General features: G+C 36.0%; 8 protein-coding genes and 2 long non-coding RNA genes across 10 annotated transcripts; 4 read left to right on the top strand and 6 right to left on the bottom strand.

Annotated features, from left to right (window-relative positions):
* The first annotated feature begins 8277 nt into the window (after positions 1-8277).
* LOC130739372 (zinc-finger homeodomain protein 9) lies at positions 8278-9778 on the top strand. Its single transcript, XM_057591644.1, has one exon. The coding sequence runs from the start codon at positions 8544-8546 to the stop codon at positions 9489-9491; it is 948 nt and encodes a 315-aa protein (XP_057447627.1). The 5' UTR covers positions 8278-8543; the 3' UTR covers positions 9492-9778.
* Positions 9779-16044: 6266 nt separating this feature from the next.
* On the bottom strand, positions 16045-16928 carry LOC130735650 (uncharacterized). Its single transcript, XR_009018530.1, has 2 exons — positions 16335-16928; positions 16045-16237 (listed from the first exon to the last, which is right to left on the bottom strand). It is a non-coding gene; the product is annotated as an uncharacterized LOC130735650 (long non-coding RNA).
* A 9220-nt stretch (positions 16929-26148) lies between these two features.
* LOC130739371 (mini zinc finger protein 2-like) lies at positions 26149-26796 on the bottom strand. The gene has a single exon (XM_057591643.1). It carries the CDS (start codon positions 26673-26675, stop codon positions 26424-26426), a length of 252 nt encoding a protein of 83 aa, XP_057447626.1. The 5' UTR covers positions 26676-26796; the 3' UTR covers positions 26149-26423.
* Positions 26797-56677: 29881 nt separating this feature from the next.
* Positions 56678-58584, bottom strand: LOC130739370 (transcription factor MYB30-like). The gene is made up of 3 exons (XM_057591642.1): positions 58167-58584; positions 57780-57909; positions 56678-57548 (listed from the first exon to the last, which is right to left on the bottom strand). The coding sequence occupies exons 1-3, from the start codon at positions 58297-58299 to the stop codon at positions 56873-56875; spliced, it is 939 nt and encodes a 312-aa protein (XP_057447625.1). The 5' UTR covers positions 58300-58584; the 3' UTR covers positions 56678-56872.
* Positions 58585-72827: 14243 nt separating this feature from the next.
* LOC130739369 (putative NAC domain-containing protein 94) lies at positions 72828-75919 on the bottom strand. The gene is made up of 4 exons (XM_057591640.1): positions 75615-75919; positions 75178-75429; positions 74441-74745; positions 72828-73816 (listed from the first exon to the last, which is right to left on the bottom strand). Exons 2-4 carry the CDS (start codon positions 75365-75367, stop codon positions 73190-73192), a joined length of 1122 nt encoding a protein of 373 aa, XP_057447623.1. The 5' UTR covers positions 75368-75429; positions 75615-75919; the 3' UTR covers positions 72828-73189.
* Positions 75920-79766: 3847 nt separating this feature from the next.
* On the bottom strand, positions 79767-84488 carry LOC130739368 (protease Do-like 8, chloroplastic). The gene is made up of 13 exons (XM_057591639.1): positions 84113-84488; positions 83797-83924; positions 83387-83469; positions 83187-83285; positions 82943-83009; positions 82439-82514; positions 82286-82352; positions 81330-81547; positions 81126-81193; positions 80741-80820; positions 80512-80598; positions 80303-80410; positions 79767-80091 (listed from the first exon to the last, which is right to left on the bottom strand). Exons 1-13 carry the CDS (start codon positions 84283-84285, stop codon positions 79963-79965), a joined length of 1383 nt encoding a protein of 460 aa, XP_057447622.1. The 5' UTR covers positions 84286-84488; the 3' UTR covers positions 79767-79962.
* Positions 84489-86113: 1625 nt separating this feature from the next.
* Positions 86114-93971, top strand: LOC130739367 (DExH-box ATP-dependent RNA helicase DExH18, mitochondrial). The gene is made up of 4 exons (XM_057591638.1): positions 86114-88784; positions 88932-88997; positions 92143-92226; positions 93340-93971. Exons 1-2 carry the CDS (start codon positions 86326-86328, stop codon positions 88972-88974), a joined length of 2502 nt encoding a protein of 833 aa, XP_057447621.1. The 5' UTR covers positions 86114-86325; the 3' UTR covers positions 88975-88997; positions 92143-92226; positions 93340-93971.
* A 4517-nt stretch (positions 93972-98488) lies between these two features.
* Positions 98489-99373, top strand: LOC130735649 (uncharacterized). Its single transcript, XR_009018529.1, has 2 exons — positions 98489-99082; positions 99180-99373. It is a non-coding gene; the product is annotated as an uncharacterized LOC130735649 (long non-coding RNA).
* Positions 99374-108027: 8654 nt separating this feature from the next.
* LOC130739365 (uncharacterized) lies at positions 108028-108721 on the top strand. Its single transcript, XM_057591637.1, has one exon. The coding sequence runs from the start codon at positions 108115-108117 to the stop codon at positions 108514-108516; it is 402 nt and encodes a 133-aa protein (XP_057447620.1). The 5' UTR covers positions 108028-108114; the 3' UTR covers positions 108517-108721.
* A 17980-nt stretch (positions 108722-126701) lies between these two features.
* LOC130737002 (uncharacterized) lies at positions 126702-130330 on the bottom strand. The gene is made up of 6 exons (XM_057588774.1): positions 130180-130330; positions 129750-129846; positions 129534-129655; positions 128134-128195; positions 126982-127120; positions 126702-126883 (listed from the first exon to the last, which is right to left on the bottom strand). The coding sequence occupies exons 1-6, from the start codon at positions 130328-130330 to the stop codon at positions 126702-126704; spliced, it is 753 nt and encodes a 250-aa protein (XP_057444757.1).
* Between the last annotated feature and the right edge of the window lie 13849 nt (positions 130331-144179).

Here is a 144179-nt window from a genome sequence, read left to right as displayed (position 1 = left end):
GGTGTTCACAATTAATAAGAGAGTATTACAGATACAAGTAACTTGATATTTGTTGGTCATATTTAAGAGCTTAATTAGCATTGGAACGTGAAGGTTTCCTTGGGATCTTTTACCTAATTCACTAGATAAGTGTATATGACGTTTTGTTTATGTTAGTCACATTTTTTAAGTTGTTGATGATATTTACAATTTAAATAGATAATGTTCTTTAAAAAAATATTGTTAGGGATCTATTTATATTATTTACCCAGGGCCTCCAAAATGTCGGGACCGGCCTACAATCAGCATATCAAAGCCAGCAGGACCAGGTCGGGGTGGAGAATTGTGAGATTTTCAAAAATCTTTGGAAGATACCGGCACCGTCAAATATTCTGGCCTTTGCGTGGAAAGCTATCCTTAATAAAATCCAAACAAGGGAGAATTTGAGGAAAAGAAATATCATTCAAGGTGGTCAGGCCAGCCTTTGCGCGATGTGTTCAGAGGAGGAGGAAAGCACAAACCATCTTCTGTTTTCATGCAAAAGCGCTTGGAGAATCTGGATGAAATGCTACTGCTGGTTGGGAACACAAGTGGCTTTGCCCAGAGATTGTAAAAGTCATTTTAACCAGCATTTTATTGAGGGGAGGAGTAGTAAGAAGTTGGGATAATGGCGGCTGGTGTGGTGCGCGTGCATTTGGTCTTTGTGGTTGTCAAGGAACGAGCTTATATTTAAGATGATTGGTATCAATGAGGAGAAAATATTTGATGCAGTCAAATTCAGATCATGGAAATGGTTAAGAGGTAAAGCAAAGGGGTTCTCTTACTCCTACTATGAGTGGCACACAAACCCAATGATTTGCCTAGAAGGAATGCCATAGCAAGTAGGGTGCAAGTCTGATTCTGGAAGCATATAAAGTAAGGTTCTATTCTGTCCTGGGGTATGTGAGAGATACACAAATTCATTTACATATGCACTGTGAAGATAAGGAACTAACGGATTTGGTTGCTTAGTCTTTAGTTTGATGCATGTACACTGTGTGGGGTTACAAGCAATGGATATGCTCATTCGGTGGTGGGTTATTGGATGCGCAAAGATGGGACTCTACCAATAGTCCCCTGCTTAATATTTCATCCTTTCTCTCTGTGTTGTGTTGCTGTATTCCCTGCTACTATTTTCTGTTTTTATCCCCTTTCTTGTCTCTTTTCTTTCTTTTCTGGCTGGTGCTGTTGTGTTCTTCGGCACTAGGTTCGTTGGTTTATTTGTATTGTTTCGGGTTGGGGCACCCCTTGTGCTCACAATTAATATTATTTGGCTTTAAAAAAAAAACAAAATACAAACGTTTTTCCTTTCACCTTACCTTCATTCCTTTTCTCCTTCTAGGGATGGCAATGGGTCTTGTACCCATTGGGTACCCGCTTAAATTACCCACAATGGGTAGGGTAAAAACCCGTAAGATGGGTATGGGTAATTACCCGCAAAAATTACTGGGTACGGGTGTGGGTATGGGTACTATAGTACCCAACCCGCCCCATACCCACACACACTTTATTAATCATTTTTATTATATGTATACACACTTAAAAGTATATATATCAACAAACTTAGTTAAAGTTTCAAACTTTCTAACTTACTGTAACAAAAAAAAAAACTTTCTAATATACTTTTTTAAAAATGAATGATTTTACTTATTAAATACTGGAATAGTCTTTTGTACTTTTAATTTATGCTCTATATTTTATAATAGTAGTTATATTATTTTATGTTAGAGAACGGAAATTGCATTTCCGTTAACTAAATTGCGGGTAATGGGTATGAGTACATGCATATAGGTACCCAGAGGGTACAGGGACGAGCATTCAAATTGCTACCCACGCGGGTATGGGGACGGGTACGGGTATATTTTGAAAACGCGGGTACAGAGATGGGTACTATAGTACCCTATCCAGACCCTACCCATTGCCATCCCGACTCCTTCTCTCCGCCGTTTCTCTAGGTTTCAAATTTGTTTAAAACATTCTACAGAAACTAATAAAAGCTGTGTTTACTGCTGTTCCGTGTCTGCCTCTGATTCCCAGCGCCTCCTCGACACCCTCCCTCGTCCTTCCACCGTTGTCTGGAACACCGTCATCATCGGCTTCATCTGCAACCAGATGCCCCTCGACGCCCTCCTCCTCTAAGCCCATGTGAGAGCCGCCACTTCCCCCACCTACTTCGATTCCTACAGAGAACCCCCAACATATGCCTCGCGGATTTGATTTAGAAAGAAATTATCTGATTTCGTTTGTGATATTCTAGGATTCAGAACTGATATGCTATTCATCCCCATGAACAACCTGAATATAAGGTAACCTTTTCTTTGGTTTGTTTACATCGTTATGAAAGTGATTTTGTTTTCTATGTTCGATGAAGCCTAAATCGGAGAGATTTGGGGGTTTCGTCTTAGAGTGGAGGTTTACTTCTCTCCTCCTTAATTTCTGCTCAAACGATTTTGAATTTTTTCTGTGTTCTCAACGCTCAATTTTGTAGGGATGGCTTGAAGATGGAGTTGGGGGTGGCGGAAGGATACTGCATGATTTGAAGGGCTAGGACATGGAAGGTAAATATATTTATTCGTATCATGTGGTATGGCTCACGGGCTACTACTTACAAGCTATTGACATTTGATTTGCATTATGAAATGTTTAGTGTTCATGTCTTCTCAATCCCCTGAATGTGTGATTGGTATTATCTCCTCAATTCCCTTTTTTCACTGTGGCCATTTCAACAGAGACAAAAAGAGGAAAAATAGAGATCTTTTGTGGTCGATGGGTTTCTTTGGAGCTCCTTCAGGCACATGATCCTGTGCCGTTTAGGTGTGTATTTGATCTCTGGTGGTGTTGTGCTATTAATTTAGAAAGAAATTATCTGATTTTTGTGATATGCTAGGATTCAGAACTGATGGAGAAGATGGCTGAGGTTTGGCACCGGAAATAGTTCCTTATTTATTTTTTGGTAAAATAAACTGATTCTGCAGGCTACCTTCTGTCTTCACACTGCGACATCTTCTCCCCTTTCCTCTGAAGCTCACCGGTCATGTTCTATTATGTTCCAAATGTAAGCACTTTCACCACTTTTTTATTTGCTTTTCCGTTAAAGGAGTGGTTTTTTCTTCTTCTTTTTTCAGTTTCGAATCTACTCTTTTGGTTACACACATGGGGGGAGTCTCACTTTTTTTATTAACATTTGGTATCAGGTCGCCCTTTGGATGCTGCCAGATTCGGGATTTAGTAACAGCTAAGGTTCTTCATCCCTCCCCAAGAGTGTATTGTGTGGGGATTGAACCCGAGAGCTCTTCCCACACACTCAACATGTATTGCCAACTGAACTACCCCTTTTGAGTTCTTTTTATCACTTGTAGCTTAAGAAATCACCTTGAAATAAAAAAATTAATAGGTAATCATATTCTGAAAATGTGTCTGCAATTGAGGAGCCAATCCCTAGCTAATAAATAATAGAGAATAGTGAGAAAGAATGGTTTAAAAAAAAGGCTCAAATATTTTTTTAAATAGATTATTCTCGCATTTTTAATTCGGATGGGGTGAAGACTAAATAAATATTTCCTCAAATATATAGCAGCATCTAAAGGATTGAACTTTCGGTTGAGGAGGTTGAGGAGGTCAAACAATCAATTTTAACAAAACATGTGTGTTTATTTAAGAACAAATTTATAGCTATAGGTGTTTGCTAGCTGTCATAAATTTTATCGTAATTTATAGACATGGCAATCTCCTCCCTTTACCTGATTTTAGTGTGGTGGAGACCACCCCTAGTTTAGGGCTCCTTTTCTTGAAGGATTCCCTTAGTGTAGCTTAGTTTTCGTGTTTTATTTTTATAATTTTTCCATGTATATATAAAAAAAATTGTGTGCTTTTCTGCGCGCATTTTGCTTTATGTATTTGTATTAGGCTTTGATTTTGTTTCTTTTGAAGTATGTTGGGCTTTGTTGGTTTATAGGTATTCTTATAAGTTTGACTTTACGTACTATTTTTTTTTTCACAACAATTGAGCGAATCCTAAGCCCAAAAAGAGACAGTAAAAGTTTATAAACCCTTTCAACCAATCAAAAGGAAAACTTAAAGGGAGTAAAAACCCTATGGCAGAGCACCAGAGCCATTTCTATTCTGTGTTACTCTTACCAAATATTTGTCTGACCTTCTTTTAGGAGGAATTGGAAGAAATAAAAATCAAACTGAAGAGAGAAAAATGGAATCGTTGTCTAGCTTTTATTTAAATCTAATCATTCTAATTTTAGTTTCACTGTGCATTGTGATTTTGAGTTTTTGTTTTTGCACATGGTTAAAATCATCCCTTTTACTGTTCTCACAATGACATTAATGACATTAATTACTTAGAAAAACACACTCTTTAAAAAGTTTAAGCAGCTAGATATATATAGAAAGAAAATTTTTTGTAAGTTTAAGAAACTAATGTTAGTACTACCTCCCTCCATTCCTGATCTTTTGTGGTTTTAAGTTTTGGTCTAAATTCTAAAAATTTTGTTCTTTTACAAACTCAATGTATTTTTTCTCAATTTATTCCATGCATTTATATCATCATTTAATACTATATCTCTCACTTACCACCTCTTATTTTCATCAATCAAAATCATAACAAGTTTCTTAACCAATAACTATCATTCTCTCTTCACTCTAACTCAACATTAAATAGAAGTGTTTATGTCAACAAATATATCAATGATTGCACTCTTAAACAATATGCATAACCTTAAACAACAAAAAATCAGAAATGAAGGGAGTAATAAACTAGGATCTTCTCTTGATTTAAATCTTAGACTCATCTTCAACTTTCATCTCATTCAATCATTATGTCTCATAATTCCTCACTTGAACTAACACTTGTTAACAAAATATGTTTCAACGTACATATGAACGAAATAAGTACTCCATCTGTTCATCCTGATCTTTTGTTGTTTTAACTTTTGGTCTATATTTCAAAACTTTTGTTGTTTTACAAACCCAATGCATTTTTTCTCAATTTATTCCATGTATACCCTTATTTAATATTATAGCTCTCACCTATCACCTCTTATTTTCACCAATCAAAATCATAACAAGTTTTTTAACCAATAACTATCATTCTCTTTCTTCACTTTAACTCAACATTAAATAGGAGTGTCTATATCAACAAATATATCAATAATTACACTCTTAAACAATATGCATAATCTTAAAAAAAAAATCAGGAGCGGAGGGAGTAGTAGAATGAATATACTTTTACTATAGATGGAAAAATAAATTTCGTAGGTTGTGTTGTGCATTATGGTGAGTTTCAATGCAAAGCATTGATTACACGTTATCCAATGGTTAAGCCTGATCTACTCCATGATTGGTCTGCTAATGTCATCACAAGAGTACAAAAATTCCTTCTTAATGTTAAAAAATTCTAAGATTAACAAAAAGAAAGAAAAAAAACTTTAATCTATGCGTTATGTGACCACCATGCATGTTGAAAACTTTTTACCACTTCGTTTTTTTCTTTCAACTCTGAGTCTGACTCATTTACCTCCGTACCAGTCCACGCTCCAAACTCAGTGCCTTCTTTAAACTACACCGTAACGCGCCCCATTTTCCACTTGCATCTATTTTCTTTAATTAAAATATTTATTGATACAATTAAATAATTCATTTTATTAAACAAATTTGACTTTCATCCTCGATAGTAGCACCCAATAAACACACAGGATTACGCACACGTGTCGACACCTGGCTCTAGTTTAACACGTGTTGGGTGATTTAGGACATTTATTGTGTCCTTAATTATGATTACTGGTTGACACAACACAAGCGAGCTGTTTTATCACGTAGTTCCAGAACTGTAAAATTCCTGAACTAGCGGGGCCATTTTTGTCCAAATACTGAGGTATAGAAGATAACGTAGCCCCACCTAATCTTTTACAGATACGGTGTTTTGATTTGATAAAAATGAAAACGAATTTATGTTCTCTATTATACTATTTTGATTTAACTCTATCTGAGCCGCTAATTTTGTAAGATTTAATATTCATACATCGACAGTGTGACTTTTAATTTTTATTGTCATATTAAAAATTAAAATTAAAATGTAATTTAAATAAAAATAATATAATCATTTAATTAGTCTATGTGACATACAATAATTGAATATAAATCTAAAGAAACTCTCTACACAAACGGTGCACATCCATTAAACTTACTTTTTAAAGCCAATTAAGTATTTTACTTTTAAAATAAAAGCTATTTTCTCAATTTTTATATTCATAAGATCATTAAATCCTAATTTTATTTTCAAAATCGGAAAGTGTTGGCACGACATGGACGGTACGTGTAAAGACACTCCGACAATCAAATCAGTATTAGATAGGTAAAAGAGAAACTCAAAGTCATAAAAGAGTAATGAGATGACAAAATAATTAATTATTATGTTTAGAATTATCAAACCCGTATTTATTGACGGGATTAAGTCGACTTGTTTATAAGACAATTGTAAGCCTGGCTACAAGCAACTATCATTTCGAAAGTCTTAGATAATGTATTCATAAAAAACTTAAATACTAGAGTATTATCTTTACCACACGTATAAATACATATTTAACTGTTTATTTACATAAATATTACTCATTTTGTTAATTCATTATTCTTGTATAACTTTAATCTTCTTTCTTTTTACTCTCATATTGACCTAAGTATAACATGCATTTATAAGTACCTTTCTGCGGTGTTCACATCACATCATTGTGCCAGAGAACAAATCCAAGATCATGCACCATCGTAGAAGGTCTACAACATTCACTAGCTCACATTTTGAATCATCTTGTGTCATGACAATATCAACTTGAACATTATACTGCCCATTTCCATAAATATTTAAAATGTCACATATATTTATTACATGTGAAAAAAGAGAGTTAGACACAACTTTAATATTTGAGAGTACATGAGAGTTTTTAGGGATAAAAGTTACTCATTATGTTCCAAAATATAAGTTGCTTTGTCATTTGTATTATGTTGTAAAATATAAGTTTTGTAAACACTTATTTAATTTTACTATATATCTTACCTACAATTTTCAATTTTCACCCATCATAACTATTATTGTGCATTTAACTAATGATTACATGTCTCTCTTCTTAATATAACTCAATTTTAAATATGAGTATTTCAATCAAAATATTTCTCAAATGATAAATTTTGTATACTCGTGTTAACTTTTACTCCTTTCGTTCTTATATAACTGAAACTTTAATGTTGTTGCACAAGTATTAAGAAATAACAATTAATGTTCTTGTTTTATTAAAATTACAATGTAACTTCCTATTATACCCTTATCTCACTTATTAATTCAAACTTTACAAGTTTCCAACCAACAATAAATGAATGATACAATTGGTAAAATATAATTAATACTCTTAAATTTTGTAAAGTGATAGATAATTAGGAACAAAATTCAGCTAGAAATAGTGTCACTTATTTTGGAATGGATGAAGTATTTTTTTTTTTTGTAATTAATAGTAGAAACCAAAATCACAAAACAGGGAAGGAATGGACAAAATTACAATTAAATGTTGTGTGTAATTCTTACCGTGTCCTGGTGGATGCACACCGTTTCAAATTGGACGGTGTCCGGAAATTCTCTGGTACCGACAGACACACTACTTTTTAAATTTTCAGAGGAAAGGTTCCTTACACTTCCTCCTTCTTTTGGCAGAAATTACGCAACCTGCCACCACCCTTTTTATTGAAGAGAGAGAACATCCTGAGGACAGAAACGGAAAATGCATATCACTATGTTTTTAAATTAAATATACATCCAGTAACCAAAGGGCAGTTTAGGAAAAAGAAAAAATAAATGAGGGTTGATGTTGAATTGCATTTACATTTCCATTTGCACTGCCTCTTCAAAAATAAGCCACAATGATTTATGTCCCTTTTGCCAGCTTGACAATCAAATTAACATAACATGGGTTACAGTGTGTGGGCTCAGAATTTCGCGGCCACTCTCACTCACTCCATGCTGCGAATCAACACGGTTTTCTTCCACTCATCATCATTACCACCAAATACCAATCCTCTTCTTAATTAAACCATCACCATAATTAATAACAATTCATTAAGAACTAGTAATAAATTTGAGTGAGGGGTACATTTATTACTCCTATCTAACCCCCAAGCAAGGTCAATAACTTAACCATAGATTAGACACAACCAGGGTTAAAACAACAAGTGGTTAAGAAGGGACAACCACATAACAAGGATTTTTATTATCAACAGTCCTCACTACTCACCATCAAACATCACCCCCTTCCTCCTCTTCCTCTTCCCCCTCCTTATGTAAGCTCTTTTTTCCTTCCTTTCAATTCCTTTCTCTTCTTATTCCTACCTTTTATACACCTAATAATAATTCCCTCAATTTTCCCTAGAAAGAAGAAAAAGTGTTATGTTATGTTATGAGAAGCAGCAAAACAAGCAGAAGAAACAGAATTCAATTAAAGGCTAAGGATTTGTGTTGTTAGATATATGTTAGAGAGATGGAGGTATTAACAACCGCCACAAACAACATCACTAGCACTGCGAAATCGCCAGAACCCGAAACAGAAACACCGACCCGGATCCAACAACCCGGAAACGTAAACGCAACCGCAAAGCCGTTATCATTCTCCAACGGCGTTCTCAAGCGCCACCACCCTCCGGCGCCACATGCAAACCACTCTCCGGTGACGGTGACCTACAAGGAATGCTTGAAGAATCACGTCGCCAGCTTGGGTGGCCACGCGCTTGACGGCTGCGGCGAGTTCATGCCATCCCCCACCGCCACCGCCGATGACCCGAGCTCAATCAAGTGCGCCGCCTGCGGCTGCCACCGCAACTTCCACCGCCGGGAACCCGAAGAGCCGCCGATTACCGCCGCGCATCATGTTTTCGAGTACCAGCCGCACCACCGCCACCACCCTCCACCTCCGGTTCCGTTCAACCGGAGCCCCAATTCGGCGTCTCCGCCGCCGATCTCGTCCTACCCATCCGCCCCGCACATGCTACTTGCCTTATCCGGGGCGGGGCTCCCCGTCCCGCCGGAGAACACCGCCGCGCCGACGCAGACCCCTGGCTCCGATTCCCGGAAGCGGTTCAGGACGAAATTCACGCCGGGGCAGAAGGAGAAGATGCTGGAGTTTGCGGAGAGGGTTGGGTGGAAGATGCAGAAGAGGGATGAAGATTTGGTCATGGAGTTCTGCAATGAGGTCGGTGTTGACAGAGGGGTTCTCAAGGTCTGGATGCACAACAACAAGAACACGTTCGGGAAACGGGATCATGCTGCTGCTAACGGCGGCGCTGGCGGCGGAGATGACGACGGAGCTGGTGGTGGTGAACGCGCAATCAACGGTAACGGTAACGGCAGTGCTGCTTCACAGGATCCGAATCAGTATGAGAATGATAGCGGGACTAACGGTGCTACTAATGGGTCTTCTTCTTCTTCTTAATCTTAATTTAAACAAAATTAAACAAAAAATGAGAGAGAGGAATAATGATAATAATTATGTTTAGATAGAGTAATTAAGAGCTGGTTACCAGTTAATTATTAGTTGTTTTTCTTAATTTTAATTGTTTAGTTTTTGTTAATTAATGATCATGGTGGTGGTGGTGTTGGTCATCATCACCTTCTTAGCATGGGAGAGAATTTGAAATTTTTTCAGGGTTCTTAAACTTCCTATGCTCCTTTTGCTGCTGCTTAATTATAATAATTAATTAAACTCTTGTTATTCAGAAATTGATTAGTGTTAGTAGTTTATCTCTAATCTCTACTACTCCAACTTCAACTTCAATTCTTGTAGTATGTTTATTGAATTATTGCTTGTTAATTTATTTGTTTAATTTCTCCTTGCTCAATTATGGTGTTTGGAATTGGATTTGCATGATGATGGCAAACTCTGTTCAGAAATGGAATAATTAATTATATTATTTTTTTCTTCATATCTTATGTCCGAGAGATAGAGGCAGAAAGTGCTGCTGCTAAGATTTAGAAGGAATTATTAATTATTAACTAGTAAAGGCGGTTTGTGAATCAACAGTGTTATTCTATTCATATGGCCCTGTGCTTCTATCTAGACACTATTTTAAGAAGAAAATCAAGAAAAGAAGCATATGCAAATCAAGTTCTAATTAGGGATTGGATGTGCTTTATTTAATTGGTAATCAAAGAATGTTGCGTGGATAAAGGAGGAAAATGATGTCCTTGAAGGGTGATGATGTGGTTAGTATATATGATTCCAAAAGCAACCCTATTATTGTTTTAATACTCTTTCTAATCAAGCATGTAGTTGCATCCTGCAAATATGCTTCTTTGTTTGTTTTCTTTATCTTTTTTAGCTTCAATTTGAACAATGAGATGCTAGTTTCCTTATCATTATCTTATAGCCGTGGTCCTGTGGAATCTTAATCCTACTTTTTCAAGATAATCTCCTTTAATAGTAATACATAATCTAACTAGCTATATTAGTATATATTTTATATAATAATCCAACCGCAAGTGTTCTTGGAAATGTTCTTATGCTCTTTCCTTTTAAGGCAAGTAGATCTCTTTCTTATTTATTTAATTAAAAGTGTAAATATTCAATAACAAAGATGATGATGATGATAAAAGTCATGGAGGTTAGTGAGAGAGAGAGGATGAGGGACATAGAGATGTGTCTTCCACACTTTGAGTTATGGGTGTGTTTTGTTTTAGGCCACTTTCCTTTTTGTTTAATTTAATTTTTTGGGTCCACTCAATGGGTTTGGTTATGGTTTCTGGTGATTGATGAAGTCACTAATCTTGTTTTGGTAGGAGGAGGTATGGGGCCCATTGGTGCTCCTAACTACTCAGGCATGGGCTGTCCTTGGCCCTTAATTGCCCCTTGAAATGAGGGATTTTTCTGTGCAGGTGATGAGGATTTGGTCCTTAAAAACAGGGATATTTTGTGAAATAATGGTCTCAATTCCCCACTTAATGCAATAGTAATCCACTATAGAAATTTGGTCATTTTCCCCAACTTCTTTGATTCCATGTTCATTGTACAACAGGACATGTGTTTGAAATTTGAATGATCTCTTTATTAATTTCTACTCCTTCCGGTCCTATTTATAAGCAACAAAAAAAAAATTCACATAGTTTAAGAAATGTAGTTAAAGTAGATAAAATGCATTAAATTTGTCTTAAATCAAAATAAACTTCCAAAATTACCCTTTGCTATTAGTGTTGGAAAGTGGGAAAGAGAGAGAATAATTAATGAAACACATTTTACAAGTTAGAATTAATAAGGGCATCATTGGAAAAAATTAATTAATATAGCTCAAACTTTCATTTGGTTCTTATAAAAAGGATCAAGGTTTTTCTTCTCTTTCATGCTTATAAATATGACCGGAGGGAGTATTTACTTTATAAAAAAGTGTTGCTTGGAGAATGCTTCTGTTATATGTTGACAGTGGACCCTTGAATTTTGACTCAGTTTTCCTCATAAGGTGCATCAACATGAACCTAGTTAGTGGGTTTCCTTAACTTCGTAACTAATTATATTGGTTTATTTGGATCATTTGATGGATAAAAAAGGGAGAAAAACATAATAAAGGATATTGGTCTCTAGAATTGAAGTTTCCCCCCCTAGTATTCAAAAAACCACATTGAGTTCTAACTAATTTTAAATCTGATGGATTCATTTCAACACTTTTTTTTTCATTCCCAAGTCTTAAATTTAGGAGAAATTAAACTCATTATGACTATAAAAAATAATTGCTGATAACATATTTATGTGTTTGTGTTATACCATAACATATTGTTTTTAGTGCGTAGAAAAGTTAAATTTCGCATTCAACTATTTTGTTGAGTTGAATGCAATGGTTACTCAAGTATTCTTTCTTTTTCATATTTATGGTAAAAAGAACAAATTTATTTTTTTTAATGAAAACATATATATATATATATAGACTTATCAATAAAAATGATAGTTGGATTTAAAATTCAGAGTGTGTTTGCACTATATCATAACAGATGTTTTTAGTGCGCATAAATGTTAAATTTGGCATTCCCAAGAAGAAAATGTGGAAGCATGTGAGAGGCCAATTTTTTTGTCGAGTTGAATGCGTTACTAAGTATTATTATTTTTCATATTTTTGTGAAATGAAAAAAGATAAAAAAGAAAGAAGATTGTTAGTGAAAACTTATATAGATTTGTCAATAAAAATGATAGCTGGATTCAAAATTTAAAATGTATTTGAGTTATATCATATCAGACAAATAAGTGCGAAGAAAAGCCAAATTTGGCATTCCCAAGGGAGAAATTGGGGAAGCTTATGAGGAACAATTTTTTTTGGTTTTGCTAATGCAACAAATACTCGAACACTCTCTCAAACCCTGCTTCAAGTCTGTCTAATAGTTATTCATCTGTTTAAAAATTTTTGTTGTTTAAGCTTTAAGGTCATGAGCATAAAGTATGATTCATTTATTAATATAAAATTTGACTGAAATATCATTATTTATACTTTCCTATAAAATGTATTTTCTTCAATTTTCCACAACTACCCTACATTAATGCTCACTAATAAGTAGATAAATAAGAATAACACTTGATCAAGATAAAATATGATAGGTAAGACGAAATTTATTAAATGAGAGTGTAAAAGGAAGATTATTTTAACGGGTAAAGGGAAGGTTGGATTAAACTGTGTTGACTTTCTAAATAACAAATATTTTGAAAAAGAATAAAAATTCTAAAACAATAAGCATTTTAAAAAGCATGTAATGTTTAGTTATATTTTGTTGGCAGGGTATATCTACTAGTGACATTAATGACCAAAAATCCTAATCACGGGCACTAAGCGGTAAATAAATGACCCTAAAATTTGCTTTATTTAGGAGATGATTAAACCTCTATTCTCATACGTAAGGGGCGAGGTTAGCAATCATCACGTCCACATCTCATGGTTTTGAATGGTTATACTCCCTCCGGTCCTATTTATAAGCAACAAAAAAAAAATTCACATAGTTTAAAAAATGTAGTTAAACTAGGTAAAATGCATTAAATATGTCTTGAATCAAAATAAACTTCCAAAATTACCCTTTGTTATTAATGTTGGAAAGTGAGAAAGAGAGAGAATAATTAATGAGACACATTTTACAAGTTAGAATTAATAAGGGCATCATTGGAAAAAAATAATTAATATAGCTCAAACTTTCATTTGGTTCTTATAAAAAGGACCAAGATTTTTCTTCTCTTTCATGCTTATAAATAGGACCGGAGGGAGTATAAATTTCTCATTTATAAACCTCCTTTTCTTTTCTTTATTATTTGGGGTTGTTTTCTCAAAGCATTTTTTAATTGGTTGGCCAGGATTAGTTAAAAAAAAATTGATACAATTGATGTTCATCTGAGAATGAGATTACATAGATCTCTTCATATTCAGTGGTTGTGCGTGGCTTTATATGGATTTGCTAGTGCGGTGGAGCTACATGGTCACAGTGCGGATTGTACTTGCAAAAAATACTTTAATGCTCAAGTAATTGAGAGTCAAGAGAGAATCTTAAAATTTTAAAAAAGCTTAGAGTTATGTGAAATGAATAATATGTTGTGTAAATGAACAACTACGTTCACTTGTATTTATAGTCTCACTACTCTCACATGTGTAAATGAACAACTACGTTGAATATTTGACGTATATTTGTTATTTTATTATGTTCTACTTACATTAATATAAAATTTAACCTTTATTAGTACATGAGTATTGAAGATTTACTTCATGTATAGAAAAGGGGATAAATTTCTAAGATACTATGATTAGAAATAAAAACCAATATGTTCAGATTGATTTTTCACCCTACACATACCTCAGTAATAATAAAAATAAAACTCTACACTTATTGTGTGTAAATATGTTTATTACCTAAATTTTTTCCGTAACACCAATGATAAGGTTGGTAGTACAGAAAGATTCTTTCACTATCTCCTGTCGTTTTCCACTGTAATCTTAGCATTTTCATGTGTCTCAATAAAACAATTAACATTCTCTAGGAATTTAATGCTGAAAGGCTGTCATTTCAACCCCATTTAGTACTACTATCTGACGTGTATATAATTTCCCGTTTGACAATTTTTTTTACACAAAAGGCTTGGTAAAAAATATCGAACTTGTTATTCATAAAAAACAAATTTGTCAATGTCCAAATTCTACATATAGAAACATCCTTATCATTCGATAAATTCTCTCTTTAGCAAAATATTCATCACTTTTGATTTGGTGATTAAGAAGATAATGGATATGTGGTTCAATGCACTTATCTTAATCATGCATTGTTGCTTAATTTAACGTCCTAATTAGTGACATAGTGTTGTTAGGTATCTTTCTGTCCCTACCTAAAAATTACACTAGGGTGAGATGATGTGACCCTTAAATTCCATGATTAGTTAGCTAGATTAAATTCTCTTTTCTTTTTTCCTTTCTGTCTTCTAAACCATATAAGTTATCATAGTAATTTATTTATGGGCGGCATGGATGTAATTTCCAATTTCAGTGGTTCTTCTGTAATCTGTGGAATGATAGAACCCTTTTCTAGTGCGGTTGTATTCAAACGTGCGTGCACGTTATATATATTATCACACATGCCAAAACAGTGTTCCTTTGAAGTCTGGAACATGTGCACTTGTGGCTAGTTATACTTGCGTGGTTAGGCACGGATTTGAGATCCTTAAAAATCACATCAAATCACATTTTTTATTTTGTTAGCTCATATTTAATTTTAAATATAATAATATTTAAAATAAAAAATGGAAGGACGTGATTGAATAACTGTGTAAAATTAATATTTTTTACACGGTCAATGCATAGAAATTAATTTCATTAACTAAATGTGTTATTTGCATATTTAAAATTAATATTAATTTAATCATATTAGAAATTTTTTTCACATTTTGATAATATAAGAAGAGCAATTTTGATAATATAAGAAGAGCAATGATTTCTTCAAGATATTTATATTTTGCATTATATGTATGGAGATATTAAAATTAAGTTATCATTGAAAATGGTTTTAAGTGTTGATTTAGCCGAATCTAAAATTTCATACTTCAATTGATGTAAATTTATAAAAATGACCACCGGACGTATGTACCGATTCTAATTAGCGTTATACAATTGACACTATGTATGGCACGAAAAATAAAAAAACTTTCATCAACTAGTCTGATGCTAATATTAGCTATATCAATGCAAAGCTGATAATGAGATACACAATTTTCTCACAATTTATTTACCCTTTAATTAGTCGTTCTTAAATAAACCAAACAATGCCAAATTGCTCTACTTACTATCTACTCCATTTCCTATTGTGCCCAACCTTTTTCCTGCAATTTATAGTTGCACTAATTTAAGTGAAAAGAATCAACAATGGTCAGAAAAAAACTAAAAGGTCTTAAAAAGACCAACACGACATTTTTTATTTAATTTGATACGAGAGGTGGCAGCTGTCATACTAGTAGTGGTATCTGCACTAACCAACCGCAGCAGTGAAAAACACAAAAATTGCATAGATGTTTATGGTATAAAGTTGGCCTGTAATTGAAATATTACAGTGTCAGCATATTGGTTACATTGAAGATAAATGTAAAATCAATTTCACCAAGATGAGTTTCTGTGTAAGGGTAGAATGTCTATTTGGGTGCTCACATGAGAAAACATGCTCTAGAGCAATGCAAGTTTAGCAATTTAGGAAGTTACAAGGGTCAACTCCAAGTTGAGCACACAAACAAAACAAGGAATCTTAGAGCAACTCCAACGCTGGTTTCTTAGACCAGTTGGAGTTGCTAAGGAACCGTTTCTTATTTTTTGCAGCATTGGAGCTGATCTATGTGGCAGTTTTAGTTTCTTAACTACAGTGCAGAGTTCCTTGTGCAAGGAACTCTGCTTTTTGGTTCCTTAACATTAAAAAGTAATATTTTCTCTCACTTGCTTCAACTGAATCCAGAGGGAAACGAAACAGAATGAAGGAAATCAACACAGTGCTTGCTCTTAAACCAGAATTCCAGAAATTTTATTCAACAATAAAATAAATACAAAATTATAATGAAATGTTTTAGAAGAAAGAAGATGTACAAATTTATTTACAACAGAAGATAAATTTTTTTACATAGAAAAAAAATAAAAAAACACAGAAGCTGAAAGGGAAGAACAGGAGCTCCGATCCGGTCGTTTTTGCTCCGATCTGGAAGGGAAATGAGAGAAGTTCAATAGAAGAGTACAGGATCTGACGAAAATCAACAAAATCAAGAGAAGTACAATAGAAGAGTACAAGATCTTACCTCAAATCGGCTTGCATGTGGGGGCAGATTGAGGCTCTATGGTGGCAGTGGTGGTTGTTTGGTGGCCGGTGGTGACTGCATGTGGTTGTTTGGTGGCGGTGGTGGTTGTTTGGTGGCCGGATTTCGTGAATGGAGAGGGAAGGGTTTTGGGGTTTCATGGAGAAGGGAGGGGGAAGGGTTTTAGGATTTCTTTGAAGAGAGGAAGGGAGGGGAAATGGTTGTTTGGCGGCGGTGTGAGGGAGAGAGATCGAAGAAGAAGCTGAGGGAGATCAGAGGATGAAGAAATCAGTTTTAGGTGAGGGAGAAGAGAGGAAAAAGAAGAGAGGAAGGAGAAGAAGTGGACGGCTAGGGTTAGGAAGGGATGAATGAGGGGAGAGAGTGGAAAAGTTGTTTATATAGTGGGTGACCGGCTGGAACCGGTTTAGACCAGTTGGAACCGGTTTTCTGCCCGTTTGGGCTTGGTTTGACCGGCCTGGCCGGTTTTTTTTTCTCTTTGGACTCTTTTTTTTTTTAAATCATCTTTGGAGCCCAATTTTTTTTTTAAACTTTCAGCCCAAACATTAATTCTTAATTAATTAAAGAAATTAAAAGGAAATAATTAAATTTAATTATAGTATTGATTTAATTTTAAATTTTAAATCTAAATTGGGTGAAAATAAATATTATAAATTAATGTTGTATGGTGGGACACGGGTGGGACCCTTCAAATAGTAATTTAAGAAACCATGGGTTGGAGCAAAATCTGGTTCAGTTCCTTAGGAGTTCCTTAAGTCTGATGTGGCAGTACGGGCCCACAGGAATAGTGTAGAATAGTGCTGAATAGTGTGTTAAGAAACCAAATAAGGAATTGTGGGTTGGAGTTGCTCTTAGACTAGTGTCTAGTGTCTTGATTGAACCGAACGTACATATCATTTTTTAAAAAGCACATCAACTCCCAGCCACGCATCGAATGCATTTGAAAGTTGGTACTGGTAAATTCCATCCTCTGTAATAGATAGATAATATTCCCCCAAATGAAATATGCTGAGATTGTGTTATGGAGAAATGTACTATAGATATCTTTTTATATATAATCAATTAATATTCTGAATTTTGGGTTTGATAGGTTGATGACACCATATAATTCCCCTCTTCATATGGGAACTGATTATTAAAATGAAAAGCTCTGCTGGCTGCCGTTAGCTAATTCACCCTAAAGAATCAATCTAGATATAGCTAAATATTTGCAATGTACTTATTTTCCTCTTGTTCCAATCCTACAAAATTGATTGTGAAATTATGTTAAAAAGAAATAATATAAAACTATTCAAGTGACTTTTACTCAATATGTGAAGTTTTTGAGATAATTGATTGCGTAGCATGGAATTAAAACTTCTATGGCCAAGCGGTTCATAATTTGATCATTGCCACCCCCAATATCTAATCTAATAAAAAGTAGAATTTAAGCACATTATAGTGAGTCCGTGCATCATCTACTCTTCAAGCCCAAGTGAGCTCTTACTTGAGAGGGTGTGTTAGTGTTAAAATATAATATAAAATCATTCATGTAGAATTACCCAACAACTTAACCTTTTGAGGTAATTGGTTGTTTGACATGATTTTTATTTTTATTTTTATAGGTAAATGTTGTTGTTAGTAAATTAGTACAAATTATCCTTCCTCAGAGTTCGAACCCAGACTCTTCACCTACAATTACCCTTAGCTCAACCATGTGAGCTACCTACCCCACCCGGTTGTTTGACATGACATCAGAGTCTCTATGAGGTCTAGAGTTCGATCATTGTGGCCGCCAATTCTTTAAATAAAGCTTAAATTTAAACACATAATAAGTAGGCCGGTACATTTATCTACTCTTCAAGCTCAAATGTACATTTATCTACTTTTCAACCTCAAATGACAACTTTACAATTCATGTGTCTAATTTGAATCTTTAGCTGTTATTTCCTCTTGTTTCAATCATACACAATTGATCCTGAAATAACACTGTAACATTAATCCATATGTACTGGGTTCAAAATACCTATTGGGCTCTCACGTTATGAGGCTTATATGAGTCTTGGGTTGGGAGTCATGTTAATTACGCAAGCTAATATAAGTCCACCCTTGTGGTGATTACCCATCTAACTCAAATCAGAATTTAGAATTGACAAAAAAAAAAAATCAGAATGTAGCAGTTCACAAAAAAAATTCTGAATTTTGCTGATTCACTATTTTAAAACCGGACCGATAAATGAACTGTTAAATATTCTGGTTTGGTTCAATGGTTTAATTATGTATTAACTGTGGTTGAACCTAATAATTAAATATATATTTTAAATATTCTATAACATGTAAAATAATTTATTAGCATAAAGTGTTAAGAAATTATGTCATATTAAATTTCAAATTGATATAAAATCATCAGAAATGTATATTAGAAAATGAATAATGAAAGGAGAAAAGTAAGAATTCATGTATGTGGCCTGTGGGGGATATTTTCACTATTTATTAGGCAGTTGTTTAAATGAAATATTTTTTTATTAAATTTAAAATAAAAATATCAGTATTTTTTAGTTTTTTTTTAAACATGATTGAACCAAACTGATTAAGGTCAATTAAAAAGCACATATTTTAATCAGTTGTGATCCTGTTTAACTAGTTTTCAAATGTTCTGAAATGTACATTTTTTTTTATCTAATTGACCAATCACTTATCCGATTTCCTGGTTATCCGATTGGACTGGTTCAATCACTTAACTCTATATTTTTTCAGAATAAATTACTAATACTGACATACCTTTTTCATGAAATTGATTTCAATTTTAGAACGTGTTTCTACATATATGAGTAGCTCCTGAATAATATAATTATGAGAAAAAATTAAATTGAGCTAAAGATGCAGTGTAGTCTAATTTTTCTAAGGTGCCGTCCCATCTGATGGATATCATGATGGCCTTCTACTAGCTAGGCTGAGCAGAACTCGGTTTGCAATTGAACATGCCCCATGTGCCATTATTTAAGAGAATTTGGCAAGTTTCCTAAAAATAACCAAAACAGTTTTCGCAGGGAACTTTTCAAAAAGGAAAAATTCGCAGAATTGGTATATTAATCTCAACCTTTAGGACATAAAAGTCTGTATGACCTATGTTGCTACCCATTTTCATTGGATTCCCAGTGTCCCTCACCAATCAGTAGTCTGCTTCGTGTCATTATGAGGCCTTTACAAGAGAATTGCACTAATGTCTAGTGGCTTGAATTCTCTTTAATCTCATCTATGAGGTTGGGTACTTAAATTATGTAGCTAAAACGACATGGGGTCATTTTCGTGAAAGCTCCTACAACTACAACAACTAAATGGCTACAGTTGGTACTAATGTTTAACTTCTAATAGTAAAATCTGTAATAAAAAATTTACTAACTTTTGCTAGATGAGATGTTGTCACACGAAAATGCTTTCATGTTCTTGAGGGTTAGATCAAATTATAAAAGTTATGAGACATAAAAATTAATCATGGAAAGAATGAATAGTGAAAAAGTCAGAGACTAATCCAGTTATCACATAAGCGCTTAACATATTTTACGAATGTCAAAGACTATTTTCATACATTTTAATAATGTTGAAGATTTTTTTCTATAATATTTTTTACAACCAAATTTTACAAGAACTAAAAGTATATATATAACTCAAAAATAAAACTCTACTGTGGGATTAACTCTTATAAGAAGTGTTTGTAAAAAAAAAAAACTCTGATAAGAAGTGCTTGAAAAATAAAGCTTATCAAAGAGTGTTAACTTTCAAGTATATTCCAAATAAATTTTAGTAGGGACTCAATATCCATTTTCATTAAGATCAACTACTACTAATTCATGTCTTTTAACTATTTAACTTAAACTCAATTTTTTTTTTAATCGACCAAATTTCTCCTTCAGAGATTTGATCCTAGATCTTACCAACAACGCTATTCTTCATTGCCCTAATTTATATACCATGTCCAAGGACATAAAAAGGATTGAAAAAGAAAAAAAAAACATTAAAAGAAGCAATACTTAGCTTGAACAAAGCAAACAAATGGTAAAGGACCACACAATTTACAGCATAAAGATCATGGCACTTCTATTTCGGTGGTCCATTATATATATACCTATTTCGAGCAATCTCCATCTTCATCCTTCAACAATATCGGGTTTATCAGCGCGTGTTTTCACCTCACAAAACGCTTGGTTAGGCTCTCTACTAAAATGATGCTCACTCTTGAACTTATATATTTGAGGTAGTGATTGGCATAATTATCTACTAGTTAATTATACATCACACATCAACGGAATGAAGAAAAAACTGTCTTATTTTTATTGGGGTCTATATCCGTATATTCATAAAAAATGTATGGTATATAACTATTAATTAATAAATGATTATACTATTGATTGGTCTCTAAGTAACTTGTATTACAAGTAGAAGACACCTACCCAGGTCTTTAAGTATGTGAACAAAAATTAAATTGTATGCATAATAAAAATCAGATCAGTTTTTTTCTTTAATAAACAAGCATAGTAGATTTTTGTCAACACATAAAAAGTACAGTATATTGGGCCTCGATAAACTCTAAATGGGTCTTTTTGTAAGAAATCTTTTTGTGTACAGTTTTTATAAGTAATCTTTTTTAACATAAGAAAAATATATGACGATTCGTTTTTATACACACCTAGCTAGTTTGACTCTGCTCACTAATGCTCGTTTTTTTTATAATCTCAGTTTTTTTAACACATTCAAAATTTCTTTCTATTTTTATTCTCTAAGTAGATTATTTTAAGTCGTGCATATACTACAATTGACTTAAACTAAAAAAATATTATTTTGAGAACAAGTCACTTAGAGCATCTTCAATCCTAGTTCTTAGCACTATTTATGTGGGCCCGTATTACCACATGTGCTTAAACAACTCTTTGCAGATTTTGCTTCAACCATGAGTTCTTAGAGCATCTACATGCATCATACTAAAATATCTACACTTCATTTTTTACAATTCCCTATAATGCCACATCATCTACATCACTTTACTAACTTTTTACTTCAACCCAACAACTCTTAAAGAATTTCTATAGTGGATCCCACCATCAACATCACATTTGTATATTTTATTATTTATTTTCATTATAATCTAATTATATTAATTGTAAGTGCTTGTAATAAATACAAGCTCACTTTTCAAGTCTAGTGTAGAGTATATATTCCCACATACTCATCTTAGAGCATCTACATTCATCATACTCACTAAAATATCTACACTTCATATTTGACAATTCCCCGTAATGCCACATCATCTACACTACTTTACTAAATTTTTACTCCAACCCAACAACTCTTAAAAGTTTCTATAGTGAATCTCATCATTAACATCACATTTGTATATTTTATTATTTATATACAATTATATTAATTGTAAGTGCTTGTAATAAATACAAGCTCACTTTTCAAGTCTAGTGTAGAGTATCTATTCTCACATACTCATATTTGCCATGTTGGAATTGAATATGTTCTCCAATGGTAATAGATACTCATATGAGTATGTATTTAACATTAGATACTACCATTGGAGATGCTCTTAGCCATGTTGGAATTGAATATGTACTCCAATGGTAATAGATACTCATATGAGTATGTATTTAACATTAAATACTACCATTGGAGATGCTCTTAGTTCTAAGTTCTTAGCACTATTCATTCGGTCCCACAATACCATTATATTAATATTTTTTATTTCCATATAATTTTGATTTAAATTTAAATGCTAATTCAATACTTAAATTAAATGAATGAGTGAGAAAAAATTAATTTTTTATGCTAAGAACTCAAAAAGTAAAACTTCTTATATAAGCATCTCCAATGCTATAGTTCTTATTTCTTAGTTCTTAGCACTATTCATGTGGGCATGTATTGCCACATGTGTTTTAGCAACTCTCAAGCAATTTTGCTCCAACCATGAGTTCTTAGTTCCTAGTTCTTACTACTATTCATTTGGTCTCACCAACCACATTATTTATCCTTTTTATTTTCATAAAGTAATAAAACAAAACTCATAAAGTAATAAAGTAATTTGGATGAGAGAGAAATAATTAATATTTTAAGCTAAGAACTCAAAAAACAAAACTCCTTATATAAGAATTGAGTTCTTATTTTTAAGAACTAAGGAGTACATGTAAGCACCTCCAATGGTAAAGTTATTAGTTTTTAGTTCTTAACTCCAAAATAAGAACTAAGAACCTTGCATTAGAGATGTTCTAAGAACCTAATTCTTATTTTTAAGAACTAAGAACTCAACGTCATCCCCTCCAGTGGTTAAGAACTCAGTTCTTAGTTCTTAACTAAAAAATAAGAACTAAGAACCTTGAATGGGTTCACCTAGATCTAACATTTACAATATTGTTGACAAGAAAAAAAAAACATTTACAATATTAGCTAATTTGTTGGTAAACCGTAAATGTATATTGTATTTAAGTTTGAGTAGGGTTTGAGCGGTTTGAAATCATGATAAAAGAACATAGTTATACCCAAAGTCAAGTTGGATCACATGTTATTCTATAAACATTTAACAAAAAGTAAGAATTCTATCTTGATTGTATATGTGGATGATATTATATTGACAAGTGATGATAATTTTGAGCTCAAATTGAAAAACTTGCGAACCCGACACTAATTTTGAACTTGTATCTAATTTTTATTCTAGTAATTAACATTTGACTAAGGTTGGCTTAACTGATCACAAAATTTGTATTGGCTTGCTGAAACTAATATATTTGTGCAACCTGGTTAGACAAGTCCACCACGATACCGATGTTCAATCTTGTTTAGTTAGCATCAGCTTTACACCATTAGTATGAGCTTTTAGCCAATACTAGTGAGTAAAGGCGGAACTAAATACATGACAAGGACTATCGCACTTGCCATCCAAAATGTTTACTATCATTATAGGTAAAATAGGTAACGGTAGTTGGTTCGTCTCCTCTCTTAAAAAGAAAAACCTCCAACTAATTGAATTATATGTCTCACATATCAACTAAAAATATTAATAGCCTATAAAGTAAGCATGGTAGTACCATACTAAGATAAGTTGTAATGCAAATACCAATTAAGAATAGAAGTTAGAAGCTAGTGACGAGAACTTTTGTAAGCCCTTTTATTTTCTAGGTCCATCCCGGAAAATGGTCGTTATTCTTTGTAATGTTTTAACCAAGAGTAATGAAATATGGCTCGAAAGATTGGACTCATGAATTTAACGAATGGGTACTCCAACCAATCATTGTCCAGTTAACTTTATTAATGATATAAGATTTGAAATCAATAGTTAATAAAAAGAGAATAAAACTTAGCAACGAACTTCGTCTCGTGGCATGAAGCACTTTCGTCTAACAAATTAAGAACTGTTTTTTGTTTTCGTGAACCAAATTAAAAACTGCTTGTTTAAGCGTTTTTATCTTGTAATGGCCCAAAAGAGAAAAAAATATCCCTTTACGTAGAGACCTTATAATAGTTTTCCAAAGCCCAATATACAGACAAATACAGCCCAAGAGTAAAAACTCATTCATTTTAACTCGTACTTGTTTTTGACCCAAAAAAAAACCAGTACTTGTTATTCCTCTTTGTTGTCAACTTTGCTAATTAAAGCCATCACAGAAAGATTAGGATTGTCATGAACAATAGCGGAAATTATTTATCAAGTGAAAACAGGAAGAGGGAAAGCTTGTTGAATAGTTGGAAATGGAATAATGCAACATATTTGGAGAATAAAATCACTTACAAATATCAAGAAGTCAAGGATATTATGATGATCTAGCTCATGAATAGATGGTGTTTGTTATGGATTAGGTATTGAAACTCAGTACCTAACTAGTAAATCATAGTTCATGTTAGATAGACCCCAATAACAGTATTAAAGGAGAAAGAAAATTGATGGAATGCATAAATTCTTAAACATGAGGATGGTACACAAAAAGATTGCACTTATATTTAAAGTTTTAAACAAAGCAGAAATTTTCCATGAAGCAATAATATAGATTTGTCTGACATTGATTTATCAAGTTGTGTACACATGGGAATGTATATTGAAGGTTGGAAGAATCTTAGTGCAATGAATTAAACATGTAAAGGAATCAAGATTGACAGTTGCTGGTTCCTAACTTCTGATATAGATTGAAAAGTTCTTTCTTTTGGAAAAATAATTGTGAAATTGTGGAACACTCCTTTAGCCATATGGTTGATAATTGTAGCAAGGCTTTGGATGAAGTATTTTCGGAATAAACATGTACCTGAATGAGTGTTAAGTATACCAGAAACTTTGTTCCTTGTATGCTCAAATACCTAACTAGTGCCACTTTTGCTTGCAGCACCTCACATGAAAAAGCACAAAAAAGTGGTACTTTGCTATCTCCTTTTATGAAAGCTAATAGCTATAGGGCACAAGAAGGTGCTCTCATCCCCTTTGCACATTCTTACATGTTAATTTTAGTTAGAATCCACTTGTTAGAGCAGCAAAAACGACTCATGTTTTGTGACTTTCAGTTCCCACTGCTATATCAACACTGTCCCTCACCATATGCAAAGGTATGTAGTACTCTTCTAATCTATCTCACCATGTTCTTAATTTAGTTCTCTCTTCTTTAATTAAACCCGCTTTTATCAGCTCTTTTTAACTGCATCTATCTATATAGTTTTTAACTGAACATGTGCATGGAACAACTTCATATATTATATTCTAGGAATACATTTCTAGGCTTGGTAGCTTATAGCTATGCCTTTTTTGTTACTTTCAATTGCATGGACCAAATAATAAATGTTTGTATGAACTTATTTTTCTCCATAATCAATTATGTTAGCTAGAAACTACTCAGTGTCTGTTTGGAAACTCGTTTGAAAACCACAATACAACCAAAATCGTGGTGGGACAGATGCAACTTCCCTGAACTTTTGCTTCTATTTACCATGATTTTTCCTTCTTAGTGATTTTTAAACGAGTTTCCAAACATTGGCTTTAAATTAATTCTTGAAGATTTTGGCAAACATGCACTAGCTAGCTAAGTAAAGATAAAACTCAGCAAATATTAAAGCATATTTAATGAGTTCTTACCCAACTTTTACCTCCTATGATCAGTTTGAGATGCTTAAAACCAACTTTTAAGAAGTTGCTAATGATTTTTATTTCAACAACCAACATGATTAGACATGTGGACCGTTGAAGAATTCATGAAAGTGGTTTCAAAACGACACTATCTAGTGGATTAGAGGTACTGTGATCATTGTAGCAGAACCTACCAAAACCAGTTAGAGAGTGAATTAAAGAGATCAGGAACATGTGGTTAGCATTTTAGAGCTTTGCTAATTAGAACATAAATGCAAATTTTACATATAATTGCAGCTTTTACACATTTGTTATACATGACACATGGAAAACTGGCATGCATGTTATGGTAAGAGTGATGGTGAATTCCTCAACTCACTGTCCTGATGAAGGTGGAAAATTTAATTCTGATACGGCAGGGTTGTCGAAATAGAAAAAGAGAAAAATGGACAAAGATGGTGGCAAAGCTTAGTGGGTTTGGTATATGATCTGGAATGGAATCAAAATCAACATCCCACAAAAAGACACAGAAGAAATTAAAGCAAAACCAAAACTAAAACCATGATTTTCAAACCAAAAATACTGCTTTAGCCATTAACCAAATCCATACCACAACTTACATAGGGAACTTAAGCAGAAACTAGAAAAATTTATAAAAAAAAACTAGGTTTAATCTAGTAACTAGCTAAGAAGAGAATAATATCAGCAACTTTACACTCCTCATCACAAAATCAAGTCCTGATTTACCCCTGCCTTTTTACCCCCCTTTAATTACACACATGCATCATCTCGGTGTTCTGCTGGTTTCAAACCGAGACCTGTTGGTGGGGTGAAATTCTCCGAAAACCAACAAACCACTCAGAAACCGGCAAACATTGAAAGCCATAAGTTTTACAATATAGTTTCTAGAAATGCTAAAATATTCCAAACTCTCTCTTGAGAAGCAAAAGCCAAGTCCACAGAATATATTACAGAAAGCAACAACACCATGATTATAATTATGATGAAGACTCACTCACTGATCCTTCAGTCTGCACCTCTTTTTTGTGGAAGTTTCTGTGGCAGCCACACGCGGCGCAAGCGAGAGAATCACTTGTCCCTTCCTCGCCGCTCGCCATGAACTCCCTGCAACCGTCCACAGCATAGCCTCCGACATTAGCTGCGTGGTTCTTTTGGCATTCTCCATATTTCACACTCCTCACGTTTCTTTGAGGATCCTCTCTTCTCACCACCACTTGACGCTTCCTCATGTTACTTCCTTCCTCTGCTTGTAACCCTGCAAGGATTATTTTTCAAAATCAGAAAGAAACCAGGTTTAGAGGGAGAGAGAGAGAGAAAGAGAATGTGAGAGAGAGAGAACAACTTACATTGCGTACACAGAGCCCTAACCCTAGAATGTGCATTTATAAAAACAGTTACGATATGTAAACATCAAACAGTACATACACTCGATATACACTTTATCTTTCTCTTAATTTTTATTTTCTTATCACTTTATTTTATATTTCACATTTAATCCTTCTCTATCTACTCTTATTTTCTCACTCTCAGTGTCTACACCTATTAATTATCTACCCAATTCTTTCCATTATAAAATTAAATTAAACATAATCTTCTCTCCATAGAACATTTTAGCAACTAAGTGGTGCCAGCACATATTCTCCTTTTTCTCATTTTAGCAATCAAGCAATAGCTAATTGATGGAGGTTTTCCTCTACTCGGTAGAAATAAATAATTAAATAGATCAAAACATACTTTTATTGACAGATGGTACGGTTAATCTTAGGTGCTTTAGATCAGAGAAGACTGACTTTCAAAAAAAAAGAGAAGACTGCATAATTTGCATCATTAAGAATGTAGTTAATTTACATGGTAGATAATAACTAATTCTAAAGTTGATGTGATATCCATTCAATATAGTTCGTAGTAAGATTTTTCACTTTAGAAGTACTTTAATCTTATTTTAATAAGATGATGCGCGCTACAAATGTGATCATAACTTTAGACAATTGGGCATGTTTTATATCTATTATTAAAATAGATGGTCTATAATATACACACTAGTTATAGCGAGTTGAGCCACAATTTATTTATAATTAATCATATAGAGTTTGTGGCTTATCTAAAAAAAAAAGTAGAGTTTGTAACAATTTAATTCCAACAATAAACTCGAAGTTCTAATTTTATAAAAGTTACTATAGAGGAAAACAATAAGGAAATTAAACTAAAAACTTTTATTAGTGAAAAAAAAAGAAAAAAAAGTAGAACCTTTAGACTTGAGCTTGTTTGGTTGAAAAATATTTTGTTTTTTATTTTTCTAATCTTATGTTCAAATTTAGAAATTGTTTTTGTTTTGACTTTGTATTCATTTTCACCATTGTCGTCATTGCCACCCACTGTCGCAGTTGCCACCACCACAGCCGCCACCACCAACACCATTGTTACCACCACCAACCTCCACCATCACCGCTTTTCATCTCATTGGTTGGTGGTGGCGGGAGCAGCAGACACATTTGCTGTAGTGATAGAGGCGGCGACAATAGTGGTGACAACGGTGGTAGTGGTGACGAAGGTTGAGGTGGGGTGGTGACAGTAATATTGGTGTCGATGGTAGCTCATTTTCATACAATTTTTTAATTTTAATTATATTTTAAAAAATGTTTTCTAAAAAATGTTTTTTAAATATCAACCAAATATATTTTCCATTTTATGTTTTTATTTTCTTTGAAAAGAAATATAAAATGACAAAACCAAACAAGCCAGATAAACCTAAACCCATAATAATATGATGGTCTCAATTCAATTACGACGTCCAATAGACTATCACAGATAGTACCCAATAAGGAATTCCTTTTAATTTGCCATTGAGTTAATTAGGAACACTACTAAAAAAAAGCAATTTAGCGAGGGACAAAATCCGTCGCTAAAGAAGGAAAATTCCGTCGCTAAATATTTAGCGACGGAATTTGCGACAGAACACCGTTCGCCGTGCAAACTGGCGTCGATAAATATTTAACGAGGGATTTTCAAATCCGTCGCTATCAGCGACGGAAATATGCCGTCGCTAATTTATATATTTCCGTCACGCAACTATTTGCTGGATTATCCCATGAATCCGTCGCTAATTCCGACGGGACAGTCCGTCGCTATTTACGGCGGAACATAACAATCCGTCGCTATTTGCGACGGAACACTCCGTCGCTATTTAAGACGAAACATAGCAGTCCGTCGCTGTTTGCGACAACAGCGACGGACACTTCCGTCGCTAACCGCCTGACATTTTTATTTCCAATCCATCGCTAATTCCCTCGCTAAGTAAGTGACGAATTTTATTTTTTGAGCATATTTTATTTTTCTTGTACAATAACAATTCAGTTTGATCATTTTCCCCAAATCCTAAATGAAGTAATTCAAAATCTACTGTTAGTTTGAAGTTTCACATTCATATTTAAGATCATGTTGATTAACCATACATAATCATAGTAATGAAGCCATACATAGTCATGGTAAAATGTCAAAAGCATAATTATAAACATTAGTGTCAAATAAATAAATATTCATCTAAATACAAGGTCATCAAACTCAGCATCTAATTCATCATAGTGAGAACCCATTAAGTTAAGTCCCAACAACGATTTTACCCACAAGCACATGTGTCAAACCCTTCAGTAGCTTCAAACTTAGAAAGATAGGGATGTACCTCTTGATTCAAGCAGCTTCACATCCACAGAAGGGAAACACAAAGTAGATTGTTCCCTCTATCCTGAGATGTTGGGGCTTATAGAGGAGATGAAACCGCAAGTTCCAACCCAAAGCACTTTGGCGCACGACATCTTAATAAGATGGCTGCCATGCAAAATATTATGCACACAATTATTTACCACACATTTAAATGCTAAAAAACAGAGAACTGAACAAAACTAAATACATCTTAATCATAGGCAATAATCAAACAGAGTAAAATTGAACCAGGAATATGGGCTGGAAATAGAACTATAAGAAGGGAACTAGTTGAAATTAAACTAATAATGAATGAAACTACTGTGAAAAAAACTAGCTCACCAGCATGGTAAACTTGACACTTCAGTGTTCTAAGAAACCATGAAATTTGTATTATCCTTCTTCAGGATATCGGGTTCATGTTCGCCAAGAAAAAATAACCAATAAGATCAAAAAATTCAGATAATAAATGTAAAATGCTATCAAAGATAATAAAGTCCATTTAAAAATTGAGACACAGATTAACCATGAAATAAGTTAGCAAGTCCTATATTATCAAAACTTAAAAAACCAAATAATATCAAGATTCATGGGTTCTGAGCAGCTGAAAACTTGGGTAGTTTACCTGAAAGGTCCATTAGAATGGATAGCTGATACATGAACCTTAAATAGTTAAATTAATTACCATTTAGATCCTCCTATGTACTTGGTCTAACTAGTTCTTAAATAAGGAAACCATGAAGCACGAAGTATGAGGTAGGTATAGATTTTAATATAATAACCAAAGGTGAAACAACTGATAATCAAACAGAAGATAAACACCAATAGTTCAATATGCATAAAAGTGTCATTTACATACTCTGGGAAAACTTAATGCAAAGAGCATTAGGCCAGTCAAAGTGACAAGGGTCGGACTAAGAGAGCTGAGAAACTTGCCATATCAACCATTAATAAAACTGAGTTCTTGAACTACATGAAAACTTAAGCATTTATGTTGTCTAGGTGCCTATTTTCAAAGAATTCTCAGTTCATCTTTGCATATAGAGAAAATGGGAATCTAAGTTGTCTTTGAGTAAGGAATTTGCAATTACACATAATAATTTCTGCTTTCCATCATACTTCATAACTTTTTCATCTTAAGAGTATTAATCTAACAGGATGATTGGACCTTACTCAAGAATTTAAAATTTTAATATGCTTCTGGTACTAAAATTTATAAAGAACATGATTCCAAGTAGGATTGAACCCTATTCAATTCAGTGTCAATAGAATTATTTAGAGACCAGCATTAAGAAACTAAGATACAATTCTTAGTTCATGTTTTAAATAGAAAAGGTAAACAGACAAGTCAAGCTAAGGTTGCAAACTCCCATACAGAAGTTACTGATAAGTAGCTATTCTCACTCTCAATATAAACCACTCCTCTCACTTTATATGCTAATACACACACGCGTACATACAAAACTGTTTTGTCAATTGTCAAACAACAAAATGTTTCTCTAACCTGTAAGAGTCGAGTGAGTTTGCTATCCCGATAAGGGACGTGTACACCCTCTTTTCGCTTTTTCTCATCCCCTAGTGCACTTATGACATTACCTAGTGCAAGAAGGCCTTTATTGATGTGTACACTTATTTGACAAAAAGATAAGATAATGTCACTAAATCCTTGTCATTATAATTTTCAACAACAACACAGTAATTTGAAGCAAAAGTGTACTGGGAATTAAGGCTAATAAAGTATTATGACCTTTGAAACGAAGACCATCGGAACCAGTTCTTTTAGCTCTCTCTGATCCAGCTAGATCTACCAAATGGAACTTTGCTGAAAGGTATTCTTAACCCATATCCTCATCCGAAGTATCACTACTGGAAGAAACTGGATGGAGTTTGTGCATTTGTTCTAATGTAATTGTGAAGATGACATGTGACCGACTAATCCAAGCAAAAGGAGAACAAACAACTTATTAGATTATATAAATATTGAATGTAGTGGAACTGGAAACCATTTTGTAAGAACCCAAATTTGTTGAGAATCTAATGTATATTACAGTTACAATAAAAAGCTAAACTGACCCCTATTAGGGAAAGATAAAAAAACACAGTAGAAAAGCCATTTTCAAGAAAAATAAGTACTTAGAAGCAATCCAAACCAAAGGTAAAATTCGAATAGAGAGAGCGTGATCCAGAAATACGAAAATTAGGGTTTCATGTTTTGAAATCGTATCAAGCAAAAGTAAAATCGAATAGAGAGAACATGAAATATAAGAATAGAAATGGAAGAGGAAGCTCACCGTCATGATCGACTCCGGAGCAGGCTCCACTTCCTGTGGTTTAGCCACCGCCGGGGTTCGGCCACTCCGCCTCTGGCTCCACTTCTCCGATTCTCTCACCATTGCAAACAGCTTCACGCGAACGCTGGAGTAGGAGCGCCGGGAAGGACAACGGTGGCGACACTGGAGCGGGACACGGTGGCAGCCATGAGAGTGTGAGAGTCGAGAGGAAGTTTCTGAGTGTGTTAGGGTTTTTCTTAGAGAGTATGAGTGAATGGATTGTTTTAGTGTTTGGACTTGAAAACTTTTAACTTACTAGTGTTTGTATAGTTAAAATTAAATATTTTGGAACATTATACAATAAATGTAATCTAGTTCATTGGCTAAAGCCTTCTCTTTTGGAGACAAGCCCCAGGTTCGAATCTGGGAGAACAATTGTTCATTTTTAAAAACAATATTTTTAGCGACGGAATTCCTGTTAGTTTCCGTCGCTAACGTTTTAGAAAATTTACCGAGGGATTTAGCGACGGGAGGACATCAGCGACGGTTAAAATCCGTCGCTAAATTGCAAGATAAAATATTAAAATAATATTAGCGAGGGAATTAGCGACGGATCAATAGCGAGGTTTCAAATCCGTCGCTAAATTATAAAATAACATTTTATTTCCAATACCATGAATCCGTCGCTGATTTCGTCGCATTCCGTCGCTATTAGCGACGAATTTGTTTCCCTCGCTAAAATCCCTCGCTAAATCGTGTTTTTTTAGTAGTGGAACTTCTTGCTATATATTTCTAGCACAATTTACAGTTTTCCAGTTCACCTAATCTACAATTGTCGTGTACTCATGTAACATTTGAAATCAAATTAATTCAAATCAAAATTAAACCTCATACATAAGGAAAGCCCTTAATTAATAGCGAAGGGTTGAAATTGGAAAAGCTTTTTCTTTTCACCTAAATAGTGATGAGGGGTTTACTTAGCATGGAATGCAAAACAATAAAGATGGGGTTTAATTTGGAATGACCAGCTAAGCCAGATTTAAGGCTCTCGTACCATGGCCCCTAAATTCATAGTAGAAGGCAATTTGTGTGGGGTGCACTGATAGGATTCCAATAACATTTGTCTATAGTGCTTGACCTAAAAACGTGACCATGCATGATAGCTAAGCTTTGCCAAACCTGTACGGCAAATCTACATTAATGATTCTTTTCTAATTTGCATTTACATGTATGGAGCTATATAATGGAAATCCATGGTTACATTATTAATTGTTTCGGAAATGAACTTTGATGTTTTATAAACCCCTCATCAATAAAATTATATTGCACAAAATTGTCATATTTATCAGTTAGTCATTCCATGAATTCCATGGTTACATTACATTACAAGCATTTTTGTTTCAAGGCTCTCATTTATAAACGTCTTATAACTTGGATTTTATATATGTTGGTCCCAAATATTGGCCAACGATCCAGCTACCTCACTTTGTGTTATGAGAAAAATGGGTAGGTAGGAACACACAACACACATACAAACACATTATGTAAAACTTTTACAATAAAATTGATCCGTATAAAAGAGATTATTAGATTGGAGATAATTACTGTCCTTTTAGAGAGAAATTATTTAGTGAAGGTGAGTATTCGTTCATCATTTTCACAATACAACGGTGTTGGTGTTGTAATAGTTAGACTTGGCTTTGTCTATCCTGTGTCAAAACTCAAAACTGAAAGTATAGGGAAGAAAAACTTGACCATGTGTAAAGCTAAAATTTATGCCAAAATTTTCTAAAATTGTCAAAAGAATATGAGCTGTGGAAAAGAGGGAGTTCATCCCTATAAATATCAAAATCTCTGGTATCACTTTTTATAATCATCTGAAACATCTCTTCTCCTAAATATTACCTGAGTGAAAATTGAGAGAAATTATTGTTTCTTTTGTGAGGTTCGATCTACATGTGTTTTAGATGTCTTGTGTATGTGATGTACAATTCCCAAGAAAGAACTAAGTCGGATCCAAAGTCCAAGAAATGCATTTTCTTGGGTTATGGTGTCAGTGTTAAGGGGTATCACTTGTGGGATTCCGCTGCCAACAGGGATGTAATCTTAGTAGAGAATTAATTGTAACGCGAGCAAGGAAATGATGACACTTTTAAATATGTTACTACTATTCACATAGAAAGTAGGGAGAAGAGGATTCTTTTTAAGATGAGAGGTACAAGAACTAGAAGAAGCCAATATAATGAAAGAGATTCGATTCAGAACTATGATATGTCCAAGGTCCAATATTGAAAGAATTTCAGAGGTTTTCCTTGACTTTGTCCGTGTCAACAAACAATTCAAAATGCCTCGACTTTTTAGATTAGGTCCGAGTCAAATAGCAATGATTCGAAGCACTTTACACTATATCGAAAACCCAAGGACTTAGACGAACAATATGTTGAGGTTCGACGAACAATATGTCAAATAAGAAAACCGTATTGGCACTTAGACGACATGTTACGAAGCATACTGTCTTCTAACATAAGAGGGAGAAATGTTGATCATTATACAGAATGTGAGTTATTTTAGCGTTTTTTTGTGGATGACAGTAATGTAGGAAGAAATTGAAGCCTTACACAGAAACAAGACATAGGATCTTGTTGTACTTTTAGAAGTTTGTAAAGCCATCAACAATAAATGGTTTTATAAGATTAAAACATGATGGAAATGATCAAGTAGTATATCGTGCAAGACAGTTGGTAAAAAGATATGCTCAAAAGAAGATGTTGATTTCTATAAAATGTTCTGTCTAGTGGTTAGACATACCACTATTAGAGTAGCGATGGCCATGTATGTTACATTTAACTTATACCTTGCGCGCGCTCACACATACACACACTCCAATCATAAGGTTTTAAAGAAAAAGGGAAAAAATTGGTTTGCAGGTTGACCAAAATCTATGTACGATCTAAATCAAGTGTCGAAGTGTTGTTATAAGAGATTTGATTCCTCCATTATTAGCCTTGGATACAATTGGCGGACCTCATACTATTGTCGGTGTTACAAGACGTTTGACGATAATGATTTTATCACCTTGTTGTTGTATGTGAATGACATGTTGGCAGTAGGCCCCAACAACGAATGAATCCAAAAATTGAATGAACAATCGGCTAGAGAGTTTGATATGAAAGACCTTGGCCCTGGAAACAAGATTTTAAGGATATAAATTCACCAAAATGAAAATATATGAACATTTGTCTCTCTCAAAAGAATTATCATATGAAAGTCTTGCGACGCTTTAACATGAAAGATTGTAAGTCAATATCTACCTCAATTCATGCCAATCATAAATTATTCTCAAGTATATGTCGTAGTAATGAAGCATAGTGTACATAGCATATTTTTTTAATATATGTTCACTTTAATATATATTTTTTAAATTATTACTTGAAACTCAATTTACTTAAATATATATTCATAAATAAGTATGTGTCATTAATAATTATTTTATATATATATATATGTGGGGAATGCTACAATACTCCCACCGACTTTTATGAAGGAGTATTGTAGCATACAACAATTTTTTATTTGGACAAAAAGCTCTAACTTTCTCTTCTTTAAAATTAATTGACTTAGGGGCGTTTCGGTTTTTATTTAGTTCTAAATTTATGTTTTTTCTCTCTCCTATCTGGACCCACCCATTCCATTTTCCAAGCATTCTTCCTCTCTCTTGCGTTGTTTTTTTTTCTCTCTCCAGCTTCACTTTCTTCACCATTCTGCAACTTACCTCACCATTTTATAAAACCATATTCTTTGTTTCCCTCCTTCCTTCCTCTTGCTTCAATCTTATTTTTCAGCACTTCAACCTTTGTACTCATGCATGGGTTCCTTGAAGAAGACATCGATAACTCAGTGGGCAGCGAGTCCGACTGGACCGAGTCAACTCGGTCTATGATGTGCCTAATCGGCAGAGGACACACACAGGTGGACGGATGTTTACTACTGTCTTGGGAAGCACAAACACTTCAAAACAGAGGCGTGTCCGACACGCGGACGACACGGACACGTTGCAGACACGCTACCGACACGTGTCGGACACGTCTGAAACGTGTCTGAATTTTAAAATATTATTTCTTGGCTCGGACACGGTTGAGACACAGCTTGTATAGTGAGCCGACACATCTTTATGGCTGGACACATATATGAGACACTTGTGTTGTTTTTTTATCATTTTTTGACTTAAAAATAAAAATAAAAAATCAAACAAATCTTATCTAATTAAAACTGAAACAAACCTTATTAAATCAAATCTTGCTCTATTTTGTTATCCGTTGATTTTGTTTGCCAAAGGTAAATACGATGCTACTTTGTTACTTCTTTGAGTTCTTTCTAATGTACATGCTACTATGTTACCCTAGGGACAGAAGCAGATTACTCATTTCTTGCTCTGTTTTGTTTGCCACTGTTACTACTTTCTACCTCTTTAGACATTTATCCATTGTGAACCGTATTTCAATATATATTCAATTTGCTAATAAAAAAAACTCTTGATTTTGCTGCTTATTTTGTGAACATATTATCATATTTTTTAATATATATTATACATATATATAAACCGTGTCCCCATATCCTATTTTTTGGAGTTTAGCCGTGTCGTCGTTCCCGCCCGTGTCCGTGTCCGAGTCCGTGCTTCATAGCTACCGTTAGAGGAGGATGAAGACAACAACTTAGAGGGAGAAGAAAAATAATTTGGGGAAGAAGAGAGGTTAGTTCGTGGGGTTCAGGACAGAGGAAAAGTGCTTGGAAAATGAAATGAGTGGGTCCAGGGAGATGAGAGAAATATTTGAATTTAGAATTAAATAAAATCCAAGTTACACAAATGCCCCTAAATTTGAATTTAGAATCTAATGCGTGCGTCTATTCTGATCCAAGGGCTGGAATTGAAAAACCTGCAAGAAGATCATGGTGATGAAAATGAAGAAAAATTGGATCGAAGATTACGTTGACGCCCCCTTTTGCCTTGCGGCTCCACTTCACAACCACATGGATCTTAATTGCGACGGCGAGAAGGTTACAGTTTCAGTCTTTGACGGCAGCAAAGAGCTTCGCGACGGCAGCGAGGAGCTTCGCGACGACGAGGAGGTTTCAGGCACGGTGGAGATTAGGCTCCACGTGAAGAGAATGAGGGATAACCGGGAAAAAGAGGGTCACGTGAGTGTTATAATGATTGAATTAATCTGAACCCTTTATTTTGATCCAAGGGCAATTAATTATTCCTCTCATCTTTCATCATAAACCACTCCTCTCACCTAATATGCTCCATGTATATATATATATATATAAAATGTTGAGAAACAACCCCTCTCAACATGGGTAAAATAACCTAACTAGCTAAAGCTAGCAAGCACGCAAAGGTGCTTTAAACCCCTAAAATCCTAGAATAAACCGCACTAGGAAAGACCCAATAAAATTGAAAAACAGCAACAAGTCAACAAAACTAATAAAGCTGCTCGACACCTACAACATCGAGACTCATCCTAGTCGATCAAACAAACAATCTAGAAGCAAAACAATCAACCAACACCCACGCCACCAAGGTCTCACATCAAGGTCCAAAGCCGTGCTCATAAATCACTTGGAATAAAACACACAAACACATCCTTCCATACGAAAGGCAGGCTGATTGACATACCATATAGCAAAAGTCCAACACATTTTCAAGCCAGAAACGCAAACAACCATCACTGCACAAAGAAAGCCACACTCTTCAAGCCAATCAACCACAAAACAATCACCCACAGCCCCTTGAACACCCCTTCTGTCACCGACGCTGATGGAGACTGAGCACCAACGGTAACCCACAAGCAAAAAACCACGAGGAAACCCCATGGCGACATGCCAAAAGCACCGAAACAGATCTGAAAACCCACAAGGCCGCATACAACAACCTCAAATCTGTCGGGAAGGAGGTGGGTCACCGGAGACATAGCGAGGCACCGTCGACGGGAACCGGAAGGGCGTGAACACATCACGAGGACAAGGAGAAGCCGATCAGGAGTGTAAGTATGAATGATATTACATGTACATAAAATTATATATATTTGAAAACTATTGGTTTGGATTTGTTCGGCTTTGAAATTCAAATCCGAATTTTGATACAATTTAATAAAAAATCGATTTTCTCAATTTTTGGGATCGATTTTTAATTTTTTATTAGATTGGATCAATTATGAACACCCCAAAATTACTTCATGCTACGGTTTTTAGCAATAGCGGGCATAACCACTTGAATAGAAACATTGTTTAGTGGAACCGCCGCAAATTACCATTAAGAGAGAAATTTGACTCGTCCTTGAGCTTCGGTTTTTACCGCTGCAGAAAGTACAATGAATTTAAAAAAACAAATGTGGCGTGATGGATAACAAATGAATATTGATTTATTTATAAACCAGAACATGAGTGTGAACTCTGTCAAATGAATTCCTACCCTTAGGAAAATATTGATATGAATATGCCTTTAATATTTCCAAAGTTTAATTTATTTGTGTTTAGAAAAAAAAAACAAGGATCTATTCTGCGAGGCCGACAGAGAATAAAAAGGCATATCGAATCAAAGGCTGTTGATTAAGATGTATTAAGAGTTGATAGAGAATTAATTGCATGATGGTGTTTTTGAAAGATACATAAATTATGAAATTTTTTGCTACTCAACTACCCAACCCATATTGTGATATCCACAGTAAAAGGACTCATCGTTTTGATGTTTGGGGTCCTTAAATAAAGTATCTTCATTAAGATTTTTAATTAACCACAAATAGTAGTACTCCTTTCTAAATTGTGCATGTTAGACATTGACATAAACGAAGACAAACCACTGATAAAGATGTGTAATAATAATACAAATCGAAATGGAAACAGGGGAATTTATGAGAGGATCCGTATAGATTGCTGCAAATGAGACCCTGGATTCTTATCTCTGACATCAACAATAGAGAGACACTAAATGAAACAATTGTCAGTTTGCTTGTTGTAAACACAATATGCCTTGAATGGTGAAAGATGCCTTTCGACTTTGGACCACAGCATCAGTGTGACAATTGACGTTTACAGATTATCTTAATAAGCTTTAGATCATTATATATCTAATTATCAAAGTTTAATAAAATTGAAGTTGTGTTGTTTTAGTTTAAAAAAAAAGAGAGCAAGAAGTGTGGTGATAAGCTTGGATGGGCGAAAGGCCTAAATTTTGGTTGTTTTGGGTCAAATAGTTTCAAGCTGAATGATAGTCGTAAACGCTTGTCCGTGCACTTCACTGTCAAGGGGTGGGCACCAATACAGCAATACTATACTTTTCACATTTGATTTCCTCTAATTTTGAAAACATGGAACCAGGTTGAGCTCAATAGAAGGCAATATCGAATTGTTCTGGACTTATATGGACTTTAATTGGAATCTTGAGTTGGGCTCAGACAACATATCATGAGAATCATTTGGGCCAAGTTCTGGATATCAATTGTGTACAATCCAACTCCTAGTCCTGATTCTTGCTTATCCTTAGTAGGTTCAGGGTGTTCGTGTACAAAAAAAATGTAGGTTTAGGGTGGGTTTAAAAAAATTCATTCTTGTAGAAACCTTTTAAAATAATACAAGAACTACCTGGGAATTAAGATGTTAATTATAATTCTGAATTAAAAATGAAAAATTAATTATTCAAACTAAAGAGGGGTGTGAAATATGAATATGTCGGAGGAGGAGTGTGAAATATGAGCCATCACTAATAAGTCGAAATATGTATATGTGCACTATCGACATATTCATATTTGGAGGAGGAGTGTTCGAAAAATGTATATATCTCCGTAAAAAATTATTGACTGTTGAATAATTTCAAGATTAATATTAAGTAACAAATACTCTTTAATGGTAATTTGCTTGTTTCTCATTTTTTTTATAAGCAAATTTACTTGTTTCAATTCTCATCTATAATTCTTGTACTCAAAGAATTTAATTGTGTGTGGAACAATACTCTTGTACTATACCATGTCTTTTTCATCAAGTTACGTGTATGACAATGCAAGCTGTTAAAGGAGTATATGTTCCACATGCTGCACTAAATGCACTATGAGTTGGGCTCAGAAGGTCATGCTTGTGAGACACATGATTTTGTCGTTAGGAAGTTAGCTCTTGAAAATGATGCTCAATGCTTTCTCATGATTTGATATATATATTTCTTTTTATTTTTTCCTATTTCGATTTGTATTACTATAGGAATATATAAGTAGGTGCACATATTCTAATACATGGGTGTGTGCAAAGGATACACAGTATCTCTATATAGGAAATGCCTCATGCCCTAATAGTCAAAACCAATAATGCTGGGACTTTATTATGATGCAGGAGGATGTACATACCATTCCTTCAAGGTAAAGTCCAAGTCATTTTAGTGGGACCTAGCTAGGATAAGTAGATTTGATATTCAGAAAATATATACGAGTTGCAATATCAAACCTTCATTACCTATTCTTAAGCAAGTGAGTACAGTGACATCAGATGACTGAAAAACCTAAAGAGGATATATTCCCATATTCTTGATTTTAATGTCTTATGCAAAAAACAAGGTTCATGCATGCTAAGAGACTTTTATATAAATTTGAACTATATTAATAGACTTGTGATGTAATTTTTAGTTCTTATACTATCTTCGGTCCTCTTAACAAATAATTTCAATTTCAAATTTCGCTCAATAATAAGTCAATGATGTGGCATATGCGTTACTTGCAACGCGTTCAAAGTAATCATGGCTTTGCTTCAAAAAATTACATGAATGACTAGTTCTTTAATTTTTATAAGAAAAAAATATTCACTCCATGAAAGATTACCATTTTTTATCTCTAAGAAATTTTTACTATAAGTGGTAGCTATGATCATATTTAACTTGATAACGACATATGTCATATAAAATTACTCTTAACACGTGGCAACGGTGACCTACTGGCCATTGGTCAGCCACATAGCCGCCGGTTAAGTGTAGGATTATTACAAAATGTGGACTAAAATTAAAATTATTTTGAAAATTATAGATTAAAACCATAAGTAATTAGATTGTCTATATGGGCCGAAACCAATTTTAATGTATCTACTGAGTATTTTTATATGAGAACATAATAATATATAAATTACAATCTTTATATATAATAATGAATGATGTTTTTATATTTGACCAAATCACTGGTTCTAACTTCTAAGGAAACCAAAAAGAGATCTCAATTGTTCTCTAACATTGTGGAGTACATTCTTAGAGAAATGGATTCTAGCTTTCCCTATATTCAATTTCTGCTTAGAGATTAAACAAAAAAATCAATAATCTTTTTAATAACCTCCTGTTTTCTCTATATTAGCACATAACCAGATCATCAACAAAACATATATGTGAAAGGTATGGAGGCACATGATTAATGGTATATTTCCCGAGTTGTGAGGCACTTCACATCTTCTATAAAGGCACATGATTAAGGCACTTCACATCTTCTAAGATTACCTCACATAAACTCGGCACTTCTATAAAGATGATAATAGTTCTCTTGAATTGTGAGGCACTTCACATCTTCTAAGATTACCTCACATAAACTCGGTAATATCCTCATATTCTTTCCCGAGTTTAGCACACACATCTTCTAAGAAAGGGTTGTAACCTCTCCCGGCCCAAGGTTTCTATCATCCCATTGAGCCTATTCAGAATCCGCCTTTTCTTGTAGAAAATGTTTTCAAACACATTCCTATTCAATAAGAAAGATTAGCACTCAAAGCTTCCATTCTGATATTCCAATATCCCTTCAACCTTCCAATGAAACCAACGGAACTAAGGAAATTGGTCATGGGAAAACTTAGATGCCTGAGCATAAAGGGTTTCCTAGCCTGTTTCTGCCTCTATACCAATCTCCTAATTTGACATTGGTAATTGGAACTTTGACATTGCTATGTTGCATATATCAATTTAGTTGACAAAATAAGCACATGCAAAGTTTAAAGATGCAAAATCTCTCTCTCTCTCTTTCTATCTCCCAGTACAAACTAATATTTGGTTATTTTATTTTCAAGTAAAAATTAATAACTCATAAGCTATAATACTTGTAAGTTTCTATTGGGAAAAATCCATTCTCACATCATGTGATTAGAATTTTTGTCTGCAACCTCCGAATCTTTATATCCTTAAACGAAAATGGATTTCACAAGCAACTTGGGAAAATGATCTTGCACACATATAGGAGTGTAGGAATGAGTCCACTCAGCATGGGAATTGGTGCAGTACACTTTGTACTATTGAGATTGACGATTGGTTTCTTGCATCAAAAGCTTATCTTATCAAGGAACGGCTAGATAAATGGATATGATGTTGATCTATATACTAAAGTCAACACATGCAAACTTTAAATCCAGACCAGAAAAATAGAACAATCACAAAAAAAATGAAATATAATAGTAGTAGCATGTAACTTGTGATTGGAATGGGCGGGACTAACTATACTCATGCCCGCCCAAATCAAGTAATCAGATGAACGAAAGACACCTTGGCAGGATTCACGGAACAACATCGAATCCCGCCCTTCCTTTAGTCAGGCCCACACGCCAGCTGGAAGATTCCTTTAGATTTGTCTTATGTGCATAAAGACTTGGGCCCCGGTTGTCAGGCCCAAGTACAGTAAAAGTCCACATCATGATCACTTCCTCTATAAAAGGAGAGGTCAACACCTTGTAAAAAGCACCTTTTGAACATTTAATGAGAATATTCCTTTTATGATATTTTTAGTACTCTGCTAGGGTTTACTTTCTGTCAGTCTTCTACGTCAGATCTCCCTAGTACAGAACATTGGCGCCGTCTGTGGGTCTTACCTCGATCTACAACTTGACGTAGACGGTGAGCTTTAAGATCCATGGAAACCCGTTCGTGTGGCGTGGGCCGCCGCGATCATCGTCGGAGGGGTGGTGGTCGTCACGGCGGCCGCGGCGGCGGACGATACAACAACCATGAAGTGCCTCAAGAGCCGGAGCAGGAGGCTTCTTCGGAAGGGGTTCACTCGGTGGCGCAGTCACCGGTGTCGTTGGTGAATGCCGCTCCGGGGAGACCTTCAGATCTGATAGCTAGATCAGATCCAGGAGTCAGGCGACGATCAGCGCCGCCTGAATACGTGAATCTGGACGACTTCAAAAACAGCGTTCCGAGAAAAGCACCAGAAGTAGTGACGGGAATCACTCCGGCGGCCTTGCAACAAATGTTGGATACTTTGCAAAAAGTACAAAGCCAGAACGAGCAGTTGCAAGCCCAGGTGGAGTATTTAACCCAACGACAAGACTATAAGCAAGAACAAAGGCTCGAGGCCGAGGATGTTGTCGAGTTCCAGCCTTTTGTTCCCGCCATCACAAGGGTGGGTATACCAAAGCATCTGCAAACGATGGCTTTGGACGCCTTTTCAGGCGACTCTGACCCCATGGAACACTTGCGTTACTTTAACACAAAAATGGTTATCGGAGGAGCAACAGATGAGGTGAAGTGTAGATTGTTACCGTCAACGTTCAAGGGGATGGCGATGCAATGGTTTATCCGACAAGCGCCCTTTTCCATTGACAATTTTACTGATTTGTCCACGAAATTCTTAACTCAATTCTCCGCCAATAAAACTACCAAGGCAACCATGTTTGACCTTATCAGCATACATCAACAGCTAGGGGAGAAGCTCAAGAACTACATGGCGCGATTCAGTAAAATGGCGGTTCAATTGAAGGAAGACAATCCAGATGTCTGCCTGGCGTCTTTCAAAAATGGCCTCAGGGCGGGTGATTTGAACCGAGATTTGACTAGACGACCGGCTAAGGCATGATGGATCTTCGTGCTCGCGTTCAAGAATTCATTTTGATTGAGTAAGATGATCAAAAGAGGAAAGAAAGGGAGGAGGGGAGAAAACACGTCCAGCCTGGCGGAGTTTCTCAGGAAAAGAACAAGACTGGAAAGGATACACGGGTAGCTCAAACTCCTCGTATTCCAAGACCCGACCCCTATCAAAATACCAAGCCCGGGTTCCAGAATACGTGGCATAGGAATCCCCAAGGTACCGCGGCAGCCCCGGCTGGTCAACAAGCACCCTCGCCAACTCCTGTTCCACTTACTAAATTGAATGCTCCTCTAAGCACTATCTTGAAGGCAGTTGCACAAACAAACACGGTGCAATACCCGCCGCCTCCTAGGCGACCACCAGCCAACGTGGATACAAACCGATGGTGTGAGTATCACAAAACGTTAGGGCACACCACCGATAATTGTTGGAACTTGAGGCGGGAGATTGATCGGTTTGAAATTCTAGATCCCTTAGAACAAATGTCCTGCACGATGCTGGGACAATCGATTAGAACATCATATGTCTGAAAGGCATGAACACAAAACAACAAACAACTAAAAGAAACAAGACACAGGAAGTTGTTAACCCAGTTCGGTGAAACTACACCTACATCTGGTTAGCTTTCGCCCAATGAAAAGGAATTCCACTATCTCAAGAACTAGGTATTACAGACACACATGAACACATCAAGTTCATTGTTCTTAACCTAATCTACCCAGTGGTATTCTACTTAGAACCACAGCCTAAGTATGAGAGCCCCTCTCACTTTTCCTCAATCACTGCCACAGTGATTGGTAACAACAATAACACAAGGTTTGTTTGACACTCAAACACAAAACAGAACTCAGTCTTACTTTATAGAATCAGTGAGCAAGACGAGTTCACAACTAACAAAGACAAAGAACAACTTACACTCTTAAGAACACTTGATCTTCAAGGTAATTCTCTCGATCAACTTCAAGCTTCAGGTCTTTGTCAATATATACTTCAGCAGAGGCGGCTAGGGTTTATTTGGGCTGAAGAACACTTTGATCCAACTCATATCAGCAGAGAATCTTTCAAGATCTGATATGAGTGATCAACAAGTAAAAATAGAAACAAATCTTTTTAATCACAGATTTGCTTCAACAATAACAACCCGCAACTGGCTCCCAACACACAGTTACTTGACCTTCAAGTAAGCACAGATCATACCATAAAGCATAACCACAAGGGACCCACTTGCATGCCAGCAGGGGCGGATGTCCTGGCCTTCATCAAGGCAGATGTCACAACATCGGCTAGGACATCAGGTTGTTTTTAACAAAATTGATGACAACAAAGGAACAACAATCTCCCCCTTTGTCAAATTTTGACTAAAAACAACTTCACTACCAGAGAGGGAAAAAATATCAAAATCATCAGAGTCAGCAGCAGAAATACTCCCCCTCAAACCAATGCATCCACAACAGCCAAAACATGGTACTACTTGAACAGAAGCTAGCTTGTAGCACTTGAACACTTGAACATAAAATATCTCCTGAACAGGTCTTGTTTTGACTAAAAACAACTTCACTACCAGAGAGGGAAAAAATATCAAAATCATCAGAGTCAGCAGCAGAAATACTCCCCCTCAAACCAATGCATCCACAACAGCCAAAACATGGTACTACTTGAACAGAAGCTAGCTTGTAGCACTTGAACACTTGAACATAAAATATCTCCTGAACAGGTCTTGTCTTGACAAAGCTGCATACTTATTACATAACATAACCAGAATACCAAGTCTTCAAAAAAAAAACAAACCACAACAAACTACTACTCTACTACTACTCCCCCTTTTTAGCACAAATTTGGCAAAGATGGAAAGAATTTAACCAAGGCCAACTAAAAATCAACTAGGAGATGCACTAAACACCAGAAGAAGAGGAGTGTTCCTCCTCATTTTCTGCAGATCCTTCCCTCTCAGCATCAGCTGCATGCTCACCCTCTTGACCAGCTTCCCCCTGGAGAGTTTGAATGAGAGCATCCACCTTAATCTTCCTAGCAGCAGCAATCCTGATCGTCTCTTGAAGTTCCTTGGAAATGGCCTCAAGTTCAGCAATGACACTGTGAGTGCCTGAGGCAGACATAGAGGCAGGAACAGATGTCCTACTGGATGGCAGATCAATGTCCAGGACATGAGGGTCCAGGAACAACCGTTGGTCCAAGGTGATGGGAGGGCCTTTAGGCACAGGAACATCATCAACAGTGAGGATATGAGGATGTTGTTTCAGAATGATAGCAGTCAGTAAAGAAGGAAAGGAGATGGGGAGTTTCACTGCACATGTAACTGCATGCTTCAAAGTTTGGGAAAACACAAAGTTGCCAAAGTCATAAGCAATTTCAGTCCCAATGCGATAGAGAAGCTTGGCAAGCATAGCAGAAACAACAGAAGTATGGTTAGAGGGAACCCAATTCACCACTCCAATCCTATTCAAAATAGCATACTTCACACTCAGAACCCCACTTCTTTACTCTTCCAGCAGTCAATTCCTCAGCAACCGTATCCAGAGAAAGTTCTTCTTCAACAAATTCAACCACACTTCTTCCAAGGGTTTGGTTGATGATAGCAGGAGAGAAATTCACACACTTACCCCTGACAAACACTTTCCTGAATTCAGGACTGGCAGGATTAGTAACATCATCAGAGAGATTGACAATAAATTCCTTCACAAGCTTGTCATAGCATTTTCCTATGTTCATCACAGTCTGCCTCAACCCTGCTTTTGCTATCAAGGCAATGATCTCTTTGCAGGCTAACACATCAGAATCAATCTCCCTTTCTTTGGCAACACGTCTTTGATAGACATATTTCCATTTGAAGGCATTTTCTGGAGCATGAATAGACACATTATCTAGAGGAACATTAGGAATATCTGAGGGAATACGCTTACCAGAGAACATTTTCTTCTCAGAGGCAGTGATGTCCAGGACATCGCCTTCAACATCTGATTCAGTCTCCAAATCAATTCTGGAAACTTTATGCTTTTTCCCAGTAGTCTTCTTGGCTTTCTTCCCTGATGATTCCACAGCTTTCTGCTTGCCTTTCCGTGACGCATCGGTTGCCCTTGATTTTGAAGATCCAGTAGGGATCTTGGTTTTCTTCTTCTTGACAACAGGGATTTCTTCAACAGATGCTCTTCTTCGCTTAAGCATTCTGGCAGCAACACTCGCCAGAGGCACATCCTCTGAATCTTCATCATCAGAGACATCATGAACAATGGGAGGGGTCTTCATCGATTCCTCTGACAAAACATCCATTGAGTTTGCAGCCTTGGAATCAGAACTCTTGGATGAAGAGGAAGAATCCTTTGAGAGTGAAACTTCCTTGGCAGGCTTATCAGACAATGTCGCGACATCATCTTCAACATTTGCAGAGACAGAAGTATTGGAGACTTCCTCAGGCACAGGGGCTTCTGGGTTTTGCATTGGGGTTGCACGAGACTTGTAGTGCTTCTTGGAAGGAGTTCTTGAGTTCTTCTTAGATTGAGAGGAAGAACTTGTGTGCAAACCCATAACCCTAGCACCACCAACAGTTCTCTCTATCTTTCCTTTCACAGACTCTTTCTTGCTTGAAGACATGATGAACTGGTAAAGCAAACGAACAAAAACAAGAAATTGAGAGAAATGTAAGTGATGAGAATCAGAAATTGTTAGAGCAAGATTGGCAACTTGTGGTGAGATTGTGATGAAGTCATTGGTGATGATTATATAGCAGTTGAGTGAGAAGGAAGCAATGATGTCACAACGGCAGTTAATGGTAGTTACGAGGAAACTAGCCGTTAGACAGAAAAGGGGCTTTAATTGCTATGCTTCTTCGAAGAGGCAAATCCCAAGATTTCCTCTTAATTTGTCAAATGTAGCAGCATCTAAGGGTTTGGTAAAGATGTCAGCCAATTGTCTCTCTGTGGGGACATGTTCCAAAGTAACAATTTTATCCTCCACTAATTCCCTGATGAAGTGATGTTTGATATCTATGTGTTTGGTTCTGCTATGTTGTATAGGGTTCTTGGCAATATTGATAGCACTCAAATTGTCACAGTACAATGTCATGACATCTTGCTTAACTTCGTATTCCTTGAGCATCTGCTTCATCCAAATAAGCTGAGTACAACTGCTTCCAGCAGCTATATATTCAGCTTCAGCTGTGGATAAAGACACGCAGTTTTGCTTCTTGCTAAACCAAGAGATTAAGTTGTTTCCAAAGAAGAAACACCCTCCAGATGTACTCTTTCTATCATCAGCACTCCCTGCCCAATCTGCATCACAATACCCTACAAGAGAAGAATTAGTATCATTTGTATAAAGAATCCCATAGTCACAAGTACCATTTATGTACTTAATGATTCTTTTCACTTGTAAGAGATGACGGGTCTTTGGAGCAGCTTGATATCTTGCACAAGCACCAACAGCAAAGGTAATGTCAGGTCTGCTAGCAGTGAGGTACAACAAACTTCCAATCATGCTTCTATATAAGCTTTGATCAACATCCTCTCCCTGATTGTCTTTAGACAGCTTGATATGTGTAGCAGCAGGAGTCCTTTTATGTCCAGATTTTTCAAGTCCAAATTTCTTGACGATGCCCCTAGCATACTTACTCTGGGAAATAAACATTGAGTCTTCCATTTGTTTGATCTGAAGTCCCAGAAAGTAGTTCAATTCACCAACTAAGCTCATCTCAAACTCTGACTTCATTTGTTGGACAAAATGTTCCACCATCGTGTTCGACATCCCACCAAACACAATATCATCAACATATATCTGTGCAATCATGAGTTTTCCTCTTTCATTTTTCACAAATAATGTCTTGTCTATTCCTCCCTTGCAATAACCATTGCTCACCAGAAACTCTGTAAGGCGTTCATACCAAGCTCTAGGAGCCTGTTTTAATCCATACAGGGCTTTCTTGAGTTTGTAGACATGTTCAGGATGATGTGGATCTGTGAATCCCTTTGGCTGTTCAACATAAACTTCCTCATTCAGATAACCATTTAGAAAGGCACTTTTAACATCCATTTGGAATAATCTGAACTTCAAAAGACATGCAACACCAAGCAAAAGTCTTATGGATTCCAACCTAGCCACTGGAGCAAAGGTTTCATCAAAGTCTACTCCTTCAATCTGAGTATATCCTTGAGCCACCAGTCTTGCTTTGTTTCTAGTTACTACACCATTCTCATCTGACTTGTTCTTGAAAATCCACTTGGTTCCTATGATGTTTACTCCCTCAGGCCTCGGAATGAGATCCCATACTTCATTTCTTCTGAATTGATCAAGTTCTTCTTGCATAGCATTTATCCAGTATTCATCTGTCAGAGCCTCCTTGACATTCTTGGGTTCTACCTTGGATATAAAACATTCATGAGCAATGTAGCTTCTAGCCCTGGTAGTAACTCCTTCTTTGAGGTCACCAATAATATTCTCTTGAGGATGATTCTTTTGAATTCTGATCGATGGAGCTTTATTTGCAGGGGTCATCTGGTGATCTTGCTCATCAGAACTGGTTTCTGATTCAATGTCGAGGTCAATAGTTGGGACATCGGCTGTGACATGTGGACCATCATCATCTTCAGTTGCACCAGTGTCTTCTCTTTCATTTGGTTGATCATCAATAGAGACATTTACAGATTCCATCATTACCTTTGTTCGGGAATTGTACACTCTGTAAGCTTTGCTGTTTGTAGAGTATCCCATGAAAATTCCTTCATCACTCTTAGGATCTAGCTTTCTTCTTTGTTCACGATCAGCCAGAATATAACATTTACTCCCAAAGATATGAAAGTGTTTCACAGTTGGCTTCCTTCCTTTCCAGAGTTCATATAGAGTGACTGTGGTTCCAGCTCTAATGGTTACTCTATTGTGAATGTAACAGGCTGTGTTCATGGCTTCTGCCCAGAACTTGTTGGAAATCTTCCTTGCATGAAGCATAACCCTGGTGGATTCTTGAAGAGTCCTGTTTTTCCTTTCAACAATTCCATTCTGCTGAGGTGTAATTGGAGCTGAGAATTCATGGCTTATTCCTTCTGAATCACAGAAGTCAGAGAATTTGGAGTTCTCAAACTCTCTTCCATGATCACTTCTGATTCTTACTATAGAGCAATTCTTCTCAGTTTGAAGTTTCAGACATAGCCTTCTGAATATGTCAAAGGTTTCTCCTAGACTTTCTACCTGCATGGGTCCCATCAAGTCCATGTGAAGAAGTTCAAGGACTTTTGTTGTAGTTGGATGCTGAAGCTTTGCATGAGATGTTTTGGTCAGCTTTCCAATCTTGCATTCTCCACATATCTTTTCTTCATCTATTTTCAGTTTTGGTAGCCCTCGTACAGCATCTTTAGAGATAACTTTCTGCATACTCTTGAGATTGATGTGACCTAAACGTTGGTGCCATAGATTCAACTAATCCACTTTTGATATCAAGCATCTAGACACTTGGGCTTTCTTTTGTGGAATCCACATGTAGCAATTGTCTTTGGACCTGACACCTCTCATCACAATCTCTTGATCACTAGTGGTAACCATGCATTCAGTCTTGCTAAACTTCACATCCAGATCTTGATCACACAACTGACTTATACTGATTAGATTTGTTGTCAACCCCTTGACAAGAAGAACGTTGTTCAGACTAGGAGATCCAGAGTTTACCAACTTCCCAATGCCTTTGATTTTTCCTTTAGCACCATCTCCAAAGGTGACTGCTTTACTGGAGTATTCCTTGAGATTTTCCAGATACTCCTTATTCCCAGTCATGTGTTTTGAGCAGCCACTATCAAAATACCAGTCTTCACTTGATGAGACTCTAAAGGATGTGTGTGCTATAAGACATGAAACTTCTCCTTTGGGTACCCAAGATTTCTTAGATGTCTTGAGAACCTTCTGGATCTGAGGATATCCGTATAGCTTGAAGCAGTAGGGCTTAATGTGACCAAACCTACCACAATAATGACATCTCCATGGAATTTGAGCAGTAGCCTTCTGAGTAGTAGGATGTGGAGGCATATGTTGTGACATCGGGCTTGACCTCTGATAGTACTCTGGGTTTTTAAACTCAGAGTTTTCCTTAGCTCTTACAAACTTCCTTGATGCTTTCTGATTTCCTCTACTCTCAGACTGGTAACTGAAACCAATGCCTTTAACACTCTTTCCTTGCTTGCTTGTTTCTTCCAGAATCTCTTCAAGCATATTAGATCCACTGTTCAGCATACGCACTGACTTGTAGGTATTTTCCAGTTTGGCTGTCAATGTAGCTACTTTCTCTTGAAGATCAGCTATAGTTAACAGAAGCTTGGCTTTTTCAACAGTTTCAAGATCCTTTAATTTTGAGTTCCATTTATCCAAATCATCTTGCAGTTTATCAATGGTCTCCCTTAGGTTTTCATTTTCAGTCTTAACTTGTTTCATCTCATCTTCTTGCTCCTTCAGATGTTTGCAAGTTTCCTTCCATTTAACATGTAGGAGTTTGTAAGTCTCTTCCAAATCCTCAAATGTCATTTCATCGCCACTGGAATCTGAGTCATTGACAGCTCCGGAAAAGGCATTAACCTTGTTGGCAGTTAACTCTTCCTCATCCTCAGTATCTTCATCTGACCATGTCACTACCATGCCTTTCTTTTGTTTCTTCAAGTAGGTTGCACACTCAGATCTAATGTGACCATAACCCTCACATTCATGACACTGAACACCCTTGTTTAGGCCTGATTTGTCCTCTTCTTTGACCTTTCGCTGGGAATTGTAGGATTTAGAGTTGTCAGACTTAATGTCCTGGACATTTGGCCTAGTCCTTCTGTCTATCTTCCTTAGAGCTCTGTTGAATTTTCTAGCAAGAAGTGCCAGAGCTTCAGATAGATTCTCACTTTCACTATCAGCATCATCTCCTTCAGTGGTGTTGGATACAAAAGCAATGCTTTTGGTCTTCTTTTCAGGTTTTTCACCCAACTTTAACTCATAAGTCTGCAGAGAACCAATCAGCTCATCCACTTTCAAACTGCTGATATCTTGAGCTTCTTCAATCGCAGTGACCTTCATTGCAAACTTGTTGGTTACAGATCTCAAGATTTTCCTCACAAGCTTTTCATCTGACATAGGTTCTCCCAGAGCAAATGAAGCATTTGACAGATCACGCACACGCATGTGATATTCAGAAATAGTCTCATCTTCTGTCATTGTCAAGTTCTCAAAACGAGTAGTAAGCATCTGGAGTCTAGACATCCTCACCCTGGTTGTACCTTCATGTGCTGTTTTCAAAATCTCCCAAGCATCTTTGGCAACAGTGCAAGTATTAATCAATCTAAACATGTTTTTGTCCACTGCATTGAAGATAGCATTCATTGCTTTTGAGTTTGCCAGAGAAGCTTCTTCTTCAGCACTTGTCCATTCATCCTCAGGTTTTTCTTCAGGAGTAGATGTACTTCCTTCTGCTTGAGCTTTGACAGGATGCTTCCAGCCTTTGACAACAGCCTTCCAAGTTTTGATATCAATAGACTTGAGAAAGGCTATCATTCGAACCTTCCAGTAATCATAATTGGAGCCATCCAGGATTGGTGGCCTGTTGATCGATACTCCCTCCTTATTATCCATGAGATCAAGAAAATATCTCCCTGGAGCTCACCCACACAGAACAGGGGTGCCTGCTCTGATGCCAATTGAAATTCTAGATCCCTTAGAACAAATGTCCTGCACGATGCTGGGACAATCGATTAGAACATCATATGACTGAAAGGAATGAACACAAAACAACAAACAACTAAAAGAAACAAGACACAGGAAGTTGTTAACCCAGTTCGGTGAAACTACACCTACATCTGGTTAGCTTTCGCCCAATGAAAAGGAATTCCACTATCTCAAGAACTAGGTATTACAGACACACATGAACACATCAAGTTCATTGTTCTTAACCTAATCTACCCAGTGGTATTCTACTTAGAACCACAGCCTAAGTATGAGAGTCCCTCTCACTTTTCCTCAATCACTGCCACAATGATTGGTAACAACAATAACACAAGGTTTGTTTGACACTCAAACACAAAACAGAACTCAGTCTTACTTTATAGAATCAGTGAGCAAGACGAGTTCACAACTAACAAAGACAAAGAACAACTTACACTCTTAAGAACACTTGATCTTCAAGGTAATTCTCTCGATCAACTTCAAGCTTCAGGTCTTTGTCAATATATACTTCAGCAGAGGCGGCTAGGGTTTATTTGGGCTGAAGAACACTTTGATCCAACTCATATCAGCAGAGAATCTTTCAAGATCTGATATGAGTGATCAACAAGTAAAAATAGAAACAAATCTTTTTAATCACAGATTTGCTTCAACAATAACAACCCGCAGCTGGCTCCCAACACACAGTTACTTGACCTTCAAGTAAGCACAGATCATACCATAAAGCATAACCACAAGGGACCCACTTGCATGCCAACAGGGGCGGATGTCCTGGCCTTCATCAAGGCAGATGTCACAACATCGGCTAGGACATCAGGTTGTTTTTAACAAAATTGATGACAACAAAGGAACAACACGGTTGATCAAGGCTGGCCATCTGGCAAATTTTGTTAAAGAAGCAGCAACATCAGAGGCCACTAAGGTAACTCAGGGGGACAGGGGGGAAGGAAAAGAGATAGTGGAAGAGTTGGGCGACCCTGTTGGGGAATGCTCATCGATTGCAGGAGGATTTGGAGGAGGCGCTATTTCAAGCAAGGATAGAAAGCGGTACGTGGCGGCTGTTCATTCGGTGCATGAGGTGTACGAGGGCGAGTGCTGGTTGAATCACTCTCCCATCATTTTCACCCCTCAAGACTTTGCACACGTTATTCCCCGTGAAAATGATCTGATTCTAGTGACAATCAGGGTCAACAATTACATGACAAAAAAAGTGTTTTTGGATCAGGGATCTTCGGCGGACATTATTTATGGAGACGCCTTTGAGCGCCTGGGGTTGAAGGAGTCGGACTTGAAACCTTATACTGGAACCCTGGTGGGGTTTACAGGGGACCGAGTCAATGTGCGAGGATATGTTGAAATATCGACGGCTTTTGGCGAGGGGGATTTCGTCAAAAAATTTCAGGTGAAGTATTTGGTATTGGCATGTAGGGCCAATTACAACGTACTCTTGGGGCGGGACACTCTCAACAAGTTATGTGCTGTAATTTCAACAGCGCACTTAACTGTTAAGTACCCGACCTGTAATGGGAAGGTGGGCGTCCTTCGAGTGGATCAAAGCGCAGCAAAGGAGTGTTACCTTCGCAGTGTGGCTCTTTATGGGAAAAAGGCCGCCAAGGAAAGCCACCGTATCACGGAGATTTTTCCACATGAAGGATTTAGCTTGGATCCAAGAGATGACGCTGATGATTTCCGCCCACAACCTTTGGAGGAAACAAAATCAGCACGAATCAAGGATAAAGTTCTGAAAATCGGCAGCGGATTAACAAAAGAACAAGAAGAAAGATTGATCAACCTGTTAGGCGAAAATTTAGATCTTTTTGCATGGACAATCAATGACGTGCCAGGAATTGATCCCAACGTAATCACTCATAAGTTGGCGATACGGGCAGGAGCAAAACCAGTCATCCAACCAAGGCGACGGATGAGCGATGAAAAGAACAAGGCGGTTCAAGTAGAAACTGAGAAGTTGATCAAGGCACAATTTATTCGTGAGGTGCAGTACCCAACCTGGCTCGCCAACGTCGTGATGGTCAAGAAAGCTAATGGAAAGTGGAGAATGTGCACGGATTACACAAGCCTGAACAAAGTGTGTCCCAAAGACTCATATCCTCTTCCCAATGTTGATAAGTTGGTAGATGGGGCTTCTGGAAACGAACTTTTAAGTCTCATGGATGCCTATTCTAGCTACAATCAAATCATGATGCATCCTTCAGATGAGGAAAGTACGACGTTTATGACTAACCAGGCGAATTATTGTTACAAAACAATGCCCTTTGGTTTGAAAAATGCTGGAGCCACCTACCAACGCCTCATGGATAAAATCTTTTCAAGACAAGTTGGAAGAAATATGGAAGTGTATGTAGATGACATGATTGTTAAGTCGTCCAAGTCAAAGGATCATGGCGACGATCTTAAGGAAGCCTTTGCTCAGCTAAGAAAATATCAAATGAAGCTAAATCCTGAGAAATGTTCGTTTGGGATTCAAGGGGGAAAGTTTTTGGGCTTTATGATAACATCAAGAGGGATTGAGGTAAACCTAGATAAAGGCAAGGCGATCTTAGAAATGAAAAGTCCAACAAGCGTCAAGGAAGTGCAGCGATTAACAGGACGCATGGCGGCTTTAGCACGTTTTTTGCCAATGGCGGGCGACAAAGCGGCTCCTTTCTTCAATTGTTTAAAAAAGAATTCCAAGTTCCAGTGGACGGAGGAATGCGAGCAAGCTTTTTCCAAGTTGAAAGAAACATTAGCAACGTTGCCAGTACTATCCAAACCTACGCCAGGCGTTCCTTTGATGCTTTACCTGGCTGTCACGGATAGGGCGGTCAGCACGGTGTTGCTTCAGGAGGAAGGAAAGCAACAGAAGATTATATATTTTGTGAGTCACACCCTGCAAGGCGCTGAGTTGCGGTATCAGAAAATTGAGAAGGCGGCCTTGGCAATTTTGAAGACAGCAAGGCGCCTTAGGCCATATTTTCAGAGTTTCTCAATTAAAGTTAAAACTGATGTCCCTTTAAGACAAGTACTCCAAAAGCCTGACTTGTCTGGGCGGTTAGTCAGCTGGTCAGTCGAGTTGTCTGAGTACGATATACAATACGAACCAAGAGGGCAAGTTACAATCCAAAGCTTGATTGACTTCGTGGCGGAATTAACACCCACGGAGGGCGAGAAAAAGCAGGGCGAGTGGATCCTGTCTGTTGATGGATCCTCAAACAACACCGGAAGTGGAGCTGGAATCACTATTGAAAGCCCAGATAAGATGGTCATTGAGCAATCTTTGAAATTCGAATTCAAGGCAAGCAACAACCAATCAGAGTATGAGGCTCTGATCGCCGGACTAAGGCTAGCCATCGAGTTAGGAGTTCAAAAATTGTTCATCAAAGGCGACTCACAGCTGGTTGTTAGACAAGTAAATGGTGAGTATCAAGTCAAGGACCCGCAACTTTCAAAATACTTGGAGGTGGTGCGGAGACTAATGATGGAGATAGGGAAGATCAGAATAGAGCACGTTCCCAGAAGTTAAAACGAAAGGGCTGATGTGCTAGCAAAGTTGGCTAGCACGGGGCGATTGGGCAATTACCAAACAGTTATTCAAGAAACTCTCCCTCGCCCCAGTATTGACTTGGTGGAAGTGAAGTTAAAAGCAGTAAAGTCAGTTATCGAAGGCGAGCCTTCATGGATGGAGCCAATCAAGATTTTCTTAGAAAATCCTTCAAACGACGACGATGCGAACTTAAGAGCAAAACGCAGGGAGACCAGTTTTTACACGCTAGTGGATGGGGAGTTGTATCGGCGGGGAATCATGTCTCCTATGCTCAAATGTGTTGATTTCAAGGACGCCCATGGAATAATGGCGGAGGTCCATGAAGGTGTGTGTTCCAGCCATATCGGCGGACGATCCTTGGCTGTAAAAGTTTTGAGAGCAGGATTTTATTGGCCGACAATGAAAAAGGATTGTTTGGAGTATGTTAAGAAATGTGAAAAATGTCAAGTCTTTTCTGACTTACACAAGGCTCCACCGGAAGAATTAACAACCATGATGGCGCCTTGGCCGTTCGCCATGTGGGGGGCTGATATTTTGGGACCATTCCCTGTAGCGAAGGCACAAATGAAATATATCAACGTAACAAGGGACGCGAAAACAGCGCCATGTTGGCGAACAGCAAAGTGGCGAACAGCATAAGCAAGAATGCGATAACAGGCCCACGACTACAAAGAATGGCGATATACTATAAGGCAGCGCATTAAAGACATCTCGACTCAAGGAACCTAAGTCTCATGTCTTGGGGGCATGTGGAATGGGCGGGACATACTATACTCATGCCCGCCCAAATCAAGTAATCAGATGAACGAAAGACACCTTGGCAGGATTCACGGAAGAACATCGAATCCCGCCCTTCCTTTAGTCAGGCCCACACGCCAGCTGGAAGATTCCTTTAGATTTGTCTTATGTGCATAAAGACTTGGGCCCCGGTTGTCAGGCCCAAGTACAATAAAAGTCCACATCATGATCGCTTCCTCTATAAAAGGAGAGGTCAACACCTTGTAAAAAGCACCTTTTGAACATTTAATGAGAATATTCCTTTTATGATATTTTTAGTACTCTGCTAGGGTTTACTTTCTGTCAGTCTTCTACGTTAGATCTCCCTAGTACAGAACAGTGATAAAGAGAAACAAATTTCCATCGAGGCATCTAATTATAGAACATGATGATGAAACACTAATGTCAATTTCGCATTGGAATATACACTTCTAGCACCAAAAAGTTGAAAAAGGCCAAAGTGAGTTTTTTGATCAGGCTTCAATTAATCCTAAAACTAAGAAAAAGCAGTTTTTTTAATCAGATTCCCTCATGTTACAATTTGAGATCCAATATCCTAAAATATCGTGGAAATTTCAGTGATTTCACTGCAGCAAGCTCAATTTCTCTTGATAACCAGCATCATCCAGAAGCCATTGCTCAAGCAAAGAGAATGGCATTTCAGCACCAACCCCTGCAGGCTTGCTCTCATCTTGGAAAAGGGTAGCTTCAGGGGACTCAGAATTTAAAGAATCCAAAGACTCATTATAACCAAACAAGGACTCAAAAGTCTCATTCAATTCAACACAGTTGTTGCTTCCCTTTGCAACAATTGAGTATCCTTCACTAGTAGAATCAGTGTCATTCAGGGTCTTGGAACATGATCCCTTTGGTGATTTTTTCATCCAACCCTTCAGCAAACGTGCTATGTTGTCAGCACTTGAAGCATAGCATGGTGAAGATTGAGTTTGTTTAGTGGAACAGAATGAGCTTTCACTCGAAAGGGTTGAGTTTGATTCAGGTAACAAGGTGAATGTGTTGTTGTTTGGTGAGAGAGCTTCACTGAGAGCTTTCTTGGCCATGTGAATATCTGTTTGGAGTCTTCTTTCCCATTGACCTCTTGGCATTGGCCTAGAAATTGGTGAAAACCCTGCATGTCCCAAGGTTCCATCAGCAGCACCTGTTTGCAATTTATTGAGTCTCTTCTTCAAATAAGTGTTCCAATAGTTTTTGATGTCATTGTCTGTTCTCTGTGGTAGGTATGCGGCTATTGCAGCCCATCTGCACCATAATCAATGCACTTTGGTTTAGCATGTGAGTGCAAAAGAAAAAAAATAAATCCAACACATGTTTTAATCAGCTTCTATTTCCTCAAAACCGACTCTGAAACTCAGAAGCTTCTTTGTATAATTGATTTGAAACTTTCTGGCTTTAGAATCGAGTATAATTTTTTTTCTAAACTAGGTGTTTGTTGTAGTAAAATTTAAAGAGGTTGAGGATGAATTTATTTACCTGTTCCCTAAAAGTGCTTGAAGATGGATTATCATCTTCTCCTCTTGTTCTGTGAAGTTACCCCTTTTGATTCCTGGCCTCAGGTAATTGGTCCATCTAAGTCTGCAGCTCTTACTGCACCTTGACAACCCTGAAAAAAAAGAGAGATCATTTTAGATCACACATGAAGACTAAAAGAACCTGCGTGTTTCCATAAATGATACTGTTAACGCGTGTTTGGAAACCTTCTACAATTAAGTTTGAAGTCAGAAATAGCTTATGAGTTACAAGATTGATTTGATGGAAAAAAGTTAATCTAAACATGTTATATTTAATAAAACAAGACAAATTAAAAGAAAATGAAAATCCACTATCATAAAATCACAAAGATCAAAAGTAGATTAGTACCAGTATTGGCAGGAACAGCCTTCCAGTTGCCAGGACCATGTTCTTGTATATAAGAGACCAAAGTGATGTCCTCTTCAGGGGTCCATGGTCCTTTCTTCACACCTTCTTTATCACAACAAGGTGGCCTTCCCATCTTTCACTACACTTGTACCTCTCTAGCTATGAGATTGATGATCTCTTTCTTTTCTACTTGAAACTTTAAGCTTTTTTTCTCCCTCACTTGCTACTATAAGGTGTGGTGTTGAGGCAAGAGTCAAAAGCAAGGGGTGTATAAATAGGGAAAGAAAGAAGAGAAGGGTGGCAAATAGTCAAAAGTTGACAGCAAAATGCTTTAACTCTATTAAGGAGAGTAAGACGGCCAAAGTCAGCTCTCTCATGAAATGTCCTTCTTTCAAAACCGCGTGGTGCATTCAATGTGGTTGCACTGGGAAACCTCTATGATCCACTTTTTAAAGTCTCTGAACCCCATAGGGACCATTAATGTGAAGTGAGATAAAACTGGTGACTCTATGATCCACTTTTTTCCCCTTCCTTGTGTGCTTGTGAATAGTTGTTGTGATCTCAATGAACCAGCTATCCCTTTCTCCTTCAGCTTATCTATAAGTTCAATATCAATTAATTTGATTGGTACTTTGCCACATTTGACATTTTTTGAAGTAAACTATCCATAGTTGTGCCCCTTTCTTCTTTAAAAAGGGATAGAGATGAGATCATTACTTAAGGAATATTTACATGCTTACACCCTCCGGTCACATATATAAGCAAAACACACATTTTAGGTTCATTCATTTAATGAATGTATCTAGTCATTATTAATGGTTAGATACATTCATTAAATTGTACGTTTACCTTGTGGAAAGTGGAAACAATTAATTTAAAGTATATATATATATATAAACTTAATTAACTCGTGCACAATTTTCAAATGGCAAAACCTGTGTTTAGAAGAATGTTACTGCTATAAAACATGCACGCTTTTTAACACGCACTAATAGCATTAGTTTAGCGCCAATCTTAGTTTTTTAAAAACAACACTTATGGATTATACTTGTCCATTCCAGAAAGATTTTATTTTTTTAGACACTCTTTAAATATTTTAAAATATTTGTTCTTTTAAAAAGTTAATGCATTTTTGTTAATTTTTTTCCACATATACCTTCATTTAATACATTTTTTCTCACTTAATATTACATTTCATATTAACCAACGACAACTCTTCGATTTTATCAACTAGTACATTCTTCACTATTTAAATAGAATTTAATTGTTGTACATGATGCTAGTAAAAGTAAATAAGAGTACTTTAGACAACAATATTTGTGGAACGGAGAGAGTATATATTTGTTTGATTTTCGTTTTAGTTTTTTAAATGTAAGAAAAAAAGTTTAAAATGCTTTTTAAGAGATAAAAGAAAAAATTGATTGAATAGCATATTTAAATTGTATTTTAAAAACTAAAAATTGAAACAAAAAATATATGATATTTTAGTTTTAAAAAAAAGAATAAAAGAATCACTACTCCCTCTGTTCTTTTATATTTATCACTATTTTAACATATATATTTTTTAGTTCTATTTATTGGTCATTTTTACATTTTTAACAGTGCATTAATTATACTTCACTAAATATACCTTTTTTTTGTACATCGGAAAGATAAATTGCACCCGCTAGAAATCGATCCATGGACCTCCCCATACCCAACTCATATGTCCCCCAACTCCTACCACTTAAGCTATCCTACGGGATCTTACTAAATATACCCTAAACTTATTATATTCTTGATGGCAATATGAAAATGAAGAGTCATAATCAATAGGAGAGATAATTATTAGGTTATTTTATTAATATTACTCCATTGATCTAAATATCATCCCTATGCATACCGCATTTTGAAATCTGGTATAAAAAATACAAAATGCATATTGCACCAAAGAGGTGCGGTATGAAAAAATGAATACCGTACCACACATTAAACACCTAAGAATGATAATAAGCTTAGATAATTAAAGGGTATTATATATTAGCAGATTAGATAGCACACCTATGTTCCGATATACTTTTGATATTGCTTGTATATATTTATCTGTGATTTTTATAATTTCAAGAAAGCATTATATTTTACCAATTACTCTTAACTTGATATAATTCTTAATAGTAGTAATAAAAAAATTGAAGAGTAAAAATGAATAAAAGGGATAAAGAGTACCGTATTATAAAGTTATAGAGAGTAATTTTAATAAAAATGAAAACATTAATATTATGGGGTTGTCTAAAAGACTCATGTGGGTTACTAACCCACAACTCAATGGACCAATAAGATTTTTTATAAATATATTAATATATAAAATATTAAAATTCCAACACACTTATCTTTAATGTGGTTGGACAATGAATTATTTAACTCAAACTTTTTTCTTGAGTCATTGCTACGACTCCAATATTATATCTTAATATATGTGTTAAAACCTTAAAATCACACATAATAAGAAAGAATAGAGGAATTTTAATAGAAATGACAACATTAATATCAATTCTATCAATTTTTTTTTATAGGCAACAGAGCAAATATATTGAAGCGAAGTACAAGGGGTACTTCAACCCAATACAAAGAGGAGAGTATACACAGAAAACGACAAAAGCCTACTGGCAGAGCAATGGTAGAAAACCATTTAGTTAGCCCGCCCCCAACCCCTCTAAGGAAGGAAGATCAAAGAAAGAAGTCTCATTAAAACCTTACTTGGAAAAACCCCCTTAAAAAAACCTAGTGAAGGAAAAAGAGTACCTCTAACTAAGATCAAGAACAACCCTTCCAAGGAGTAAAAGAAAAAGCACTAAGATGATTACAAGTACATGGAAATTTCCTACCCCTACACCATTCCACGACTGTTTAAGTAGAAAAGTCTACTTAGGGACATGTTTAAATTTTAGTTACAACTAACTTAAAAGTGTGTTTTTACCACTTTTCTACTGAGGGACTGGAACGTTAAGATAGGGTTGGTGCCTGGCCAGTCAAGATTCAAAACCATATATCGTGGATCCAGACCAAGAATATAATGCAAGGCCATAAATGTTGATGGTGAATAATTGGTTCCAGCAATTTCGTGATGGATATTACCAAGTTTTACGTCTTCCTCTTGTAAACAAAATACAGTTTTACTTTTTGACTTCTGTAAAACAATTAATTTCATGAATGGTATTTGTAAGTGTAGGTACCCATGCGAAAGCCCACTGCCTTTGAATGTGTCATAAATGGTGCTCGTAGAGAAGAATACTGCATTTGTTGAGATTTCAATAATCTTTTAAGCATGGTGTATAGAGAAGAATTTTTTAAAAAATATTTACTCATTTAATGTAATTTTAGAGGCTTATAAAATCAGTTTCATGACTATTAACGGTAGGTCATATATGAGAGGAAACACGAATGTGTCAAGTACATCTAACTCGCGGGCCAAATTTTCTTTTTTAAAATCAACTTCATTTAATTAAGAAGAAATAGAGGGTCTAGAGGCCATTACATCAGATTAGACAATGTAAATAACTCTTAAAAAACCTCTTCAAGCCAAACAACATCACCCAAACTAAAAGATAAATGAGCAAGAGCATCCGCCGTCGCTGGCCTAATTAACCAATACTGAATTTTGATCGCTTAATGCGCTCTTTTTTTAACCAATAACATATGAACTTTCTCCTTTTCTTATCTTATTCATACTTACGTATGTGCATACGTGGTGTAATCTTAAATGAATTTAAATAAACATTGTTTGAGGGCCCCTCAAACAAAACCATCCTTTACAATTTACATTGATTGAAAGCTGGGTCACGACTCGTGTAAAAATATGAAAACACTCTGCTATTTAGGGATATAAGGGTTGAGTGAGGCGAAAAGTGATGGGTCACGGGTTCGAACTCAGATGAGAGATTAATTTACTAACATTTCTAACAACTAGCATTTGCCTATAAAAAAAAACTCTTGTTATGAATATTTGGATGCCCATCAGAGTTAAGACTCCATGGGCCAGGCCCAAGTGTATATTTGTTCAACACTCAAAACCTAATAATATAAATACAAAGGAGTCTGCACCTAGCAGAGCATCCCCATCACACTATTTTTCTATCTCTTGTTCCTCTATTCTCTTCTCTTATTTAGTTGTTTACTGTTTATTCATAACACGTTATCAGCACGATAGTCTCTCCATAAAATACTCAATTTCTAAGTGAAAGAGTAAGTATCACTTCGAGAGTAAGTACCACATCCATGTGGAAGATTATAATTTTATAATTTTTTTTCTTCTTCTTCTTTCTTCTTCTTCTTCTTCTTCGAATCATTTATCTATGAGTCAAAAGTACTATAGTAATAAGCATGAATCCTGAAGATTCATAGCCTTACAGTCCAGAAGTACTGTAATTGAATTAATTGAATTATTTTGCATGAATCAGGAAGATTCATAGCCTTACAGTCCAGAAGCACTGTAATTGAATTATTTTGCATGAATCAGGAAGATTCATAGCCTTACAGTCCAGAAGCATTGTAATAATAAAGAATCATGAAGATTCATAGCCTACAATCCAAAAGCATTGTAGTTGAAATATTTTGAATGAATCTTCACTACGTGTCTAGAAGTACCGTAGTAATAAATATGAATCCTGAAGATTCATAACCTACGAGTCCGGAAGTACCGTAGTTGGTTTTTAAAATATGAATCCGGAAGATTCATAGACTATGAGTACAAAAGTACCATTATAATTTTTTTTTTATGAATCATGAAGATTCATAACCTACGAGTCGAGAAGTACCGTAGTGCAATTTTTTTAAAATTTGAATCCTGAAGATTCATATCCTACGAGTCCATAAGAATTGTATTGAGATATATTCTCTTTGAGCTATGAGTTCAGAAGTACCATAACATGAATACACAAAAAAAAAAGGTTCATGAAGAACTAGAAACTAATATGGATACTTGAATGTAAGAGAGAAATTGCTCTGCATCTCTTTACATATCATCTTCATTCCTTCCTTGATGTGTATGGAGTATTATTGAACCTTGCCACTAAAGTGGAAGAGATAAAGAAAGGTCATGAGATACATCAAGAAGAGATCAAGAAAAGAATCATAAAATATACTATATTTAAATATTTTAAATTGAATTGATCTCTTTAATTTTGTTACTTTTAAAACAGTTCTATGATGAAAAGATTTTAAATATATATATATAGTGCTATCAATTTTGTCACATTTTTTTTCTTCTTCTTCTCAAAACTATCAATTATTAAAGTCGTTTCTTTTCCATAATTTTTTTTTAATATGTGGATATCTTTTTATTATACTCATTGATTCATAAAGGAATATATTCTCAATTTACGTTTATAATGAGTGCTTGATTTTAAAACTAGATACTACGGAAATTTTTTATATGATATCAATTGATTTTGAAGCTCTTAATAAAACTAGAATAGAAGGGTAATTGTAGAAACATTTGTATGTGGATGTACTATTTTATTTAGTACATAAATCTTTATTAAATCTTAAATGATTTTTTTTAAAGTGTAAATATTTATGAGATCATGAAGAGAGTATATTTAGGAATAATTCTATGAGTTTGTTATAAAATTATTTTCGTTATTTATGACAAACAAATTTATTTACATGTATTTGAACTTCCTTTTTATATGATAAAAGAATATTTAAACAAACTTAGTTGTTTGAAATAAACAAAAGAAGACCTTATAGTCTTTTGTCAATACATTATAGTTCCTGAAGAACTATATCGTTATCATTGATCAAGTTGATTGAAAGATATGTATCTATCATGTAAGCTACAGAAGTAGCTATATTAAGGAAGGATTGAGATATTCCCTGAAGTGAATATCTCAACAAACATGACAAAAGTTGTGATCATTTATATCAACGCATGGTTAAATGTCCCTGAAGGACATCCAATGACATCAATGGTATTGTTTCATGAAATGAAACTTTTGTGGTGGCTCTCTAGAAGAAGCCTATGAAATTTCAAAGCAATATTTTAAAATGGATCATTGACACTCTTGAATAGATCCATAGATCAATAACATTATATTTTTGCAAGAAACAACCCAAATGCGGTTGTAATCATAGAAGTGATATTTGAATCAATGGTTGATGTGACCATGATAATGACTCCTTATATCGGAAGTCTTCCTGACACAATGTGGTGGTCAGTCGACGTGTCCTATTGGCACGGTGATGAAGCAAATTGCAGTGCAATTGCTAATAGCTTGCTGAGGGGGAGCATAATAATGTGTTTGTGACTCACACTTAGGGGGAGAATGTTGAGAATTAAAGTGTGAGTTACAGTCTCACATTGGCGCATGATCTCATGCTTGCTACTCCCCTTATCACCCCCTAAATTGATATCAAAGTATACAAATATAAAGAGCATATATAAAGATTGTTACTAGATATTGCTTGGATCGGTAGTAATCCAGAGATGTCAAACCTATTGAGTTTTTTCATGCGATGGATATGCGTTAAAGGAAATTATGAGATGCAATACTCATCTTGTGACACAACTGTCATGTACACAAATTCCTTATTAATTTGAAAGTCTTGAAGGACTTTATTTACATCTAATTGATGTAACGATAAACTATGGGTTGAAAATATCAAAATCCTTAAAGGATTTAAAACGTCAGGAAATTTTACTTCAAACATTGAAGTATTATTTTGAATAAGAAAGTTCTATATATGGAACAAAGTGAATGTGATTGGCATGACCGGTTAGACCATCCCGAGTCTTATGATGCGAAAGTATATGAATTCATATGAGCACTCATCGAAGAACCTGAAGATTCTTCAATATAATGAATTCTTATATCTTGTTCTCATGACCAATTAATAATTGGTAAAATATATGGGTTTGAATCCTGCATACTCTTGAGTATATTAGATGCGATACATGTGCACGTATTCACTCTTTTTATGAGTCATTTAAGTATTTCATAAATTTATCGATGCATCGACTAAATGACCAAATATATGTCATCAACTCTCAATATTGATAGAGTGAAAATTCCAACCTTGATCAAGTTGGTAAATGACATGATTTTGAATATCTAGTTGCACATGTTCGTATTCAAATGATCTAGCTGATTTGTTTAATTAAACGCCTCATATTTATAGCTAGACAGTTACATATGAGAACAAATATCCTTATTTATGGATATTTGATTTTGCAATTAGCAGCATTGACACGCATCAAGCCAACAATTCATTAGAATTCTCCCCATTGCAATCGGTTCATGGTCAGGAACCTAATATCTCTCATCTAAGAATTTTCTATGTGCGTTATATATTTTGAATTGCTCCACCACAACGCACTAAGGTGGGACCACAAGGAAAGCTGAGATTATGTAATCAATTTGAGCCATTACCGATAGATATTTCATATCTTCCTTGTTGTTTCTCAACATTAGGGGGAGAGGAAATTAAGCAGCTCTGAAAATTTGTAAAGAATGCATATGTATACTCGCACTATGAACCATAAGTTCAAAAGATGCATTCTCTGACCTAAAATGAATTATTAAATTCCTTATTTGCTGCAAATACCCTTCTCTAACTTAATATCCCAGTTGAAAAATTTATTATTAGACTAAGGCATGTCTAAAACTTGGTTCAAAAAGATATATCCTAGAGAAGGAAGATGGTCTTGTTGAGGAGGCAAACTATCTTGAAAAGTGTAGAGACTACAAAAATGTTTATTCCTCCTGAAGAGGTTCAGGTACCTGTAATTATTTATTTAAGAGATCTCATATGATTATGTCTCTACAAGTTAAAACAAGGAACCAAGAACATGAAGATTTGTCGACGTGATGAAGTAGCGCTCAATATTAGAAATATGTGCGAGAATCTTGAATCTAAAAATGAATGGGTATGATTGGCCATAAATAGAAAGAAGCAATTCATTTGCCGAATTTAAGGGTCTTTGGACCTCATGTCTATACCCTAAAGGTATAAAGATGATAAGGCTTAAAGAGTCTTTGTAGTAAAATGAAATAATGTTGTCATATTTAAGACACATGTGACAATCGTGGTGGATACTTGGAGTTACAACTTATTTGTATGGCTCACTTGAGATTGATATCTCTATAAAACTCCTTGAAGATTGTAAGATGCCTAAAGCACACAATTCATGTTCTCAACAATGAACAAATTACTAAATTGAAGCAATCTAGATGATTATTTGCTTAAGGACGGTCACAAAATGACCCAACCAACTCATGCATATTATGATGAGATGTGAGATTGCTTATGTCATAATTAATGTCAATGACAATGATTTATTGAGACTCTAGAAGAGCTCACAAAAGCTGTAGATTTGCTAAAGAAAGAATTTGAGATAAAAGAGTTGAGAATGAAACTTTTGTCTAGCCTCATCAATTGAGTATCTAAAGGATGAGGTATTTATGTACCAAAGGACTTATATTGCAAAGGTACTAAAATGATTCTATATGGACAAATCATGTCCACTGTGTACTCTATTGATTTTAAGGTCATTAAATGCAAATAAAGATCCTTTTAGACCTTGAGAAAAGAATGAAGAATTACTTGATCCTGAAGTACTATATCTTAGTGCTATCAAAGCATTATTGTATCTTGCTAGTCATACTCGACTTGATATATCATTTGCTATTAACTTATTAGCAAGATATAGTTCTTCACCTACACAAAGACATTGGAATGGAAAACAAGTGTTTCGTTATCTTAAAGGCACATTAGATATGAGTTTATTTTTTCCCTTTATGTCCAAGCTTAATCTAATTGGTTATGCAGATGCTGGATATTTGTCTAAATATCTCAAACAGGTTACTTGTTTACATGTGGAGGAACAACCATTTCATGGAGATCTGTGAAAGAAACTATGATAGCCACCTCAGCTAACCTTGCAGGAATATTAGCATTACATGAGGCAAGACGAGAATACGTTTGGTTGAGATTCGTGATTCAATGCGTACTTGATATTGGTGATTTGTCATCTTGAAATATGCCGCCAACAACTATATATGAAGATAATACTACATGCACTACTCAATCAAAAGAAGGATACATCATGGGAGATGGACAAAGCAAATATCACCGGAGCTTTTCTTCACTCATGATCTACAAAATAATGGTGACATAGATATCCAACAAATTCGTTCAAGTGATAATTTGGCAGACTTATTTACGAAGACTCTTTCAACTACAACATTTGAAAAGCTTGTGCAGAATGTGGGAGTTCGTCGGCTTAAAGATTTCAATTAAAATGCACTGTACTCTTTTTTCCTTAACCATGTTTTTTCCCATTGGGTTTTTCATGGTAGGTTTTTAATGAGGCAATGTACAAAGACGAACTATAGAATGATGTACTCTTTTTCCTTCACTAGGTTTTTTATCCCACACTGGGTTTTCATAGTAAGGTTTTAATGAGGCACATTCTTAAGGGATGGTCATCCAAGGGGGAGTGTTATGAATATTTGGATGCCCATCAGAGTTAAGACTCCATGGGCCAGGCCCACGTGTATACTTGTTCAACACTCCAAACCTAATAATATAAATACAAGGGAGTTTGCACCTAGCAGAGCATCCCCATCACACTATTTTTCTATCTCTTGTTCCTCTATTCTCCTCTCTTATTTAGTTGTTTACTGTTTATTCATAACAACTCTGTTATTTTTTATTCACGAACAAATAAAAGTCTTACAATAATTACTAGATATATAGTTACTTAGTTTTGGGATAGAAAATTAGGTCACCTTATAAATGCTTATCCTATAAATGGAAACCTCTCATGTATAAGTTACCTTATAAATGCTTAGTATTGCAAATCTCAAGCGCTAAATATTTAGCTATGGGCTGAGAGAAAGTATTATAAGCTATAACTCTTATGTTAGGGAGATTTTTGGATAAAGTACTTCATCGGTTATTATATAACTGACATTTTAAGATTGTTGCACAAGTATGAAAAAATAACAATTAATGTTCTTGTTTTATTAAAATTACAATCTAACTTCCTCTTAGAGTATCTACATTCATCATACTCACTAAAATATCTACACTTCATTTTTTACAATTTCTCATAATGTCACATCATCTACACCACTTTACTAACTTTTTACTCTAACCCAACAACTCTTAAAAGTTTCTATAGTGGATCCCACCATCAACATCACATTTGTATATTTTATTATTTTTCTCCATTTTAATTAATTGTAAGTGCTTGTAATAAATACAAGCTCACTTTTCAAGTCTAGTGTAGAGTATTTATTCCCACATACTCATATTTGTCATGTTTGAATTGAATATGTAGTACAATTGTAATAGATACTCATATGAGTATGTATTTAACATTAGATACTACCATTGGAGATGCTCTTATACCTTTTACTCCCTCCGTTCCAGAAAGTTTGTAGTTTAAGGTTGTGGCACAAAGAGTAAGAAAACAATTATTGATAGTATAATTTAACTAGATTGCCCTTATTTAATTTTACTAGTATGATGTGCACCTATTAAATAATACTTAGATAGAGAAGAATGTAATTAATAGAGAATAGTTGTGGTTGGTTAATATGAAAGGTGATAAGTGAGAGAAAATGTATTAAATGAGGGTATAGGTGGAAAAAATTAGCAAAAAATGCATTGATTTTCTAAAACAACAAACATTTTGGGATATTGAAAAATGGTGCAAAACAACAAACTTTCTGGAACGGAGGGAGTATCTCTCTTATTAATTCTAACTTTTCAATTTTTCAACGACCAATAAATGAAGAGTGCAATTGGTAAAGTATAATTAATATTCTCTTGAACTTTGTAAAGTGACAAATAATTAGGAACAAAATTCAGTTAAAAATAGTGACAATTATATAGGAACGGAGGGAGTACTGAATAATTGATTTTTTTTCTAAAATAAAATTGACAGATACTCTCTGTAACATCTCGATCTGACAACTGGTCTCACGCTAACAACACGGGTCTTTCTAACACATTTTGTCATCACTCACATGCTTTCCATAAAAACTTCCCAAATGGTCACTCATATGATGGACATATGAGTTAAGGAGGGGAAGGTATAAAGAATTGGAGGTGAAAATTTGACCAATAAAAAAACTCTAGATGATTAAAATTTCAATGGGCCAAAAGCCCACTACAATTCGATGATTATTAGCCTTGCAATTTTCTCTTAAAATGGTCAAAGTAAATGCATTAATTACTCGGATGGGGAAAAACAGATTGGGTTTGAGGTGCCTAATTAATAGGTCCAATTCTTTCGGCAACCCTTATATTTCGTTTGTGATTTCTGTGGATCAAGCCCATTGAGTGTAAGTTGGACAAGCCCAATAAAATATTAGCCTAAATCTATTGACTTTCTGAGTGTGGGATGAGATGAGAGGTCGTTGGTGCATTGAGAGGGAAGAGGAGGTGGGTGATATATATTTTGAAAGAGTGATTAACTGATTATATTAGCCCATGAAAACTGTATGTATACACAACATTTTGATTTTTAAATATTATTATTATTATTTACGAAGCATTGTGTTTTACTTTCCCAGCTGACTCATCATAGAGGAAGTGTAGATCGAAACATGTTCACTTTATTTAAAAGTAAAGAAATTTATAATTGCAGAATCCCGTAGAGTTAATTTTCTTGAGTATATAAAATTACATTAAGTGATATATAGATTTTCTTTTCTAACAATTTTTTTCTTTATACACACCACTGAAATATCAAACACTTAGGGTTCATTTTGCACGTTGTATTAGACATGATAATATAAATTTATATAATACATTATGAGCATATCAATTGTTTGACGCTAATATTGTACTGTACAAGCTTTATACATCAATCTCCTCTTATACATTAAAATGATGGATGATTTAATTCACCATATAGATGATGGATAAGACATATGATAAGAGTGTGATGTATAAAGTTACATGAAAATTATTTAATCCACCGCCACCGCCAAAACCATCCACCATCGCTACCATCCTCCACCATCGCCACCCTTATTGTCGCCTCCACCACCGCTCTCTACCGCTGCCACCACGCTATCGTCACCGCCGCCACCACCACTGTCAGCACCGTCGATGTCGTCATCGCTATCGCCATTGCCACCGCCACCACCTACCACCATTGACATGGCCCCCACCATCATCACCATCACCTTACAATACCACCACCGCCGCCTCCACCACCTCAACTGCCATAGTCATCGCCGCCACCACTACATACCGCCATGGCCCACCACCACCACTACAACCACAACCACCTCCCTCCATCGCCGCCACCGCCACCATCATCGTCATCATCACTTCCAAACATCACCACTGTCGGCCATCGCCATTGCCGCCACCACAACCCACCACCACCACCACCACCTCCCTCCACTGCCACCACCATCCTCACCATCACTTACAACATTGTCGGTCACCACTACCCTAACCACTACTCAGTATCATCACTGTCATCTCTAGCTACAACCACCAACCTCCATCACCGCCACCACCTCCATCGCCATTATCGCAACTGCCTTGTCACTACCCTTACCGCCTCTCTTTACCACTCATGTCATCTTCATTTTTAGAATATATATCATTAATATCATTATTCAATATTTCACGAAACATATGTTTACATTGATTTGAACGAAATGATAAGTTATACACTATATGACCAAACACTGTATAGTATTAAATTTTTATTAGGCCTAATACCATCAAGTCTTATACTATCACATCTTACAGTACTATATAACATATACCAAACGAGCTTTCAAATTCTGAAACTAAATACATTAGAAGTTCAAACTTTGTTGTAACTAATTGATAACATGAAGGTTAGATAATTGGCTTCTGTTTAATTAGAATAATATATAAATGTAGTATAGTTAGCGTGTGTATATCTACGTACGTAATTACTTATTTTATATATACAGTGCAACTTAGTTTCATGCAATTGCAAATACTGATCAAGAAGTAAGATCTCAATTCTCAATCCAATGCATTATCTGCTCACTAATTATGTGCCTTTTCGAATGCTTGTATACTGTTTTTTAATTTCACGTCGCCTCATGCAGAACAACAACGTAGTATTCATTATGAGATTTTGCAACTCGTATGAAAGTGAACATATGCACCGTTTCACTTGCTTAATTTCCAATTTTAATTAAATTCATTTTTACACGGAACATTAATTTCACTCCTTCATGCGCTAATAAATATTCATTTGAAACTGTAGAGGATTTTGCCTCTGTGTTCCTTATCTAAAACCGTGAAAACTATTTTTATTTATTTAATTTTTATTATCAACTATACCTATAATTATACAGCCAAAATATAAGCCTTTTGTCTCTGAACAGCAATTATTGTGCTTTGTTTTAACTTTAGTTTTGACTTTTAAGCGTTTTCAGAATGAACAAGATTCCAAGAACCTCTTCCCAATTCTTTTGGTGCCGTGGCACTTTCTGTTTTTGTCCCCTTTGCAATCCTTCTGAAATGTTTGTCGTAGCCATGTTATATATGATTATATTGGAAGAAGGGGAATTAGATAAATTATCAAGACAATAGTTTATAAGACACTGAAAGATAAAAAATTATGATATATAACTTAAAGTATAGGTAGAATAAATGAAACAATAAATAATCAATATTAAAATAAAAAGATTAAAAATGACTGAAAACATACAAATATGATAAAGATGATATTAACACCATTTGAAATCTCGTGGTATGGATGCAGCCTTGATTTTAAACCAAATTTTAATACTTTTGTGTAGAAATTTAAACTAAGTGGCATGTGGCAAAATTAACATGAGGGTCATGAGGATCTATTCACACACCATATTGGACTAACACAAAAAACCATCAATAGATGAACACATGTATAGTATACACCAAGCCTTAAGATATGTGTTATATTAAAATTCAACATATAGGGTCACACATGTAATTATCGAAATGTATAGTCATTATTGATAAAAGTGTATCTAAAGTGATCTAATTCGAAATTAAGGTTTTAAGGACTAAAGGGTATGATTGTCATGGAAGTTATTGTGTAGAGGTAGAAATTATATTTTAATTTGTTGAGGGGGAAAATTGAAATTATCACAACTTAAGTCTATAAATAAGGGTCATGGTCTCCGGATTTCATTGTAATGAAAAAGTCTCTCTTTCCCCCTTTTAGAGGACATCAAGTAACTTCATACATTGAAAAACTGGAAGATCGTCCCTCCATCTTACACTCAATCTCGAACTTCATATTGCGATCATTTACAAACAATGAATTCAGGTACGCCTTCCGCTTCTAGTTCTTATTATGAAAAACTGATATGGTCTTATGTGATTAGGACTTTGGTTTATGACATGTATTCCAATAGTGATGCAATGATTGAAGTTTTTCCTTTTTTAAAGTATCTACAATATGTTTTTTTTTTATGACTGGGCGGGGACCTTAAGATATATGTTTTTGAACATATATATGTTCTTGAACATTTTCACTTTCATATTGACACCTAAAATTATATAAAATCATATGTAAACATACATATTAAGCACATAAGTTCATGTCATATAAGCTAATAAAGCAAAACAAAGAATAAGAAAGCGACCAACAAATATATATGAGAATGGACCATTTCATATGAATCTTCTCTCATTTACTTCAAAACAAAACTATATACAAAAACTTCAATACAAATTCTGACAAATTTGACAAGGCCTTAGAGTCTATTAATTTATCACTTTACCTTGTCATATAATATACCAACACCCCAATTATAAAATTGTGGCTTTTTCCTGTGGTATTGGCTTTTAGGCAGGGTACATACAAATATGAACAGGGAAACAAACACTTGTACATTTACAAGTAAAATCAATACCCAAATTGGCATTGATTTTAGTGGTAAATATACTAATTGTAAAAATGGTAACTATACTAATTAACTAGATGCCTATTGCTGATCACCCCACATCACATGAATGTCCCCAATTTGGTTTAAGTGTAGCATTTGTTAAAAAGAGGTGGACATCTCAGTGGAGCAAGGGGGTGAGTCCCAAGATGCCAAAGCAGACTTCCAAGCCTCATTTGAAGGCAAATTGAAGGGAAACCCAATTGTTCTCTCAACAGTACTTTCCCACTGATTAAGCTGCACTTGAGTTATGTTTGGTTGCATGTCCTGAGGGAGGCTAATTGAGAAGCCACCATAATTCTGGCTTGGCTCTTCAAATCCTATATAGTCAGGGTTGGTGGGGCCTGTTGGTTCAAGTGTGTAGAACATGAGGTTATCAGCAAGGTCTCCATCTGAAACAGGAATTTGTTGGGATTTGGTAACTGTGTTGCTATTGATGATAGGTTTATAAGCAGGAATATCTGAGGCTGAGGCTGAGACTGAGAAGTTAGTGATATTAGCATTGGAGATTAGGTGTAGTTGCTCCTGCTTGGTATTACCACAAAATTGAATGGCTGATGGTGTTGTGATATTCTCAGAACAGAACTGGTTGAAGTTTGCACCCTGCTGTGTGAGTAAATCAGATACCATGCCTCCTGGTAACTCAGAGATCCAAGGGTGAGATAAAGCTTTCTGTACCATGGATAGGGAGTTGGTTTTCTTGAATATTCTGCAGATTGCCCAAGAATCCTGAAAACACATGAACCACTTAGTTAGTTCAAGTTCACTACAGTGACTATCAGAATTGGAATACACACCTATAGTAGAGAGTAGAGAGTAGAGACACATCATTCACCACCAATCTTTTCATATGCGGTGTAAAATCACTGTAAAACCAAATTTATGGTGGATAGAAGCAATTTTTTTTTTACTTTTATAACTGTCCATCATGATTTTGACTTCACCCTGATTTTCTATCGTATGTCCAAACAGAAAGTGAGTGTGAATAAATCTTTTTTTTTCTAAAAAAATAATATCAAATGAGAGCGCGAGAAACAAGTATGATCTTTAAACACCCCCAACACTAACATCCACCTCATTTTTTTTCTTTACCTTTCTTTTCTTATCACATATTACATCTATCTCTACTTTCTTATTATCTCTCCCATAGGTGAGTACACTTCAAAATGTGTGTTTTTAAAAATAGAACTTAATGATTCAATTTTATGGTTAAAAGTAATTTCTACAAGGACTTATAATCTCTTATTTTTACAATATACAATGAGCCCCACAAAGTGGGTGTAGGAACCATATGATTAAGTGAATCTCAAGTATACATGTATATTATAAGGAATTGGTGCAATATATACTCACAGTTGCAGAGAAGCTTTTATCTGAGAGTTTCTTGGGAGGAGCTGCAGAGTCTGATGGCATACAAGGTAGCCTAAATTCATGCATCATCCAGTCAGTTTTCATCCCTTTGGCAGCTCTTCCTCTGTAGAACACCAGTGACTTCTTCAAACCAATGCATTTTCCTTCTGATGAGTATATAGGCCTGTCAGTTCCAGTGGCCTTCCAAAACCCTGCTCTTGTCACTCTATTTGGCCTTGCACTGTTTCTGTATTTTCTGTCCCTTGGGCAGTAGAAATACCATTCTTTCTCCCCAGTACTAGCCAGTTCTTCATGTACATAAAAAGATAACAAAAATTTAAATAAAAAACTGTTCTTTGGTCACTAGAAATGAGTTATGTTGTAAGAAGTAATGAAAATAAATATAGTGAATATGATGTGAAGATAAAGATTGAGAAAAAAATGGGGTGTTTGTAAGACATTTCTAGTGTTTGGATGTTTAAGTATAACTACTCAAAACAGTAATGATACTCAGAAATATAAATAGTGCAGACACTCGTACACTTTTTTTTGTCTCTATATCATCTCTTTTATATTCTATATCACATTCACCACTTCTCTATTTTCTCTTCTTTTTTCTCACTCTGGATGTGTGTTGAATATCTACACTATACAACATAGTGAATCTACAAATCATTTTCCAAAACAAAACTGCAAAAGTAGAGAAAGCTAGAAAAACATGTGTGAAGAGTTCTTCTTACTTGGAAGGTCCCATGGATCATATTTGTAAATATCCACTTGTTTAATCAGGTCAACAGGAAGAGACTTCTGCTGAACTTTTCTCTTGAGGTAATAACCAACAAGCTCCTCATCTGTTGGATGAAAACGAAAACCAGGCATCACCATCACATCATCAATCTTTTCCATGTCACTCCTCACTTCCAATTCCATCTCCTCTTTCACCTTCTTTATAGAGACAGAGTTAAAGATGTCAATTCTTGCTCTGGTAGTATCTGTAAGAAGCATGAACCTATTAAGTTAAGTAACAATTAATATTGCATATAACACAAGCATGTTGAAGTTAGCAAATGTTGGAAAACCAAACAAAACCCATTATTAAGGTGCTGTTCTCAAGTATAATTTAATGACACAATAGAAGCTAAAAGCACTTAAGAAGTTTCAAGTTATGCTAACTCACAGTCTGTGCAAAATTCCTTAGTCCAAGAAGGAGCCTGTTTCCGAAGCTTTTGCCGCTCTTTCAGGATGCCTCTAATGAGAAGAGATTGTGATTATAAGAGCTTCTTAAGAACACCATCCAAGGAAGATGTCACTCAAGTCAAGCAAAAGTAAAACCCATTCAGTGGATCTTCTCACTTTCCCCACTTAGCTTAATATATTTGTTCTGTGAATGACCAAATTAAGGATCAGAAGAGACTACAAAATTAGTAGCTTTCTTGGGGTTTTTATAATGTAATTAATCCATTTTCACACTTTGCTGATGCTCACAAACCTCTCCTTTAACCTTCAACAAATCAAAGACAAGCACAAAATGACAAGGCAAGCTTCTCATTCCTTCATTTTTCTAATTACTAAACAATTCTATTTTGAATTGTTCTTTTGTAAGATATAGGATGGACCACTTTCTTAATATAATACTCTTAATGTAGTTTTCAAGCTGATTAATTCCCTGCCCCAAATTTTCTGAGGGCCTTTTTGGGGACAATTTTATCATTTTCCTGCTGCTAACTCTTGGACCCAAAATTCCCTTTTCTATAACATTTGTGTCTTGTATTTCTTATGTTACGTGTCAAAGAAGAATAAGTGACATGTCAGTTTAGGTATTTTAAACTATTAGTAATAACAAAATTCTTCATTCACTTCTTTAATTGCTGCGATAGTGAAGGCATGCCCATTAAACCTGCTTTGAAACTTAGGACTTGAGTAAACGACCAGTTGACCAGCTAAAAGAACCTAAGCAGGACCAGAACCAGTGTTGTCAAACTCGCGAGTTAACTCTTAAACTCGCTGTTATGGTCCTTAGCGGAAAATCTGTTCATAAATTTAGATGCAAGAGCATTCTTCTTACAACCCAGACTGAATAAAGAAGAAGCGGCTCGTCCTTGACAGAGCATCTTCAAACTTTAGGTTTCATAAGGAAATTCTTTATTGATATCATTCAATTCAGAAATCATCCTTTTATAAGGATTAATATACAAGAAAATAGAAAAATTAGATCCTATCTAATTAAGAAAAAAATCTCTAATTTCCAATCTTATAAGATAAGAAACAATAAAATCCTAACTTATAAATATGCTTCTAAAATAATACGAATTAAATATTATTTTTTATTCCTGCGATACGTGCAGCCCATGCATGCATCTGTATCACTCGCACGAGTTTATGTTTCTAGGTGTCAAAAACGAGTTAACTCACAGGTAACTCGAAATTTCCTTGACTCAAGCAAACTCGGTAGACTCGTACAAACTCTCAAGTTTACTCCGAGTTAACGAGTCAAGAAAAAAATTGGAGTTTGCACTATATCCTGAAATTAAAAGGGTAATTTGGGCCCAAATTGAAAAGGTAATTTAGGGTCTGGATCGTGTTTCTTCCCCATTCTCCCAGAGTTCTGACCTTAATCAGCCTTCTCCTTGCTTAGAACATGAGAAAATATGTTAACTTGATCAACAACATCAGGATTCTATGCCCTTAAATTTCCAAAGGATTTGGTTAAATGTGAATCATGATAGTTTCGTGAGCCAAACTCACTATCAGTTTTGGAACTCAGTTCACTGTTTCATTTCATTCATTTGATTTCAATTCTTTGTTTCTCACTTCTGTTTTCAATTCTTTTTTTCAATTCATTGTTCATTCATTTGATTCTCTTACATTTCAAAAAGAATATTGAACTATGATCTATTATGAAGTTGGATGTTGAATTTATTTAGTTAATATCTCCTTGATGGTTGTAGTATGTGTTCTCAATACACCATGATAGATTTTCTTTTAGACTCTTACGAGTCTACGAGTTAACTCGAAAAAACGAATTTACCTTAAAAAAAAGAATGTTTTTTTTAGACAAATGTTAGTTGTTAGTTTTTAGCCATATGTGTTAGACATATTGGTCAAATATTTAGCCATCCTATTCAGGTTTGTTATACTTAATTGAAATGTGACATTCACGCAGCATATACAAATTCCAAATTATATTCTGATTCTGATACTTTTGCTTAAATGAAAAGCTACTGCCGCAAATTCAACCCTTATCTGTTCCTAGAAGAATCACTATAAAGCATATTTTGACATCATTCTTGAGCAGTTAGCAGTCTATTACTAATTATCGTGTAAAATTATATATGTTCCAATTATATAGTTTCCATAATCTCTTGCATGTAATTTAAATAAATAAAAGTATTTCCTGAATGGATTGAGGAAGCAAATACATGGAAACAGATGGCACATTTCTGATCAACTTCGTCATGATATTGGGAAGTTCAATTAATAAGATGAGTTTAATTTCTATGCACCGACGGTGTAAAATTTTTTTACATCGTCAACCAATCAGATTTCAAGGATGTGAGAAAATCTCTCATTTTATTTAATTTCATTAATTGACATGGCACATCCTTAAAATCTGATTGGTTGACGGTGTAAAAAAATTTTACACGTCGGTGCATCAAATTTTTTCTCTAATAAGATATTGATATGCGTGTGGTTCGTTTATATCGATATCGAAATTTCTTTTAATTTACCATGAAAATTAAAGTAACATCCAACTTTCCTAGGCATAAAATGTTAAACACACTCAAAGCACATTAGCAAAGAATTACGTAAATAAAATAAAAAATGAACCTGGGTCGGTTTTACATTCAAGTTACCTAACCAAAATAATTACCATTGTTAAAAATCTGTCTAATCAAACCCAGTCACATTATGAGTTATGACATGTTACTAAAACTGGTTACTTCGCACCAATTGGTCTAGTTCAAATTTAAGAATTATTATATAATAGGATAATTTTTTAAAAAGAAAAGTGTTGTTTTCATTTTTCATCATGAAAAATATTTTAATTTTAAAATATAACTAGAAGCAACAATTACCGTAAGTAATTATCAGTGTTATGATAATCATAATTATTGGAATATTCTTGGTTTAAAACACTGTCTATCTTACACACGTAATCAATAGCTCCGAAAATTTGTGTAGTGCTCTTTTCTTCTTCTCCTTTCCTTTCAATTGGTTGCAATTTACCATAATTTTCAACTTTCAAGTGTCCAATTTTTTCTACTTTCCGACACGTTTGATTGACAAATTTTAACGTTGTGGTTTAGAAAATTACTTTAATATAATTACTGGTAGGATTTAACAAGCATATATACGCACTCAACAAATGTGAGACATGCATTTAAGCATAATCCATGGGGTTCCAAGTCCATGCATGTTCACATTTCACATTGACCTATTTAAACGTTAAATTTGCAGTCAAATAAAATTTGCCAATAGAAATTAAATTAATAAAGGTTTATTTGTATATATTCAATTATTTATTCGATGTCTTTCTTTGTCTCAACTGCGCCTAGCAAAATCCAAAACAACGTGGAATGTTAGTTTAAATTAACAAAGCAATCAAGTTATAATCTACTTATTGCATGTGAATGCAGTGTTGGTTGAAAACAGCACACCATAACTTTTGCCATTTATTGGAGTTTCTGCGTTTCACATTATTGATTCTTGGGTGAAATTGATTTAAATGGTTGAATTTTAGGCCTATCTTATAAGTTTTTAATAAGTATTTGTAATTTTTATCTTTTTAAGAGCTTTAATTATTAACTAATGAGAAAGTGATAATTAAAATAACTTTATGACTTTCATTTTATGAAAGAATTATTTATTTTCTAACACAAATTTTTAGTTTTTGCTGCATCGGAATATAACACAAATTTTTCTTAAAAACGTTTTTCTTTTAAAAAGCATATATGAATAAATGAATCCTTACCCACCGAAATAATCCTTTTTTTATTGGTATATGTTGGTCATAAAAAAAAGACGTGTTTAATTTTTTTTGAAAAAAATGATAATACTTAATAATTTCTTTATAATAAAAATGATAAAGGCAAGGAAACAAGAAAAATAAGCCATTTAAATTTAAATTTTATATTAATTATAGAAAATAATTTTTACATCAAATTATTAAAAATTAGACCCTAGCTCCAAAAATGCTTTCACTAATAAGTACAAGGTTCTTTAGAAAAAAGTTCCCACAACTTTTTTAAGGATTTCAATGCTTTGGAAAATGAAAATCAAGTACTCAACTCAAAAGTGACGATGAAAATTGAAGATTGAAAACCTGATATTCGTCATCAACCCTTTAAGATTTATCAAACTTGGAAGAAAATGGTCATTTAATAAATACTTATTCCTTTCCCTACATGAATACTTTATGCACAAATATAATTTCTTTTCTTTTTTGTTTAATGCATAATACATTTCTACAAACATAATGAGTGGATTATAATATATCATCAGTGCATATTAGAACGTCTCAACTCTCAAGATTTTTGTTCCTCAAGTAGCATAGGCACCTCCAACTTTTCACTACCCCTCTGAATGAGCAAGATTACTTTATCTCCTACATTATAGTCATCCAATGCTTTCAACAATTCTGCTTTGCTCTTCACCTGGAAAGGATGCACCCAAATTATCAAATTCATGAATTATCACCTTGTCTACTTAGACATGTTGTGTAATGTGTATGAATTATGAAAGCAATATTTGTGTTTTATTTATAGATCAATAAAATAAAGGTTTACCATATAACATGATTATCTTGGCCTTTGAAAGAGAATGGTTTAAACAATTAATAAACAGTTTCTGCAAAAGAAGGCTCACAGGTTTATTGTCAACTGCAACAATGATATCTCCAAGGACTATATTACCGGCAAAGCCCCTTGTCGTGGGAATTAGCCCAGCTTTGGCAGCAGGACTATTTGCAGGAACCTAAAGAACACAAGTACTTGGGAGTTAAAGAACGATTTCGAAGAAACTATAAATACAAAGTTCAATTGCAGTAAAGCAAAAAAAAAATCTGATGGACTTACCTGAAGAATAAGAGCCCCATTTCGAACATTAAGTTGATTGGCAACTAAGTCAGGAGCAATATCCACATTCAAACCACCTCTAACAACCTTAAATTGATGAACCATGGACTCAGATATGGGTATATACTATAGATCTTACAAAAATATAGAGCTAAAAAACATGCACGCCAATATATAGAATAGATAAAAGGTACTGTTTTTCCTGTGTGTGGTGTGATGTTCCACTTACTTTTCCATATTGAATCAATTGAGGAACAATTCGAAGTACAGTCGAAGATGGGATGGCAAATCCAACACCAGCTGATGTTCCTGCAATAAAAGTGAAGCGTGCAAAGCTATATTAGGGTAACCAGAACTTGTGGCTTATAAAGTCTGTTTGGATGCAGACGAGAGAGCACTTATTGGAGATTATCTAGTGCTTTTTCTAATAGGTAAACTCCAATAAGTGTTCTTTAGTCCGCATCCTTAAACGGGCTCATAGACCAACAATGTAACATTCAATATTCTAAATTTTGAAATGATTTCCTCTGCTATCATATGAAACATACATCAATATTTTGTAATGTAGTCCAACGCCTTCTGATTGTGGTGGCAACAAAGATAAAGAAACTTGCCTGTCTGAGTAAATATTGCAGTATTAATCCCAATTAAGCTTCCTTTCGAATTCAGGAGAGGACCTCCACTATTAGAGTCACAGGAAAAGTAAGAAACAGCACTAGTTAACACCAAAATGAAGAGAACAACTTCTTGACAAAGTGAATTGCAACAACGGAAAGGGAACCATTCCTAGTTCAGATATGAAAGGGAGCCTCTTTAACCTGTTCCCGGGATTTATTGCTGCATCAGTTTGAATACCGCCACCAATTGTGACACCGGTTTGACTAAAGATGTCTCGGTTAAGTCCACTGATAACCCCAACTGTGAGGGTGTGATCAAAGCCAAACGGATTTCCAATTGCCAAACACTGCTGCCCAACTTTTAGAGACGATGACTGCCCCACCTTGATAGGCCTTAAAATATCTTCAGGGGCTTCTACCTGTATTTCTGAAGTTTTTAATATCTAGTATTGTATGATACATGCACAATTTTTTAACTATTCAAATGAGATAGACACAGGCATGGTTCACACAGTCATTGATTTAGGGGCTTCATTGTTCTGGGAACACTCGGGGGAAAATTGCACATGACCCTGAGTTGAGGGTGGTCTTCATAATTCAGTCTAATATTTAATCCTCCACTTCACCAACGATGTTAAAGGGATGTATACAGACAAACTCATCATTAGTGCTACTTTTTTTAGTTTAAACCACAGGTACCCTCCACTGAGGCAATCCTATTTGAGCCAAGTATGACCACTGTGGGTGATAAAGCTCTTTCTACTAAGTATTTAAACGCGGTTGAATTCACAGGGACTCGAGCCGGAGACCTCTGCTTAATCTAGAACAACTCCATGTCAGTTAATCAACACGCTTGGTGGTATTATTAGTACTACTTTAATTAACACAACATTTTAAAGTTGAATTATGAATTAGTCATTAAATGGAGTAGATTGTAGAGGTAAAGCTGAAACAAGCAAATACAAGACCTGATTTGCCACTACGATGCATAACAGCAGCAAAAACAATATCGAACTTGGAAAAGATATGAATAATTGACAAGTGATTTGCAGGGGAAAAAAAGTTCAAAAGATTGTTTTAGTCATGAGGCCTAACATCCATAGGACTGTAATTTTGATAGCAACCGAAATTTATTTGAAATGAATAGAGTGGGATACCTTCAAGACAGCAAGATCTTTTAAACGGTCAGCTCCAACGACTGTAGCCTCAAAATTCTTTTGTACCCTTTATAATAGAAAGTGTCAGAAATACATATATTGATTATTTTTTGCAAAAGCATTATATGCAAAGAAAGTCTCCATGAGCCTCACCCATCTGATGCTAGAATATTAACTCGTGCAACAACCTGACCAGAGCTTGGGTTTCTTGAAAGGGCATTGCCAATTACTGAGTAATATAAGAATGTAACAATCAGATAACTTCACCTAATCTGTAAAAGCCTAGTGGATAAACTAAGATTGGTGTGTGTGTGTGTGTGCATGAATAATGAAAACCCCTCCAATAGAGTCCAGCCAGTAGGCTTGGCAAACACTGGGTCTAAAAATTCCAAAGGCTTGGGGAAAGGGGAGAAAGATCAAAAGATATTTATTAGGATCGGAACATTTTCAACAAATTCTCAGTATTGCATTGAGAATTCATCCAAGTCTAGAAGTCAAGTTAAATGACATAAATACAGTGGAAAGGCCCGATCCAGATCCACACACTCAAATCGGAGTAAATAGACCCAATGTAAAAGTATACATATACTGTTTTGGAGATACAAGATAGTGAATTTAGACTTAACATAAAACTGTATATCCACCACTGATTCTCACCATGATAATTTGTCACAATGTGGCCCTCGTCATCCCAGACTACTCCAGAACCATTTCCTTCAGGAATCTGCCAGTATTGATGCAAACAGTAACTATTTTGTTTGATTCCAGCACATAGGTTTGGCAACAAAAATCTTATGATGCTTATAAGCTAGAGATGCTATAACGATTAATAAATTAGATAGTCCTAATATATCCTTCAACTGACTTAACATCAGATAGCAGCATTTAAGTACTAGGTTACCTCAACCACACCTGTCACATTAAGTTGAGGACGCAATGTGACATCGAAGATGTTAACAACAGAGTACGTGTTCCTTTCAAATAGTTGAACAACTCGATCCTGCCAATCACAATGCATTGGAATAAGCTGCCGGGAATATTGCTGTTGAGAGGTTAGAATAAAAAGTGTCATAAAAAGAGGTGCCATAGCTGAAAGCTAACCTCTGCAGGAAAGAGTGGCCCAGAAGGAAACACAGGAGGAGTCACTTGTTCAAGTGTCACTGATGGATCTCCCAATGCTAAGGCTGTGCATTTACAAATTATTGCAAGATGAGAGACTTTGGAAGTAAATAGTAAATACAAATAGAGGCTTCTATGAGAGAATAGTACAGTATATCTATCATGAAAGAGATAGAAAATTACAACAAAACAACTAGAATTCTATCACCTTACTCCATTAATTCCACCTCATCAGCATTGACAAGATGAAAATTATAAGCTTTAAGCAATGTATAAATGTGAAGTGGATGACAATGACCATTCAAATTCCAGTTAACAATTTATGAACTTTGCAATATACTACTTATATATACAATCAAACAAATTGAACATGGAAGCTGAATAGTGCGGACCTGACAAGTACCTTGAAGATTGGAAACAGGAAAACATAGTCAAGCTCGCAATTAACACACGTCGTGTCGGGGACATAATTTCTTTACTCAGCATTGCTTCAAAATCCTGTGATTCATCTTGAACTGGCCTACACGTATAATCAAATAAGCCTACATCAAGAAAAGTTACAACCCACCAAAAAAAAAAAACTATAAAAATGCAGTTTTATGAACTATATAACATGCACAAGGATTCAAACTTTGGCTATTGTTGCAGCAAAACACAGACACCCATTACAGCAAAACAATGGAGCTACATAATGTGATGGTGGGGAACCTTGAAATGGAGATGGGTTGGGAGGAAACGGTGTCGTTTGGGAAGTGTTGGGAGTGAGAGCGGCACACACAGGATAGGCCATCAAAGCAGATCTTCCGGCGGCTGAGAACAGTGCTTCTGTGAGCCTGAGGTGGCACTCCCGGAGACCACAAATTGCATGCTGACACTTGCATTTTCTTCCCCCAACAGAAGAATGTTGGGGTGGGTTGGAATCTGCAAACTAGAATGAAAATTTGCAGACTTGAATGTTGTTGAATTTGAGGAGGGAGAGACAGAGAGAGGGGCAGGGAGATAAGGGTGCTCTGCTATGTTTCTGAGATATTAATGTTGATTCTGTATCCGAACGCTCTCCACTCGAATGTTCCGAAATCATGTGCATATATTTTGATACACCAATGCAAATAGTCCAAGGTAAGGGATTTACTTGTATATGGTTATTTTTTATATAAATAAATGTTAGTCGTTAATAATGTTAATAAATTAGTTTATTTCCTTGGGTTTGAATCATATCCCCTTAGATTCCCCCTTTGAGCTAACCATTAGAGACATCTTGACTTACTATAGTTTTTCATGTACACAAACATACTTTGAAGATTTTAAAATGAAAAATTAGAAATTTTCATAAGTACTTATGACATGAATACTCATTGTGCATTACAGTATGTCTCTCAGCTTCGCTTGTGTATTTATTTGATTATAGATTTCATCCATTCCTTAACCTAATGAATCGAGTATGTATGAATGGGTCGATCAATCAAGTATTTTGGGTTCACAGTAGGCTTCATCATAGCATCACCTTACTTTCATTTAGACTTGAGTCAAGTCACTTGGGTGACCTTGTCAGGCTTATCCCCCTCCCCAAAAAAAAGTGTACTTGATAGTTTCCCTTTATATGACTCGTGGCGTGACTTGAAGCTGCACGAAGATTATTTCTTTTTCTTGCTCTCATGTTCGATGTCATCTCGGTATATATGTTGGTTTAAGATGAATATGAGGTAGGAAGAAATCCTCCATCAGTCGTTGACCTTTTATTCTCTTCTTTTAACTACTCTTAGACTAAGATCGAGTTGTGTGTACTGGACTAGATATATTGCGGACTCACTTTGTGACACTCGAGACTGACGAGGGCGGGGAATGATCAGTGCAATGAGGTATGGACAAGGAACAACTCCTGGAAAGACATTTATGCAAAGGGACACATGAATGAATCAATCTCGCACCCGAACAAAAGATATTTCGAGACTGTATAAGTATGAGACTATACCTTTAAGGAGGGCGTTAAACATTTGATTGGTATTACTCATTACAATAAGATGTATCTTCTTTTCAGGAGTCTAACTTATAAAAACTCTAAGGTTAAGTGTGTTTACCTTGGAGGATGAGTGGTCTCCTGATAAGTTTTTTTAAGAAGTACATGGCTGATGACAAAGCGTGCTGAAAAGACTCATGTTGTTACTGTGAGACCAATTGTCAAGTCGGGATGTTACCCCTTAGCTCGACAACTCAAACATAAAGCTTTAAGAAGTAAAGAAAAAACGCAAAACAATGGTCGTCCTTCCTTTACTTCAATAGTCGAACGGGAGAAAAGACAAGTGTATATGAATAAGCACATAATTCGTTGAAAGGGGCCTCCAAGTAAAGACGGTCGAGGAAGCCATCTACGTATCAAAAATCATAAGGATGTATCACTCTATCAATCACTCGTTAGTAGTAAATATGACAGAATAAACAATCATGGATTTGATGTATCGCTCTATCAATCACTCCCTAGTTACATACTTACATGTTCTCTTTTCATATTTTTTATTAGATAAATTTTACCAAATCAAGTATATCTTACTTTTAATTTTGTAAGTCTTATTCTTTTTAACCAATAAAAATATTAAACGAAGTATTTTTTTTTCAATTGAAAAAGTTTTTTCATGTTTCATGGTTGGGTTTGGACAATGTAGAAGCCTGGCCCATGAGCCATACTTGCATTGCAAGGCGGCATCTTTCACCATCAATCATCAACCTACCATTGTTAGGGTTTAACCCAAACCAGACCTTTCCCTCCCTTCACTCTCCTTCTCTCAAACTCACACACACCCCATTTTCCACAATTCAATTCAACTAACCACCAATTCTTCAATTCCTAACCACACTGTGCTGTTCTTGTCTCTGATTCTCTCAATTGAATTTCACTCTTCTGCTTCTCCTCCTCCTCCATTTCAATGGCCAGAGGCCCTGCCTCCTCTCTCTTCCATCTATGCACCCGCAAGAGAACCCTTTCAAGGTTCAAAGCTCTTCTCTTCAACCACTCACACCCTTCACCTTCACAGTTTCACCCGGTTCGACCCTTTTCGACCCATTTGCAGAACCGGCGCTTTTTACCGAGCTTCCATCAAAGTTTGAATCTTTCCGGCGGTAGAACCAACCCCACGAGGCCGTTTTCCACAGATGGCGAGGAGGGTGATGGGACCGTGACCCCGGATAGCGATTTCGATGCGGATTTTGGTAAGAATGCTGATTTTGAGCTTGGGAATGAGGTTAATGATGGTGTTTGTGCTTTATCTGATAATGTAGATGCTGCGAATGATGGTAATGATGAATGTAGTAATGAGATTGTTGAGTCTGTAGAATTTTGTAATGGTAGTGATAGTGAGGAAGGTGGTGAATTGGTGAGGGAGAGTCAGGAGTTTGTGCATGTGGCGTCGCGTGATCCTGTCGAATTGTACCGGGAGCTTGTGAGTGTTGAAAAGGGTGTAAAGCTGAATCGATACGACGTGGAATCCCTGCAGGAAGTGTTCCGTTGTTTGGCTGAATCAGGTTGGGCATCCAACCAGGCCCTTGCTATTTACATTGGTTTGTCATTTTTCCCTACTGCTGTGCACAAGTTCCGGAACTTTTATTTGAAGAAATGTCCTGCTGATGTTACGAAGTACTTGTTGGCACTTGGACCATCTGATGCTGCTGTGAAGTTTCTGTTTCCTATATTTGTTGAGTTTTGTTTGGAGAATTTTCCTGATGAGATCAAGAGGTTTAGGGGCATGGTTGAGTCAGCTGACCTCACAAAGCCACACACTTGGTTCCCGTTTGCACGGGCCATGAAACGGAAGATAATTTATCATTGTGGGCCTACCAATAGTGGCAAAACTTATAATGCTTTGCAGCGATTTATGGAGGCAAAGAAGGGAATTTATTGCAGTCCGCTCAGATTGTTGGCAATGGAAGTTTTTGACAAGGTTAATGCGAAGGGTGTTTATTGCAGTCTACTAACTGGGCAAGAGAGGAAGCTTGTCCCCTTCTCAAATCATGTTGCCTGTACTGTGGAAATGGTGTCAACACAGGAATTGTATGACGTGGCTATTATTGATGAGATTCAGATGATGGCGGATCCTTATAGGGGATATGCATGGACAAGGGCTCTCCTTGGGTTGAAGGCTGATGAGATACATGTATGTGGTGATCCTAGTGTTTTAGATATTGTTCGGAAGATCTGTCAAGACACAGGAGATCAGTTGTATGAGCAACATTATGAGAGGTTCAAACCATTGGTGGTGGAAGCTAAGACCCTACTTGGAAATCTTCAAAATATTCGCTCTGGGGATTGTGTTGTTGCATTCTCAAGGAGAGAGATATTTGAGGTTAAATTGGCCATTGAGAAACAGACTAAACACCGTTGTTGTGTGATATATGGTGCTTTGCCACCAGAAACTCGTAGACAGCAAGCTAATCTGTTCAATGATCAGAATAATGAATATGATGTTCTAGTAGCTAGTGATGCAGTGGGGATGGGCCTGAACCTTAACATTAGAAGGGTGATTTTTAATAGCCTTTCAAAGTACAATGGTGACAAAATGGTTCATGTTCCAGCGTCTCAGGTTAAGCAAATTGCAGGAAGAGCTGGTCGGAGAGGATGCCTTTATCCTGATGGTCTCGCCACTACCTTGCATATAGACGATATGGACTACCTGATTGAGTGTTTGAAACAACCTTTTGATAATGTTAAGAAGGTGGGCCTTTTTCCTTTTTATGAGCAGCTTGAATTGTTTGCTGGGCAACTTCCCAATATGACATTTAGCCAACTTTTGGAAAAATTTGGTGAAAATTGTCGTTTGGATGGCTCATACTACTTATGTCGACATGATCACATAAAGAAAATTGCTAATATGTTAGAGAAGATCCAGGGATTATCTTTAGAAGACCGTTTTAACTTCTGTTTTGCCCCTGTTAATGTTAGAGACCCAAAAGCGATGTATCACTTGCTCAGATTTGCTACAAAGTTTGGTCAGAAGCTCCCGGTCAGTATAGCTATGGGCATGCCAACATGTTCTGCACGGAATGATTCAGAACTCCTAGACCTTGAAACTAGGCATCAGGTGTTATCTATGTATTTGTGGTTGTCAAACCACTTCGATGAGGAAACATTTCCATATGTGAAGAAAGCTGAGACAATGGCTTCAGACATTGCTGACTTACTGGCTCAATCTCTTATCAAGGCTAACTGGAAACCTGAATCAAGGAATAAAGGTAAACCAAACACTGGAAGAAGTGAGGTACAAACAGAGTCAAGGAGTAAAGGCGTATTAAAAACTGGAAAAAGTGAAGAACAAACTGAACCAAGGAGTGGAGCCATATTAAAAACAGAGAAAAAGAGTAATGGTTATTCAATTCCACAGTCTCTTGTTAAGTAAGTACTTCTGGTTGTAAATAGTTTCCTTCTTTATTATAGTTTTATTTAATTTCACTATGTGTTCAAAGCAAATATATCATCTCAAACAAACTTTTGATGTTTTTTTCCTACTATCTAACCATATGTCCTCTTTATCTGTGAAAGGCCCCTGGCTGGCTATGGAAGCATGTTCTGTACTTCCCGTTGACTCATCATTGGGGCTTATAACATGTAAGTTATATGCTAAAAGCAATTTTTTTTTTTGGGGGGGGGGGGGGTAGGGGTTAAAATTCTACTGTTTGAGGCATTGTTTTCATGTGAAATATTTTCTGCTCTTCTTTTCTTTGGCCTTGATTTTTTTTTTTTTCATGGGAGGGGAGGGGTATGGTGGAGAGGATTGGGATTTGGAGGTGAGATGAACAGTATTGTTAGTTTGCGGGTAGTTGTTAAGGTGATAGAATTGAAGGATGAACTTCAGATTATAAAATGCAAACATAGGAACCGTGAATGGCCCATGGACTAGGAAACAATTGCTTGAAAGCCGGAAGTTTCTGATTTATTAGTTAAGCATTTGAAGTCCTCCAACAATTTAGAAATCTACAAAATAAGTTAGTAGCTTGTTTTTAATGCTTTTTTGGCCTACGATTGCTAATCGTTCTGGCTTGAAATTTAATAATCTTTCTGTATGTTCTTTGCATAACAAACTATGAAATCTTGATTTGCTACATATAATTACCATTCTGCATACCAAATGTGCTCTATGATTGTGAATGGCTTCAAGATAAACTAGTTACCCTTTTTTACTGTTTGCTGGTTTCAGTTATATCTATAATAATAATAAGGCTTAAATATGTTGGAGGTCCCTCTAAAATAGGGGTCCTTTGGTTAAGGCCCCTACAAAATTTTTTGGGTGGAATAAGCCCCTAATGTGAAAATAATATATAGTAAAAAGCCCCTACCGTCAAGTTTCATTTAATTCTTGCTGATTGTGCAAACGGCGATGACGTAGATTTTCTTGCGTGTAAATAATTCAATTAAAGAGGGTACCACGTAAGTAAATGAGGGTTGAAAAAAAGGTAAAAAACCCAAAATTCCCAAATATACTGAACCCTAAAATCTCAATTCCAGTTTCACGACACGCAAACGAGCTAGAGGAAGAGCGCTTGCGACGGCGAGAGGGACAGCACAAGAAAATCCACGTCAGCGCCGTTTGCACACAAGAAAATCCACGTCAGTGTCGTTTGTACAATCAGCAAGAATTAAACGGAACCTGACGGTAGGGGCTTTTTACTATATATTATTTTCACATTAGGGGCTTATTCCACCCAAAAAATTTTGTAGGGGCCTTAACCAAAGGACCCCTATTTTAGAGGGACCTCCAACATATTTAAGCCTAATAATAATAATAATAATGATCATATTGATAGGTAACCCCTTCCTTAGTTTGTTAGTTTAGCTAGTTAGTTAGAGAGTGGGAGAGGAAATGTTATAACTTATAAATAACAGACTTAGAAAGGGACTTCATTCTCTGATGAGAACTGTATTTGGAAAATTGGGAGAGTCCTGAATCTCTTGAAAACTCAGGCAATTCCACAGTTTTCGTGAATAAGCTCAGTATTTCCTTTGCTTCTAGTGTTGGTTCCTATCACATAATCATTAAAAAAAATTATGTATCTTGATATGTAATGCATGCTTTATAAGTTCGTTTACCTATGTGCAATATTTACAATGCAAGTAGTTATGATGTCTAGAGCCATCATCCATAATTATAAGATGAAGAAGTTACTACCATGTAGTGATGAAGTGTCTCAGGGATTAATTACAATATGCTTGAAAAATTTGATACAGGTCATTTGAATTTTGAAATAATTGTATATTATATATACTTATTTATTAGAATTAGATTAAGACCTTCTAGAAGTATTATAAATTTCAGGTTCTATATAACATGTTTTAGAAAACTTCCTAGGGTTTGCAGCCTGCTTTAGGGTTCCATTGCTGTGAATTTTAATGAAAAGATTACAAGGAAAGGTTGAATATTGAGGTAATTGTTGCACTTCATAGCAGCAAACTATGGAATCACTCAAGGCAATGGTTAAGGACTTAAGGTATCTATTAGCAGACCCCCAATTGAAAAGTAGGTTAGTCTATGTTAGTTGGAAGTGTTCCATTGGCTAGAGAGGGGTTAGAGAAGGAGATATGACAAAGGTAGTGTTTGGCCCAGCTTATTTTTAACTTAAAAGTCACTTTTAAGGTAAAGTTGGGCCAAACAGAAATCATTAAAAAATTCTTTGACTTAAAAGTTACTTATTTTTACTGAAGAAAAAAGCTAAAAGTAACTTTTTAGAAAAAGATATTCTGAGGAGCTTTGAAAAAAAGGAGCTTTTTCTAATCTTCCCTAAACCCAAATCTCGTGAAATCTTTGGCATGGTTTTCCTCTCTTCCTCTCGAAACCGTCGGGTATAATTAGTGAAATCTTTGAAATAAATGGCCAGATTCAGATCATTGCTACGCTCGTTAAGTATTTGTGATTCTGGGTTTTGCTCCCTATTATCTTGTGTTGTCCCGGATGATGTGATTGCTTCAGAAACTTGCAAGAAATGGAGAGAAGCTTGGTGCTGCCATCTTCACACCCTTTCTTTCAATCCTAGTAACTGGCTCATGATAGTTAACCCCTAATAGGTTGGAAATATTCATCACTCAAACAGTGTTTCAATCCAATTAACATTAACCATTCAAATTCATGCTGTGCGAGAATATATTAGATCAAAATTTGTTGGATGTGGAGAATAGGGTTTGACGGTGACGCGTTGGTTACGATGGTTATTGTTGGCCAATATTTTCTTAATTTTGTTAAAAAGTAACATAGAATATTCTATGTTAAATTAATAGTTAAAATTTTCAATTAATATTAAAAATAATAAATATTTTAAATAAGCACTAAAATAAATCTATATATTAAAAGAAAAAATAAAAAAATTAAATATGATACTTTTTTAAGAGTTTTACCAAACAACTTTTAACTTAAAAGTAGCTTTTAAGTTATAAAAAAATGAAAAATTGACAAATGGCTTCTACTTTTATTAAAAGCTCTTGTTTTTAACTTTAACTTAAAAGTAGCTTTTAAGTCCGAAATAAGTTGGGCCAAACAAAGCCAAAGTATAAATAATAGGAGTTAGGAAGAAAAGAATAAGGACCAGTCTCTAGTTTTGGCGTGGTAAGGAAGAGAGAATTCTTTGATCTCTAAATGGATATAACCTTCAATTTGAATTAAAAGCAATGTCTATCTTGTCATGTTTACCCCATGAAAATAGTCAATAAAATGATGTCTACTACATATTATCATTCCTGACTATGTATTTATTCTGTTATTCAGGAATCGGCATTAAAATTCCTTACAGGCTATAGCTTGATCGTTCAAAGTCAAATAAGGTAGCTGCATAATATGATGAGTTTGGAGGTAATTCTTCTCTCCCTCTCTCTCTCTCTCTCTCTTGTGGTGGGGATGAGTAGTCGGGATGCATTTTCTGCAAGATATACTCTCCCAGCTTGAAAAAATTCAAGACCTAGTTGAGATCCTGCCAAATAAATATATACCTTAGTTTGATCCCTCCTTATCGTACAGTTCTTGAAATTAATATGAAAATTTGATATTATTTTCTTCTTCCATGCAACCTTATTCCCTTTCATATATGACTTCACATTGAACATGATTGTGCTTTGTTAGAATATGAGGAAGGTATGTTATAATATTTTGATCATATCTTTGAGTAATTAAGGTAATTTTTGTTATTCTTTAGATTGGCTTCTTTAATTATATTGATTTGTTTCCTTATTTAATTAGGATTAGTAGTTTTAATTGGTTTTCTTATTCAACAAGAATTTGGAGTCTGTCCATTACGATAAATAAGAGCAAGTGTTGTCTTGAAAAATGCTACTACCAAATACCAATACACTCTTTTGAACACACTTTTCAGCACACTTCATCTGATCGGTTTATTTTTCAAAAGTCAACACTTAAAGTGAGGGAAATGTGTTGACATTTTTAAAAATAGACCAATCATATGGCGTGTATGGAAAAGCTTGTTCAAAAGAGTGGGTTGGCAACGCTCCTCTTTTGTCTTATAAGATTAGGCTCAATAATATTGTGCCAATTACTCACTGTGTTCTTTTTTCGTCTTTATATATCATAAAAACTAAATCCTATAATTTCATGGGACTTTTTACTCTATGAACCAAGCCCACCACATGGACAACCTTGTTTTTTCAGGTTAATATTGTTCTACTTAGAAGGGGATGGCTTCCTTAGCCCTGAACAGTTTTTCTTTCAAAGGAAGCTTTTTATTTCCTAGGTTGCATAAATAGTTACTTACTCAGAATGTCTTACAAACAACCGCGTTGAGTTTCATAGGAAAGTCTGATGTATAAATAAATGTGATGTTTCACTTTTAATTTTTATGTACGTTTGAAGTTTCAATTTATTCCATGAATGTTCTGGTTTCTGTCACCCTGTAAGTTCTTGTTCCCTCTTCCTATACCATAACTTTTTGGGGTTTCATCTTTTGGCGTGCAGGTAATAATCAACTACCACACAATTTAACAACTTATACCAGGGAATTTCTTAAATTCATTTGGAACTTGTTTAAGCACATCTGTGGCTAAGAGAAAGAAAAAAGGGACCTCCTTATGAATATTGTGACATCAATAGAGGGGGAAAGCAGCTAGGGGCCAGGCATTGTGCATCTTGTTTGTTTTTGTTAAACCAATTTGGGGCATTGTTATGCTGCTACAGGTATAATGTTTTTGGTACTCAAATGTAGACTAGAAATTTTGATGAATTGTGCTGGCCAAATTTCTGAAAGGAATCCCATAAAGCATTATCTTTTTTTTTTTGTCAATCCTAAGCCTAAACCATAAATCATTACTAAGGAGGGATGATCCAGTGTTGAATGCTTAGGCTGCATCATTATTTTCATTAGGGGTTGATTACTAAGGATGCTTGTGGGGTTGAGAAATTAGGCATGGATAAATTTACTCCTCTTCTTGCACATTCTCTTTTGTGCCAAATGTACCATACTATCTTTGACTTTTGTTAGGGAATAGTTAGTTCTATCTCCAAAAATGCACTGACTCAAGCATCGCTTTTGTATTTTTTTAAAATTAAATTTATTTTTCCTTTAAAATATGTATTTTTTTCTAAAGTAAGTCCATGTGTTCAAATAAAACCTTACAAGTACGACATTTTACACAACTAGGGATTGGGGGAGTATTTCTTTCTTTTATGGACGAATTTATCTGCGTCTAACACTTTCGTGGATCAATAGTACTATTCACTTTGGGAATATATAGAATGTGGCATTAATAGAATGGGGTGAAAACATAAACTTGGCGGCAAAGTAATGGAAATAGGCTATCCATGATTTTGTAAACAACCATGATTTTATCATACTATTTGGTACTCCCTCCGTTCCTATTTAACTGTCAACTTTCAGTGGAGGCATACATATTAAGAGTGTGATTAATTTTGTTGATTTTTAGAAAAAGTGAGGATTATTTTTCTATTTTACCCTTTAAAGTATGTTTTATCTCTCCCCATTTATTATACTGACAAGGGTATTTGTTGTAAAAACATCATTTAATGCTCTATTGAAATGCTAAGTGGACAATTAAATAGGAACACAAAAATTTCTTCAAAGTTGACAGTTAAATAGGAACGGAGGGAGTATAAACCAAAAAATTTGTGCAGCGTTTATTTTAACAGGATTAATAGTCATTGCTTATAGACAGAAAATTCTTTTTTGCGGTTAAAGTGATTAGAAATTAAATTATCTTGCTCTTATAGTTCAATGTAAATATTTTACAAAGTATCAGAAAAATTGAAGGTTGCAATAAGAGTTTTTTTGGGATCAAAAGAGTTGATTCTCGTAAATGCCATAATAGCTTTCGGACAAGCATGGTAGTTTATTTATTTGAGAAGCTACTTGTACAATAACTTTGGACCAAATCTTGTCCAATAACGAGACAGAACTTTGAGGATGATGTTTTTCTATATAATGCCTCTATAAGTACAATAAATGATGAGAGATAATATTGCATTTTTAAGGGTAAAATAGGAAAGTACATATAATGTTTAAAAAAGTTAACAAAATTTATTACATTCTTAATATGTGTGCATCTTCACTAAGTGAACAGTTATATTGAAACGGAGGGAGTATTATTTTTCTCTATATATATTTATTTATTTGATGTATGAATAATGAAACTATTGTTTTAATTGCTACATACCCAAATTACGTATATAAGAAATTTAGTGTTAAATATGTGTTATTTTCCTGTAAAATAGGATAAAATTGGAATTGATCTCTAAAAAAAATATAGTAAATATTTCAACGTTATTGAAATATATAAAAATCCTCTACTGTTAGTGAGATCGTTAAGTGCTTACGTGACAATAAAGATACTTACTTCTCTCCCACACATGACACCACCTCATTTCATGTCATATATTAATTTTCCATGTCATTTTAATTATTAAGCTTCAAACAAAACAAAAAAAAATGAGACCCATAGTTCTTCTTCCTCCCATTTTCTTCTTCTTCTTCCTCCTCCTCATATCTTCTTCCTTCTTTCTTCTTCTTGGTCATGTTTCCTCTTCTTCAACTCTTCTTCTTCCTCCTTTATTCTTCGTCTTATCTTCTTCTTGCTCGTCTTTCCTCTGTTAGGGCTTGCGAAGTTGGATTGGCTAAGACAGTTTAGGGAGAGTTAATGAGAATGAGAGATGGGGAGTGAGCAAGGAGAAATTCGACTTTTAAAAGGTTTTCTAAACCCTAATTTGTGACGCTAGACCAGTGTAAATATTTGGTTTCTTACTTTAGATAATAAAATTTGGGCTTAAATATGTTGGAGGTCTCTCTAAAATAGGGGTACTTTGGTTTAGGCCCCTATAAAAATTATTTTTTTGGAAATACACCCCTATTTGGAAAATAATATGAAGGGATAAGCCCTCACCGTTACAAGAATCGTTAGTTTTCTAACGGAGAACGACGTGACAGCCACATCATCAAGTCACGTCATCAATGTTGCCAAGTAAGCACATGAGCAAATGTTTAAAATCAAAAAATATGTAACCAGGATTCGAACCCAGGTCTACTGGAATTGTGGAGCAGTAAATACAATGAACTCTTAGAGAGCCATGACTCTTACAATAGTGTAGAAAGAATACATTACACAATCTTGACAATATCAGTGACTACATATCTCTAACATTCATAAGAAAATAAAATGTACCAAATGAGTCAAGAATTTTGTTATTCCTGCTTCTGCCTTCAAGTTTAGAGAAGTTAAAAAGATAGAACCTAATTTGGGTATGGAGTACACTTGCTAAAGAATTTTATAGGCCTCAAATTAAGGAATAAGAGAGTGGGGCAACGTTTGTTAGTGCTTTATTGTTGTAGAATGTTTGACTTTTCTTACTTAATTTTAATTTTAGGTTGCGTCAAAAACTGCGACAATGTTAACACTACAAATCAAGAAAATAACATAGTTGATATAAGGGAGGTTAAACCTCCTTTATAAACCTCCAGAAATTCATGTTTGTTGGATTTTTTGTTTCCTTCTTAACTTCATGACCTTCACTTTTCTTGCGTGTCTTAATAAATCCAATCAAATAAACTTCTCCATGAATTTAAGATAATAGTTATCTCATTCTTCTTTTCATTTATACCTTTCTTTACCATTTCAACTATCAATTTCTCTAGCATTCACTGTGATTTCAAACAGAACGGCTAGAGACCATTTGTTCAGCACAGTGACATTCTTCTAGCTTATAGCACTAACTTTCTTAGGCGAGCTGCTGAATCTGGAGGCTTGGTTGTGGAGGCCATGACTAATACCTTGGATAGTTCCAAACCAAATTCTTCTCCGGTGATGGTTTTTGAGAATGGTTGTGGTAGTCATGGCTGCTGCTATACAAAAAAAATTGATTTGGTGGGTGAACTATTCTATTTATTTTTAGAAAATGTAGAATAAGTGATTAGGCTATTAGAAATTCTAACTACGCTTTAACTATTTTGCAGATAATTTTGGAATGGATGGCTAGGTGCTGCTCTGGCTGCATGTGAAAAATTACTGCAAGTGAGTCATGTTGAGAAGAGTGATGGGTTATTGGGCATGGACCAATGGTTGGATGGTTTACACATCTCAGGTGTGTGAGACCCTCTTAACTCGTGGAAGTGGGGTAGAAATAGAGTCATGAGCTTGCTATAAAAGACAATTGAAGCACACAAGTGTTCTGTTATGCCTTTCATTTTATTCTCTCCAAAGTTCCATTATATTTATATTCCTTTTTTACTATTCTAGAAGATAAAAAACGTTGGAATCATGATATGAATGAGAATGAATATAAGTAAGTATATATAGCAGATCTTGTAGATAAACAAAGCTCACGTGTTTTTATATATTTCCTTTCATAGCTCAGCATGTAGAATAAAAAATTTCATATGATTTAAGTAAGAAAAAAATGATGGCGGATCAAGGTAAATTACAGGAACTTGAAAAGAAGATTACCAGACTGGAGGGAGTGATTAAAAAATTTAAGGTAGCAAGGTTTGATAGCATTTGAAAATTATTGGCTCATTAGACTAATACTTTACCACTTAGTTTACATATGTTGGGTCATTTTATGCCTTGTGTCCTTTTAACCCATCTTGCCTTGAGTAAAAGTTACTTATGATTTGGTTATGTTGCTTACTCTCCTATAAGGCAACGAAATATACGGAAGGCAATACTGATATACCTATTTTTTTTTAAAACAAATGTGACATACGTTGGTAACATTTAAAATCATTGACATTTTAATTTTCTTTTTAAAGGTAAAGAATTGAAATTTAAATTATATAGATAACCAATTGCTTTTAACAAAAGATAGACAAAAAAAATTAAGTTTTTTTAAAGAAAAAAAAAAGTTAAGAATTTAATAATGTTTTTTTATTCAAAAATACTTTACAAGTTAGAAAAAGATTGTAAAGAAACAGTTTGGAATCAAAATCTAATAGAGGATAATATTAGCAATTTTGCCTACACTTACACATGTCTTTAAGTTACCTGTTTATTTTTCGGTTTTTCCTGTACTCTATTTCGATTTTTTAAAAATAACAAGAAATAATATTATTATTTTTACATTGAAAAAATAAATTGCTCTGATATCTAGATCTCCCTCACTCTAATTTATATGTCTCTCAGCTCTTACCACTTGAGTTATTATTCGGGAACATATAAATAATGTTATTTAGGTAGTAGTGAGTGAGAATGAAAATATGTTGTGTTGAGTAAATCCAATGTTTTCACTAATTATATACCGAAACAATTTTTTGTCTTATTATATCTAAAAAAGTTTAACCCTCTATTTTTTTTTGCTAGACAGATACCCTCTATTAAAGAACAAATAACTAAGAGCAACTCCAACCCACAATTCCTTATTTGGTTTCTTAACACACTATTCAGCACTATTCTACACTATTCCTGTGGGCCCGTACTGCCACATCAGACTTAAGGAACTCCTAAGGAACTGAACCAGATTTTGCTCCAACCCATGGTTTCTTAAATTACTATTTGAAGGGTCCCACCCGTGTCCCACCATACAACATTAATTTATAATATTTATTTTCACCCAATTTAGATTTAAAATTTAAAATTAAATCAATACTATAATTAAATTTAATTATTTCCTTTTAATTTCTTTAATTAATTAAGAATTAATGTTTGGGCTGAAAGTTTAAAAAAAAAATTGGGCTCCAAAGATGATTTAAAAAAAAAAAGAGTCCAAAGAGAAAAAAAAACCGGCCAGGCCGGTCAAACCAAGCCCAAACGGGCAGAAAACCGGTTCCAACTGGTCTAAACCGGTTCCAGCCGGTCACCCACTATATAAACAACTTTTCCACTCTCTCCCCTCATTCATCCCTTCCTAACCCTAGCCGTCCACTTCTTCTCCTTCCTCTCTTCTTTTTCCTCTCTTCTCCCTCACCTAAAACTGATTTCTTCATCCTCTGATCTCCCTCAGCTTCTTCTTCGATCTCTCTCCCTCACACCGCCGCCAAACAACCATTTCCCCTCCCTTCCTCTCTTCAAAGAAATCCTAAAACCCTTCCCCCTCCCTTCTCCATGAAACCCCAAAACCCTTCCCTCTCCATTCACGAAATCCGGCCACCAAACAACCACCACCGCCACCAAACAACCACATGCAGTCACCACCGGCCACCAAACAACCACCACCGCCACCATAGAGCCTCAATCTGCCCCCACATGCAAGCCGATTTGAGGTAAGATCTTGTACTCTTCTATTGTACTTCTCTTGATTTTGTTGATTTTCGTCAGATCCTGTACTCTTCTATTGAACTTCTCTCATTTCCCTTCCAGATCGGAGCAAAAACGACCGGATCGGAGCTCCTGTTCTTCCCTTTCAGCTTCTGTGTTTTTTTTATTTTTTTTCTATGTAAAAAAATTTATCTTCTGTTGTAAATAAATTTGTACATCTTCTTTCTTCTAAAACATTTCATTATAATTTTGTATTTATTTTATTGTTGAATAAAATTTCTGGAATTCTGGTTTAAGAGCAAGCACTGTGTTGATTTCCTTCATTCTGTTTCGTTTCCCTCTGGATTCAGTTGAAGCAAGTGAGAGAAAATATTACTTTTTAATGTTAAGGAACCAAAAAGCAGAGTTCCTTGCCCAAGGAACTCTGCACTGTAGTTAAGAAACTAAAACTGCCACATAGATCAGCTCCAATGCTGCAAAAAATAAGAAACGGTTCCTTAGCAACTCCAACTGGGGTTCCTTAGCAACTCCAACTGGTCTAAGAAACCAGCGTTGGAGTTGCTCTAAGAACTTATATAATTAGTAGTAGTTCATGTCAAAAAATTAGTAGTAGTATGCTCTTCAATTTAAATATTTTATTCATGTTAATTAATATTTGTATAATTAATACATTAATTATGATAATTTAAATAAAGTGGGATGATGTTAAAAAAATAGAGAATAAACGGAGATGAAATCAAGATATCAGACTCCGTGCATCGCGCGGGTATAAGTAAATCGAATCATTTTTAAATTGAAGTGAATAAGCTGAAGGCAGATCAATTTAAGCCTGCTGAGCAAGTCACCCTTTAACCATTTGAGCGCGAGCATGCTTGTGTTGAATGTTCAGATTTATTTAAACCCCAATTTTGACCAGTTTATTTCCAATGTAAGTAAATTCATATGTATGAGCTGTAAAAAGCTAAAATTAGATATTAGACTCATGTACTCAATGTCTTAAGATTTACAAGGAAAACGTAATGTCATACTTCACTCTTGTGGTATGTCGCTTGTCCCGAATTCACGTTACTACTATTCGCCAAAATGCTCTTGTATTGTGTACCCTTTTTTCATTACTTATCCATTGGAATTTTTTCATAATAGCATAAAATAAAACGTGATTATAAATAATAATAAAAATTATTAGATTATGTATTACCTACAATCTAATGAGTATAATGAGGTTTTGTGACATTTTTTTTACAATGAACAAACTATTAAGTCGTGTTTATCAAAATAATACCCTTCGTGCAATGACCTATAATCCTAGTACTGCACAGTTCTTCCTTTTCATCCATGCTATTTCCATTGTTCCTTGTTTATTCTTGCGATTTTCTTTATTGCATGTTCCTCTTGAGTTTCTTGTTACGTTAATTTTACATATAATTCCTAGTTCATCATTCAATTTCGAATCGATGTCTACATGGTAATCTCTAATTAAACATGGAACATCCAATTTTGCATCTTTATCATACTTTGAGTATTAACACTGTTTGACTTCTTCTTCCATCTGATGCAACATGAAAATTCAAGAGTTATAACTCATTTATCCCACTCCAAAAGTTGTTAAACTTGGCAATCATGCTCAAAGCTATTTGTTGGATGTTGGTCGAGTACGAGCTTATTAATCTGGAAGCAGTCAATTTAGTTTATTTTTATCGTCCCTTTCAATTTAAAACAAGGTAGTATAGGAATAAAAATTTCATTATCCATTCCGCTCCGTTGATTATCCAAACAATGTAGTGGTAACCTTTATTTTCTTCCGTTCCATTATATAAAATACCCAAACAATGGAATGAGGTTTTTATTCCATTCCGCTCCGCTCCGTTATATTTTGTCAATCCAAACATAGCCTTACTTCTTAGGCCCGTTTGGAAAAACAGCCTAATTAAGCGCTTATGGTCATAAGCGCTTATGACATAGGTGTTTTTTCATAAGCTATTTTTAAAAATTTATTGAAATAAATTAAAAATAAGCTGTATATAAGCATAAGCTGTTTTTCATAAGCTATTCTGAGTAGCTTATGAAAATAAGCTGAAAATAGCTTATGGCAGGCCATAAGCTGTTTGCATAAGTCTTCCCAAACACTGACATAAGAGTTTATGCTGTCAGATAAACTCAAATAAGCTCTTCCAAACTGGGCCTAAAACAATTATTTCCCCGCCAGTTGAAATGGATGCTGGGAACGATTTCAATTTAATCAACAAAGAAACTCCCATTGCAAGGGAATTAAGTTCTGCACGTAATGATGAGGGAGCACATATGCTTCACTTTACCGATAGGTTCTTTGGATGGGACTGATATTTTATGATGCTAGTAGTGGGGAGAAAGAAAATCTAGCAATACGATGAGAGGGAGCACATATCGATAGGTTGAACAAGCATGTTACCAATTAGAGGGAGCACTGATTGGATTTCCAGGCATTAGACAGTCAAAGTCCTAACAGTAGTGTGTTTCCCCATACGCAGCAAAAGTTCCCTATGAATAAATGACATTTAACAATATCAGCAGTTTGTCAATATAAATTTCAATAAATGTACCATGGAAAATTAACTCACTCTGGATCTTTGTCTTTTTGGTAGACATAAGCAGCCACTTGGGTCTCAAACAGGTTCAGCACCACCGACGGATATGTTCAGGCAAACACAAATAAATTGTTATCCTTATCTCTAAGGCGTAGAGACCCTTATTCAATTTCTTCCTAGATCCCTATCATCTACCAATTTCCCAATTGTGCAAACGATAGCGTAAAACCCCTTCGCGATTGAATTCAAAGCAAAGAAGAAATTCATGAACTAAAATAACCATTCATATATAACTGAAACGTATCAAAACATAGTCTAGAGAAAACTACATCAAATCCCCGGTACAAGAGAGGATTAGTTCCTCATAGTCATAGCAAACAATTCAAGAAAAAGGTAGCAAAACATCAAAATTACAATAGAAACCTGTAAGGGATCCTAAAGAATTCAGAGCTCTGCCTCCAAAAGTCACTCCAAATGTTTCAACGTGAAAGGATGTAAAAAAATAGGTTAAAAACGCACTTAAATAGAGTCTGGCTGTTATTTCGCGCAAATGCGCGAATTCTGTGAAGGATCTCGCGCAAAATTTTCCAGAAGCTACTTCCTTCGCGCAAATGCGCGAGATGCAAGAAGAAATTGGCGCAAAACCGGCGCAAAGAAATCCAGATTGCTCCAGACTTCAAAGTTCTTGTCTCTCTCCTTGATTTGCTCATTGATTCCACATCTTCTCCTAAAATAACAATAATAATAAAGGAAAATAATTAAAAACCAATAATAGAGATTAACTAGAAGATAGAATAAGATAACGAATTCAAATAACTTGATTAAATCCTAATGAAATCTATAAAAATAACATAAAAATATAGAAAAATACTAAAACTACATGAAAACATTAAAATGCATGAACTAAGCCTAAAGTGTACTAAAATGACTGAAATATCCTAAAAACTATATTAAACTACATGCAAATAAACTAGAAAAATGGCTTTAAATCCCGAATCATAGAAAGCTTTTGAAGTTCGTCGAGAATCTATTGAGCTACTTCTTTTCACCTCTTCACGCACCCTTTGAAAAATCTGAGCTATTGCATATAAAAAAGCTGTCACTTTCATTTATATTTGATTTTTTTTAATAAGTTAAGAATTATATTGATGTGAAGTACAAGGGGTACTTCAACCCAATACAAGAAGATAGAAAGAAAAAGTAGCATGAAAAGCTAGAAAGATAATTACAGCTCATAATTACAATGGAACAACCCCTTGGAAGCTAGACTTAATAAATAAAACCTCATTAAAACCTCATTAGGAAAACCCCTTAGGAAAAACCTAGTAAAGAAAAAGAGTACCATATTTATAAAGTCAAGAGGTACCACCAAAGGGGCAAAACAGATATCAACCCCTCGAACCCAACAGCGCCTACAAGATCTCCAACGAGCTGACTCAAAGAGCAATGAATCATCAGATGCTAGAGAAATCACCAACCAGCAAGATACTAATAAAATCCAGCAGAACCTCCTACTAGACGCAAGGCTTCAACGACTGCAAAGGACAACAAGATCCACTCATTTGATCAGATCATGAATTATAGCATTTCCAAACAAGCCAGAGGATTTTCCACCCATTCATATATACATTGATACGCTGAAAGAAGAGGGATAATTAGCCTTCAACCAAAGCCACACTTTAAATTGGATTTTATCCAAAACCTTCACAATGTCAATTTGATCCCCTCTAAATATCACTCCATTTCTCAAATTCCATATAACTGCAATTGTAGCAATCCAGATCAAGGAAACAGCCTTCCCCCCATTACCCCTCAACCGTGGGAACTCAAAATTCAGAAAGTGAGAGCTTACAGAATTAGGGAGTACATATGATCGATAAACCCAGCCACCTATACACCAACATCCAAATTCTCCAAACCAAGTGACAATTTAAGAAAAGGTGAAGGGAAGATTCCTCATGATTTGCACAGAGAACACATGAAGAATTTATCCCACTAGGAAGAGCATTGCGTTTAGCAAGCTCCAATTTTACCTGCCATCTATTAATAAGCACCCTCCAAGCCATAGGCGGATGGGGTTCAGATGAACCCCCTGAACAAATTTTTTTTTGCACTTACTCCTTTATATAATTTTTTTGAACCCCCTGAAAATTTTAAATTATACTAGTAAACCAAGTTTTGCACCAAAGACCTATACTCACTTACTCCTCTCACTCTCTCTCTCTCTCTTACGTAGAGGACAACTATGACTTGTGTAAGTTTTGTGGATGGTTTATACACCTCCAAGCAAGAGTATGGTTTCATCGAGGTGTAGCAATGGCGAGTGCAGTAGGTTCCTCAAGCTCTGCTTCTCCATTACAGCTGAATCTTTGGCACAAATTCTAGAAAAGCTCAAGCATCCCGTGGTGCAAAGAGCTTGCGTGAAGAGTGTGCTATGGTTTTCTACCAGTGCGAAAAGCGCTCATTCTAAGAGGATTGGATGTGGAGGCAGATTGCGCGTTGTGTGGTTTGGAGGAGGAAACGATTGACCATGCGTGGTTGCGATGTCCGGTGAGTAGGAGCTTCTGGTTCGGTCTCCCCTTATTCTTGCGGCTGGAAAGTTTTCCCACCGTGAAAGACTTTGTGCAGCAGTTTTTAGCTATTGTGGATGACGCTGCAATTTCTCAATGGCAGACCGTATTTTATGTCTTATGGGAAACAAGGAATAAGATTGTTATTCATTGCACACCCTTCACGATTTCCTTGGCTGTTCAGCGTACAATGGAGCTATTGCAGCAGCCACCAGAAGTTGGCGGCAAGTCGCGGAATGGACCTGGTTTAGTTGTAGTATGGCAGCACCCTGGAGAAGGGATTGTGAAGATAAATATTGACCCTTCTTTCAAATCTGCAGCAGAGGTTGGAGCTAGTATGGTTGCTAGAGATCATGAAGGAATGGTGTTGGCGTCGTCATGCATGTATCCCATGGCAGCCTCCTCACCAGTGCTCGCGGAGGCGTGTGCATTGAGGTGGGCTATGTTGTTGGCGTCCCAGCTTGGATTTCGGCAGGTTTATGTCGAGACGGATTGTTTGCAATTGTTTCAACGTTGGAAAAAGCCGCTTGATGAAGATTCTTATCTTGTGTCAATTATTAAAGATTGTTTTTCTCTTTGTTGTTTTTTTTATGTAATGACTTTATCTTTTGTTCGTCGTTCTGGCAACTCTGTGGCGATTTGCTCGAGATAAGGGCTTCCTCTTTCTCCGGGTTAGCGTGGATTGAGGAGGTCCCTTCTGAAGCTTCCACATTTGTTTTTGCGGATATTACGACGTCTATGCCGGTCCAAGGTTATTGAATTTTCTGACATCTTTCAAAAAAAAAATTATATTTTTACTGATGTGTTCATTTGAAAAATTTGAACCCCTCATCCCGGGTCCTGGATCCGCCACTGTCCAAGCCAACGCGAGATTGTTTGAAGGAGCCTTTGCTCTCCAAAGCTTGCGAAACAACCTATCATCCTCCAAATTAGCAACGCTGTCTGCTTGCAACAATTCATATGCTGACCGTACTGTATAAATACCGGAGCCTTCCTTGATCCAAACCCATTCATCATTTTAGATCAAAGAGAGAGAAAAACACGAAATAATATTCAACAAATCAGCTACCTTTATCGATTCTCTTTGTAACATCGGCCTCCTCCACGATAGATTCCAATTCCACACCTCGTTCCTCCATCCCCCCACCTCACATATACGAGCTTCCTGCTGAGAGGACATCATAAAAAGTCTAGGGAACAACAATTTAAATACCCCGACCCCCATCCAATCATCATTCCAAAATGAGAAAGTTTGCCCATTGCCCACCCTTCTACACAAAGCTCCATCAAACCAATTTCCACGGTTATTCCCGAAAGATACTGAGAAAAGGTCCTTCCACCAACGAGAATCAGAGGATTTGACAATACCTTTGTATTTAGATTCTAAAATATGACACCAGAGGTTATCTTTCTCCCTTATCATTCTCCAACGCCACTTTCCCTAGAGGGCCAAGTTAAAAAGGCTCCAATCCTTTACACCCAATCCCCCTTCATGTTTAGGCTTACATACATTTTCCCACTTCACCCAAGAAATCTTTTGCTCATCCTCTTTACCACCTCAAAGAAACTTCCTCAAAATGCAGTTACATTTTGCCACAACACCGGAAGACATTCTGAAAAATGAAAGATAATATAGAGGAATAAAAGAGAGGACAGACCTGATCAAACAAATTCTTCCCCCAAAAGAGAGAGTCTTCCGCTTCCACTTGGTTAATCTCTTCCGAAGTTTGTCTAGAACAGGATCTCAAAACGACCGACGTCTAGAATTACCCCCAATTGGGAGACCTAGATAGATGAATGGCAGTTGCATCATATTGCAATTTAGCATAGAGGCAAAGCTCGAAAGGCTCCCACTGTCCACCCCAATGCCCCAATTCCACTTTTAGAAAAATTCACTTTCAAGCCTACAACCAATTCAAAACATCTGAGCACACTCTTGATCACAAAAATATTATGAAGAGAAGCATTCCCAATGAAGAGAGTATCATCAGCGAACTGCAACAAAGAGACTTCAATAGCTGGGTCAGAATTTAAACTGAATCCCTTAAATTCACCTCCCCGAACAGCTTGTTTCATCAATCCGTTTAGGCCTTCCGCCACAATGATAAATAAAAATGGAGCCAATGGATCGCCTTGGTGTAATCCCTTCTCCATTCTAAATTCTTCTGCCGGGTTTCCGTTAACCAACACCGAAACAGAAGAAGAGACAAGGCATCCTTTAATCCATTTGATCCACCTATCGCTGAAGTTAAACCTCCTCAACATATAGAATAAGAAATCCCACCTCACCGAGTCATAGGCTTTTTCATAGTCTACCTTCATTTATATTTGATGGAACCGGAAAATGTTGATAACCAAATAAACAAGAATGTGAATTTAGTGAATCATGACTTCAAGAAAGATCTTATGCCCCCTCTTGCCCCTCAACAATAGAAAGACACCGGTATGAAAGAATCATATATTGAGCAGTATCATTTAAAAATGAGAAGGTTTAATATCAATTAGTTCATTATTTAGACGGTAAAAGATTGAGTTGCAAATTTAAAAATTTGGTTACAAAAGAAATGACAAATTAAAAGTAAAACCCCTTCAATTTGAGTGGATACTAAAGAAATTGCCTTATATATTTCATTAATATTCATATATTGTGATTAGGGGTGTCCATGGGACGGGTACGGTCAGATTCGGGCCAGCTTTTCGGGTTTGAACGGTTGAAACTGTCACACAACCAAGGACCGCCGCCGTCCGACCAAGATGTCGGTTTCGGCGGGTTACGGTTTTGACGGGCTACGGTTCCAACGGGTGGGTTCAAACAGTTAGAGAAAACCTTCAGATCTAAAAGTTTTGTAAGAAAATCAGATTGAAAAGAGAAGAAATTCAATGATTGACTAGATATGAAACACCGATATGGTAAAAGAGATCAAGGCACTGGCATTGAGTACGAGACAAGTGGGTTGCTCGACGGAGAAGCGTCGTCGCCGTCGAAGATCTCTGTCGAACGTGCTGCTTGAGCATGAAGACGGGCATGTGGGGCGTCGAACATGGGATGAAGTTAGCTCTAAGCAGCAGTGCCGTTGTGAAGGAGATGGCTACTGGTGAGAAAGCCTTCGTTGGGAGGAAGAGAGAAGATGCATGTAGTGGTGGGGCGACAGCTAGAGTTGAGAGGTAGAGGAGGTGGCGCGATGCGAGGTTGGGAGGAAGAGAGGATGCATGCAGTAGTGGCGGCTATGGATGAGAAGAAGAAGAAGAGGCGGCTCCGACGGAGCTGGTCAGGGGATGAGAAAAGAAGAGGAGGAGATTAACTGGCAGGGTTTGGGAGGTTGAGGTTAAAAGAGTATTTATATGTTCAGACTAGGGTTAGTGAAATCGGGCCTGGGGTGAGTGTTTTTTTTCCCTTAATGCTGGTTCGGTCGGTCTAGAGCTCAAACTGGAACCGACCGGTCGAACCCACATGCACCCATCACAGTGAACCGGCCAAACCCGTTATCGAACCGAACCTGCCCATTCAGTAAAAAACCGCCAGTTTGATCGGGTCCGGTTCGGTTCGACCATTCCTGGACAGCCCTAATTGTGATATTCAAAAAATATTCATATATTGTGAGGGCAAAATATTTTTTTATTTTTGGTCAAATCCGTACACAACCTTTTTTTTTGGTAAAAAGGAAAGTTTCTCCTAAACGGGCCAGGCCCAGAATAAATAAAGGGACAAAGCCCTATATAAGCAGCTAATATTTTGACCAAAAAAAAATAAAGCAGCTAATATGGCAGAGCTCAAAAGAACGAAAAAAAAAAAAAAAGCTCCACCGCATACTTCACAAGTATTAGAGATAACAAGGATTTAGGGTTGAGAGAGAACCAATTGTGCTGAGAGGCGTCAGTCATTCCATATTCCAGATCTTAAAAATGCTGAGAGCCGCTTTCACTCTCCTCCGTCTCCGCCACGTTCAGACTCCTTGTATTGTCGGCGTCCGTCGTCTCTGCTCGTTCTCCGAAGGAGGCGCAAGCCCCAATCTCAATCCAGATGGTTATCTCTATTCTGAATCGGATGCCAGAGAACTGTTCGAAACCTGGTGCAACAAATATTTCAAAACATACTCTTCGGAAGAGGAGAAACTCTTCAGGTTTGGTCGCTTCAGGGAAACTCTGGAATGGTGCAACCGCGAAAACCAGAAAATTGATAACCCAAATCTGTACTACGGCACCTACGAACATGCTGATCAAACAGAAGAGGAGTATCTGATACGCTCTGGGGGTTGGGGGCCCTGTTTTTGTCCTGAGGATGCTGCTGAGGAGGATAAGGCATAATCTTGGAGTTTGTTAGGTGTCAGTTAAGCTAATTTTCAATTTGAAGTGATTGCCCTTTCAATTTCAATGTTATTTTACATGTTTTATTGTGGCTGATTGGGAGAGTTTGTATTTTGTTTACTGACTGCTTTAATGTTCTTTTAGTTTGTTAGTGTGTATGGAATTCTGAATTGGTAATGAATGAGGTATAGTTTAAAATTTAAAATAATACCTAGGAGATTTTGGAAATTTGATACGTTCTGGATAATGATCAACCTTACCAACAAGCTTGTAGGATAGATAGTGTGTGTGGAGATCACAGGAAAGGTTGTGGTAGAGGTTTAGGTGCGTGCCTGCATGGTGATGTGTCCTTTTAAAGGGATACAAAATGGTGAGAGAACTGAAACACAAATCAGAAGCTGTTGAGAGAACTGCGCATACAATCCCCATGAACACCTCTCATGCCCGACACTTTCTAAAGTTTAGGTCGTAACAATGAGCAAGGATTTTGAAAGAATAAAATGGAAGGTTTTCAGGCATTTCAAGGATTTCTGTTGAGAACTGAAACCCCACAGATGTTTCTGTACTTTGCAACCCAGAATCAAGTAAAAATGGAAGGTTATTAGCTGATAGAATAGGGGTTTGTCTACTGTACACAAATTTTTGGTTTACACAACCAAATTTTTTGCCATTAGCCTGTATTTTGAATTATTTTTAAATATCATAAATAGCTTTTTACTTCTTCCACATTACTTAAGCATATTGTACTATGACCCAGTTTTATTGATATTTGATTCAGGTTCCCAAATTAACAAAATCTAAAATTTAGTCACTCAGAACCCTCCAGGCCACCACCATCACCAACCTGAACCCAGAATCCACCACATCACCAATCTCATCCTCCTTTCAGCCACAACCGCTCAATTCGTTCTTCTCCAAGAAAGAAAACTGAACTTGAAAGTCTTTACCTTGCAAATAATAGTGTTGATGTACAACAATAGAGCAACAGATTAGATTTGCAAAACAACAAAATCAAGATAATTAGATTCAGAATTGGGATAATCAGATTAAACCTTTCAATGTTATTGGTAATGTTCAGGTCAGAACATAAACCATTGAATCCCAAAATCTTATTATTGAGTTGCAAAAGAAGAAGGAAATTAAGCAAATACCAATATATATGGAACCAGGAGTAACACAAGCACTGTAGGCCAAGCACAGAACCAAAGACACAAGATTGATGTGCTTCGATGAGTGGAAAGATGGTACTTGAGCCAAAATCAACATGAAGAATCCAAATATTGTTACAAACTCGTAAAGCTTCATGGTCCCATTTGGATTTGCCAAAATTTCCAAAAATGGAAAAAACTGGGGAAATCCCCTACTGCAGGTCAGATCTGGCTTGTGCACATTTACACAAGTAAAAACTTGTGCACCATAGGGGGACCCCTGGCTATGGTTCATCAGTTATTGTGATTCATGTTATGGGGTCTAGGCCATGAGAATGAAGGATGTTATGGGGTCTAGGCCATGAGAATGAAGGGTCAGAGAAGGGGACCTGAAAAAGGAGGACTTTGTTGCAGCAACCATATAAGAGGAGAGGGCAATAAAAATTGAAAATCAAGAATTATGATCCATCCTAACCAGTCTCCAAACGTTGTGCTGTTAAATTATGATATCTATCTAATATTCGAGGAGGAATAAGAAACAGAGAAACAAAATGATGATGAGATTAGGTTTTCAAAGGACTAGTTGTGAAGGGAGTAGGGACCCAAATTTTCACTCACACACAAAAAGAATACATTCCTTAAAACATTGGATGATTACAAATTCAAATCTAATGTGCACCATTTTTAGAATGATGTAATTTTATACTTTAACTTGCCATATTTTTAATGATATATATGCATATTAGGGAGAATCTACAAAGTCTAAACTCTAAATCTACCGAAAAGAAAGCGTGTTGGACCGGAAAGATTCCCTCATGTACACTTTACACGAAATGTTATGCATGAAGTTTTGGTTTTTGCGTGTGTAAAAAAGATGAACCGAACCTGGAGCTGTGAAGCTGAGGAGAAAAAGAATATGATTAGCTTCCAACGTAAAAAAACTCTTTTGAACTAACTACAGTTTAATGATATAGATTGGTAAAATTAACTTGACAAATACCCATTTAGGGTCCCAAAATGATTTCTATATGGTTTTTTAAGGCAATTATTGACCATAAGTGAATTATGTCCATTAATTGGTTGTCACACCTCTATTCTTATCACCATCGTATTCTTTGTTAGTTTGGAGTTTATCCAGACAGTGAGGTAGAAGATCGTTCAAATTTGAGGCGTCATGATAATATTATGAATTGTGAATTGTGAAAATATAGGCTCTTTATCCGGGGATAAAACGTCGTGATAATATTTGTATGGTTATTCAAAAATTTAAAGATAATTTCTTTTAATTCAACCATGAGGGGTTTCGCCCTTGCCCTTCGCACAAAGGATAAAACTTACTAAAACTTACATACAGTTGTTTATATCCGTTCTATCCTGTTCTCAAATAAAACACTGCCACGTGTATTTTTAATAAAAATTGTTAACAGGAGAAGGAGAAAGAAAGGCGTTATCCCTCCTCCACTCAACCCATAAAATTATAATAAATTTTTCACTTTTCTTATTTTTAATTGAAAATATTTTAATGTAATTGTTCTTCGGCTATATTCACAATCAAATTATAATGCTTTTGTATCTACTCCTAAAAATATTTAAAAAGTTTAGAAAAAGTTAAAAAATTATATTAAAATATTTTATATTAGTTTCAACTTGAAGATATTTTCATGCTGAATGTTCCTTATTGTATCAGTTTTTTACTATGTAACCTAAACATCAACAAATGTAGACTATATATTTTCAATCCGCGTATGAAAAATTGCTCTCTCTCTCTCTCTCTCTCTCTCTCTCTCTCTCTCTCTCTCTCTCTCTCTCTCTCTCTCTCTCTCTCTCTCTCTCTCTCTCTCTCTCTCTCTCTCTCTCTCTCTCTCTCTCTCTCTCTCTCTCTCTCTCTCTCTCTCTCTCTCTCTCTCTCTCTCTCTCTCTCTCTCTCTCTCTCTCTCTCTCTCTCTCTCTCTCTCTCTCTCTCTCTCTCTCTCTCTCTCTCTCTCTTATGTATTAAGGACTTGTTACTCCAATCATTTGGAAGGTAATTAATATATGTTGTGAGATTGTTATGCTGATTGGATGGCTTAGAAAACTTGAATTTAGCGACTAAATAATTTATTTTACTTTATCATCGAAAAACTTAAACATAAAATCATAAGTTATATATGTTCATTTATTCTCATTGTCGTCAAAATTTCATATATATATATATATATATACACATTTAAACTTATGAAAAAAATTAAAAAATTATATTGTTTGCTATTTCTCAACTCGAAAATATTTTAATGTAAATGTTCTTTCCCGTGGAATCTATATTTTCACAATCATATTAAAATGGTTTTTTATATCTACTCTTAAAATTATTTAAAAGTATGGAAAAAGTAATAAAATTTTATTAAAACATTTTCTATTAGTTTCAATTTAAAGTATTTTCATGTAAAAATGTTCATTATGTTGGAGCTTTGTACTATATAATTAATAAATATAGACTAAATATGTTAATTCTTCTATAATCCCCGTGAAAGTTCTATAATCACAATCAAATTATAATGCTTATGTATATCTACTCTTAAATAATTTAAAAAGTATGGTAAAATTATTAAAATTGTATTAAAATATTTTCTATTAGTTTCAACTTTAAAGTATTTTCATGCAAAAGGTTCCTCATGTAGGATACAATATAATTAATAAATATAGACAAAATATGTTTATTTTTTTCTCTAATTCCCCGTGTGAGAGCCCTATATTCACAATCAAATTATAATGCTAATGTATATCTACTCTTAATTTTTTTATAAAGTATGGGAAACATACTAAAATTAAATTAAAACATATACTCTATTAGTTCCAACTTGAAAGTATAGACTATATTTATTAATTTATTCCAACTCCAGTGTGACTAATATTTAGATCAAAACTTCATATTATTTTTTTATATATATATTCACTTCTAAACTTATGAAAAAGAATGAAAAATTACATTAATTTTTTTTTACTTCGAAATATGTTAATGAAAATTTTCTTTCCCATGGAATCCCATTTTTCAATGCTTTTATAAATCTACCTTAAGATTATTTAAAAAGTATGGAAAAAGTACAAAAATTATATTAAAACATATTTTCTATAAGTTTCAATTATTTTCATGCAAATTTTAATTGAAAATTGGAATCAAATTCCTATTATTATAGTGATCACTATTATTTTAATTGAAAATTGGAATCAAATTCATATTATTATAGTTTTCATATTTTTATGGTGAACTTTTTTTAGTAAAGAAACCTAATTATTTTGTCATAAATACCCATGGAGTGTTTTACTATATATTTAATAAATAAAACTAAATATTTTTATTTTTAATTCTTTTGTCATAAATACCCATGGAGTGTTTACTATATAATTAATAAATACAGACTAAATATTTTTATGTTTCTCTAATTCCTGGTGGGAGCCATATATTTACAATCAAAATATAATGCTTTTGTATATATATTCTTAAATTATTTAAAAAGCCTGGGAAATGTACTAAAATTATAACAAAACATTTTCTATTAGTTTCAACTTGAAAGTATTTCATGCAAAATGTTCCTCCTCGTATGAGCTTTTTAATATGTAACTTAAACATAAAGCGATATATGTTCATTTATTCCAATTTCCGTCAAAATTTCATATTTTTAAATATATTTACTTTTAAACTTATGGCAAAAAATTCTAAAATTATGTTGAAATTTATTGTTTTCGATTTTCAACTTGGAAATATTTTAATATAAAAGTTCTTCCCCGTGGGATCTTTACATTCACAATCAAATTAAAATGGTTATGTATATCTACTCTTAAAATTATTTAAAAGTCTGAAAATAATACTAAAATTATATTAAAACATTTTCTAGTAGTTTCAACTTGGAACCATTTTCATGCAAAATGTTCCTCAGGTAAGATCTTTTTACTATATAATCAATAAATATAGACTAAGTATGTTAATTTTTCTCTAATTCCCCGTGGGAGCTCTATATTGACCTATTAAATTATAATGCTTCTGTATATCTCTTAAATTATTTCAAAAGTCTGAAAAAAGTACTAAAATTATAACAACACATTTTCTATTAGTTTCAACTTGAAATTATTTTCATGCAAAATGTTCCTCCCCGTATGAGCTTTTTAATATTAAACTTAAACATAAATAAAAATAAGCTATATATTAATTTATTCCAATTTTATAATACTCTGTGTAAATGAATATATAACTACTAGGATTATACTCGTTTGTCCGTGCGATGCACGGATAACTTTTTACGAACTCTACTTTTAATTTCAATTATTGAGAATTTGATATATATGGAATAATACAATGATGTATTTAATAAGCCATACACTTTTAATTAGTATCTTATATTTATGTTTAAATGTTTTATCTTTCTTATATATATGAATTAGATGAGTTTCACATGTTAATTGTATTTGACCCCCATCGACTTGTAACTTGGCGCAATCTTTACTGTAAAAGATGAAAAGTTAGCTGAAATATGTGATAACATATTAGACTGAGGTAGATATTTATGACTAAAAGAAAATATTTATACACATATTCAAGAGTAATGATTTATTGATTTTATTCATATCTCACTTTCTTTCCTATCTCATTTCTATGCATTTCTCTATTTTCTCTTACCATGTCTAAAGTGGATGTGGATAATAAGTGTCAACAATCCATTATTCCATAAGTCCAAACCACTAAAGGGCAATGATGACTGAAAAATTTCTTCATATTATCTTTCATAAGTTTTTTCTCCTAAAATATTTAAAAAATTACGAATCAAAGAAATTAAAGTATAACAAAATTTATTCTTCTATTAGTTTTAATATGAAAATATTTTCGTACAAACCCCATACCTAATATGAAAATATTTTTGTACAAACCCCATACTCCATGAGAGCTTTTTACTCTGAAATTTAAATGTAAATAAGGCTTCAATATGTTTCCGGTCCCTCTAGAATTAGGGTCTTTTGGTTTCTGTAAAAGTAGGTTATAAAGAAAGTAGATCAGTAATATGGAGAAAGAAACATATCACAAAATTATAAACAAAAATGGTATAGAATAAAAATAAAGGGGCCAATAGGGAAAAAAAAACAATATCAAGCTTTACAAAATTCATGCTATTTTATTGGGAGACCATAACTAAACAACAATATAGAGACTATGTAATAGATGTAGACAAACAATAGTTGTACACATACTCAGAAAGAAAGTAGTGATAGGTCTTACTCTAAATATAAAATATAGAAATAGGAGCATCTTTTTTTTAAGGAAGAAGAGTTAGGGAACAACCCGTTAGAAACGAAGATAAATTCAAGGCTACCTCATACAATGAAGAGTTAAAAGCCAATAGATACACAATAGAAGCATCCCCAACTCCAATCCTCTTTTTCTTTTCTCTTGATAAGTTCATGTGTCCATGTGCCTAAGAACCTATGCTTGAAGCTAAAGAGAGTTTCAAAAGAAGATAAGCTCTCATACACCCCTAGACATTTCTCTAAAATGTCAAAAAAATTTGTAATTAATTGAAGCAGATTGAAACATTTTTTTGCATCATAAGAAAATTGTACTACTAACATGCAAGTGAATCTGCCAATGACATACCATGCCAATGTTAAACATTCCCTGTATATTTCTATGTTCCAGCTTTTTTTTTCAAGAATATGTTCCAGCTTTGAAATGAAGTAACTTAACTAAAGCCTTTCAAATCATTGAATTGGTTTCCTTCAGGTTATATTCACAATCATTTTCTTATGAGTATGATTTTACATAAATACATGCACCAGTTATAAGAAATCTTTTGGGATAACATATATACATATAGAAGGAAATCAAGGGAGAGAAGGACTGAGGGAGGGCTTTGCAAATTTGAGCTCCCCTCAGTCATCCTTAAGCGTCTCCTTCCTGTGCGCCATTTAGTCTTCTTCTTGGTTCAAGTTGTAGAGTTGTAGACCTTGATGTTTTTTTGTTATTGTAGGCCTTAATGCCTTTTTATCATGCTCCTCTTTCTTATTTTCTGCTTTAGCAACAAAATGAGTCTGATAGATAAATTAAAATGAAAACAGAATCACAAAAATTGCAATATTTAAGGATATCAAATTAGTTAAATCACATTACATTGATAGAAACGACAAAATGTAATAATCAAGTACTTCTGTGGCCATCAAATAAGAACGAAGGAGGACTTACAATTCTTCAAATAGGGAAGCTTAGTAAAAATCCTCCAAGTGTACGACCAGGTTCCATATATCCACAGTAAGGCCAGCATCCATTAGATTACTTTATAATCTGAATCATCAGAAAGCAAAGATAATGAGCCACAAAACTAACATGCTATTAAAATATAAAGAAGCGATCCTAAAAATATTAGAACTTCAAGAGCCACTCAATAAGGGCTTCCTTTGAAAGACAATGGACCCTGATCTGCAAATTACATAAGGTATAAGAAGGGAAGAAAAAACAAAGAACCACTCTTGGGTTCAGTAAGTCTCATAAAAAAATTCAACAGGAAGAGAAAACAAATCTCAAGAAAAACCACTTTTAGAAACTCCTCATACAGAATCTTTAATGCTACTGGTGTGTGATCAAGATTGCATTTGTATATTTTCCCACACCCTAAGGACATTAAGTTCAGCCATCGGTCTTCCATATGGTTCTTGTTAATTTACTCGACCTCTGATTGGCAAGCACATACTCCTGTACTCCGAGCAGCATCCTAAATCACGTTCTTCTTGAAGCACTCTGATTCAAAATCATGAAGAGAAGGGTTTTTTTATTTCACAAAATAGAGAAGAAAATGATAAATCAAAATTTTGAAGAGTAAATAAGAAAAGTAATGATCAAAGTTAAAGGTTAAAGATTCAAACCTCTCCCTTTCTATCAGTTGACTTTGCTCATCATATACTTCTTGATAGTTCCGTCTAATACTTCAACTTGCATGAACTTCAACATACTCATAGGGGCAACTCCAGTTAAAAGAAAGCATGATAAAAACATTGCTCAGCTTTTGAATTAAAATAACATTCTCCTCTACAGCAAAATGGGATCACAATGAATGAAGAGTAAAAATATCAGGTAATATGATTAATTACAACAAATCATTATTGTCAGAGCTATTCATCCTAAAATTTATGAGACAAATCAGTAAATCACCAAATTAAGAAGCATAGACAATGCAACAATCCACCATTTGCAATACAAATTCCCAATATGAAAAGAAAATATCTACAACTTATTCACTCAAGGGGTTCACCATTTGCACACTAAAAGGATGCTCAAATTCGTAGAGGGAGAAAATAACAATTAACCAACTAAATCAAACCAATTTAAGTATTAATATAAATAGCAATGAAAGCTTCTGAAAGGTGTCAGAAAAACTGACCATTAAAATTAAGACCTGCTAAAGAAAAAAACAGTTTTTGCCTATTAGAACCAAAGCAATCTGACCAGCAAGATAAATACCTGCCATTGAAAAACATGTATAGTTTTATAACAAAACCAAAATTTTAAAAATAATAGAAAATCTTCAAAATACAGAAACCTAACCTGCAAGGACTTGCCATGTATCACAGTCTTCCACATTTTTTAAACAGTTCTCTGCCTGCATTGAGTCATACCAATCCACATTAAATCTCCAAAGACCAACATGAAACCCAGTTTCTCTGCAATTATGTAGCTGTAAAAGACATACAAAGAAAAAGTTAGAACAATTTAACATATGGCTGTGACTTGAACTGCTAAGTTACTAACACACACACCAGATAGAAATGCTAAATTACTAATACACACAATTCATAGAAAAATAGAAACAAACTATAAAGTAGTTGATATAGCAACATGACTTGCAAGAAGTCGCTACATTAACTGGCTACTTAATGACAAAAAGCTAAATATGCACCGAACATAAATTGTGTAAATGGTGCTGGAGTGAGGGTTGTGTGAGGATTTATAGGCAAAGGGATCTGATAAAAAATTCAAAGGAGAAGAGGTTGTGCATTCCACCTTAGACTTATATAAACACATAGATTAGCAGTGGTTCCACTTTAATTTCCTCCTTGTTTAGCCTTAGATTTTTCTCCTTCCTGCTGAATTGATCGGTTAAAGGTGAGCCTATAACATATCAGCGCTAAAATAGTAAAACAATTAAGGAGTAACACAATTGGTAGAAGGAGATAGAAAAAGGTCGAAAACACATGAAGTTCAAAAAAAAAGGATAAATAGTTTTAAGATTAAAAGTTTACAAAAATCATATATGCAGTGTCATATATGCACTGGTATAAGATTAGGGGAATTTGAGACCTTGCATGGAAACACTCAGATAATGGGGGTTCTAGTAGCTGGATTGATGGCCTATTCAAGATTTTAGTGCTGGACACAATCATCGGCATCCTCTTAGGGGCCTTATCTGAGTTGATAAATAGCAGAACATAAACCAAATGCATTTATTTATGTAGTTTTGTTCAGAACTTCCAATCTTCAAGAAAAAGATTTAAACTAAGAGATATTGGACACCATTGCTTTTTATAAAGAAAAAAACAGACAAATGAGGAAGAAAGCAATGAAATGTTAGTTGGATATATTGCAAGTTATGTGAAGGGAATATCATGTGTATAATATTTTCCATTGCACTAAATCTACAGACACAAAAATTGTAATTAATTGTTTCACAATAACACTGGCGAGAGAAACAGATTGAAGTACCCTTGTTATGGAAATTACTCAATTTTCATCAGTAACCAAGCTTGAACTGTTGGAATAGAAGCTTCTTATATTTTTATGAAAGAGACTTACAAAATCCAATAAGTCTCATGCTTAATGGTTTGAATTTGGTAATTTATGATGACTGTCACTGTTCTGGAATCAAAATTTGAAGCATAGTTTATAAAAATTAAAATAATATAAAAATAATTAAACCTTTCAGCACATCACCGAAACCAATTCTTGCAAAATGAGGATTTTCCTACCACCCACCTCATTCATGGTCTTTATCAGATATTTCCCTTGCAATAAACAAAATAAATACACGAATTAAATTTGTCAGAACTGAAAACCTTCCAGGCTTGTTAGGAACCTAATGAAATACAAACACACTCACTTGCAAGTGGCTTTTGAATTCGCCAATTGCCATGCCTTCCACATGCATCAGTTCACTAATATGTTTAGGAGTGGCCACTGCAAAACAAAGAAAAAACAACCAATTAGGCCCACACACCATACAGTTCATTGACATGTCTGCAACTCATTATAAACCTACAAATTAGTCTTTTTTTGAAATTTCAACAGCTAAAGATGCTAATAAGATCAGACCACCAAATAGTTGTAGTAAGTTCAACAGCTGAAGATGCTAATAAGAGTTCAGGTTTCGAAGAGGTCATCATGAATACAAAGCGATAAACCATCAAAAAGGCCATCAGCTAAAGATCATACCTTTTAAACCCTTTTCTTTTTAATCAGTATTTTGGGAGGCATCATCCATTCCAATAGGATAATTTCAACTTGGGAATCATAATCTTTTCTACAATAAAATACCTTAAGCATCATTCAAGCGATCAAACATAAAATCAGCACCAAGTCTAAATTCTAATCACTCTTCTCTCCGCACTTCTTGCTTCAATCTATACCAGCTCATTATTTAAATGACAATTGTAATCTTACTTGCACAGTTGTATTAGATAGATAAGCTTTTGATTTTGCAGAAACAAAAATACATTATGAGTCGTTGATGTGTTGTATTAGATAACTAAAACAAAGAAAAATAGATAGCTATAATTAGATCCGTGTGAAGTCTGCATATATGTACCATTATTGCTATCTTATAGTGTTTACATCCTTGTATTGGTGAATCAAAGTACCAATCATGCATCCTTCTTCAGTGAGGAGAAGTTACTTCTCCTTCTTCTTATTCCTTTGTTAAAATCATTAAAATTAAAAGCAATAAAAACAACTAAATGCTACCATTTAAAAAAGAGGAACATACTAATTTACTCATTCAGCAAATTCAAGATCATAATTGCCAACTATGGAGCTCGCTTTCTGATAACCCTTTGCTCTAATCTTTCGTCTTTCTCTTCCAGGGCATAAGCTTTGAATGGAATTTGCATATAAAGGAGAAATAAGAGACAGAATAGTGAAATCAGATGAAATAGAGGTGGGGGAGGGGGATTTCAAGCAGAAGGATTAGGATATGGGAATGGTGTGAATGAGAGTTCATAACATTGGAGTATTTATAGCCAAAATTTGAAACTACATTGACACAAACACAGCTGTAGGTAATCATAATATATAAATGTTAAAAAAATTGAAATCTGAATAACAAAAATCAACAACAGAGTTAAAAAAAGTTGGAGTAGTACGAATTACGAAATATATTCAACCCAATGGAGAAAATTAATGGAGATTTGGATTGATACTGACCATTTGATTAAACAATCAACCTTTGCTGATGCATTCAACCCGAAAAGTTGGGCAACTGATGAGAAGGGATGACGAATGAACAGTTGAGGGATTGAGGTGTAGAGACATGAATGGTTCGACCATACACGGCGGCAACCAAATCGTCAGACACATCAAGCAGCGGCCGAAAGTTAAACCTCATCAGATCAATCGGAAAAGACTCACTTGATGGATTTGTGAGAAGTGGGTGGAAAAAGGAACGATAACACGAAATCACAGCTAGAGTTTCAGATTGATGTGGAGAAAAAGAAGGATGTGGAAGAGAGATTCACGAAATCAGAAGGTGATGACTGGTACGGGCGTACAACGGGGCGGGTGGAGAGGAAGAGGAACACGCGAAATCACTGATGAGAGATGGTGATGAACAGTGCTGAATGAAACGACGTCGTTTTACCCTTTTTGAGTTGAAAAAAAAATAAAAACAAAAAATAAGTAAAGGCAGGACACGTGTCGCAACGTAATTGGCGGTCTTTTAGCTACAGTAGTGGAAGAATAAGAAGTACTCCCTCGGTTCCAGAAAGTTTGTAGTTTAAGGTTGTGGCACAAAGAGTAAGAAAATAATTATTGATAGTATAATTTGACTAGATTGCCCTTATTTAATTTTACTAGTATGATGTGCAACTATTAAACTATACTTAGATAGAGAAGAATGTAATTAATAGAGAAGAGTTGCGGTTGGTTAATATGAAAGGTGATAAGTGAGAGAAAATGTATTAAATGAGGGTATAGGTGGAAAAAATTAGCAAAAAATGCATTGGTTTTCTAAAACAACAAACATTTTGGGATATTGAAAAATGATGCAAAACAACAAACTTTCTGGAACGGAGGGAGTAGTAGATATATAACTAATTCATGTGAAATATCCATTGTGTAAGTATTATTTTATTTAGCATAGATATTTTCTCCTTTAAATAATGAAATACTAGTGTTTTTTTACCCGTGCGTTACATGGGGAATATGCATGTTGTATTTGATAGGTCTATTAATCTGTTTTTTATTTTGTTCATATATTAAACAGATTGAACAGATGAAATATTATTTAAAAGCTTGAACGCGAAGCAATCGATTGAGTAACTAATAAGAAGATTGGTTTTTGAAATGTAAAGTAATGCAAAACATAAAAGGGGACTGATAAACATATGAATTATAAAAGTCTCAAATGCGAAGCAAACAATTGATTAACTAATATAAAGATTGGTTAACGAAATCTCAAATTATGAAAAACATAAGGCGACGTTTTTATGGTAGCTAATAAACAATAGTTAAGTTAATCTGTAGTGAATGCAAGTACGCACTATGGTTTGCGGTCATACGTTCTCAAAAACTTCTTGGTAGACGACATTGCGCGTGGAGCTTGAAACTACCCCTTGTTCATCGACGATGAGGACCTTCAGCCCTTTTCTGGACTTCACCCTGGAGAGGGCGACATACAGCTGTCCATGAGTAAACACAGGCCTCGGAAGGTACAAAACCACATGTGAAAGGGACTGACCCTGACTCTTGTTTATAGTCATCGCGAAGCATAAAGTCACCGGGAATTGCCTTCGGGAGAATTTGAAGGGAAGTTCAGAGTCTGAAGGCGTTAAGGTTATCCTCGGAATGTACTCCATTTTACCCAACCTGATTCCTGATAAAACAGTCGCAACAATTATATACTGAGTAAGGTGAGTGACTCTCAACCGGATCCCATTACACAGGCCGCCCGCTTGGTCTATGTTACGAAGAAGCATGATCGGAACTCCGACTTTCAATATCAGTCTGTGGTTTGGAATTCCGGAGCACTGGACATCGTTTAAAAACTCAGAGGTGAACCACTCTGCGTCAACCTCGGAATCTTCATCCGATCTGTACGGGGTATCGTAGCTCAAGTACTCTCTCTCGACACCAGGAAGCTTTGACAGCATGTAGTTGTTGACTTGCTCGACACTCTCGAGGGTCGGGGCGAGAATCGTTCTCTCTTGGAAGTACAAATCGTTTTCCAAGTTCGCGACTAAGTCCGGATAAGCAAAATCAACCAATTCAAGAAGAGGGTCAGGGCCTTGTCCAATCAACAAATCTGACAGAATCTCAATCGTGGTTTCAGCCTCGTCGATGGTGTCAACTGTTCCGTTGCCCACCTTAAGAATCCACTCCGCAAACTCTCTTATTTCTGCAGCAGACGCTGAGGATGAGGCACTCTGTAGTCTCATGTTCACTGTCAGTTTCATTACCTTGCAATATTTCCATAAGTAGGACGAAGTGACGGTCGACCCTACAATGTCAGCCCGACTTCCCTTTGAAATAACCGGGAGATTTTGTCTGAAGTCCCCTTCCAATACCACAACCTTACCCCCGAAAGGCATGTCGTGACCAAAATTTGCTCTGGTTTTCATAACGTCATTCAAAGACCTGTCCAACGCTTCAAAACAATGTTTGTTCATCATTGGCGCCTCATCCCATATAATGAAACTCGCCTTTTGGAGCAATTCAGCTTTAGGCAACCCCTGACGAAGGTTGCACGTGGAGACTTCATTTATTGAGATGGGTATTGAGAATCTTGAATGAGCAGTTCGCCCTCCTGGCAGTAGTAAAGAAGCTATCCCACTGGAGGCAACATTTAAAACGATTAAACCTTTAGAGCGCACCGCAGCAGACAATGTGTTCCACACAAAATTTTACCCGTTCCTCCAAAACCGTAAAGGAAAAAGAACCCTCCCTTATTAGACACGATTGCATCCAACACCCGGTCATACGCCCCCTTATGTTCTTTGGTAAGTGAACCGACCAACTCGTCATGAATTTTTCTCAGCTCCTCCTTATTGTAGTTGAGCTTGTCCGCAACCAACTTATTTTCAAAATTCATTATTTCTTAAAATGTAGGATACGGCAAAGACGGGAAATCTTTAAGAGATCTGGCATTGCACTGTAGCTCCCTTTCAATTTCAATTAGGCACAGATTCATCAGCTCGTTGTCATCAATTTGGAGATCTGCATCGTGCATCAATTGAACAATTAATAGCACAGAAAATTAAATAAGTTAAAATAAGATTAAGATACATACATTAAATTTTTTTAAGAGATGAAGTACCTGGAATATTAAGCGCCTTCCTTCTTTCATACAGAATTCCATCACTCAGAAGTCTCCATGTTTTTTTCCAGACTTCTTTTGGTCTGCTCATTGCGTTTGTGATCAGCATTCTAGTAAACAAATTCCTTAGATAAGCTCCAGATCCTAGCACACTCACATCAGCAATTCCATCGATATACTCTCGGTCATCCTCCATTAACCCCAGAGCTTCACATGCATCATGGAATATGGGATAGACAATTCCTTTAATGGTCCTTATGCTTTCAAAGCTGTCACAACCTCTTTGGAGCGTCAACAGAACCCTCATGTAATACACCTCCCCCATGCCAGGAGCAATATACTGCACTCGTCCAAGGGAGATACCCTTTTTTCTAGGAACCCATTCGTGCACGCCTTCCTTGTATACAAATTTAGATGGGAACTCTGCATATGTCAGATTCCTCCCCTCGTGGTATCTCTTGTTGGCTTTCATCCATGCCAAAAATTTGGTTTCCTTCCTTGAGCATTTTTCAACAACCTCTTCCAAGTCGTCTGATTCTTTGAACAGTACCCTTTGTTGGTTAGGGAGATGGAATCCTAACCTCACCACTGCCGGCCACCTGTCGTGTATATCAAATTTGAAAGTTCTCCACGCCGCCTCACATGGAGTTAAGTACCTGTATTTCGCAACTACATTTTTAAATTTGCGTTTAATGTGGGATAAATTCAGTAGATATATAATAACACCAAACACTTTCAATTACCTGCAGTCATAATATTGTTTAATCTCATCTTGCACCTGTGTCTTGTCAGAACCTCCTCCGTCTTTTGATATTTGAACATTGACCCTATCAGGTCCTTTGTTGATATACTTAAACAGATATTTGATAGCGTTAGACTTATTGCAGTACTCGACATTAATGTGACCCTGGTACTTCATTAAAAGTCTAGGATTGTACGGAACAACAAAACCATTGTCGAGAGGAACACCTTTTTTCAAGACAGTAATTCCAGTTTTCCTTCTCTTGTATATAGGGAATCCTTCGTCATCAATAGTGGTGCAATTTTGGAATTTTTTTGGAAAATGCTTAGAACACTTGCCATCCACCATGCAAACAGATTTCGGATCAATGGTGCCACATGGCCCGTGAATCATGTAAGACGATACCGCCTTGTATAGCTTCGGATATAGCTTGGGGTCAGGAAGTTCTGCTGATATGTGCTTGTCTATGTCATCTCCTGTTTTGATTTTATGTTGCGGTTTTAGCCACAGAAGGATATGCGCGTGGGGCAAACCCCTCTTCTAGAACTCTATGGTGTGCATTCCTGTTGAAAAAATGTCAAATCTCAAAAGCAGTACGTTATGTATAAAGCTTGTAAGTTATTAGTTATAATTTTCATTTTTGATTCGAGGTGTAAAAATCTTGAGTACGACATACCTGCATCCGAAGAGCCGAATATTTTCCCTTTTCTTAAATCAGACATGAGCCTATCAAGCTTCATCTTGAAAATGCGAACACAAATGTCCGGACGGTCCTCCGGCTTTAGATTCCTAGTTTGCTCAAACCTTTGAATTTCACCCCAGGCTAAATTGCAAGTAAATGTAATGAATAGGTCTGGGTACCCAAATTTCTTGCAGATGGCCATGGCATCTTGGCAATTTTTAAACATATAGCGACGTCCCCCAGTAAAAGATGGGGGCAAAATAACTCGCTTCCAAACAGAAGAGGGATCCGTCTCCCCCTTGTCGATGGCTTCTGCAATACCATTTAAATAGTCAGCTCTAATTAGCTCCTGATTACGGTGAATGTAAGAGAGCCTGCTAGCTTCAGTCATGGTAAAAGTGTCGACCACAAATTGTTGAAACAACCTTTTAGCGTTGACAACATTTCCATACTCATTGTTCCTCTCCTAAAGGAGAAAAGAAATAAACTGCCTCATAGAAACCTTATGTCTTTTATAGCTTCTCATGTTCCTGAACAACTCACTGATTGGGATATCTTCTCGAAATCCGTCTTCTCCATACGGGAAAAGGAGTGGGTACTGAAGAGGAATGAAAGCAGCATGAGTTTCGTGTATCTTTGTTAGGTTACCGTCATTCATCTTAACAACAACATCTCTCCCGAGCTGCATATCATCAAGGTCCCCTACAATCAAAGCTACCACCTCATCTGCCGTAGGCATGTTATAAGTTATCGGGTCTTTTCCTCTTGCCCCGAATAGACGGATAGATAGCTGCGTCGTGTTATTCAACTCTAAATAATCTCTAACGCGCCTGAACGCACTAGCAAGTACATTATGATTGTCTAACATCCGTTTTAGGTCTTCTACCAATGAACTGTCAAGACGCGCCCCTCTCCCATTTGAGCTACAGAACAGACAAACAAAAATTTTGAATTATTGGAAGATGGGTAATTTTAAAAAGCCAGATAAATAAACACTTAAAATAATAATTGAAGGAAATTTGCGCCTCAGATATTTCATCCTATTTGCATTTTCATTTTGCGTGTCGTATATATAAAGTTGGGCAAATTTAGGGGGTTGGCCTGCCTGCGGAACTAAACTGCCAATCCTGTGAAAGTTTTGCCCACTTAGAATAAACTGTGGCGGTCCTCCACCGTCATTTGTAGAAGTCAACACCTTTCCACCCATAGAAGTAAAAGCAAATATGTTGTTGTACGCCCTTATATTCTCCTTAAAATTATTGGATCTAGGATCTTTGTCTGCCCATAAATCACGAAGAAGTTTCGGCGGTTTTGGGAGATACGGAAGCTGAACCTTCCCCTTCATACAACACAGAGAAAATGCAGCAGATCTGGTGCTTTTAATGTTGCCGGATTTCTCATCAGCCCACATTAGAGCGTTGCAGTAAAAACATATGCACGTTGGATTGCTGAGGTCAAGAATATCTGCAATCCGGTTCAAAGATCAAATCCTATTTTAATAACCTTTGATCGATTATATAGGCACGTATGTAATAAAAGAATGAATAGTTTTAGCATGCTGCGTCCCGTATCTTCGGCGTTCTGGAGCAAAACCGCAATGTTAGCCGGTACCTCAGGAATTGGTTCAGAATCCCAGTCATTATCTTCAACCTCAGAACCATCGTTATCTAAATTGAAGAAAGTTGAAACCCAATAAGTTATGCAGTTAGATGAAAGAAGATAACGCGTAATCATTAGTATAGCTACTATTAAAACGAACCTGAAGCAGAATTGGACTCTTCGTCGCTGAGCGCACCTACTTCACAAATTGAGTCTATTGGTGGACCATCGTGTTCTATATTTTCCATGTTCTGGTTTTCCCTCTGCTCCCTTCTACGCTTCAAAATCAAGTTTCTGTTTGCTCGAGCTTGTGCAAATTTGCTTTGTTTATCTGACTGTTGGCTCGGCATATTATTGAAGGGCATTTGGGCATATTCGTCTTCTTTTGCAATGTTACCATCTAGATCGAGTCCCTTTATTAAATTGTCGTTTTCATAAGTCATGCTGGCTTGAACATCTTGAATAAACATTGTGGTTTTTTACTGCAACTCGTCAGTTTTGTTGTAAGCCCTTTTCCTTTTCATAATTGATTTCCTATTTGCCCTCGCTTCCGTCGAAGACATTGGATAAGGAATATTTGTAGTTTGCGTCCTTTTACTGAATGGGGATACTTCAGCTGAATTAGGCAATGATGCTTGAGTGGTATTCATTTTAGATGTTGCTGCATAATCACCATGTAGTAAGATTAGTCATAAATTTTGGTTGTAAAGCTAATTTTAAAAATCAAAATAAACACTCATGTACACGTGTTGAACTTACTTGTAGATGATCTTTTATTTGAAAGTATTAGTTTCCTTCTTGCTCTAGCTTCCGCATTTTGTGATGCATGAGATATCTTTGCATGGCCCATGGTTGAAAGAGCTGTTACAGTTAGGGTTTGAACAATACTACGCTCAAACTGGAAAGACCATATGAAAGGGAGAGTTAATGGATTCTGAGATGCCATTCAAGATAAATATAAAGAAAGTCAATTTTATTTGTGCAAGGCTCTACAATTCTGGATGTTCTGTAGAGCTAGTTGTATGTCAATTGTTACTACAAAGTTTCCTTAAAATTTAACATTAAATAGTGCCTTCAATGCTCGTTTCTATTGAAAATGAGTCACATGAAATTGATAGGGAAGATTATACCAATTTTTAATGCATATCCATAAGGACCAAATTAGACTCTTAATTTAAAAAACACACACAATGTGTAGAAGGGAGAGAATCGGTACATAATCCCACCACATAATGACATATACGTAAAAATAGTAATCAACCAACACCTTACAAAAGCCACATATTATATTCCATTATATTCAATGCACACTCATGTACACGCCCAGTTTAATTACAAATTCTTTTTCTGATCTGGAACATAAAAAAAACACGCACCTAAAGAAATTTCCCTTTATTCCCTTTTTTTCCCACAGGATTCCCACCACTTGCGTCTTTCTTAAAAGCAAAACCCAATGATGTTTGTGTCACCACAACGAACTCTATCAGCTTCTCCTCTAGATTGATGTTGCCATAAACATTGAATTGTACCAATGACAATATGGCTATTATTTTACATAAATCCAAAATAAATTTCTGATTCACCAATAACCCAACCAATCCAAGACCCAGTTCTTTTGTTATTACTAATTCTCAACCCAAAACGCATCAATGAACCTTGGATTTTTCTTTTCTTTCATGTAACAAATTAAACATAATGTAAAGAAAAAATCACCTGAGTAAAAGTCCATCTAGTGAAGTCCTCGAGGAAGAGCACCAGTAGTTACCCTTACTGGAAAAGAGAATGTAGAAAGGTTAACGTAACAGAACTAAGTTTCAAGACATCATTAAACCCAGCACATCTCAAAACTCAAAAGTAATGAATTGATTAATTATATTACTAACTTATTGAATTTCCAGCAGAATTGAGCACCTTCAAACTCACAAATGCACTGAAAAAAGGGAACAGAACCAACCGATGATTTGCCAGCTGAGCTGCAGAAGCATTAGCACTCAATGACCATTATAAGAGGTTACCTCGTGAAGGTGACGGGCGTGAATATTGTACACTCTTAATGATCAAATCTCAATTTATAACCTCATATGTTCAAATATTTTCTTCTTGTGATTCTTTGATTATTTGATTTTGATTTAATTGAGATTGTGATTGTGATTGCAATTAGTCCTTAATGCTTGATTTAATAAGATGTTTTTTTTCCTTCTATTTATAACATTCTGTGTTCCAATCTTTGCATCTTGTGTTTCTCTAATTATTTGGTTTTGATTTAATTGAGATTGTGATTGTGATAGCAATTAGTCTTAAAGCTTGATTTAATATGATATTTCCTATTTTCTATAGTTTTTTTTAAAAAAATCCAAAACCTCCTCTCATATTTGTTTTATTTACCACATGTCCTTTCTTTCCTTCAAGAATAAACTCTGCATACTTTTAGTATATGGCTTATTTGATCCAACAAATGGTCTATATGTTGTTCGGTCATGCCTTCATGAAATAGTAATATAAGTGTATCTGTATGCCTCAGTGTGTCTTGTTTATGAAACATGGTGGAGTATAGTATATAAATATATGTGGCAATTATCCCTTTGCTGAGCAAGAAGCTTCTATAGTTTCATACAAACTCTTAATATTGAATTATGTTTTTTTTACTAATTAATAAATTATTAATATGAAGTAAGATGATTAAATGAACCTTTCTAATTAAGATTAGTCGACCAACAGCAAGTACAAAACCTTTGTAATGAGGTTTAGAAAATGAGCCTCTCTTCCATTTTCCATTATATTCTTGTACTTAGCATTAATAATTACTATCATGTCCATCCAATTTAATCAAGTTCACGGAGAAATAACAATGAAGATAAGAACGCTTTATTCAACCAAGAAGACTAAATATCGAACTCATATCAAAATTGCTCAATGAGCACAAAATAGGCTAAATTCCCAAAGGAGCCAAAACCAACCAAAAAATGGGTGCACAACACCACTTTAGTCATAACAACTTAATGTAAATTGCGAAAATGTAGTTTAAAGGACAAAATAGAAGGCTAAAAATTGGTTTGTTGGAGTTTATTAAGAATTGGATGTTCATTTTGTTCACGTGAAGAGCATGAACTGCGAGCTCTACTTCACCATTAAAGCTTTGTCAAAATGTTGATCGATAAATAATCCTGGTTGCCTCAAATGCAGCAGCTAAGTATCTCTTTGTAGTACCTACGTAGGTCATCAACACATTCATTTTTTAAAATTAAGAATAAAAAAAAAGGATGTTTTGAAACACTAATTTAACAATGAATAATTGAACTCAACACAGATACCTGGTCGAGTCTTGACTCTGCAAAGCTGGATCAAAACAACCACACCCAATGCATGACCAGTAGAGACGAAATCAATGTATTCGTCTACAAAGTGTGCAATCAATACACATTCGATTTTGGTCCTGCAATATCAGTCATTGAAACACATTAGGTGTTATATAGTCTACTGAAAAAAATAATGAGTTCTTACAATTATGTCAATGCATATACAATTACCTTACCGCAGAAAGGTCAAATCTAACCAGCTTCACCACTTTTCCATTCACAGTAAATTCTTCAAGTCCTCCAATTTTTGTTAGGACTCCAATTACATCTAAAATAAAAATATATGAGAAGATTTTTTCATTAATGTAAACGAAAATCCAAAAAAAATAAAAATAAAACAAAGTTTCACATATTAAATAGTTGTAGCTGGCATCTAGGTTAAGTACATCCGGTATTCGGACAAAGGAGTAGGGTGAGCGGGTTATTGGGAAATCATGAATTTGATGAAAAATAGTGTCAACTCGAAAGTGGAGTTCAAACGGATGAGGGGTTGACGGGAAATATTCTGAATTCTCCTGGACTGTAAATTTTTTCATAATATATGTTAATCCTGGAGTGAGTGTAGAGTAAAACCTGGGAAATAGGTCCAAGCAAATAGAACTGTGAATTTTGTCTCCGTGTTCGTCCATGAAAACCATCTCAATGGACTTTGGTAACCCTCGATGTGTTAACCTCCACTGACGAACAATTTTCAGCTTTAGACACCAGTTCACCTTAGATGGTGTTATACTTGAAATAGAGTCTATGTTCATGGCTGCGGTCTGTCAAAAATTTCAGCTACTGAAGATAAAAATTGAAAAGTTTGGAACATGGTGTGTATATATATATATATATATATATATATATATATATATATATTCCTAAGGTGAACTGGTGAGCCTTTGATATATTCTATGTCAAAATCAAAAACACTCAACCTATTACTTTTCAAGAGGGGTTCGGTACTGGTGCGATCCCAATACTCGGGTTCGACAAAGATGACAAATTTGGATTTTGGTTGATTGGGAAGGGTTGATTGGATTGGTCTGGGATTGACTTGGATGGCTTGGGTTTTTTGGCTTTGGATCATTGTTTGGAGCGATGGTAGGTCTTGGTCGCTATTGTAAGGCCCTAAGTTCAATTTGGAACAATTTTATGGAAGTTTGAATAAAATTGAAGTTTTAGCTAATGTTTGATAACTGGCAGATTAGAACTGTCAACTTGTGTGAATTTTTAGAGGGTCTTAAAGACTTCATTTGGGAAAACTTCCTTCATGAGAGTTGTAGACCTTCAAGTCTAGAAAATTCTCCAAGTGGTTTCGTGTCGATCCGATATCTGTAGCTCCAGATATCCCCGTTTTAGTGAACGTAGTTCCGGCTGTACAGTGCCAGCGGGATTATTACATTGTTTTTCTTCTAAGTCCGAATTTAATTATGAATTTACCTTTGAGGGCTTAGGTTTTAGTAAGTTTCAGGTCTGATTAGGTAATTAGACTGGTGGGTTAAGGTTGGACTTGGGTCGGGCTTGTGGAAAAACAAAACCCTAGCCCACTTGTGGGTTGCATGTGATTTTAGCCAAGGGGGGAAACCCTATTCTTCCACAATCAGAAAACAGAGATACACTACAGCACCTTCACGTGAAAAACAAAGAGAGAACGTGTGAGAGAAGAGAAGGGAGCCGCCGCCCAAGCCACCACCATTGTCGCCGGTCACGCGCGCGAGCAAGGGAGAGAGCGCGAATAGAGAGAGTTTCGCGAAGGAGAAGGAAGGTGAAGGAGACTTGGACAGCAAGAGATTGTTCTTCCAAACTTCATTCTCTTCTCTTTTCAGATCAAGAATCAAGGTAAGGGCTGGTCCTAGGACTTGGGTAGTTTATTAGGGACTTGTTGCTATGTTTGTTTGTGAAGAATCTTGATTGTTGAGGGTTTGCATGAGGGTTTGGGTTGAAGGTTTGCTTGCTGTACTATTATCATATGAGACCTATGTGATTTGATTTTATTGCTGGAACATAGCTTAAAGCCTTGGGCTGAGATGGTTTATAGCTTAAACTAGAGGTGGAAGTTTCGCTGCCAGTTTCCTGTACTGGACAGCGGACTTCAGAGCCCCTTTTTACCTGTTTATGGTCATCAAATGAAAAAGTGATTAAAATGAAAGTTGTAGATTTTCGAAATATCTTTCCAGACATATAAAAATCATAATTTTTGGTTTAGTAATGTGATCTGGGGGTCGTGTTTAGTAACTGTCACACCTGCTGTCTTCCTGTTCCGGACAGTTAGCTTTAAAGCCTAATATCACCTAATTCTGGGACTCAAATGAACAAGTGTGTAACTAGAGAGTTGTAGATATTTAAAATAGTTTTCTAGAAAGGTATCATACGTGATTTTTGGTTGAAAGATGCATTCTGTGGCTCTATTTTTGTGAAAGTTGTTTCTGCTGTCAATATGTTGAAGTTGCGATGATATATTATGCATGAGTGAATGTTCTTGCGTTCCTTTACGTGGATTATATTTATTTTCTGAGTTAATGGTTCAAGGGTCGCTCACCTAGCCGTAATTCCCTTGTAACCCGTGAATGTTGTGTTGTGAAGGTTGTTGTATAAAGAGTATGATAAGACTCTAGGATTGATTTTAGAGACTTAACAAAGAGAAAAGTGTAATAAACTCGCTTGCAAGTAAATGTGAATAATTGGACATAGGTCTGGTGAGGACTATGGACCATGAGAACGATGGTACCTTGCACGCGAGGGTGTTTTGTGGGTTGTACGGTGAGTCCCCACGTGATTGGCTGACTGCGGTCGCCTTGTGATTCTGTGGACGGACGGTGAGTCTGGCGGACGGTGAGTCCCCCCACATGATTGAGGGTTGTACGGTGAGTCCCCTCCGAGATTTGTTCATCTGCGGATGATCGTGATTATGGCCATGGAAGTTTTGGTGGGTTGTGTGAAGTGAGATTCCGTTAGTAACTGACTCTTTCCCATAAAAGACATATAATGTACTTATATTATATATGTTGTTGTTGATTTTGTCATTATCATTCTTTTGTTGGACCTGACCCTGCTTGTTTGCTATGTGTTTGTTTGGGGGGGGTAGATGGTCGTGAAGATAATGACGATGACTCATTCTTGGGAGTTGATGCTACGTGACGTGCCAATACTGGAGGACGACTACACTTTAGAGGAAGAGGAAGAGGCTAAGGAATAGGGTTTGGGTTGAGAGTCTTTTGTTTTCTGTTGGGGTTGAGAGTTTCCGAAGTGTTGGTATCGAACAATTTTATTGCTTAAATTCGAATGAACAAGTTTTGATGTAATCTTTATTTTCATTCAGGCCTTTGTTTCGTACTCTTTACAGTTGGTTATTTAAAAATTTTTACGAAGTTGGTTACTTCCGCGTGTTTTTTTGGAAAGGTTATGTTTCAAGAGTTTTTGTAAAATGAAAGGTTTGTCATTAATTGAAGATTAATAAGTGAATCGACGAAAACTCTTTACGAAAATTGGTTAATTAGTTACTGTGTAACACTCGAGAAATCGGGGCGTTACATTGTGGTATCAGAGCTCCGGTTGAGAAACCAGAGCACTAAGGGTTTTGGGCTTACGAGTTTCCGAACTCGTTGATGTTTTTGTTTTTGATAAAGATGTTTTCAAAGCTTCACGGTGAGATTGGGTAGACTTGTTTGCTAAGATGTTTGCTTGGCTGTGAGATTGTCTGTAGTTAGTATCATTGCCGTGATACTTGAGACTAAGTGTTTGATTATATTAAGATGTTTGAACTTTGAGATCGATTGATGGAATGTCAATCGAAGGAAGAGTGGGCTTTGGAATCCCTTTTGCGCCCAAGGTGTACGCCTGTGTGCGTTTGTGTGCACCAGTGCTGTTGGTGAAGCAGAAGGATGGAAGGTCCAGACTATGTGTGGACTACCGACAACTCAACAAAGTGACCGTGAAGAATCGTTATCCGATGCCTCGGATAGATGATTTGATGGATCAACTTCGGGGTGCTGTTGTTTTCTCGAAGATAGATATGAAGTCAGGATATCACCAGATCCGTGTCAAGGAGGTTGACATCCAGAAGACCGCATTCAAAACTCGATACGGGCATTATGAGTACCTTGTGATGCGTCACACAATGGTTTGGGGTGTGTAATGATGCAAGATAAGAAAGCAATTGCCTATGCTTCAAGGCAGTTGAAGACTCATGAGAAGAACTACCCCACACATGACTTGGAGTTGGCTGCCATAGTTTATGCTCTCAAGATTTGGAGACACTACCTCTATGGCAGTACGTTCACGATCTACAGCGATCATAAGAGTTTAAAGTACTTATTTGATCAGAAGGATCTGAACATGAGGCAGCGGAGGTGGATGGAATTCCTTCAGGACTATGAGTTCACTCTAAAGTACCATCCGGGGAAAAGCAATGTCGTAGCCGACGCTCTCAGCCGGAAGGCTATACATGTGTCCTTAATGATGGTCAAGGAGTTAGAACTGTTCGAGGCTTTCCGAGATATGAGCTTGGACGTTAAGCTCGCACCAGGAAGACTGAGTTTCGGAATGGTGACGGTGTCAAGTGGACTTTTGGAAGAGATCAAGTCTAGACAAGAGACTGATGAAGGGATAGCTGAGTGGCGAGACCGTGTGACTCAGGGAAAGGCACCAGAGTTCTCTTTTGGGAATGACAATATTCTGCGATGCAAGGGACGGATATGTGTGCCTAACGATGCAGAAATGAGAAGATTGATCCTGGATGAAGGGCACAAGAGTAGGTTGAGTATCCATCCCGGAATGAACAAGATGTATCAGGACTTGAAACTTCACTTCTGGTGGCCTGGGATGAAGAAGCAGGTTGCAGAGTATGTTTCTACTTGCTTGACATGTCAGAAAGCGAAGGTAGAGCATCAGAAGCCCGCAGGGAAGCTGCAACCACTAGATGTCCCAGAGTGGAAGTGGGACAGTATTTCTATGGACTTCGCGACGGCGTTACCTTTAACTCGGAGGAAGTTCGATGCAATTTGGGTTGTTGTTGATCGTTTGACAAAGACCGCTCATTTTATCCCGATCAACCTGAAGTACAAGGTGGAGAAATTGGCGGAGATTTATGTGGCTGAGGTTGTGCGTCTACATGGTGTACCGACCAGCATCGTGTCAGACAGAGATCCGAGGTTTACCTCTCACTTTTGGGGAGCCTTGCAGCAGGCCCTCAGAACTACGTTGAGATTGAGCTCTGCCTATCATCCGCAAACCGATGGGCAGACAGAGAGGACAATCCAGTCGCTGGAAGATTTGCTACGGGCCTGTGTGTTGGATCACAAGGGCAGTTGGGATGAGATGCTGCCATTGATCGAATTCACTTACAACAATAGTTTCCATGCGAGCATCGGCATGGCACCTTACGAAGCTTTGTACGGTCGGAGGTGTCGTACGCCCTTATGCTGGCATCAAGATGGAGAAAATTTGGTGATTGGCCCGGAATCGGTGCAACAGACCACCGAGGAAGTCAGGAGAATTCAGGAAAAGATGAGGACCGCGCAGAGTCGCCAAAAGAGTTACACCGACAACCGACGAAAGGAGTTGGAATTTCAGGCCGGAGACCATGTCTTCTTGCGGGTTACCCCGATGACAGGTGTCGGAAGGGCAATCAAGTCCAAGAAGCTTACTCCGAAGTTTATTGGGTTATACCAGATCACGGAGCGAGTTGGACCGGTGGCGTACAGGATCGCCCTACCACCGTTCCTATCCAACATCCATGACGTTCTTCATGTGTCGCAGTTGCGGAAGTACATGGCAGATGATTCGCATGTGATTACGCCAGACGATATACAGCAGAGAGATGATCTGACAATGGAGGTGCCACCCATCAAGATTGTCGATCGAAGTATAAAGCGCTTAAGAAACAAGGAGGTACCTTTAGTGAAGGTCGTGTGGAACCAAGAAACCGGTGATGCGACCTGGGAGTTAGAGGATAAGATGCGGGAGTCACATCCCGATTTATTTGTAAACCCTTAAGTTTCGAGGGCGAAACTATTTTAAGGGGGGTGGTATTGTAAGGCCCTAAGTTCAATTTGGAACAATTTTATGGAAGTTTGAATAAAATTGAAGTTTTAGCTAATGTTTGATAACTGGCAGATTAGAACTGTCAACTTGTGTGAATTTTTAGAGGGTCTTAAATACTTCATTTGGGAAAACTTCCTTCATGAGAGTTGTAGACCTTCAAGTCTAGAAAATTCTCCAAGTGGTTTCGTGTCGATCCGATATCTGTAGCTCCAGATATCCCCGTTTTAGTGAACGTAGTTCCGGCTGTACAGTGCCAGCGGGATTATTACATTGTTTTTCTTCTAAGTCCGAATTTAATTATGAATTTACCTTTGAGGGCTTAGGTTTTAGTAAGTTTCAGGTCTGATTAGGTAATTAGACTGGTGGGTTAAGGTTGGACTTGGGTCGGGCTTGTGGAAAAACAAAACCCTAGCCCACTTGTGGGTTGCATGTGATTTTAGCCAAGGGGGGAAACCCTATTCTTCCACAATCAGAAAACAGAGATACACTACAGCACCTTCACGTGAAAAACAAAGAGAGAACGTGTGAGAGAAGAGAAGGGAGCCGCCGCCCAAGCCACCACCATTGTCGCCGGTCACGCGCGCGAGCAAGGGAGAGAGCGCGAATAGAGAGAGTTTCGCGAAGGAGAAGGAAGGTGAAGGAGACTTGGACAGCAAGAGATTGTTCTTCCAAACTTCATTCTCTTCTCGTTTCAGATCAAGAATCAAGGTAAGGGCTGGTCCTAGGACTTGGGTAGTTTATTAGGGACTTGTTGCTATGTTTGTTTGTGAAGAATCTTGATTGTTGAGGGTTTGCATGAGGGTTTGGGTTGAAGGTTTGCTTGCTGTACTATTATCATATGAGACCTATGTGATTTGATTTTATTGCTGGAACATAGCTTAAAGCCTTGGGCTGAGATGGTTTATAGCTTAAACTAGAGGTGGAAGTTTCGCTGCCAGTTTCCTGTACTGGACAGCGGACTTCAGAGCCCCTTTTTACCTGTTTATGGTCATCAAATGAAAAAGTGATTAAAATGAAAGTTGTAGATTTTCGAAATATCTTTCCAGACATATAAAAATCATAATTTTTGGTTTAGTAATGTGATCTGGGGGTCGTGTTTAGTAACTGTCACACCTGCTGTCTTCCTGTTCCGGACAGTTAGCTTTAAAGCCTAATATCACCTAATTCTGGGACTCAAATGAACAAGTGTGTAACTAGAGAGTTGTAGATATTTAAAATAGCTTTCTAGAAAGGTATCATACGTGATTTTTGGTTGAAAGATGCATTCTGTGGCTCTATTTTTGTGAAAGTTGTTTCTGCTGTCAATATGTTGAAGTTGCGATGATATATTATGCATGAGTGAATGTTCTTGCGTTCCTTTACGTGGATTATATTTATTTTCTGAGTTAATGGTTCAAGGGTCGCTCACCTAGCCGTAATTCCCTTGTAACCCGTGAATGTTGTGTTGTGAAGGTTGTTGTATAAAGAGTATGATAAGACTCTAGGATTGATTTTAGAGACTTAACAAAGAGAAAAGTGTAATAAACTCGCTTGCAAGTAAATGTGAATAATTGGACATAGGTCTGGTGAGGACTATGGACCATGAGAACGATGGTACCTTGCACGCGAGGGTGTTTTGTGGGTTGTACGGTGAGTCCCCACGTGATTGGCTGACTGCGGTCGCCTTGTGATTCTGTGGACGGACGGTGAGTCTGGCGGACGGTGAGTCCCCCCACATGATTGAGGGTTGTACGGTGAGTCCCCTCCGAGATTTGTTCATCTGCGGATGATCGTGATTATGGCCATGGAAGTTTTGGTGGGTTGTGTGAAGTGAGATTCCGTTAGTAACTGACTCTTTCCCATAAAAGACATATAATGTACTTATATTATATATGTTGTTGTTGATTTTGTCATTATCATTCTTTTGTTGGACCTGACCCTGCTTGTTTGCTATGTGTTTGTTTGGGGGGGGTAGATGGTCGTGAAGATAATGGCGATGACTCATTCTTGGGAGTTGATGCTACGTGACGTGCCAATACTGGAGGACGACTACACTTTAGAGGAAGAGGAAGAGGCTAAGGAATAGGGTTTGGGTTGAGAGTCTTTTGTTTTCTGTTGGGGTTGAGAGTTTCCGAAGTGTTGGTATCGAACAATTTTATTGCTTAAATTCGAATGAACAAGTTTTGATGTAATCTTTATTTTCATTCAGGCCTTTGTTTCGTACTCTTTACAGTTGGTTATTTAAAAAGTTTTACGAAGTTGGTTACTTCCGCGTGTTTTTTGGAAAGGTTATGTTTCAAGAGTTTTTGTAAAATGAAAGGTTTGTCATTAATTGAAGATTAATAAGTGAATCGACGAAAACTCTTTACGAAAATTGGTTAATTAGTTACTGTGTAACACTCGAGAAATCGGGGCGTTACAGCTATCATCATCTGCAATGCTAGCTCAAGTCTTTTTATTATTCCAGTTAATTTATTGTTCCTGCAGTCTGCATGCATCCTACTTCTCTTACCAGCTTTAATTCTAATCCCCTAAATCTGCTTCCGAACCCCTCTTGGTATCGGGGAAGTAGGAATATGATGAGTAGGTTGGATATAAGTTGTTTATCTGCTTTGTTCTTACATATTTAATCTGGAATAAACTAGATCTATACTTGTAGTACACATAAGGACTTAAGTACTGTTCAGATTCGCTGTTTTTATCTATAGCGGAGGCATTTGGCAGTAAGCCCCGCGGGTTTTGGGTTGTTAGTCTTGTTGGATGCTATAGATAAAATGTTTTAGATCTGAACAAGATTTATGTTCCCTGTTTAAACGCTCGTTTTGTGGTGGCTTTGGTATGATCAGGTCTTTATTTCCAGCCTAAAATATAAGAACAACTCAGAACAGAACTTATAATTCCAATTTAATTATCTATTTCTATGAAACCAAGTGATGGCGATGATATTAATGGGTAAGGAAGATTTGTCCTTCATTATGCTTCGCTCCTTCTCCAAGCTTTCTTTCAAATCTTCCCAACCCTCCTCATCTTCGCTCAATGAAAATGAATCTCATAATCAATCAAAGAAAATATTCAAAGAAGAAATCCATTTTGAAGACATCAATCAAGATCTTGATAATTGGGAAATTCCAAGAATATCTCATAACGAGATCTACAAACCAAATGGATCCTTTTTCAAAAAATCAAATTACATCATTAGAACTGTCGAACAGAAATACAAAATACAAAAAGAAGACGAAGAAATTCATCTGCTCTCTGAGAAAAGTATCAGAGAACATATCCTCAAAGGTTTCAACTACCTACACATAGGTAGTGTTCAAATCGGTATGAAACCCCTTACTAGAGGATCACTTGACGTTGCTGTTTTCTATGTCTAAGGGATACTAGACATAACAATTTCCACGACTCCCTCTTAGGCACTATTGAGTCTAGCCTGAGTCATGGGCCAATCTTCTTCAACTGCTATCCAGACTTAACGGTAAGTCTAGATGACAAGAACATTCTTGATGTTCTATTCCTTAATATCAAGCTCCATGGCTATGATATGAAGGAAGGATCTATCCCAATCACCTTAATCTATAGAGTTCAGTATAAGGTTATGAACTCGATCAAATCTCATTTCCTTAAAATAGGTTGTGAAAAGTCTGGAGAAACTACTTTGTTTCTCACTGACAATAAAAAAGCTAATATTATTGTCCCAAAAACTATTCAGTGGAATGATATCACTCTACCAGAAAAGTGGTCAATAGAAAGAGCTACACCGGCTCAACCTATTGTCACCCCTGACTTCCGTGATGTCATCCAACACCAAACTGGGCAAGTAGACTTAGTCTTTGACAGGAGAAACTCCTTCTCCTTACCTAGACTAATTAGAACTAAAGATAATTTTAGATCTGCTATGTCTAGAAGATCTTTTTCCATGTCTCGAACCAATTCCATCAGTAGGAATCAACCCGAGTATCGAACTCAACCTGAACCCTCCCATGATGGATCTACAATCCACCTTACTGGTTTTGAGACTACAAACCCTGTTAAAACAACCTACCAAATGGATAATGATGACCAAAGGTCTACTTTATCCCCAACTTACTCCTCAATTGAAACCCCAAATTTCATCGGAGCAATCACTATAGAGTTCACGATTGATAAAGAATTTCTTAGAAAAGATTTCTATTATGAGGAATGGTCTCCTCAAAGAGAATGGTTCTTCAAAAACTGCCAAGGTCAAAATAAAAAAGATATTCAAGAGCGATTCTATAGGTTTCTTGAACTTGTCCAACAAAACATCCCTTTCTTCAATTGGTTCCATGCTTATACCATCAAAAAAGGAATTGATTACCCTTACCAAGTCGATGTCATAACCTGGCAACTAAGCGATGGAAAAATGGTACAATCAGATGTACCTCCCAAGGCACCCTTTATGCTTAAAAATTCCCAAAATATTCCTGTCCTGGCATCCCCTTTCAAATCAAGAAATGAGGAAAGTGGAGTTACAGGTAAAGATATCAAAGATATCATGGAACAAGCCAATTACACAAACAAATACCTACAAGCATTAGGTGACGAAGCCTATTTCCAACTTTTGAACAAAGGAAAGATAAAGAAAGAAACTCCCTCTTGAAGGTATGAAAAACACTAGAAAGGGGGGGGGGGTTTGAATAGGGTTTTTAATAACCAATGCTATCCCTATAAGATTTTGACAAATCTATCGGTCACAAGAACACAAGGTGCAAAGGGTAAAGAGATTAAGAATAACACACAAGTATTTTATCCTGGTTCACTTGATGAAACACTCAAGCTAGTCCAGTCCACCCGTTAAGGTGATTTCTTCCTTCTTAGAATGAAGGCAATCCACTATTCACTGTTTGTTACAACTGCACTAGCAACCTGCTCAGTGACTAACAATACAATGAACTAGTAAACTCTAAGATTCACTCTCTTAGACTTCTCAAGGATCTGACCAGCCTTGGTCCCTTAAGGAACTACAAACAACTGTTTGAAGAAATGCGGTTTACAAAGAGTGCTTCTGAAATAAGCAAGTGTAAACTCAATGAATACAGAGAAGAAAGATTGCTAAGATATGAATATATCGCTTGAAATTGTTCTAAGTTTTCTTAGTCTCTTTCTTCAGTCTTCAGCCCCTTATATACTCCAAGATAGGGTTTGTAGCCGTTGTATGCATGCAACCGTTGGAGGGCAAATCCGGTTTTTCCAGATTCTGCTATGGCTGAAGAAATTAGGTAAGGCCGTCAGGAATAGTACAATTACTTTTGTACTTGGATAGCGACGTAGCCTTTGCCTTGCTGACTTCTGATCTGGAGACGCTTCATGTTGGGACTTGTGAAGCAGAGATCAGAGTTAGAGGGAAGCTTGGTTCTTCTGACCGGTGTAGCCTCTGAATCTGGACCGTTCTTCTGAACATCTGGTCTTTAGAGTCTAATCCACTTGGTCTTCAGAGCCAACTTCACTTAGACTTCAGAGTCTCCAAGTCTTCTGCCTCTGGACCTTCGGCTCACTGCTTCTAGTCTTCAGAGCTTCAGCACTTGAGATCTTCAGAGTCCACATTAGAGCTTTATAGACTTCAGAGTCTTCTGAAGTATTTTCCACTGTTCATCTGAACATGGTGAGGTGCGAAAGCGTTGCGTTGGTCACTCTTTTTGGCTTAGTGCTTTTGATGGTTGTGTCCTTAGATCAGAGTCAGAGCCTGTCACTTGAACACTCAGAAAACAACGTTAGAGTACCATAATTGTTCATACATAATAATAAACTTGTAATCATCAAAACATAGAGTTGTACTACATGACCAAACCTTGGTCTTACAATCTCCCCCTTTTTGATGATGACAAAACCAAGTATTTTGATGAACAATTCTTAAACAATAAACTGAAAATACTCAGAGTTAAGAGATCAGAGTTAAACTTATCCTCAGTTGTATTGTCTATTTTGCTTATTCTGAATCCAAGTCTTCAGCTTGGTTCTGAGCATAGCTCCCCCTAAATCTAAGACTTGATAAAAACGTTAGAGTAGTCTAGATTCTGAGCTAATAGTGATCAGAGTGATATAATAACCAGAGTAGTATATGATCAGAGCGCAATATTGTATCAGAGTTAATGGGTGCAAGGATCAGAGTTAATTACCCAGAACATGGGATCACTTCAGAAGAAGTGACATGTATTCCTTGCAAGGCCTTGAGAAATAACTATGGTCATAATGATTGATCACTTAAGATTCTCCAAAGGAAAAAGAAAGTCACACTAACACAATAATACACATCAAAAACTGGGTGTACTCCCCCTTTTTGTCATAAGCAAAAAGAGTCAGAGAGTGTGAAAAACTTAGCTTGAAGTACAAGGTACTCCCCCTTATAGAAGGACTAAGTTTAAAAGAAATTGGAGAAAGGGGAGGAGAACAAAAAGTTAATGAAAATGCAAATGCAGAAGAAATGAACGGAACAAAGCGTAGAATTACGAGGAGTTTGCATTAAAAGAGCTTTTACCACCGCCATAGAGAATAGATACTCGCGTCAGTTTCAGAGAAACTGCTTGGAAAACTGCTTCAGTATAACGCCTGAGAGTTGAAACCGGACTATAAGTAGCAATGGAATGTGAGCTTCAGTTCACAACCTACTAAGCAAAAGCAATGGCTTCTTCTGCAGTTCTTTTGAGAGAGATAAGAAAACGATCATTTGAGGAAGATCTCTTCACAAACATCAGATTTTCAGGAAGACTGACAATCCGAGAGCTTGTGATGGAGCTTCTGGAGAGGCAACTGAAACCTCATTGGAGAACAACACTTCAGAACTTCTTGCAGTTACTGAATGAGCTGCAAGACCTCGTTCAAAGGGAGAAGACTATCTCTGGAGAGATTTACGCTATGGAGGCTTCCATTGACTTCACGAAGGATGATCCACCAGAAAAGAGAATTTGGTACTTTGAGGAGCTTATCAGATTGAGAGCTCAGATGCGCGACTTGGATCAAGAGATGCTCCAGAAACGTAACCAATGTAATGCCATGAGAGATAATCCGCCATTTTGAATGTGTAATGCAATGCTTAAGATGAATTAAAATGAGAGCAATTATATATGTGATTCATGAATGTTAAGAGGAAAAGAGGGATATAAGAAGTTAAAAAAAATAATAAAGAGTTAAAACAAGGTAAAGGTTTGTCATAAAACGACTGAAAAACAAGAAGAAAAAGATCTAAAATCTAAGGGTTTGGATTAGGGAGTCTTGACAGGATAAGTTCCATCATGCCCTTGATATCTTTGTTGAAAGATTCTTGTTCCATGATTTTCTTCTCAAGACGTTCAAGTCTGGCATCAAAAGGAGCAGGAGCAGTAGCAACTTGGTCAGAAGCAGGAGAGACAACAGAGCCAGATGCAGAAGCCAGAGCCTTAGCTTTCAGAGCGGCAACCTCAGCTGCTAACTGAGCATCTTTCTCAAGTGCTTCCAAACGAGCAGCTTCAAGAGTGGCAGCTTCAATTCTGGCAGCATCTGCTTGTTCTTCTTCTAATCTTTTCTTCTCAGCTTCTTCTTTCTCTTTTATGACTTTGGCTTCTTCCATGACTTGCCTCAGACTTTCACGCATGTTCATCTCATGAAGAGCTTGTCTTCTTCTAGCCATTTCTTGCCTATGAGCCAACCTTGCGTTTGCAGCATTAACAAACATCTCATTCTCATCAGAGTAAAAGATGCCCATTTCATCAATCTGATCATGGAACCAATCCAAAAAGGATTTCCATTGATGGTCAAGCATAGTTGGCTGTGCACTGACCTCAGAAACAGCATACAAGTTTCTCAACCGAGTAGCAGCCTGACCACTGAAATTGGTGATGCATTCCAGAAGGTTAAATGGTCTAGGATAAGGGTAAGGAATGATCTGAAGGCTGGGTTGGGAGATCACTGGGTGTTCAAGATTGCAGCTATTGGCTTCAGAGGTAGCTTGAGCATCAGAGGCTACATGAGTAGCAACATTATCCAGAATCATCTGGTGAGGTTCAGAAATGGCAGCTTAAGGATTTGAAAACTCAAAATCTCCAGAGTGAACAGGAGAATAAGCAGAGAGAGAGTCTTTATGCCTTGTGGTTTTCTTGGAAGGAGGATGAACCACACTTATTGGAATGGGCTGAAGTATGACTTCAGGTGCATAAAGAGGAGGTGGAGGATTTGAATGAGTTGGGCTTGGAACATCTTGAAGATGTTGGGGAATTCCTGAGATTGTGGCATTAGCGATTTCAAGAAATTTGCGTTCAGTCTCAGAGTTGTTTGAGGGTGAAGAAGTGGCTGTGCAAAGTTCATGTGGAATGGAAAGAGTTTGGGTATCAGAGTCAGAGGTAGGAGCTTTGTCTGAAAAAAATATTACTTTTGGAGATTCAGAGGTTTGATGACCTTGAATCTTTTGCCAGAGTGGATTGTCTTCAATTGAAGGTTGGATTGTTGGAGCTTTTGGTGGTGAGGCAAAAGTGGTGGAGGTAGTGGTGATAATGGTGTTTGGTTTCAGGATGGAGGTGATCTTAGGTGAAAGTGGAGGTTTGGATTTGGGAGGAGTAGCAGAAGTAGCGGTTGCATCAACAGAATCATCATCAGATGAAGGACAAA

This window comes from Lotus japonicus, chromosome 2 (assembly GCF_012489685.1).
Source record: "Lotus japonicus ecotype B-129 chromosome 2, LjGifu_v1.2".
Lineage (NCBI taxonomy): Eukaryota > Viridiplantae > Streptophyta > Magnoliopsida > Fabales > Fabaceae > Lotus > Lotus japonicus.
Note: the sequence above shows the minus strand (reverse complement) of the source record. Positions and strands in the feature narration are given on the sequence as shown.

Excerpts from the sequence above, each read along its gene's own strand:
- LOC130739368 (XM_057591639.1), bottom strand. The coding sequence starts at position 84,285 with ATGCAAGTGTCAGCATGCAATTTGTGGTCTCCGGGAGTGCCACCTCAG. Across the intron at positions 81,194-81,329 it reads GCAATAAATCCCGGGAACAG|TGGAGGTCCTCTCCTGAATT; the intron begins GTTAAAGAGGCT and ends TGACTCTAATAG. Across the intron at positions 80,821-81,125 it reads TGCAATATTTACTCAGACAG|GAACATCAGCTGGTGTTGGA; the intron begins GCAAGTTTCTTT and ends CTTTTATTGCAG.
- LOC130739369 (XM_057591640.1), bottom strand. The coding sequence starts at position 75,367 with ATGGAATTGGAAGTGAGGAGTGACATGGAAAAGATTGATGATGTGATG. Across the intron at positions 74,746-75,177 it reads TGATCCATGGGACCTTCCAA|AACTGGCTAGTACTGGGGAG; the intron begins GTAAGAAGAACT and ends ATGTACATGAAG. Across the intron at positions 73,817-74,440 it reads ATAAAAGCTTCTCTGCAACT|GATTCTTGGGCAATCTGCAG; the intron begins GTGAGTATATAT and ends ATGTGTTTTCAG.
- LOC130739365 (XM_057591637.1), top strand. The coding sequence starts at position 108,115 with ATGCTGAGAGCCGCTTTCACTCTCCTCCGTCTCCGCCACGTTCAGACT.
- LOC130737002 (XM_057588774.1), bottom strand. The coding sequence starts at position 130,330 with ATGAACATAGACTCTATTTCAAGTATAACACCATCTAAGGTGAACTGG. Across the intron at positions 129,656-129,749 it reads TTTGACCTTTCTGCGGTAAG|GACCAAAATCGAATGTGTAT; the intron begins GTAATTGTATAT and ends CTGATATTGCAG. Across the intron at positions 128,196-129,533 it reads CAGAGTCAAGACTCGACCAG|CTCAGCTGGCAAATCATCGG; the intron begins GTATCTGTGTTG and ends ATGCTTCTGCAG.
- LOC130739372 (XM_057591644.1), top strand. The coding sequence starts at position 8,544 with ATGGAGGTATTAACAACCGCCACAAACAACATCACTAGCACTGCGAAA.
- LOC130739371 (XM_057591643.1), bottom strand. The coding sequence starts at position 26,675 with ATGAGGAAGCGTCAAGTGGTGGTGAGAAGAGAGGATCCTCAAAGAAAC.
- LOC130739367 (XM_057591638.1), top strand. The coding sequence starts at position 86,326 with ATGGCCAGAGGCCCTGCCTCCTCTCTCTTCCATCTATGCACCCGCAAG. Across the intron at positions 88,785-88,931 it reads ATTCCACAGTCTCTTGTTAA|GCCCCTGGCTGGCTATGGAA; the intron begins GTAAGTACTTCT and ends TATCTGTGAAAG.
- LOC130739370 (XM_057591642.1), bottom strand. The coding sequence starts at position 58,299 with ATGGGAAGGCCACCTTGTTGTGATAAAGAAGGTGTGAAGAAAGGACCA. Across the intron at positions 57,910-58,166 it reads GGCTGTTCCTGCCAATACTG|GGTTGTCAAGGTGCAGTAAG; the intron begins GTACTAATCTAC and ends CTTTTTTTTCAG. Across the intron at positions 57,549-57,779 it reads CAAGCACTTTTAGGGAACAG|ATGGGCTGCAATAGCCGCAT; the intron begins GTAAATAAATTC and ends ATTATGGTGCAG.